The sequence below is a fragment of the Schistocerca americana genome, chromosome 2 (genome assembly GCF_021461395.2).
Source record: "Schistocerca americana isolate TAMUIC-IGC-003095 chromosome 2, iqSchAmer2.1, whole genome shotgun sequence".
NCBI classification, from domain to species: domain Eukaryota; kingdom Metazoa; phylum Arthropoda; class Insecta; order Orthoptera; family Acrididae; genus Schistocerca; species Schistocerca americana.
In genome coordinates this window covers 266,692,939-266,837,117 of record NC_060120.1, presented here as the reverse complement: position 1 = coordinate 266,837,117, position 144,179 = coordinate 266,692,939, and the positions used below count along the sequence as shown (strand labels likewise).

The following is a 144,179-nucleotide window of genomic DNA, read 5'->3' as shown; positions in this document are numbered from 1 at the left end:
CTGTAGGTACAACGCCCATCGTGACAATCTGCCGTGAGTTAATTTTGTTGACATAAGAAATTCCAGAGCTCGATGATCGGTATATACCTTAGTATGTCTGCCAAACAAAAATGTCCGAAATTTTGTGAAAGCCCAAACAACAGCTAAAGCTTCAAGTTCCGTTATCGAATAATTCTTTTCTGCTTTAGAGAGAACACGGCTTCCAAATGCAATAGTCTTCTGTACTACAACGCCGTTTTCTTCTATCTCTTGAAATAAATGTGCACCTAGGCCTTTGTATGATGAGTCCGTCGCCAAACAAAAATCTTTAGATAGATCTGGATGTGAAAGAAGTGGAGCAGCAACTAAAGCATCACGGAGTTGTTCAAATTCTGACTGAGCTTCATCATCCCAACACCAATTAGAATTCTTTCCAGATAGTTCACATAAACGAGGTGTAGCAAAATTGTCCAATCTAACAAAGCGTCTAAGAAAATTACAGACACCAAGGAAACTACGAACATCACGTTTTGTGGTAGGAACAGCATAGTTACGAATAGCGTCTAATTTCTCTGGATCAGGAAGAATAGCTTCTGTAGAAATAATGTGACCGAGAAATTTCACCTGAGAACGACCAAATTCAGATTTTTCCAAGTTTATTGTAATGCCAACTCTTGCAAAGATACGTAATAATGAATCCAAAATTTTGTTGTGCTCACTCCAAGAATGTTTAGCAATAAGAATGTCGTCAACATATGAAGTAATATTGTCACGAAGATAAACAGGTAAAATTTCATTTAAGCTACGAATGAATGCTGCAGAAGATACAGTAAGTCGAAACGGTAATTTCCGAAACTGGTAACAGTTACCAAAGGCTAAAAGGGCAGTATATTTTCTACAATCAGGGTGGAGTTCTATTTGCCAAAAACTTGCGCGCATATCAATCGTCGATAAAACTTTAATTCCATGGAAATGTTGAAGAAGTTCATCTAAATTTTGTGGGCGGTCTGTTTCAGGAATGAAGATATTATTTATCTGTCTGGAATCCAGAACCAAACGAATTGACCCATCCTTTTTAAGAACAACGTGTAATGGGCTAGTATAAGGACTGACTGCGGGCTCAATAATGCCCTGATCTAACATGTATTGAAGTTCATTCTTAACCTTGTCTCTGTAAGCCAAAGGAATAGCGTACGTTTTCCCCCGAAATGGTGTGTGTTCTTTTACTTTAAATAAATATTGTAAGCCTTGTATAGTTCCTGTGTGATGACTAAATATTGTAGCATGTGAAGTCAAAATGTGGTGCAGCTCTTCACTTGCAACGTAATCTGGCACTTCAGCTTTCTTAACCTTTTCATTAATTAATTCTTCGCTATTAATTTTATCATCCATCGCGTCCCTGTATCTATTGTCATTGTCATGAATGAACACATTGTCGTCATAATGCTCAGCGAAAACATCAGAAGTAAGAAACCTTAAACATTTTGTATCTGACTCAGATCTTGTTAAACACTCGAAAAATTTCAAATATTTCGTCATTCCGGCAACAGTCAAATTCACACTTCCTTCTTTAAAGTTCAAAATTGCCTTATGTGCGTTAAGGAACTCCATACCTAATATAATTTGTGTACTGAGTAATGGAACAATAATAAAATTAGCAGAAAATTCGTATCCTTGACAAGTGAAATTTAAATTGGTCTGTTGTTTGACTTCCACACTTTTTCCAGAAATCGCTCCTCGAATTGTAGTTTTAGAAATAGGTAACACAGGACAAGCAATAGTTCTTACACATATACGAAAACTGATTCACTAATGACATTCAGTGGGCTCCCAGAATCTAAAACTGCAGTGAACTTATTCTTACCCACACATACTTCAATAACAGGATGTAAAAACGCGTCTACATTATTTTTCCTTTCGTCTAGCAAAATGTCTCTCATGTCTTCCAGGCGTACGTAGTGTAAAGTCGTAGTGTCATTACTTTCTGAACCGTCTATATTGCTGCCAGAAGCCGAAGCTGCAAGTCATTGTCGATTGTTTGCGTCACGTCTTTGATTATTCGCGTCACTTCGCGGATCAATTTCTACGATTTGCACTTGTCTCTCTGAAGTTCTGTCACGTGGAGGATGCCAATTAGGTCCCTCCTGTCTGTTAGATGCAAATTCTTGGTTGTGTCTGTTATTAAAATTTCTATTTTCCTGTCTGTCTGCATGACTACTCCTTGTATAATTTCTACTGTCACTTCTGAAATTATTGTTGTATCTACTACCCTGGTTATTTCTGTAGAAAGAATTTCTATTATTGTATGAATAATTTCTTTCTTGATGGTACCGATTACTGTTTCCGTATGATTGATCATTCCGGTAGGAATTACCGTTATTATAACTGTCTGTGTAATTTCTGTTAGAACGTCTGTTATTGTCATAAGGCTGGTATCTATTGTCCTGCCTGTTACGTCTGTCGTTCTCAAAATTACCCATATATCGGCCGTTCCGATCACTATCCCTTTTCTCTGAAAATCTATTGTGATTACTGTTACTGAAAAAGTTACAAGAAGTCCCGTCGTCGTTGTCATACTCAAGTTCTTGCAACAACTTCTTAAGTCTCAATGTCGTCTTTACATCTTCCGGCTAAAGCAATTTGTCTTATGGATTGTGGCAGCTTAGTTAAACAAATGCGGATTAATTCAGTCGGGCTGTAAGGGTTAGATAGGAACTGATTCTTTCGAATCATGTCTTCAAAGTATACTGCCGGCGTGCGGAACTCAGACTGTTTAAAATTACGCTGCATAATCAGACTATGTTTGACTCTGTCTTGCGTGTTTTCGGTCCAATATGCCGATAGAAATGCATGATAAAAATCATTTAGATTATTACAATCTCTAATGAGTGCGCGCATCCGCGTCGCCGGTTCGTTTTCTAAATATCCACACATAAATCCCAGTTTATGACTTAGTGGCCAATTTGGTGGGAGTGCGTACATAAAGTGATCTAACCATGAACATGGATGTATGTCATTCTTAGAATTGCGGAAGATCTTAAATTTCCGAACAGTCAAAAAGTGTTTATAGTCAAAGTTTTCGCCTCGTGGCGACAAAGACCTACCGTGTCTGTCCCTGTCACAATGTCGATTAATGGCCAAGTTCGCGCGCCTGGCGCTCTCTTGTTGCATCCTGTAAATGAAACAAATTATTTTCTTCAAACCCCTCTGCTATCTGTGATTCTAAATTTCTTCTACTGTCTTTTCCTACAATTTCGCCTTCGATTTGTTTGACTTGCTTTCGTAAAGCCTCAACTTCCCTTTTAACGCGTTCATTAAATTTTCCCTGATTTTCAACATGTTTGTTTATGTTCTGATACTCTTCGGTTTCTGCAAATGGCAATGGTGCTGTATCATCTGGATCTCTGTCCCCACTTAAACTAAGACTTGTCAGTTTATCTGAAATCTCCTCAACTCTTTCCGATAAATCACCTATTTGTTCTTTCTGTTTATTTATGTCTTCCGTAAGTGTCGCGACTCGGGTTTCAGTATTAACACATTTGGTAGCTAACTGTTCATATTGTTGTGTTAGATTATTTAATCTGTCATTTGGTACGGATTCCTCGATTCTCTCAAATATTTCTTCCTTATCGTGTGCGCGTTGTAAATTTAACTCTGAAAATTTCTGTACTATCACGCGATCTCTTTCCTCCTGTTCTCTATCCTGTTCCTTTTGTCTGATTTCTACTGCAATTAATCTATTATTGTAAGCATTCAAAATTGGTTGTACTTCTTCTCTGATTTCTTTCTTTAATTCATCTTTCATATTTTTGAAACATGTCCCTATTCGTGAGTCTAACCGTGTTTCCATTGTTCCCATATCTGTTTTTAATTCTGATCCCAAAGTTCCCATCTCGGTTTTAATTGTTCCTATTTGTGATCCCAGTGAGTCTAACCGTGTTTCCATTGTTCCCCTATCTGTTTTTAATTCAGATCGAAACTGCTCCATTGTTCCCATTTGTAAGTCTAACCGTGTTGTCACTGTTTTTAATTCAGATCTAAACCGTGTTTCCATTGTTCCCATATCAGATTTTAATTCAGATCGTAATTGTGATCCCACATTTAATATAGCACTCATCAACTGCTCCATAGTAACTGTTTCAAAATTCTTTTCACCCCTAACATTTCCCACAAAACCAGCTTCCTTCGTCATAGCTGTAAGGCTATCTGTGTTCGATACTATTTCAGAATCTTCTATCGTTAATCTCATATTCTGTGAATTTTCTGATTGAGAAAAATTTTAAAATGGTTCCGGACTATTTTCCCGACTTATTACATTGTTTTCCACTTCATTATCCATCATACTGTTTTCCTCTGTTGGCGAGTTCGCCATGTTAACAATTTCGTCGTTCTCACTATTCATCATTTTTGCTTTTTTCATCGATCGCGTAATCATTTACAAAACATACAAAACTCGTCACTGTACGAAAATTACACACAATGACTCTTTATCTCCAACAATACCATTCACACGAAATGTTTCCTTCAAACACGATTAACGAACAATTGAAATAATTGCACTAAATTGTCAAACGCGTATACAAGCCAACAAATTTAAATTTTGAAAAATAGCATTAGAAGAATGCCAATTACCAAATCTACACATGCAATATAAACTACAATTACTAAACTACAAATTACTACTACAATACTACTGTCTACTATTTGTACAGTCAGAAGAATTCCAAGGGACGATCCGAAGCAGCGGTCGCCACGTGCATGGGGGCTTAATTAAATAAAATGCAAATATTTTTAGTTTTTGGTAGCTGTATGTCCGATTACGCTATGCCTCGTAAACGGTCGGCCCTGACTAGTTTTAGTACGCAATCTGACTGCATAGAACAACAACAATGAATGAAATGAAAATTTCCTGTTAACACAATTAATTAATTAAGTCCCCAGCAACTATAAAACCTACAAAACCAAGGCACAAGTGTAACTGTTCTGTGTGTGGAAGTATGACTCAACGTACACATCTGGCACGGTTCTTCTTCAATAAGGCAAGAAATTTTAAATATCATTTATACTGAAGTAATTAAAAAAATAGAAGTACTATAATTGCGCAAGAAACCCAGAATTACACTCTAATACAAGAACACACGCCAGATGCTTTGTTGACTGAACCTGTAATGACGCATTATTCAGGACACTGAAATAATGAGAGAGAAAAGAAAAAAATTTTTTTTTTTTTTCTACCTTCGTTTATATTGATGAAAAGCACTCTAAACATTACAATCTCTCCACACCGACTCGCTAGTACCACATCTCAACAAGAACTTTTCAGTATCACATCTCAGCAAGCACTCTCTGCTACGAGTTCTCGACCAGCACTCTTCACTAGCACATCTCAACAAGCACTGACTACTACTAGTTCTACCCAAGCACTGTGGAGGCGGCTTAATAATACTCTTTGGCGCAATCTCTGGCGCAGTGGCTCAGTGTAGCCACCTTTCAATGCTTGGATCGTCGGCTTCAAAGGCCCATCGTTAGGAGTGTACGGTGCACTGCGTGTGCAGACACACTTGTACTCTGTCCAGCATTAAAGTGTGATGTTAATTCCGTCACAGTTCACCGCCTGTCCTATTTACCAGTCTGCTTAGCGTACGACGTCCAGCTTCTGTAATGGGAGGGGGGGGGGGGGTCGTCCGCCAACCCCACGACGTCTGGACGTTGTTTCACCATGGTTATGCCACGTGCTGAAGCGACTCACCACAGCACTCATCAAACACCCGACAAGTCGTGCAGTTTCCGAAATCCTCGTGCAGGGTCTCCAGGCCATTACAGTCTGCCCTCTATCAAATTCAGACAGAACATGCGCCTTCCCCATGAGACACACAGACTTAGACTGCACACACCGCGCGTGTGTCTGATTAGCAGTCATTCCTCGGCAGGTGAATCTGCTATCGTCTGAGAGGGTTTATACCGATAGCAGTTCGGTGTTTATAATGTTTTGGCTGATTAGAATAAACTTTACACTCTGCGGAAAGCGAAAATGTCTTTGGATAGTCGTGTCGATGTTTAATAGATTGAGTTTGTGGTACTATGAATAGCATTCTGATTCTGAACTGTGCTAGGTGCTGAAGGAAGAAAACAATTTAAACGTGGAGAGTGGAGCATTAAAGTTCCTTCCTTTAGATAAGCGAAAATATATTTGGTTAGTCCCGCAGGTGTTTAACAGAGGAAGAATTTATAGAATTGTGAACAGGAATTTTATTCTGAACTGTGCAAGATAATTTACATGGAATTTTAAAATTTTTGCGTTTGATACGAAGGAAATACGGATGCGTGGATTTTTTTCTTGACACACTGGTTACCTGGCTGACATTGCTACTTTCTCACGACCTCACAGCTTTAAGTAAAAATTTCATTTCTCTCTATGGAGAGCTGGAAATGTGAGCATGTGGAATGTGGACTAGAGGTAACTCATTTACAACTATACTGAATTTACCTCAGTAGTTTGTACCAGCTTGTAGCGTCTGTGTATAACATCTGAAACTCTTTGGAAGTTACCCCAGCAGGCACCACTACTTCTTCGGTGAAACTCCACGTTTGCAATCTGCTGGAATACGTCGCGCCGAAGATATCAGATGAACGGACCGAGACTAACACTCTATTTGCGAAGCTACGAATTACTACAGTATGTTTTCACGAATTGTTTCCAGATTGCTGGATTGGACGCAGAGGACCTGTACCTTGGCCGGTTCGATCCCCGGATTTGAATCCTGTAAATTTTTTCTGTGGGGAATGATGAAAGACGCTGTCTAAAGGGACATACCAACTACACCCGATGATACAGAACAAGGTATTACTGCAGCCTGGTCGGACATCTCCGCTAAAATGCTTGAACTTGTGAAGCAGTCGTTCCATACCAGACTGGAAGCGTGTGTTGCTGCTGCCAGTGGTCATTTTGAACACAACCTGTGATTGTCACTTGTCTCATTATTGGTCAGAATTCATATCACTAGCGCCGACATGTTCGATGAAATACTACAGTGAAGCGGCCAGGAAACTCGTATACGCATTTGTATTCAAGTACAGAGATATGTGAACTGGCAGAATACGGTGCTGCGGTCGGCACCGCCTATATAAGACAACCTGCATCTGGCGCAGTTGTTACATCTGTTACTACTACAGGGATGTGGCAGGTTATCAAGATTTAAGTCAGTTTGAACGTGGTGTTATAGTTGGCGCACGAGCGTTGGCACACAGCATCTGACAGGTAGCGATAAAGTGAGAATTTTCCCGTACGACCATTTCACGAGTGTACTGTGAATATCAGGAATCCGGTAAAACATCAAATTTACGATGTTGCTGCGGCCAGGAAAGGATCCTACAACAACGGGACCAACGAAGACTGAAGAGACAAATGCAACCCTTCCGCAAATTGTTGCAGATTTCAGTGCTAGGCCATCAACAAGTGCCAGCGTGCGTACTATTCAACGAAACATCATCGATGTGAGCTTCCGGAGCCGAAGGCCCACTCATGTACCCTTGATGTCTGCACAACACAAAGCTTTACGCATCACGTGGGCCAGTCATCACCGACGTTGGACTGTTGATGACTGCGAACATGTTGCCTGGTCGGACAACTGTCGTTTCAAATTGTATCGAGCGGGTGGACGTGTACGGGTATGGAGACAACCTCATGAATTCATGGACGCTGAATATCAGCGGGGGACTGCTCAAGCTGTTAGAGGCTCTGTAATGGTGTGGATAGACGTCCAGAATTGCTACAGAGTGGCTCCAGGAACACTCTTCTTAGGTAAACACTTCCGCTGGCCACCAAAGCCCCCAGACATGAACATTGTTGGGAATAACTGGAATGCTTTGGAATGTGCTGTTCTCCACCCGCTCGTACTCTTACTGATTTATGGACATCCCTGCAAGATTCATGGTGTCGGTTCCCTGTAGCACTACTTCACACATTAGTCAAATCCATGCCACGTCGTGTTGCGCCACCATTGCGCGCTCACGGGACCCGCACCGATATTAGGCAGATGTACCAGTTTCTTTGGCTCATCAGTGTAGAACGTCTGCAGCAGCTGTTCCATACCAGACTGGAAGCGTTTGTTGCCGCTGCCGGTGGTCATTTTGAACACAACCTGTGATTGTCACTTGTCTCGTTGCTGGTCAGAATTCCCATAACTAGTACTTGTGTTTTTCTTTAGTATGTGCTACTGCAAGTGTCGGTGTGGGAACTTTTCAAAGTACGATATGGCGTACATGCCCTGCCATAGAACCCTGCAACAAACACGACTGAGTTTCTAATTTACCTAACTTGCAATTTGTCGATGTCAATTGGCATTGTTCCATGCAAAGTAGTACTTTTTCTCCTCAAAAACTACGTTTTATCAGTATTATTGGCATCTGTTGAATGGCTAACAATATGATCGCCTTACTACCAACCCATTCTCTCAAGATCGCACATCACTAGCAATTTCCAATTCTTCAGTATTTTGCGGTGCAAGTTTTAGGTCGTTCACTCTGTATAGAGGGTTTATACAAGGGCGATGTACTTGAGGACAATATTATGGAAATGGAAGAGGATGTAGATGAAGACGAAATGGGAGATAAGATACTGCGTGAAGAGTTTGACAGAGCACTGAAAGACCTGAGTCGAAACAAGGCCCCGGGAGTAGACAACATTCCATTAGAACTACTGATGGCCTTGGGAGAGCCAGTCATGACAGAACTCTACCATCTGGTGAGCAAGATGTATGAGACAGGCGAAATACCCTCAGACTTCAAGAAGAATATAATAATTCCAATCCCAAAGAAAGCAGGTGTTGACAGATGTGAAAATTACCGAACTATCGTGTTTTATAAGTCACAGCTGCAAAATACTAACACGAATTCTTTACAGACGAATGGAAAAACTGATAGAAGCCGACCTCGGGGAAGATCAGTTTGGATTCAATAGAAATGTAGGAACACGTGAGGCAATACTGACCCTACGACTTATCTTAGAAAATAGATTAAGGAAGGGCAAACCAACGTTTCTAGCATTTGTAGACACAGAGAAAGATTTTGACAGTGTTAACTGGAATACTCTGTTTCAAATTCTGAAGGTGGCAGGGGTAAAAGACAGGGAGCGAAAAGCTATTTACAATTTGTACAGAAACCAGATGGCAGTTATAAGAATCGAGGGGCATGAAAGGGAAGCAGTGGTTGGGAAGGGAGTGAGACAGGGTTGTAGCCTCTCCCCGATGCTATTCAATCTGTATATTGAGCAAGCAGAAAAGTTCGGAGTAGGTATTAAAATCCATGGAGAAGAAGTAAAAACTTTGAGGTTCGCCGATGACATTGTAATTCTGTCAGAGACAGCAAAGGACTTGGAAGAGCAGTTGAACGGAATGGATAGTGTCTTGAAAGGAGGATATAAGATGAACATCAACTAAAGCAAAACGAGGATAATGGAATGTAGTCGAATTACTGAGGGAATTAGATTAGGAAATGAGACACTTAAAGTAGTAAAGGAGTTTTGCTATTTAGGGAGTAAAATAACTGATGATGGTCGAAGTAGAGAGGATATAAAATGTAGACTGGCAATGGCAAGGAAATCGTTTCTGAAGAAGAGAAATTTGTTAACATCGAGTATAGATTTAAGTGTCAGGAAGTCGTTTCTGAAAGTATTTTTATGGAGTGTAGCCATGTATGGAAGTGAAACAAGGACGATAACTAGTTTGGACAAGAAGAGAATGGAAGCTTTCGAAATGTGGTGCTACAGAAGAATGCTGAAGATAAGGTCGGTAGATCACGTAACTAATGAGGAGGTATTGAATAGGATTGGGGAGAAGAGAAGTTTGTGGCACAACTTGACTAGAAGAAGGGATCGGTTGGTAGGACATGTTCTGAGGCATCAAGGGATCACCAATTTAGTATTGGAGGGCAGAGTGGAGGGTAAAAATCGTAGAGGGAGACCGAGAGATGAATACACTAAACAGATTGAGAAGGATGTAGGTTGCAGTAGGTACTGGGAGATGAAGAAGCTTGCACAAGATAGAGTAGCATGGAGAGCTGCAATAAACCAGTCTCAGGACTGAAGACCACAACAACAACAACTACTCTGTATGTACACTGAATCTTGGGGCGAAGCTTGCAGTTGTGACTGCCTGAAAGGGCGCGATGGCCAATCGCAGTAGCAGCAGTTAGATTGTGTCAATTTAGAGTCCTCTGGTGGTGCTCCCATCGAACATAGCGAGCCACGTTGCAGCCAGCTCGCCTGGCCCGTCGAGTGCGTTTGACAGAGATGTCCCCTCCCCCAATCCAAAAAAAATCCTTATTGGCGTCACATAGTCAGCACACGAGCGGCAACGAAGAGGGAGAGAAACGTTTGTGGTATGGTGATGATGTATTTGGTGGTGGTGCTATAGCGAATGACAATAACCAATCCGCTTCTCGATATTTATCTTTTGAACCACAGGCAATATTTGCCGAAAGATCTGAGCTATGGCGTCCATGCAACGTTACAACGTCACAGCTGGGCGGAGCCCTGGCACTGATGAGGAGGCAGAAGGCTGCAGGTCCGGTGGCGTCGCTGGGAATGGAGGCGTGCGCGGTCACAGGCGGAGGCGGCTGCGGCTTGTTGTAGAGGCGGTAGAAAACTTCGTCCTTCACGCGGAACTTCGTTTCAAGAGGAATGGAAACAGAGTGGCGAGGGTGAAGGAGATGCGGCGGAATGCAGTGGCGACGTCCATCTAAGAGTTCTGTAGCAAAGTGTTGTGAGCAGGCGGAGTGTGACAGGTGCTCACACCCAGACCTCCAGATGTCAGACATTCAGATCGGTACCGGGCGTTGTTTGTCGATAGAGTATCAACCAAACCTCCGTTTTACTTAGTACTGTGTGCTGTCGTCCAGTAGAAGATGCGTTAGGGGTAATTAAAGCAACACAAGAACTATTGAGTATAGGGAAGCTGTATCTGTGAACTGTGACTGCGAAGATCTCTGGCAGGTGACTTGGTAGAGCGTAGGATCGATATACCAACAGTCCCGAGCTCGACACACGCTGAGGGCGACTTTTTTTTTAAAAGAGGTTACATGTGAAATTGTTATATGGGAGAACATTTTTCTGGAATGTAAAATAAAGTTTCGGAGTTTTTAGCACTGTCCTTTTTTTCAGTCTGCTTTCGCTTTTTTTTTTTTATATCTGCTTTCGCTTCATTAGTTGAAATTAGCAAACCTGTAGCGTATAATTGTATAGATGGGTGCGGTGTTATCTGTAGAAATGTATGCTGTAGGTTTGCCCCTTTCCACTAATTAAGCGAAAGCGGACTGCTAAAACGACAGTGCTGGAAACTCCGAAACGTCCTTTTACTTGTCAGAAAAAATGTTCCGCAATGTAACAAATTCATGCACAAACTGCTGAAAGCATCAGTCAGATCTGAACTTTGTTTCTCAAATCTTACTCTGGTCGTTATGGCTCGTTGCATTTTTTTTTTTTTTTTTTTTTTTTTATAGAAGGCAGCTAAAATCTGGTGGAAAACACTGAGCCGGCTAACCAACTCACCTACCACAGATCTTCATAGACACAGCTCTCAAATGCACTTTGCTTGTGCTGCATAGTCCTGTTCCCACTTACATACCTTTATATAGGACGACACACAGCACGAACTAAATCGGAGTTTTGGTTGACACTCAATCGACACACAACTTTTGGTACCGATCTGAGTGTCGGACATCTGGAGGTTTGGGTGTCAGAAACAACAGCAGAGTGTTTTTCCTTGAACGCAAACAACAAAGTTCGCACATCTGAGCCGTGAGAGTGCGAGCCGGCCGAAGTGGCAGTGCGGTTAAAGGCGCTGCAGTATGGAACCGCAAGACCGCTACGGTCGCAGGTTCGAATCCTGCCTCGGGCATGGATGTTTGTGATGTCCTTAGGTTAGTTAGGTTTAACTAGTTCTAAGTTCTAGGGGACTAATGACCTCAGCAGTTGAGTCCCATAGTGCTCAGGGCCATTTGAACCGTGAGAGTGCGAACGGAACTTTCGGATTCGCAGTCTGATTGAGGGGAGAGCGCTGCTCTTTCGTGTTATTTACTTCGCAAAATTATGAAATTTGGAGGCAGAGGAAGGACTTGCCGACCATTGCCCAAAACAGTTGTTTGTGGCAAAAGGCAGAAGCGAGTGCTTTGAGAGTGTATCGCAAGCACTCGAATGCACTGGAATGACATGATATTTGCTGCATGCAACTACGTTAATGAGCCATTGTGTGTTCCAGAAACGAACAGCAAAATCATTATGGATACATTTCCAAAATCTGCCAGTCTGAGACCGATTGAAAAAGTCTCGGCACACCGCTACCTGGTAATCCGTGTGTGTATGGTAACTGGTGGTCTTACCTTCTATTAATTTATCCAGCTTGAGCAGCGTACAATAGTGGTGCAGTAGCTACTTGGTACCAACGACATCCTGATGTTCAAAGTATAGTAGTTGCCACGTGGATTCAGAACTAATGTTTATTTATCAAGCGAATGCAATAAAACTAAACGAATCTGAAGAAAACGACCAGTTGCATTTGCATGGTATTTGCGAAGTATTGCATCTCAAACTGATTTCCGAAAATGAGGTCAACCCATCCGAGTTTGGTATTTGAGCGTTCCTAGTGGATGGAACTTGACCAGTAGCCTGCGCGATACGTCAAGAATGAATGGGGAAAGCTCACAGTGGTTGTGAATCAGAATAATCACTTCGAAAACAAACTTCTGATGGGCAAAATCCGGGTCGTTTCATATGAGTAAGCGAGGAAATGCCTCTATTTGCATTCTGTGCCGTAGGCGACCAATAATTTCGTACTGATAATTGGCGAGAAGTAGTGACCATCGCTGCAGCTGCTGTGCTGTACGATCAGGTACATTTTTCGATACAGCTGTCAGTGGCCTATGATCTGTCACAAAAAATATTTTCCAATTACGTAGGTACTGATGAAATTTTATGACAACATAAATTGTGACGAAAGCTTCTTTTCCAAGCTGACCTTAGTTGACTTGAACGTTGTTCATGAGTATTTTCATTAATCAGTGTGAGTGAACGATTAGTATCTAACTGAAATGGTGGAGTTGTGGTTGCAAACCAGCACTTGTCCTCTGTATCTGGCTATCTGTTCTTATTTGCGAAAGAACTGCGTTGTCTGAATTGTGACTGACAAAGCGCTTAGCTGTACGTCTATTAGAAGAAAGCTGGCTAGGATTAAGCAACTTTTGCACTGAGCATTTCACTGAGCGATTCTGTCTCTTTCGTCTACGGTGTCTGTGGAGGAGTGGGTACACACTCAGAATGATAGATTGTATCCATTTACATTTTCTCATATTGAGAGTTATATAGAACAAAACTGAACAGGAAATGTCTCGGGTTGTATGTAACAGAATGTGGATCGTAGCGATCAACTTCATCCACAGTCTGGTAGTCCTACGAAATTAAGAACCAATGAATGGCTTTACCTGGATATGCTATAATCGAAGAAACTTGCGTACTCCCTTTCACACCGAACTGAGTCATTTATCAAGAACAGAACTGGTCCAACACTGCATTAGCGCGATGTCTACAGACAATCAGTTTTTTGTCTGGTGGTGTGTTATTGAGCCTCTGTTCATAGATCTTGAACTGTGCCCTGAAGACGGAAGAAAAGAATATACCGTTTCCGTAAGAGTGCGTAAAAATGTTGCAGGACATAGAGAATGTTCCACTGAACAATTTGAGGCAGGGAAGCAGGAGTCAAGAGGCACACATATTGTGCTAACTATTTACATGCATATTCGATATTTTCTGCAAGGACACAAGGAGGTCGAAGCATATCTTCTACCTAGCTGTCTGAATGGCCACTTGTACTTGAGGTTCGTGCAAAGGATTCTACCTGAGTTTTGAAGAACGTAGACTTGGCTGTTCGTGAGAGGATGTGGATGCAACATGACGGTGCATCGCCTCACATCAATCTGGATATCGCCAAACATCTCAATACTGTATTTGCTGGTCGCTGGATTCGAAGGGGAGGTACGACTCGATGGACATCTCTTTGCTTATTCCGTATGGAGATATCTGAAGTCACTTGTAGAGGAAAGGTGCCTATTATGCGATAGTTCCCTAATGTGGGACACCCCAACTGTGCTCCTGTTAGGGGTTACAGTCTTGTGGAGAGTTTCTTAAACACGTCTATTGCATGCCAGCGAGTAGGACGCCGTAGCTGAGCCGGATACAGTACGTAGAGGTTAATATAAAATGTCTTGTGTTTGGAGTTTTTGCGACATCGGTGTTAAGACAATATTCAGCTTAAAGGTGAGTGGATATTACTGCACTCTTTTATTATTGTTATTTGTGACAGTATTACATATAATTATTGACAATTAGGTTCATTTTCCAACGAACGTTGTTAGCAAGTGCGTGATTCTTTGTGTAAGATGGCGAAATTCCTAATATGCGATAGTATGGGGATCCAAATACGCGACAGTGTCGCATATTACGATACCTATCGCATATTGGGGGAACTCGTTCTCTCACGATTTGTCATGTTTAATTTACGCAATACTATAAGGAGATAACAATATTTTATCATTTATTTTAGTAAAATTTCGGCAATTGCGTTTGTTTTAATTCGATTAAACTATCATAAACAGGCATTACTTTGACTAGTCTTATGATCAGAATTTGGAATGTTTTCCGGAACTTTCTTTCAAGGCAGTATTTTGCTCAGAAGTTGATCAAAATTACTCCAAATTCAAAGTACTCCGTTCACAGTACTTATAAAAAAAATCTGACAAATAAAATCATAAAAGTTGAAGTCCTTTAAGAAGTATGTCTGATTATTCTATTTATTCTTTGTAAATGGCATTGGCACCTAAAAGGAAAACGTGGGATAAAGACGCCATGGTTCGTGCCATTACATGTGTGACAAATGGCGAGACGGGGTACTTAGAAGCCTCAAAAGTTTTTGCTGTAGCAAAACGTAGTTTGGAAAAGTATGTGAGGGATAAAACTCGTACACCCGAGAAGCTGGTTGGTGTTATTCTCGGCAGAAGGCCTGTTCTCTCGTCTCAACTGGAAGATGAACTAGTGAAATACTGCCTTGCAATGGAGGAGCGATTTTATGCTCTTAAGTGTAAGGACATACGAAGCATGGCCTTCCACTTAGCTGTCAGCAATAGGCTGAAGAATCCCTACAAGTCAGGAAAGGCTTCAGCAGGAAAGAAATGGCTCCGAGCTTTCCTTAAGAGACATCCCATTTTATCAATGAGAACTCCTCAGGGTCTTACAGCAGCAAGAGTGAAAGCTTCACTCCACAAAATGTGGGGAGATTTCTTGATATTTACGAATCTGTACTATCTAAAGTCAACCACACCCGCATCGAGTCTTCAATGTTGACGAAACTGGGGTGACGTCTGTGCAGCACAAACACAAGGTTATTTTTATGAAAGGGAAGAGACAAGTTGCTGCCTTGACTTCATCAGAAAGGGGAAATCTCATCACAGTTGCAACGTGTATGAACGCAGCTGGCACTTACGTTCCACCACTAATCGTCTTCCCAAGGAAGAATACGAAGCAGAAATTGATGGACGGTGCACCTGCAGGATCAATATCAGCTTGTCATCCAAGTGGCTGGATACAAACTCACATTTTTACTCAGTGGTTTGATCATTTTGTGAGTCATGTAAAGCCATCTTCAAATGACCCTGTCATTTTGATTCTTGATGGGCATTATTCCCACCCAAAGAATCTCGATGTGTTAGATAAAACACGTGAAAACAATGTTCATACCGTATGTTTGCGACCTCACTCAACGTATAAAATGCTGCCACTTGACGTCGGATTTATGGGGCCTTTGAAAACCTACTATGCCGAAGAGATAGAAACGTGGTTGGCAAGTAACCCAGGTCGTGTTGTCAACCCATTATTAATAGCAGGTTATCTGGGGCAGCTTACAACCGAGCAGAAACAATGGAAGCATCTGTGAATTCCTTCAGAAAAACAGGTCTCATCCCATGGAACAGAAACATCTTTAGGGAACATGAATTTTCATTTCATCGCCATGCTGATGCTCTTCAAGAAAGAGATTCCAAAAACGAAAATGAAACTACTGATGGTGATGGTCAAGCTGTCAGTCCGGCAGACATCGGACCTCTCCCATACGTCGCAAAACCACCTGAAGATATTCAAATAGGTCAAACATCACGTTCGTGCCCTCCTGCGTTACTAACTTCAACTCCTTATGTGAAAAAATTGCAAGAATCTAAACAGAATAAATCAGAGGCTAAGAAAGCAGCCAGAAAGTTATTTGGGGAGCAGAATGGAAAATCTTCAAATCGTAGACCTAAAGCAGAAGAACCGTCTAGTGACTCGGCATCCGGTGTCCATCTTGATGACAGTGGGGATTCAGACAGCAGTGATGACGATGACGCAGAGTGTCTGTTCTGTAGTGGGCGCTTTTCTGAAGGCAAACACAGGGAGAAATGGGCACAGTGCACGAAATGTTATCGCTGGGTTCATGAAGATTGCGGTGACACAGAAGACAATTTTGTATGCCCAGTATGTTGTAAAAATAAAAATAAGTAGTGTGAAATGAGTGGAGGATAACCTAAATGAATGAACATGTAAAAATTGTATTTTCATAAGTCATTATTCTGTAATAAAATAATTAAAGCAAAATATTATTACTGTCTCATATTAGGAAACCTTGATCTCATTTCTACGAAATGACTTGTTTGTGAAGAATTAATAACTACTCTGAAAGATTGTTTATTATTGCAAATACGGTAATTGTATGATAAAATTAAATAATGCACGATATTATTACCATCATAAACAATACAATTGCACTTACTTTTAGCTCTTTCAAATGGGTTTACAATAGTGTGTCTCATATTAGACACCTTTCCTCTATATGAGAGCCCAGTGGATACGGAGATGGAATTTGTTGTCAGTACTGTAGCTGCCTGTGATGTGATACGAGACACACCAGGGATATTTTTCAGAGTGTGTCTGAATCTTGTTAGAAGGTGTCGTGCTTGCATTGAGGTTAATGGCATTCAGTTTCGCCACATTTTGTAAGATACAGTGCCAATGCCACGTTCATTGCGTCAATGATGTTATTTGTTGTTAATGTAACTAATGTACAGTACACATTAATGTGATTTTATTCCTATTGTCTCCTTAACCTGGCTTATCCGACCCCAGGTTCTCCGTCTCAAATTGTTCACTGGATCATCCTCTGTGTCCTGTTAAATTTTTGCACTATCTTACTAAACACCCTATGTATGAAACGTGTGCGCCTATGCTTATAGAATTTTAGGGGTGGATTCATCTCACCAAAATATCGAAGGGGCTAATAAAATTTCTGAAAATCATTGGTCTTGAGTTGTTAGTTGGATAATATTTTTCATGTTTCTGAACCCAGAAAAAGGTTAGAAATGTAGAGAATGTCTACATTTTGTGATGTAATTATTAGTACACGCAGTCAGGGATTCTGGGTAGGGTGGGTATTTTGATATACTCATCCGTAACAGTTTTCTGAAACTTAACAAATTACCAAATGTTGAATAATTCTGGATCAGGATGTGTCTATACAAGTAAAGCTCTGACAGATTCAAAATAGTCTAACAACAAATTTTTATGAGTAAAGCTATGTAAATTATAACTATTACTTAACTCAGTTAATACACACATCAAACAAAGTTTTGCATCACCCCATTTCCCAGAACTCCTGAAGACAGACATCGACTGCGGATATTGTATTACACACACAGTCACTTTGACTGTTCAGAGATGTCACTAAACCCGCCCAAAGCTGTAAATAACCATGCATGAGCAGCGCCTATTAGACGGATGGGGTCTGAAAGCCGGCCACTTCGAACCATTCCACCAGGAAGGAGGTACATGGCTCGTGTTTTCTGTGGTTCAACCATGCCTACACGGTCAATACCGCGGTTCGATCACGTCCGCATTGTTTCTTTGGGCCAGGAAGGGCTCTCAACAAGGGAAATGTCTAGGCGTGTCGGAGTGAGACAAAGCGATGTGGTTCGGTCATGGAGGAGATACAGAGAGACAGGAACTGTCGATGACATGCCTCAAATAAATGGCTCTGAGCACTATGGGACTTAACATCTATGGTCATCAGTCCCCTAGAACTTAGAACTACTTAAACCTAACTAACCTAAGGACAGCACACAACACCCAGCCATCACGAGGCAGAGAAAACCCCTGACCCCGCCGGGAATCGAACCTGGGAACCCGGGCGTGGGAAGCGAGAACGCTACCGCACGACCACGAGATGCGGGCGACATGCGTCGTTCAGGCTGCCCAAGGGCTACTACTACAGTCGATGACCGCTACCTACTGGTTATGACTCGAAGGAACCCTGACAGCAACGCCATCATGTTGAATAATGCTTTTCGTGAAGCCACAGGACGTCGTTTTACGACTCAAACCGTGCGCAATAGGCTGCATGATTCGCAACGTCACTCCCGACGTCCATGGTGAGATCCATTCAAATGGATCGCTCAGGATTGGCATCACGTTCTCTTCATCGATGAGTGTCGCAAATGCCTGCAACCAGACAATCATCGGAGACCTGTTTAGAGGCTACACGGTCAGGCTGAACGCCTTAGACACACTGTCCAGCGAGTGAAGCAAGGTGGAGGTCCGCTGATGGTTTGGGGTGGCATTATGAGCGGCCGAAGTACGCCGCTGGTGATCATGGAAGGCGCCGTAATGGCTGTACGATACGTGAATGCCATTCTGCGACCGTTAGTGCAACCATATCGGCAGCATATTGGCGAGCCACTCGTCTTCATGGACGACAATTGGCGCCCCCATAGTATACATCTTGAGAGTAACTTCGTTCAGGGTAAAGACATCGGTCGACTAGAGTGGCCAGCATGTTCTCCAGACACGGACCCTATCGAACATGCCTGGGATAGATTGAAAAGGGCTTTTTATGGACGAAGTGACCCAACAACCACCCTGAGGGATCTACGCCTAATCGCCGTTGAGGAGTGGGATAATCTGGACCAACAGTGCCTTGATGAACTTGTGGATAGTATGCCACGAGGAATACAGGCATGCTCCAACGCAAGTGGATGTCTGAAACGTATTAGAGGTACGGGTGTGTACAGAAATTTGGATCATCACCTTTGAAGGTCTGGCTTTATGATGGTACAACATGCAATGTCTGGTATTCATGAGCAATAAAAAGAGCGGATATGAAGTTTATGTTGATCTCTATTCCAATTTTCTCTACAGGTTCCGGAACTCTCGGAAATGAGGTGGTGCAAAACTTTTTTTGATGTGTTTCGTTCCCTTGGTATAACAGACAAAGCACCTCTTTAACATTTGATTTTTTAAAACCATTGTATATATATATGGGTCAATTTCATTAACGTAAGTACCTAAGTTGTCGGAGTAATCAAAATGACAAATTGCAAAACAACAGAAGCGTTAAAAACTATTATTATTTGAAAACAATAAGTATTTGAAAAGCTATCGTAAAATTTGATTGTACGGAAATAGAAAGAGTTGTAAACTTCACAGAGTAACATAACAGATACTGTAATACCCAAAATAATTACTGGGAATAATGATGGAGAACGTAAGAATGATAAGTATGAAACTATTTCAATTGTTTTTCTCAGTGGTTGGTATTCTTATAACATGTACATCACAGTCGGCAGCATGTTCACAGCGAAATATTTATTGCGTATACTATAAATGAAACGTTTAACAGAAATGGCTTCGTAGACAGTCCTCAGCTCACAATATGCACGATAAAAGGTGTCCTTATCTGTTGAGTTTCTCCTTGTCTTTACGTAAACACCAAGTCATGGCATTAGTCTGAGCTCCAGTCTGTCAATGTAGTTGTTTTTAAGGCGTCTTGCTGTAACCCTTACCTCCCTAGCTTCCTTGTTGCTGAAGTAAAATGGAAGAGGCAAGTGGTTTGCTACTACGACATTTGTTACTACGCCAGAAATGAAGATGTTTAGAAATAAATATTAGTCCGTGAATTAATAGGGCAGATGAATGACGTTAATACTTCCAATGAAATGAAACTCTAGTAGAATTGGTTACACTGATGACAGGCAAACGGATGAAAGTAGAATTTTCGGCGCCTTTTCTCTGTGTATCCGATAAATGTTGGATCGCTATCGGAAGTGTCGCTTTTGTCTATCGTGGCAGTGAGGTGGGAAGAGGCTTCCAGCTTTGTGGAATTACCTCTGAGATGACGAACCGATAGAAGCGTGCCAACATTATGTGGATCACCCAGCTGTGAAATTGATTCCATCGATAAAAGCTTAGGCATTGGCGACGAGAAAACCGATCTCCTTCAACTTTCTTTCCATCTTTTGAGGCATAACTTGTGAGTTACGAGCACTTAGTTCACGTCAAATATCTCTAAAATTCTGCCTCTGGTTCAATCCGTGTTACCGTCCGAAATCAGTTCTGAATCTAATTTTCCACTTCAGGTATTTCTGTCTCAAGGTGAAAACACACTGTTTTCTTCTTAACATGTTTATTTCTTAAAGATATCTTCTCTTGATGTATGATTCTACTGGGCGAACATTTTAGTTTGGTGTTCCTGCCATTACCCATCACATCTGTGCGGTACCTTCCGCCACGTATCGCAGACCATGAACATAGAGAAGGAAAAATAAAATTTGCCTGAAATATGCTATTTTTATTAACAGCGTAATATAAGCAGCGAAAAGGGCACAGATAAAACCATGATTCAATGCAGCTTTCTCCGCTAGTCCGTCCTTTGCTACCCTTGTTTGAGCAACTGCTGTAACCTATATGCTCCTTGCTGTAGTGAAGACGTGGTTTATCACAACAAATAGCAATTCTAAATTTCATATGCTCTCTGCTTCGTCCGTCGTCACTTATTTAAGAAATAGCAAACTCATATCTTGCTTGTAGTGCCATATTTCCTAAAGTTATTCCCTTAGAATCACGTGATATCACTACAAACTATTACCCCAGTTTTACTTTCTGTTCGTCTTATAAACTCTTTTCAAGCTACCGTCCACCCTATTCAAATGTGGAGGGGCTTTGCCATTTCTGACAGAATTACAGTGCCTGTAGAAAACCTTAGGTGTTTTCTTTCGTCTCCCTGAATTTTCATGCTCTTTCAAAATTTTCTATTTTTTCCTTCACCGCTTTCTCAATATATAGATTGAATAACAACATAAAGGCCTGCAATCCTGTCTCACTCCATTCTCAACTTCTGCTTCCCTTTCATGTGCATCGATACTTACAAATGCAACATGGTTTCAATACAAGTTCCTAGCATACTATCCGCGCTATCTTCAGACTTTCAAAACGTCTATTCCAATCAACGCTATGAAGAACTTTCTCTAATTTTAAAACTGAATTTAAAACTGTCTTGCAATGGTAACAAGTTGACGTTCATGGATCCGCTGCTCCGTTCACCGCCACCGCCTGTCATCCTGATGTAATATGGTCTGAAGATGGCCACATTTTGATCGAACCCGTTTACCATAGGCAATATATACTTTATTGCAGTCAAGATGGTTACTAATCCAATTTTAAAACATGTTAATGTGACCGCTGATATCTTCCTCGACAAATGTTCTCAAAAATAACTTTCTCTGAGCCTCATATGAAATAATTATGTAAGTTCTTAAACTTCCACATCCAGTTTGTCATTTTGAATAAAATTATTTTCAGTATTACGCCGCGTCAGTTAAATTGTCGACGTTTCGACCTACTTGCTGTTGTCCTCTTCAGGGCGAATAATTGCTGGTGAGTGTCTTCCCCTACATGTTGTCGGTTACTGGTAGCCACCGACGTAACATTTCTGGGATATCATTGGACATTTCGAAGAGAGGGTGCTATGGAGGGTGATGGCTGTACGGTAGACTATTTCCTGCGCTACTCTCGTGGCTGACTGGAAGGCAACTGTAGTAGGCGATTAGTAGGAAATACCACACCGGTAGGTTATAGCCTGTGCTACTCTAGTAAGTGATTAGCAGGCAGTTCTCTGAAAGTTATTTGGAACAGTTCATGAGCCCTCGTGAATAGTAAACGGTTGTGAAAACACACTTGACCTCTCAGTAACAAATAATACTGAGCTAATAACGAGTATCAAAAATGCTACAGCGATTAGTGAACAAAAGGTGGTTGTAGGGATACTGAATATCGTAATCCCCAAATCCTGCAAAAATAAACGAAACGTTCACCTATTCAAAAATGCAGATAAAAATTCACTTGACGACTTCCTGGTAGACAATCTCCACCCTTTCCAAGTTAACAATGTAAGTGTAGATCAGATGTGGCATGAATTCAGAGAACTACTGTTTTCAGCAGTTGAGAGATTTATATCAAATAAGTTAACAAACGACGGACCTGATTCCGCTTGATACATAAAACCGTTCAAAATACATGCAGAAACAACGAAAAAGCATGGCAAATTCAAACGAAACCAAAATCTCCAAGATTGGCGATCGTTTACAGAAGCTCGAAATTTAGCGCGGACTTTAATGCGAGATGCTTATAATAGTTTCCACAACGAAACTTTGTCTCTAAACCTAAGTATGCTAGCGGCAAGACACAATCAATACCTTCTCTGAGTGATAGCGGTAGATACGCTATCGAGGGCAGTCCTGTCAAAGCAGAGTTACTAAACACAGCATTCCAAAATTCAAAAAAATGGTTCAAATGGCTCTGAGCACTATGGGACCTAACATCTGAGGTCATCAGTCCCCTAGAACTTAGAACTACTTAAACCTAACTAACCTAAGGACATGACACACATCAATGCCCGAGGCAGGATTCGAACCTGCGACCGTAGCGGTCGCGTGGTTCCAGACTGAAGCGATTCCAAAATTCCTTCACCAAAGAAGACGAAGTAAATATTCCAGAATTCGAATCAAGAACAGCTGCCAACATGAGTAACTCAAAAGTAGATATCCTCGGAATTAGTGAAGCAATTTAAATCACTCAACAAGAGGAAGTATTCCGGTCCTTATCGTATACTAACTAGGTTCCATTCAGAGTATACTGCTGCCATAGTTTCATACTTGACAATCATATGCAGACGCTCGCTGGGCAAAAGATCCGTACCAAATAGTGGATAGTTGCACAGGTCACACCAATGTTGAAGAAAGGTAGTACGAGTAATCCACTAAATTACAGGCCCATATCATTAACGTCGATATGCAGTAGGATTTTGGAACTATGTTGTGTTCGAACATTATGAATAACCTCAGAGAGAACGGACGATCGGCACACAGTCAACACTGATTTAGAAAACATCGCTCTTGTGAAACACAACTCTCTCTTTACACACACGAAGTGTTGAGTACTACTGACAAGGGATTTCAGATTGATTCCGTATCTCTAGTTTTCCAGAAGGCTTTTGACACCGTACCACACAAGCGCCTTGTAGCGAAACTAGGTGCTTATTTATGTGACTGGATTCATGATTTCCTGTCAGAGAGGTCGCAGCTCGTAGTGTTTCACGGATAGTCATCGAGTAAAACAAAAGTGTCTTCTGGCGTTCCCCAAGGGAGTGCTACAGGCCCTTTGTGTTCCTTGTTTATATAAAACGATTTGGGAGACAATCTGAGCAGCAGTCTTGGGGTGTTTGCAGATGACGCTGTCGTCTATCGACTAGTAAAGTCGTCAGAAGATCAAAACAAGTTGCAAATTGATTTAGAAAAAATATCTGTATGATGCAAGAATTGGCAATTGATCCTTACTAACGAAAAGTGTGTGGTAGTCCACATGAGTGCTAAAAGGGATCCGTTGAACTTCGGTTATACTATAAATCAGTCAAATCCAAAGGCTGTAAATTCCAGTAATACCGGGGAATTACAAGTACGAATAACTTAAATTGGAAGGAACTCAAAGAAAATGCTGTGGGGAAGGGTAACCAAAGACCGCTTTTTATTAGAAGGACTCCAATACTGCTGCCTGGTGTGGGATCCTTACCAGATAGGATTGACGGAGTACTTAGAGAAAGTTTAAAGAAGGGCAGAACATTTTGTGTTGTTGTCTTTGTATACATTAATAGAATGGCCACATTTCTGTGGGCGTTTAGCTACAACCAACCTGTTGTTGTGTCCCAGTCGCACATAACATTCATGCTCCGACCCTCGAGCCATAATGGGTGGGCAGTGTAGACTTCGCCGCATTCACACCGACGCCTTCAGTGTATTGAGCATACCCGGGATCCTTAGTGGGCCTCAACAGATCTCTGATCTTGTGGCCACATTGGAGTACGTGTCTGATTCCTCCGCGTTGCAGAACTTTGCCTACACAATCACTGACGCCTCCTACATAAGGCAAGCCAGCAAGCGGAAGGGTTTCTCCTGAACCTTCCTCTGTTTTGTCTTCGCTGTACCTCATAAATCGTATGTCCTTGCAATTGTATTCATTCGCACGGAATGTTGCTTTGAGCTCATTCTGTCCATGTTCTACCTTGTTGGCGTCACTAATCCGGCGAGCACGGGCTGTCAGCGTACATAGCATAGCGTTCTTGTGTGCTCGATGGTTTTGCGAATCTGCGTGCAGGTACCAGTTCGGGTCCGGTGGTTTCCTGTAGACTTTATGTCCCAGTTTACCGGTGGATGTTCTGTACACCTCCACAACCAGAAACGTAATCGCCCGTTGTTTTCCTTTCTAGCTTTAGTTGTATGTCCTTGTGTAAGCTGTTGAGCTGCTCGTGATATTTGCGTAGTTTTTATTCCCCATGCGACCACGTGACGAACTTGTCGTCCACGTACCTCAACCAGCAGAGGGGGCTCAATCGCATGAAGTTTAGCGCGATCTTTTCAAAGGCTTCCATGAATGAGTTTGTTGCTACAGGTGAAAGGGGCGAGCCCATTGTCATTCCGTCTGTCTGCCATAAAAATTTCCGTCCCTGCCAAAATACGTTGAGGACACAATTCCATCAGGTCGCAGATGTCTGGCGGTATTTGCTCCTGTAGATGTTGATGGTTTCACCTACAGGGACGTTCCTAAACAAAGATGTTACCGAAAAAGCTAACCAAAACATCCGTAGTTAGTATTTGCTGTTTCTATATATGCTGCATGAGGTGTGGATTCCTTTGCATAAGTCTCCGTGTGGCAAACCACAGTGCTGTCTATCCTCAAAGATAGATCGTAGGGTCAGCACAGCCTAACGTATTTCGTTATTTCTGCGGAATCGAGACATCTTCCCCATGGCCCCCTTTCCAAAAATCTTTCCATTTTCCTGTTAATATTTTGTACCCATGAGTTACTTTACATTGCTCGGTAATGATCGCACCTGTCTGTATCTGCTTTGTTTAGAATGTGGATTATTACATTCTTCTAGATATATGAGAATAATTTTCCTGTCTCAAACTACTTAGGAAAGTTACAGTACGTTCTCCCAAGGACTTAAACAATTCAGTATGAATCTCGCCCACAACAGGTGCCTTGTGCCGACTCAGGTGTTTCAGTCGAATTTTTCTCGCATTATTACATCCACTATCTCATCTCTATGTATTTGGTCTTCCCTTTCCTTCACATTTGCGGTAGCTAAACAGATACGTCTTACTTGTCGAGTAAATTATCTACTTTCCGCTGCATGCACGTAATCACACACACATTCACTTAAGCTGGTTTTTCGTATTTTTAACTCGAATAAATTAACCAAGAATTAAAATGAAAATTGTTCTAATATTTTAGAGTTTGACCTACACTTTCGTGAGTACTCCCTTGTTTGTAAGGCAAAGGGAAATCTCCACCCAGTTACCCCCGCCACTGTACCACTACCAGCCAGCCTGGTATTTGGATAAAAAGTTCCTGACATCGTAATGAGTCATTTAGTAGAAGAGCCTGTTATGAAGATTGTACAAACAAAGACAGTCTCCATGAAGTCATCAACGTTCTTCCTCTTATAGTCCTAGTCAATATTTCTGTCGCCTTTCAGGTCTCCCTTCTTTGCTTAGCACTGCCTTCCTCAGAAACAATTTTGCACAGCTCACCGTGTTGCTCAAGCTATTTCATATGAAGTTAGATTTGATTCGATCTTATGGTCTTCAATATTTTAATTGGTACTTTTAATATATTTAATTTTATAAGATATCAACTTGATTGCTGATTTATTATTATTTCTTTTCCTTTGGCTATGGCTTGTTTTGGTTCGGAAGTACATGAATTTACTTTTTGTATTTTACAGTGACGACGTAAGATATGAATGACATCGAACGGCTGCAATGAGATAATGCAGCATGTTGAGTAAAATTTGACTCCTCTGTTTGTCCGCGAGACCCAGAAAGCAGTAGGAACAGGCGCCCAGTTAAATACCGTGGACCTTTACTTTCGGAGGCCTTTGATACAGTTCCGCACTACCGCCTAACGAACAATATCAGAGTTACAGTAGGTTACAGTACACTTGTTCGCCCACTGCTCGAATATTGCTCACCAGTGTGGGATCCGTACCAGATAGGGTTGATATAAGAGATAGAGAAGATCCAACGGAGACAAGCGCGCTTCGTTACAGGATCATTTATTAATCGCGAAAGCGTTACGGAGATGATAGATAAACTCCAGTGGAAGACTCTGCAAGAGAGACGCTCAGTAGCTCGGTACGGGCTTTTGTTGAAGTTTCGAGAACATACCTTCACCGAGGAGTCAAGCGGTATATTTCTCGCCCCTACGTACATCTCGCGAAGAGACCATGAGGATAAAATCAGAGAGATTAGAGCCCACCCACACAGAGGCATACCGACAATTTTTCTTTCCACGAACAATACAAGACTGGAATAGAAGGGAGAACCGATAGAGGTACTCAAGGCACCCTCCTCCACGCGCCGTCGGGTGGCTTGTGGAGTGAGGATGTAGATGTACGGAATATCACACCAACTATGTGACTGGGTTGATGCTTTACTAGGAAACGGAACATGGCGTGTCGTTCTGAATGCAAACAACTCTTCCAACATAAATGCATCTTCCTGTAGGGGAAGCTTTTCAAAATATATATAAGATACACAGTAGACATGGTCGGAAGTTCCGTGAGGCTTTTCGCGGATGATGCTGTTGTACGTAAAGAAGTCGCGACACCGGAGAACTGTAGGAAGACCGGCAGAGGATCGACGCTTCGTAAAGTGAGTGGCCCTCAACATAAACAAACTTAGCGTACTGCGTGCAAATAGCCAGGTACATGCTTCACTCTACGATTGCATAATTGCAGGTGTAGGAGTATGCGTTCGGAGCGATTTGAAGTCGTGCGACGGCATAAAATTAACCTCGAGAAAAGCAGATGCCAGACTGAGTTTCCTTAGATTAATTCTCAGGAAATGTTGCCTATCAACAAAGGCAGTATCTTACAAAACCTTTCGTCTACCATTACTTGAATATTGTTCGACTGTATGGGATCCGTACAAGGTAGTACTGTTAGAGGAAGTAAAGAAGATCCAGAGAAGAGCAGCACGTTTCGCTACAGGTTCACTCGATAAGCGCGACAGCGTCACTGCGATGCTGAGCCATCGCCAGTGGCAGACCCTGCAGAGGCATTCTGCATCACGGTACGGTCTATATGATCTACTGTTAAAGTTCCAAGAGCGTACGTTCCTAGGAGAGTCAACCTAAATATCGCTCCCTCCCACGTATACCTCGCGAAAAGGCTATTAAGCTAAAACTAGAGAGTTTGTAACCTCCCCTTTCCCAATCGGCCTACTGGATTGCGATGTAACTGAGCATGATTTCATATGCCTAAAGGAATTTTAAAGGTAGTAAGGCTATCGTTACCGGTTAGTTGGAGGAAAGTGTACAACAGACACTTCTACAGGAAGAATCTATTCTAAAATTAAGGTAAATACTAACGATAATTTTGAAAAGGGTGAAATATAACGTAATCGTTCACGAACCGCACAGGGGACAAAAAGGGTATCACGTAATATTTACACAAAAATCACTCATAACACAAAGAAAACACTTATTAGTTGAAAAGAAGGGATAATTAAACGGTTGCCAGCCCGCTAAGGAAATGAACCTCCAAAATCTTGAGAAACGTACGGCAAATTATTTTATGCTAATGATCAGTGGTGTGGCATCGTAAGCTTGTCACGCTTTTCCACAGCACAACACTTCATGTAAAAATAAATCAATCAGAAAGCACTGAGTTTGCAGTTACTCATTCTGAAACACCAAGTTATGGACATAACCTCAACTGAAATTACTGGTTAAATTAATGACTAGCTTAACATAAATTTCTTACGTAAAAAAATAACTTTCAGTACCCTTCAGTACCCTCAGTATAACGTAAAGGAAAATTTAGAAAAAAGCAAGCAATTTAGTTTTGATTATTGAGAGACTGAACTGAATTTACTTTAAGCAAATGAGCAGTTGTTTTACTTTTAAAACAAAATAATTAAATGCACACCAAGCCAGCAGAAGTCAGTCGCTAAGCTACATATAGAATAAATGAAATTGTACACTCTGCATTTGTGCTGTATCTTTCTTTAGTTATTAGTTTTGCCAGTGATATTCTATTTTAAGTAGCCTCTGTTATGCAATGCAAGAATGAACAGTTGCCGTGCGAGGTGACGGGGTGCAGAAGAGTTTGTACCTCCTTAATTCTGACGAATTTTGCATGAAAACGAAACATGCACTCGACCCCCTCCTTCCCTACCACCTAATTAATGATGCCCACAACAGTAACGAAAGGAAATGACGGTAAACCCTGCTAGGCGGTAAAATAAAGAGTGCACACCAAAACAATAATTTAATAAAAATCGTAATCTACTCAGAGTAGAAAAAAAGAGATCTTTATCATAATAAACAAGAGGAAATGGGATTCTGTATATATCTAAGGATTAAATATTACAATGAGATTTATTATACATCAGAACATAAAGGTGCATTATTATCGACACAAACAGTAGGTTAAAGGATAGGGTATACTGAACTATTATGAGAATAAAGTTGGCTCGAGAACAAGGAGCTCCTACTCTCTGTGATGCGGTAGATTGACGATAATGACTGGAGTTCCTAATCAATCAAATATTACTCTCCCAACTATACACCAGTATCGCAATTAGTTGTGAGAGCTCAAATGGGATCACATGGAGAAAAAAGCATGGTGGACTTGTAGCAAAGCGAGCGCGCATGCTGCTGAGGGATTCAGTATAAAAATGATAGCTCCTACAATGCCAAATCCGCAAAACACTGTACCAGACATGAAATTTGCAGCACGTTGTCGGTAGGCAGCGTTCTAATGATGTAGGCGCCGACTTCTGCTGTGCAGCAACTCTGTTTCAACCCCTGGCCTCGAAGGCTGTCCGAGAATTCTAAGTTCGGCTGAAAAAGTGCGACTAAGTAGCAAGACCGTCCAACTCCGATGAAGATCAGATCCCGGAAGCCCTGCGACCGTGCAGTGAAAGAGCAAAGGCACCATCCCTCAACTCCCCACTGTCCTCGTAAACCGCGAATCAGCATTCAGTGCTGATTCCAGAATTCCTCCACACTGTCTCACAATATCATTTGCTCCAATACCGACTGTTCCCTCCCATTTCGATCAGGTCTTTATGACGTCAACTGGCCTCAGTTTAAGTTGACCAACATGCCTCTGCTATTCAGCTGAGGGCACTGAACTTGCCATTTGACCAGCTACGAAACCAACATGAACAGACCACTGACCATCCGGCGCCAGACAGTCGCGCCCAGCAGGGCACGGTCCACAAGCATTCTCAGAATCATGAGGACAATGCAGTCAGTCGGTGCCAGCAGTCTTCATTCCGGACCCGCCGGAATGGTAAACACATAAACTGTGGCGACACTCAGATGGCTCGCAGGCCGTTTCGCCCTGCATACAATAGGCGAAACTCGACCGACGTCAGTCGTTCCACCAGGCGCTTAAGTCTATTGATGTACGACCCTCTCAGTATTCGCAGAAGTGCATCCCCCAACCGGTAACACAGTGTGCCGTGTTCTCCGGTGCTCGCTTCGCACAGGCCACCCAGGGAAGTAACCCAACATTCATAGGAATCAAGTGAAAAGTATTTTGAGCTCTCAGTAAAAATACTCTCATTACAATAACCTTATTTGGCCTATAACCACCGTGCAATGACATAAAACATTAATAAAACTGATGAAAATGAGAGGCGACATGCGAAAGAGGTCATGGAACCTGTCATTTCCCCCCAGTCACTTTAGATTAATTTTGGTAGTGGTTGATTCACTTGACAGAGATAGTGTGTCAATCACCCAAAAAGGATATGTCTAAATAGTTTCCAAAATGTCACACAAATTGGCAGATAAAATTACAAGTTGATTATAAAATGAAAGGTGGAATTTTTCTTGTGACTTTGCCAACATCTTACTCACCTTGACCAATAAGTCACTCCCAACACAAATTTTCCCTCAGGGAACCCACTCTCATGCATGGACATACTCGCACAGTCATACAAATGTTGAACACATAGCAGAAGGCCAAGTTCGAACCTGCAATAAAATATTGACCTATTGGATCTGCAAGCTTCTCATTAAGAAAACATTTAATAATTAGCTACTGGCGATCAACTCAAACACATACCTACTTCTGCACTAAGCCAAAAAGACAAACAATATTTCTATGCTTCATGGTTGAAACATTTAACCACACTCACGCCGTTTCCCCGAACATAAAGGATGATAATTTTCCACAGTGATTGATTGACTGATGGTTCATTCCCCTCTAACCAGAGCTGTAACCGCAGATATCCCACTCGCATACACAAACAAAAATACTCTCGTGTAACTGTGGCATATTATCGTGTATAACATTTCGTAACTATTGTCACATACTCAAGAAATTTGTACACGTAGTGACAATTGACAGGCATCAACATAAGTGAGATAGAGAGGTATAGTGTACACAAAATAGACAGAAATGTTGTAAGTATACCTGTGTGATCGAAGATTATGTAACATAGTATGCATCACAAGAAAGAACTTGTTCCAAACTGACATGGCGATAGGGAACCAGGATATCTTGAACATGAACATTTATATAAAAGGAAAGAAGACTGAAAGCTATAAACAATATACATGTAGCTGACATTGTATTTCCAGTTTCTAGTCTCTGAAATAAAGTTAGAGGGGAAAAAAAAGAATGTTTCCTCTAGGGGGTCGAATAATACTGTGTTTACGCAGTATTCTGAGCGAAAAAAAGTTGACCACAACATCCTTTACATGCTAACATCAGACAACAAATCAGTCAACACACTGACATTGCCGCACCTGTCTGTGGAATGGGGTGGTGGTTCCTGGCATGGAGAAAGGGGCGCCCACAGGGAGGAGTGCAACTAGTGGTGTGGACCACCAATCTAATGTTTCTGAGAATGAGGCGCGGATATGGCATCCGGAAATACCTCCAGGCATCCATCCCTCTTTGTAGAGGCGTTTTCAGTCGACAGGAAGCTGGTAGGGTGGCAGTACAGCCTACTGTTGATCCGCAGTACTGTGCAGTACGATGGCAAGCACATATACAGGCTCTAATTGTCACTGAGGACTTCAAGATTCGGGACAGTTCCATAGGACAGGTAGCTGGCTGCCAAAGACAGTAACACTTGGTCTTATCTAGACCGAAAAATAGCAACACAGGATATTACTGTTAGTGACTCCAACATTCGTGGAGTCACCTGATGGAGGTGGAAACAAGGATAGCAGATCGATCAACGTGGCCGATTGCTCGGAACTGCTCTCTGTACGAGAGGAGATAATCACAACAAGCTGTAGTTCAGCAATACCCAGCATGCACTGCTTTGGACATGCAGTCCAGCCTATTATAGTGAGTTATACGAACTCATGCAAGAACTGTAAACGGCGTCCGTCATAAGTGCGGCTCCAGACATCTTCTCTCCAACGCTTCGTACCGCCATTATTAGAGCACCCCTTCGCTGTCCGGCACCTCTTCTGCAGTGGAATCCCCATTTCTCAGTCACCGCTGAGCCCGCCCCGGTGGGATTCCGAGGGTTGTGTCCGCTCTCAGCTGACTCAGAGCTGTCCGCCAGGTGACCGCCGCCTTCCTTCCACTGCGCTGAACAGGTAGGCGGCATGTGCGTCTGAGCCCTCGGGTGGAGGGGGGATGCGTCGTGACTGTTAGGTACCTCCCTGGGGCTTATCCCTGCCGCGCGGGTCCATTTACTCCACACCGACCACCCTGTAGCGTCAGTTCTCGTCCAAAAGTCACTTGTTGTCCCCAGTACCTGCCCAATACTTAAATCCTTTTATAAAGTGTGCCTCCCCAAAACTTTTTACAAATACACCATTAATAATTCCTTACAATCGTCTCAGATAGTTTTTTGTACATCCAATAAAAATTAATAGAAATGAATATTTACATGAATAGAACTGTAACACTACCTCCGTATAATATGTCTTGCACTCTGCTCAGAGACTTTATAATTAATACTGTTGTAAAGAATAGTGACTTAACCTATGGACCCGTTGTTAATACCAGGGTATGTGTAATTATTGATTCATTAACATAAAGAAAAACTAAAGTACGCTACCCATAACCCTAAACTACTATATGTAATCCCAACCATGGCCTACCCGTCACTGGAGCATGCTCACAACTATCAGTGACTATTTAACTACAATAACTACCCTAACTAAGCTATCTACAGGCGTTACTTCCGGTCCCTCGCCATCTCTGATCCCAGAGGCCTAGGTAGATCCCTGAAACTACTCAAGACATGGCGGCCGCACACAAATACACAATGAACACATTATAGACGAGATAAAATTAGCTGCAATTCCCTTAGTAATGGAAATTAAAAAAAAATTCTGTATGTAACTCATCGGCTGCACCCGTATAGCATACATACGCCCCTGTCCTGCCCCGCTGAGACAACTCGATGGATGATGCTGTCTCTGACGTGGCCGATACGCTGAGTCAGTCGTTGCTCATCTGAGATGGAACTGGATGTACTGAAACTTACGGTGGAAAATTTACACAAGAAAACATGACAGACACCGCAAGTTACAATGCAAGGACTGTACCTCTATAAACAAGTTCTTCTAAATATCATACTTTCGGACTTGTCTTGTGTGCTAGGTCTGACACCAAGACACCAATTACTGGAATTGTTAAGGAATTCCATACCTTCTGCATTACACCGCTCATACGATAAATCCAGACGACCGCACATGTTCGGGGACGTGACGTACCATCGTACGAGAAACTCGCCACACTCCAGAAAGTTTACGCCCGGCACCAGCGGCATGGGCGGGCACAACGGCCACCTTGGTATATCCGCCTCCAAACCCTAAGAGTATGGTGCAACGCGGTGTGGCGTGCCCAACACGCAAACGAAAAGAAACCTAACCAAAAATAGATGCAACACTGCAATAGTGTGCCCATATCACCAGTGACAAATACCGCGAAAACAAACAAATGCTGCAACGCTATAAGGCGTGCCCAGAACATTGTCGACATGCATCCAGTAGGTCTTCCTCAACAACGATATAGTAATAGGTATGGTGTAAAGACAAAACACACATGAGGATCAAGTCTATGTTACCATTGACCCGGAAGAGTGGTGGCTCCACCATATGACGGAAAGTCCGGAACAGTGAGTTAGACCGACACTTCGTTTTCAGAATTAACCAAGATCGCGCAAGATCATATGTCGCTTCGTAGCCCGTACAAGTTACACATGCGCGTGTTAAAGAATATAAATAAAAAAAATTACCACACTTAATGTGTAAAATGTATACAACAGAAAGATGTTTTCTAACGCAGTCTATTTTAAAAAAATTTCCATTTTGTTTCACACACAAGCCTTATTCCACAAACGGCTTAACGTGGAATATATGGTGAATACCAATGGATTTCTTGCCCTTCAGTGTCTGCAGTTCGTACTCGTTCTGGTGGGCGATTCTTTTACATTGTACACTGAGAAAAGCTTTCGGCATTTCTGTTTTTGTTTATTCGAAAGCCGAAAAGATTTCACCAACACTTTTTGCCCTATACAAAATCTACGTTCTTGCGCTCCTTATATTTCAACACATGTACACGACCCTGTCCGAGTATATGTGCGGGTTTCCCACGAGCCAAATCCGTGCGGTCCTGGTTTCAATCTCGTCCTTCATTTCTATTTCGGTGATTGGAACTCGGGTTATGATCACGTATTTCGATGGACTCATCCCGCTGTTCATCAGAATCTCTGTGCCTCCAGCTCGTGTCGTACTGGCGGGTTTTGTTTTGTCTCTGCAAGTTACTCTGCTCTCCTGAATTTTGTCTCCCATAGTCCTGCATCCCGGATGTTCCATCACGCTCATTACTCTTGTCATTATTGCTGTTATTGCGCGGTGCTCCACGAAAGTCGCCATTGTACTGTTTATATTGCCCTTTTCTTCGTTCGTGCGCTGCTTCTTTTTTCAAAAATTAACTCCAACTCGCGCAGAAGTCTTTTGAATGTTTTGAATATTTGATCCGTACTTTCCTACAAGCGCTTTCTGGTAGCTGCTTGGCAGTTTCGCGAGCAGAACTTAATTATTTCACCGTCACTGTGTGGCTACGTGGCACATCAAGAAACTGATTCTTTTTAATTAAAGCCGCAAAGAGCTTCCTGACACAAAATGATTTCGTGCGACCAATACGTTCCGAGAAACGCGTCGGTGGATTCTTGGTACGTTCGGCATGTACCCGCAACACCGCGCATTTTCACAGCTGCAGTGCACTCGATGTGCCCACATGTAGTTTCTAATTTTGCTGTCAATGGCCAAGATATTGGTAGCGTGTTGGAAAATTGTGACAGCCAAATTTTTGGGTGAAGTGAGCCTCCATTTTCCCGGAAATTTTGGAATTTGAGGACCGATGAAAAGTGTTTGTAATCAAACTCTGATCGCGCTTGCACATTTCCATTGGTCCTGGAACAGGAAAAGAGGACAGTGACTCTGGTGCAGACAGCAGCCTCCGTCACACACCATAAGGGGCCTGCACAGTACAGCTGTAGAAAGACTCATGCAAGGAAATGGAACAGCTCCGTGATCAGCAGTTGCTAAACAAAGTTTGGAAATAGCACGGAGTAGAAAAAATAGATAGTAAGCTTGTCGAAGGATGTACCTAATTTACACCTGTGGCTGATTTTGGAAGGCAGTCGTTAGACACACACAAGGTAAAACAAAAGGTGAAGTGCACATACGATTTAAATGACAACACAATCTGATGTACCGTATTCCTTAACCTAAAAATAACATGTACATATGTGTTTCAGGAAAATAATAAAAAAACTCGCTGAGGATGCCGCAACTGTGGTGAAACATGTTAATGATAAAATAAAGCAACAATTTGTGTACGTGAAGAAAAAGGGACCCATCCTTCATTCATTATTATTTAACAGATGATTTTAAGTGTTAGGAAATAGATTCTGAAAACGTTTCAGTTTTTAAATCCGGCCAATACGAATCAGTGAAAATCAAATATTTGTTGCTCCTGGATGCCGTTATCTTCGTAAGTTGTGCACTGGGATTTGATGACCGGGCCACTATTGCATCCATTTTGTAATACGGATAAGTTATTGCTATTTACCTTCAGCTAATAACTGCTGACATTTACAGCTTATGTTTTCTGCCACAAATAATTAAAACGCTATAAGCTACGACTGCAGTGTTCAACAGAGCTTCAGGGAGCAGTACATGGTTCGAATAAATCAGAACAGTTTTGAGGCGCCATGTCACGGACTACGCGGCCGCTCCCGCAGGACGTTCGAGTCCTTCCTCGGGCATGGGTTCAAATCAAATGGCTCTGAGCGCTATGGGACTTAACATTTGAGGTCACCAGTCTCATAGACTTAGAACTACTTAAACCAAACTAACCTATGGACATCACACACATCCATGCCCGAGGCAGGATTCGAACCTGCGACCGTAGTAGCAGCGCGTTTCCGACCTGAAGCGCCTAGAACCGCTCGGGCATGGGTGTGTGTGTGTGCTGATCTTAGCATAAGTTAGTTTAAGTACTGTGTAAGACTACGGGACGATGACCTCAGCAGTTTCGGCCCTTATGTATTCACACACATTTGAACATTTAGAAGAGTTTTAAAATTAATTTCATGTTTTTTCGCACGTTTTTCTCACTACTGATTACAATATAGTATACGCTTTAGACATATGGATATAGGTCAATTGGGAAATTCCTTACACTGAAAATAATTGGAAGTATATTCCACTGTTGCCCTCCACGTTAGTTACAAAATAGTTAAATAAAATGTCCTTCACCCAGTTATGGCTTATGCCACTGACTATGAAATGAACCGTGCAACTACACAATCCTATCCTTTTGTCCTTCTACGAAAGTACACTTAAGAGTTTACGTACTCGTTTTTCTGAGAGTTGTGGTTCCTGCACTGGGCAGGGTGGATGTCTGCAGCGTCTAGTTATGTCACTTGCAAACCCACCACAGATTTTCGGAAACGACCAGCCAAGGGCAGTATATCGATGGAGGCGGATTTCCGGAACCACCAAGGACACTTAATAGTCCTCCCTAGGGGAAGCCGGCAGAGGCTGCGCAGCAAACGCTGCCTCAGGGGAGACAGGGACAAGCCCGACTCTGTTATCAGAATTTCATAGAGTCAAAGATTAAAAAGTAATAGCAAAGGTAAACGGAGCGGGAGAGAATATGGAGGGAAAAGGGCAGCCTTTAATTGGCTGGCGCATCTTAAGACCTAACAGAACGTGCAACGTGTAATGCCCACAGGATTCTCGCTCAGTTCTCTGGTAGTGGTGGTGAAGCTCACTTCTAGTGGAGACTTTGTTGTATTGACTTCTTATGTAGGCTTACTGAGCTGAAAGGAGACTGGTACGCCGTCTTGTGAGTCGGCTGCTGAAACTCACTTCTACCCATAAATCATTAAACACATTTTATGTTTCTTTTATGCTTGTGAAGTACTTGAGGAGAGAATTACTACGAGCCGTGTATGTTAAAAGCAGAGTTTATTAGATGTCTTGGCCTTTGCCTCTGTAAGGACTTTAATAACGCGTATGTAATAATGTACTTAATCACGCATTTTACTGAAGCGTTTACACTCCTGGCGACCAGATAAATGCGTGTTGCAGTGTAATTTTCATATTTTCAGCCAACTTCCTCTCGTTGCCTGTCGGTCGTTGAATATAGGTCCAACATAGATACAAGCAGATGAAATAAGGATATTCTCCCACACGTAAAGTTCGTTTACGAGATAACAGGTCTTTATTTAAAAATTCACCGAAACACCCTGTTCTTAATTCTGAATAATCGTCTGCGTTACTTCAAATACATTACCTTTAGAGTAATTTGTTGATTATCTAGCAAAACAGTAGCGTTGGTATCTTCCCCTAAATATGAGCTTCGTCACACCTACGAAAAAGTCTATTGGGAACCAGTTACAACTACCTGACCGAAGCAGTCGTTACAGTGCGGAATATTCAGGTGTGTATGAGAAGGTGGTGCGGGGAGGGAGTTTTGTCTTTGTGTCGGTTCCTATTTCACCTCGTAACATAAGGTAAAAAATTTTTGGTTTCGCCAGAACCAGTAGCCATTTCTACGGTCATTCGAACTTCTGCCTTATTGTAGCTATATTAGAGTATTTAAGCTAGGTTTGAACGACGACCTCGAACTGACGCTAGCGCAAATTGTGTGAATCGGTTAGTTCCTTTTGCAAAAGGTTTTAATTCTTCTGAAATTGAAGCTCAACAAGTGGGTCTCATGTGTATGAGCTCTGTTCAGATAATAGTCGAGGGGCATGAAAGCGAAACATTGGTTGAGAAGGGAGTGAGACAGGGTTATAACTGATCTGCGATATTATTCAATCTGTACCTTGAGCAAGCGGTACAGGGAAAGAAATGGAGTAGGAATTAAAATCCATGGAGAAGAAACAAAAACTTTGAGGTTTTCCGACGACATTGTAATTCTGTCAGAGACAGCAAAGGACCTGGAAGAGCAATTGAACGAACGGAATGGACAGTGTCTTAAAAGGAAGATGTAAGATGAACATCAACAAAACCAAATGAGGATAATGGAATGTAGTCGAATTAAATCAAGTGATGCTGATGAAATCAGATTAGGAAATGAGACACTTAAAGTAGTAGATATCTTTTGCTATTTGGAGAGCAAAATAATTGATGATGGCCGAAGTAAAGAGATTATAAAATGTAGACTGGCAATGGTAAGGGAAGCGTTTCTGCAAAAGAGAAATTTGTTAACATCAAGTATAGATTTAAGTGACAGGAAGTCTTTTCTGGAAGTATTTGTATGGAGTGTAGCCATATAAGGAAGTGAAACATGGACGATAAATAGCTTAGACAAGAAGAGAATAGAAGCTTTCGAAATTTGGTGCTACAGAAAAATGCTGAAGATTAGATAAGTACATCACGTAACTAATGAGTAGGCATTGATTATAATTGGGTATAAGAGGAATTTGTGGCACTTCACTAGAAGAAGGGCTCGGTTGGTAGGACTCGTTCTGAGGCATCAAGGGATCACCAATTTAGTACTGGAGGGAAACATGGAGCGTAAAAATTGTGGAGGTAGATCAAGAGATGAATACGCTATGCAGATTCACAAGGCTGTAGGTTGCAGTAGTTATTCGGAGATGAGGAGGCTTGTACAGGACAGAGTAGCGTAGAGAGCCGCATGGAATCAGTCTCTGGACTGAAGACCACAACAAAGATAGTTCGGATTTTAAGTGTAAAAACAGTCACCATCAAAATAATTTAGTATTGATGCAAGACTGATGAATTTTGGTCCACCGGTGAACCAGACCTTGCCTTACGATAATTTTTTATCGTTTAGAAAAATATTGCTTCATATGCATTTTACTTGCAAAAAATACAGTTTTCCTGAGAGGTTTTTCCGAGTGTCATTTCTGTATTTCAAATTTGTAGGAGTCAGTTCATGCTTTCCACGAAGGTAGATAAATAGGTAAAGTCAAAACAATTAATTTTTATCCACTTACCTTTATCTGTTGTCAGGGTAGGATAGTTTAAATTCGAGCTATACATAGCACGTCAAATTTGTTATTGTGTGAGTTGAGTGCGCGGAAACTGTTGAAAGTGTGTCAAACAAAACAAAAGTGCAGTCTTACGATAAAATTAAGGACTGTCTTTCAAAAATCTAGATTTGTTCAGATTTTATCTGCACAAAGCACTTTTTTATCAGTTTTTACGCAGGCCACTTCTGTGTCTCAAGCTTTGGGGAATCGGTACAAATTTTATAAGAAGGTACACATACACATGTAACTAATGACGGCCACTATATAGCTGCCTGAAGTTGCAAGGCACGTAAAATCCTGTTCCACGCGAATTCCAGGAGCTGAGACGATTTAAAATGATTTACATGAAAACAAAAAGAATGTGTTCTCACCGTAAGTATAAGAGCCTTTTGCAAATATCTTTGATCGTTCGTGTTTCACTCGGGAAAAAACGTGCGTTTGAACGTGAAACTGTATGTCGTATAAATACATTTCTTTTAAACTCTGCGTTTGGGTGTTAATTTAAAAAACTGGTTATTACAGTTCATTACAATTTCGTTGTTTACACGTTATAGTTTTTATGCACCAGTGACTTAAAGTCATCGAAAAATATTAGGACACAAAACAATACATGTATCAAACCGTAACTATGGCCAGACCTGCTTTAGTAGAAGTACTGCAGTGGTGTTGAGCTTGATTTGTTACCGATGTGTTCCAACAGCACTTGAGTATTACCTGGATGCTGCTTAAACTCAAATGGGACTCTCTGAAAGGAAAACGTTGTTGTTTTCGAGGAACGCTATGTGCAGTACTTAAAGAATTTGTATTTGAAGTTGACTGCAGATCGATTCTACTGCAGCCAAGATACATTTCGCGTAAGGACCGCAAAGAGAAGATACGAGAAACTGGGGTGCAAACAGAGGCATATAGACAGTGGATTTGCCCTCGGTCTGTGTTCGAGTGGGATAGAAACCGAAGTGACCAGTAGTGATACGGGCTGCTCCCTGCCGCGCACCATGCGGTGGCTTTCAGAGTACGTATGGGGATGTAGGTACTGCTCGGTCGAGCATTTAAGGCTTCATCGATGACCATGCAGAAAATTAACCTCACACCAAAATCGCTGTAAAAAATAATTTTCACAAGAAAGGTCAACTTAAGACTTCCTGGCAGATTAAAACTGTGTGCCGGACCGAGACTCGATCTCGGGACCTTCATCTTTCTCACGCAAGGTTCGCAGGAAAGCTTCTGTAAAGTTTGGAAGGTTGGAGATGAGCTGTGAGGACGGGGCGTGAGTCGTGCTTGGGTAGAGCACAGGCAGCTGGCACGGTAGCTCAGCGTGTTCGGTCACAGTGTTTAGCGACCCTCTGTAATAAAAAAACTGAGGGAACGGGTCAACGAACAACCTGGACGGGCGTCAACGGACGTCCGCCACGAACAAATTCAACAAACAATATAGAACAAAATGAGATAAAAAAAGAAAGAGGTAGAGCACTTGCCCGCAAAAGGCATTGGTCCCGAGTTCGATTTCTCGGACCGGCACACAGTTTTAATCTGCCAGGAAGTTTCACATCAGCTCACACTCCGCTGCAGAGTGAAAATCTCATTCAAGGTCAACTTATTTTAATTGTTACAAACCATTCAACAGCCAAGTTCGCATAAAGTATTTATTTATTTAAGACAACCGGTTTCAACAGACTTTGATGGCATCCGCAGGTCTTAAAAATCTTTTTGTTTTAAAACTTTTTCGCTTTGCGCTGAACCTCCCGCACAAGATGTCAAATGGAGAAAAACCTTGTGCATGAGCTTCGGCATGAAATGAACACGTTCTACAACAAAAAGGTTTTTAAGAGCTGAACATGACAGCAAAGTCTGTTAAAACCGGGTGTCTTAAATAAAGAAATATTTTATGCTGTCTTAGCTTCTGAACGGTTTTCTAGAATTAAAACAGATCAGCCTTCTGTACTCTGAAAATCAGCAAATTCTAACTTATTTGCAATTAACAAAAATTGTTTTACTACTTTTTCTTAAAAGAAACTGCTATGCTATCTTGTAGAACATCTATTTTCGTGCAAAATAGCCTGAAGTTCCAAATTTTCGTACAAGATTGGAAAGTCGATAGCGTTATGTCGTGCATACATTGTATCGCAGTTCTTCTGCTTACTTCAGCCTGTCACACCAAATTTCGATTCGTTATTGCAAAATTTCGTGCCAAAATAGTTTTTCTAGCACCGGTTACTTAATTGTAAATTTTTATTATTGCATTCTTTAAATAGGTAAAGACAAGAATTTTAAGATGGTAGATAATAAGAAGATGGACGCTTTTTGATAGTTTATCATTTGTTGCGCGAATCGTTCACCGTTCACGTAGTCCATGGTTCAATACACGGCCACCTTTTCTCCTGTTTCATCTCAGATGCAACATTCCATTTACCACATCACTCAGAAAATTTTCAAGTTTCGAAACGACAGGTAAGTTAGATTTAACCACTGATCGGTTGAGTTCTCTGTAAGAAGGTCATGTTTTGAGCCATGAGTTTGTTGGTCAACAGAGTGAAACCTCAACTAGTTAAATGATCAAATGAATATGTCAGTTATCAAATTAATTAAAATGTCAATTGGTTCCATTTTTGTCTTAGACACTTCCTGCTGAACATCAGATCTTCGTATGTTGAAGAGCCAGCCTACCCCAGCGCATTGTTGCCTGATCTTCGTGATTCATTACAAAGATGCTTTCGTATTTTATAATAGCGGAATGAAAATTTGACTTTGTATTATTTCATAGTATTTCATCAGGTGGTTGGTCACCTGGCTCTTATGGGTTACTTTGCAACTTCTTTTAAGAAGCACAATAATTACACATCTATAAAATGCATGTTTGACCATTACCTGTTTTTATTTTAAACCCAATCAACAACCGGTTTCAGTTTTGGACCATATTCACGGATACTATCCCAAGGTACAAATAATTTTATGTAGTATATAGAAAATGTTAACACTTCTTTGTCAAAGAAGTGCAAAATAACATCAACACATACAGAATTAAAATGGTTTAAGCCACCAAATTACATTTGTTATTACTTAAATAATGTGTAGAGCATGTCGTGAACATACGACACAGGACTGTGTCCTATAATGGTATTCGTGACATGCTCAACACATTATTTAAGTAATGACAAATCTAACGTGGTGGCTTAAACCATTTTAATTCAGTAAGTATTCAAATTATTTTGCACTTCTTTGAAAAAGAGCTGTTAAAATTTCCTATATATTACATGTAATTTTTGTATCTTTCGGTAGTACTGTTCAAGACTGAAACCGGTTGAAACGTGAGTTTAAAATAAAAGCAGCTGATGGTCAAGCATGCATTTTATACAGTACACGATGGCTGTTGATATTCACCTTCCACAAGTGTTTAAAATAATTATACAGTGTCATGTTGCTGCTAAATTGGCGAAAGTCTTATGCCGTCCAAACACCATTTGACGAGTAGCTTTTTGTTTCTAACAGTAGTGTATCGATACGGAGAGTTTCGCACCATTTCCTAAGTTTCTAAGATGCTGCTTAATATGACCCAAGTGGCAACATCTTTTTCTTGAATAACCATTCTATTTTTTTCCATCGTCTGTTTACCTATGTAATACAGTCATGTCGTAAGTTTATCTACGTAATGTAAACTATTTACGTACATTATTATCATAAATTTCATGCAGTATAAATACTTCGTTCGGGCTCGTACTTTTGTTTGCTGCTGTTTTGTGCACTGTTCTGAAAATTTGTTTGTTTTTCACTTATCTGTGTATGCAGCTTCATCGCATAAGAATAAAATGTGTGTAAATGTAAAACAAAAATAAGAAACCATGAAATATTAAACAAAATAAAAAATTAAAAGTATGTAACAAGATTATAAATACACCAAAAAAGAAAAAAAAGGAAAAGAAATTTAAAAAATAAGAAACTAAACAAAACGCTTCAAACGTGTATGCGTCCTTGACGTGGTTGGGAGGCTTGTGTGGTCTGAAGACGCAGCAGGCTGTATTGGACAGATTGAAACACACCAAACAGTTAACCACAGAGGAGCAGCACTAACATTGCCCAACTCAACCAACATAGTTCGATAGACAATAAAAAAACCTATACCGGATCACTCGTCTCCAAATCAACAAATATCTACATCGGTTATCAAGGTACGGAAGCTTAATGTCAAAAATATGGTAGAGTAAAAGTTGGCAACCAGAATGAGAAATGCTCCTATCATGGCACAAAAGAGATGAACATGTCCTGGGCAGTGTTCGGGATAGAACATAAGGGAATTAGTTTTACGACGTGTCTGGCAGCTTCAAAGACATTTAAATCAAATCATCTTGACATATTCGCCCTTTCTCACTAGTTTAATCTACTCCCCCAACCCAGTGAGCTCTCTTAACTGCGAGATGGTGGCACCCATGCATCTCGTAACTTACAGCTAAAGTCTCTGATCCTGTGCCCAAAATCCAGAGGATTCGGTAGCCATGGCAAACAGTGTATAATGTTTTATGGCTGAAGAGCTTACATGCAAGAGCTAAAAAGATATTTTCTGTGGGGATGAAATTCCTGGCTGTGGATTTGTTCTTGGGGGGATGATGAAACAATTTTTGGGTTTCTGGGTAAGGAGGAATTGATATTTCTTACAGAGGTGGCCATTTCTCCTTCCCTCCTCCCCCCCCCCCTCCCCAGTCTCAATATCACTCCTATTACATGTATGGTGAGGGGCGTAACAATAAATGGACATAAGCGTATCTCTTTCAAGAGAGTGGGATGCATCTATAATAGGAATTATTCGAGATTGGGGGTGCATCTGTTATAATAAATATCCCAAACGGGGGATGCGTGCATTCTAAACTTTAAAGACACGTTTACTCACGCTGCACGACATGACAGGTACCATGTTTGATGACATGATGGCGCGTGTGTGTCATATTATACGGTATGGCAGCATGTATAATGTTACTTTACTTGCCACCATACATTGTGCCACAAGACAAGGGTACTAATTACAACAAGAAGAAAAAGCGCATATCCTTCAAGATGCTTTTGACTTAAATTTCTCCGAATTGCCAGATAAATCGGAAAGCTAATATTCTTCTTACGTATTCCTAACACTGCCCGGGACATAATCGCCTTTTTCTGCTAGATAGGAGTATTTTTCATTCCGATCACTATTTCACTCATGTCGCTGGTGCTGTAACCATGATGACTGATGTTTTGCGACTTTTTGGCGGGTAGTGCTTTTTCAAGTTCTGGGGATGCGAAGGCACTTGGGTGCCGCTGCTGCAGTCTGCTGATTGCGGACCAGGTGGCGTTTCCACGTTACAGCTCCCCTGATCCACCCGCTCTCGTTCGTCTGTGCTCTCCCTTCCCGATAGTGTAGTACCTTTTCGCTTTTTTTTTTTTTTACTTGAAACATTACAAAACAATCGGGTGGTAGTAAACATCTGTATTACAAAAATATTCAGATTACTGTTTCAATCATAAATAACAATCTACTATACCCACAATACATTATATATTATCATTTAGTAGCTCGTTGCTCAATACCAAGGCAGTTAAAGCAATGTTATTAAAATAAGGGCGTTACAGGACCTTTGTCACTTTATCATAATTCTATCCTATGTGTGTGGGTAATGTGTCCTAAAAGACTTGCAAAATATTATTCCTCAGTCCTGGACTAATATTTTCTTCATTGGAAATTTTCTGTTCAAAGCGTCATAAATTTGAAATTGGGGAAAACAGGAAAGGGTGTGAAAGAGAAGCAGAGAAATGCAGTGCTCCCACTATTTGGGTGGGTATTATACCTAATTGCTCGATGTGGAACAGTTTCACACTCCCAAATAAATCGCAAACTAATTACTGTGTTTGGACAGCTGCTGTAGGGAAACTGGCAAGCGGCGGAATGAGAATATGGTCACAGGAGAAGGCTACGCACTGTGGTATTAAGGCGATATTTCACGGCAAACAGCCAGCGCAGAAATGAATTACGTTTCTCCGCAGGAGCAGGGATATCAGGACGCATTTACACATCCCATTCGTGCCCTCTACTATTCCTGGTCAGAATATTCGTTCTTCCGACGACAGCTGCTAAAATATCGCAACGTTCGTGATTTAGAAATGTGCCATGAAAACGTGTTCCATCTCGTGCACTAAATAATCGGTGTCAGTTTCGTTCCATAAATCTCCTGCCAGCTATTCTGTGACAAGGTTTGTCAACGATGCCAACCGCCTCAGATATATTTCTACCATTTTCCATCTTTATAAGAGATGAAATCTGTTGTGCTGACTATATACTCGAAACAGCCAATTAACTATAACTTTTGAAACAGCCATACACACCTTGATATCACATCCAGTTACAAATTATTATCCTTACGTACCACGAACTGGTATTGTAAATTAGGTAGTATTTATCACTGGAATTATTTCCATAAAGTACAAAAATTGTTCAAATGGGTCTGAGCACTATGGGACTTAACTTCTGAGGTCATCAGTCCCCTAGAACGTAAAACTACTTAAACCTAACTATACGAAGGACATCACACTCATCCGTGCCCGAGGCAGGATTCGAACCTGCGACCGTAGCAGTCGCGCGGTTCCGGACTGAAGCACCTAGAACCGCTCCGCCACCGCGGCCGGCCATAAAGTACATTATCTTTTAATTTTTCATCTGTTGTATTATTCCCTCTATTGTAATTTCCGGATTATATTTACTATAATTTCACTATCGCGTGTTTTATGTTGACCTGCTGTAATTTGTGATCTTCTTCTTTCAAAAAGCTAAGCCTTATGTCTCTGGCTTCAGCTCCCTCTCTTCTTAAATTTTCCTGTAGGTGATACGCATGGGATACCCAAATACACCATTAATGCGAAAGCTTCCCGTTGTTTCCCAGATAACCATGCGGTTGTCCTTGATGCCCCATTCTCCTTCAGAGATACCGTAGTTTGTGATCCCAATGGCATGTGGGTATCATGCCTCTACAACACTCTTCCGCCCTCCGAGGAGACAGTTGGGACTTGACAGCTGTAGACCCATTCAAGAGACACTCGGTTGTTCCAATCTACATTTGCTGCCTGAAGTATTACACGCGGTCTCGTAGGTTGGGCTTTTCCCATCAGTGAGGATGAAATCGTAAGGCATTCCTCATGCATCTCCAGTACCTTTGGTGAGAAATTTCTGATCATATGTCTACACTTTTCTTTTAAGGACATAGTGAGTCTCTGTAACACAGCCTTCGTTGGCGAGATTGCCGCCGAATGACAACTGTGATTCTAGTGGCCGCCAGAACGTTAGTTTTGGTCCTATTACTTCTCTTTCCTTACCTGTCTCATGTTTCGAATGCTTATTTTTAGTATATTTAGTGTTTATTATACGGAAGGTTTTCCTCTGCTCTGTGTTTCCGTTACATGGTCACTATCTGGGTGCGACGTTCGTCTACACGCTGAGCTCACGTTCATAGCGTATATTTTACATACATTTTTGCAGACAACATCGACACTAGTCTTCAATGGTTTGGTACGCACTGCGTGGCCCCTAGGAAATATTTCTTGACGATTTTAATTTGTGTCAGGTGCTTCTTCGGTCTAACACTTTTGTTTATGTACGTACCTCTGACGTTACTGAACGCGAGGTAGTAGCGAACATAACAAATTATTGTCGTGAAGGTAAATGCTTTTACAGTGGAATATACTTCATATATTACTTGGTATTCCATTAGTTTTACGTACTGGGGGATTTTTTTTACTAAAGTTATCTTACTTGTCGCGCGTATGTAAGCTGTGATGTCGTCCGAAGAGCAAGGTGCAGTACATCTCAACGCAATCGCAAGAGAAGGTAGCCACTAGAAGGTACGTCGAAGAATAGACGAGACGACGCGTGTAGCCACGCCCAGAAATTTTTCGCTACGCTACCGTATCGGCTCGTCTACTTACGGCCGAGCGCGACACACTACCGCTCTGTCCAAGTCCGGGACCATCGTATGAGAAGACGTCACAGAAGATGATCAAATAGTGATAATGAATGGGGCAGGGAACCGCTTGGATAGGTACGAACGTAAGTGGTGACGTGAGCTAAGCAGCTTCGTTAACCGGTGACATCAATGTGAGAATGGCAGAACTGTTCCAGTGACATGACACTGTTGAACGGAGTCAATCCTTAGCTGGAAATGATGTTGAAGACTGCAGACTGGGAGCACATTGCATTAGTACAAATGGGGAATATCGTGAGACGGGTCTGCACTAGGTACGCCTTGCATCTCAACAGGACTCGGAAACTGAGGTTGGCGGAATTAGAGGGAAAGAAATGGGTAAGGGGCCGCAAATGGTCAAATAACTGTTGCCGTTGGCAGGACGGCTGTGCCATTTTTAGAATAAATCATGACAACAGGTTTCCTTCCCTTTAAAGTGTCTCAACATGTTCTGAAAATTCTTGAATGCTTACACAGAAGTGTACCCTCACCAGTTAAGAGAAATTAAAACAAATCATACGGAAAAATAATACAAAAATTTTCTCAGAATTATCCATTCGTCATCACACAGTCTATTAAGAATAAAGTACTTCAACTTGAAACTGAAATGCAGACTCTTAACGGCACACTGCTATGCGCTACAGAGAACTAATGAAGAGACACTGGAACACAGTCTGCAAGTCACATTCTTGTCCAGCCCACTGAAAGATATGTTTGTATTTTCTATTAGCTCAGCGGGATCAGGACTATGATTATCAATGAAGATTTTGAGTTCTAATTGATAGATATATTCGATAAAGTTTCACACGTCCAACATTGTAATATTCAGTATGTTACTATTGATAATAAATCTCTCTATCTTAAACAGCACTATGAGCAGTTCAGAGACGACCTCTACAGAAAGTTCCTATTAAATTGTCTTTTGCCTGACTTTTGATAATGAAAATAACTGCTCGCCACAAAACAGGAAAATAATTGTCACCAGTTGCGACGCAGTTTTTGTTAACATTACGAGCTGCACACTAACAGTTACTTCGGCGATATCTAACGATGCAGGATGGTGTACAGTCCTCACTTTCTATTATTACTGAAAATTAGCGTTAGTAACAGCCTGTCTGTGACGTCGTCCAAGGCGCGCAGCGCGCACTCTGGGATTTGACTGAGGCTGATCGTACAGTGGCTGGGTGCGAACTGAAGCCTAGTCTTGCATCTGGGACCGTATTTATACGAGGGTTGGAACTTAAATAGTGGCAACTATTTATTCACAACCAATACAAAAGAGTTACATACTTGGACCTGTTACTGTCCTTGAAAGTAGTCACCAGCGTAATGTAGGACCCGTTGCCAATGACGTAGAAGGCGTAGCATACCGTTAGCAGAGCCGGTTCTGTTGATGGTGCGAATGGAGCGGTCTATTGCCTGTCGAATCTCTGGAACAGTTCTGAAGCGAATGCCACAAAGTGGTTCCTTCATCTTCGGAATCAAATCAAAGTCACAAGGACTTAAGTCCGGGGAGTATGGTGGATGGTACAGTACTTCCCAGTCCCATCGACCGAACAGAGCAGCCACAGCTTGCGCTATATTCGCCCGCGCATTGCCGTGCAAAATGATAGATGGGTTGCGCAGAAAGTGACACCGCTTCTTTCGCAAAGCATTATGGGTCGCCGCAAAAGTCGAAAGTGCGTCAGAGCCCCAGTATGGAGGAAGTTATGGTGATTCTCGTGTACGACTGCGATGGTGTTATCCTAACGCACTACGTTCCTGCACGGCAGACCGTCAGCGCACAGTATTACTGTTCGTTTTTGGAGCATCACCTGCGACCATCTATGCGAAAGAGGCGGCGACACTTTCTGCGCAACCCACCCATCATTTTGCAGGACAATGCGCGGGCATATACAGCGCAATCTGTGGCTGCTCTGTTCGGTCGACGGGAGTGGGAAATACTGTACCATCCACCATACTCCCCGGACATAACTCCTTGTGACTTTGATTCCGAAGATAAAGGAACCACTTCGTGGCATTCGCTTCAGAACTATTCCAGAGATTCGACAGGCAGTAGACCGCTCCATTCGCTCCATCAACAGAACAGGCTCTGCTAATGCTATACTACGCCTTCCACATCGCTGGCAACGGGTTCTACACAAATCTGGTGACTACTTTGAAAGACAGCGACAGGTGCAAACATGTAACTCTTTTGTGTCGGTTTTGAATAAATAGTTGGCACTATTTAAGTTCCAACCCTCGTATATGTGGCTCAGCGGTTGGCCAAGGGAACACCTGCCGTCATCCGCCCTATGCCGACAGTAGCAGCCTCTAAACGGCCGCTTTCTCCGACACATAATATTTTATAACACTTTTGTGTATTTAATTTTTTATGCATGTAGGTAAGTTGGTTAAAATCACAGAAATTTTTTTAGCTCGCCTGCATTTAAATTTTGCCGTCTAGAATTTTCAGTAGAACCTGACCTCTGAACTACAACTTTAAGAGACCTTCTTGAATTTGTTATTACTTACATTCAGGCCTGGAAACTAGTTAAGGCTCTATTATTTAATAGGTTTCATTATGTGCTGTAATCAAAACTTTCTAGCATTAATGTAACAGATACTTAATCAACTTCAAATAAGGACTTCTTAGTTCAAAATTTAGTTTTCTGCAAATTATTCGAAAACAGTTGGAGGTAGCTCAATGGGGTTACGTAATTAATGTTTTTATATTGAACTCAAGCTTCAAACAAATTTTCATATTTCTAAGTCTGATATTTAACACATTCAATTTTTCTTAAAACACGGATTTTGACTAAGATATTTCTTTAATCACGTTGAGACTTGTACCAGCTAATTTTGGCATACATCTGCACATTGTGACCAACTTTTGGGTTTCTTGATTTATTATTTACCGTCACTTATTTTTTTCTTAAAACGATGTATTTAGGGAAAAATATTGACCTGATCATTTGGAGACTTGACAGTTTGCAAATTAATATACTAAAGCACATGCTAACAAAGTTTGGAAATGCAACTTTAACTTTTAATTCCATTCTTAAATTATGGTGCAACGCGTTGTGGTGACGTGGCGCTAGTGGCAGTGAATTGGGGGGAAATCCCGGCACACTCGCTCGCCTCTGTATCTCTCAAATGATACAGCGCTTGTTTCGCCACATTACGGTCACGCGAATGTACAAGCTGTTACTGCAGAACTACGTTAATGGATATGGATCTTGTCTTTCTAGCAGAACTGGCAGTCACTATAGAGGTACAGAATATCTGATGTCAAATAGTGTAGATAAAGGTTTTAAACTGTCATCTGTTGAACTAAGAAAGCCATATATCCACAAAGAGTTAATAATGATGCAAAGCCATGAATTACCCCTACAGCAAGGTCACTGGCGCATCTCTTTACCTCTGCCGGTAACGATCTAGTCTTCGAAGGAAAGTTAATCACCGGTGTTCCGGGCTTCAAGACACAGTTTGTTTGCTCTCTACCCGCAAGTATGGATGTGATTCACGAAGAAGCGACGAATGATTCTAGTAACGACTCCAAGATAGGAAATGTCACAGACTAAAGTGGCGGGCCCCAGGCTGGCCCAGAGTTGTCCAGAAGCAGCGGTGCAGAGGGACTTCACAGCAGCGGCCTTGTGACGGCTCCGGTAGGTAAGTCCCTCTTTTCCTGTTGATGGAGCTAATGTTAAAATTTACGGACTCGCTGCGACTTTCAGCAGAAAATCCAAGATGCATACTGCTTTTGGTCTGGTCTTTAGTCTATGACACGCACATTCAGACAAAACTACGAGAATACGCCTAACATAGAACTGTGACACTGCCTTTTACGGGAACCTCCAACAGCTCCATAAATGGTACGTCGGAAAATTCAAGAAATGTTTCATAAAAAGATTTCATTACAGAAGCAACTGCAGGGAGACAAGGCAACATGTAAACAAAACATAAATTCGAAGAAAAAAAGCCTAGTTTCTCACTATGTAGCACTACCGCACCCACAAGTGACGTAGGTATCCTATTATAATGTAAATTAAAATGATTCGGACTCTGTCCTGTCCAGAAGATGTCTGTTTGAAATGTTTACCATATAAGACAGTAAGCGAAGCAATGACTACTGCTTCGGATCTGTGCCCGATGCCGTGGTAGCTTCCACTTGCCGCCTCAGAGATTTTCGTAGTGATGGAAACAATTACCAACCGCTGGGTTGATATTACGAATGTTTTAGTGGGTATTACGAAAATGCTCCATGATTTCGAATGAGAATACCTGCAAGAATGAAGACGCTCTTTCCGCTAAGCATTAATAAGAAATTTTAGAGAATCAGGGATCGTATAGAAGCATACAGACATTCGTTCTCCCCTCGCACCCTTTGCATGGTACAAGGTAGACACCATCATGGTAGCTTATGATGTATGTTGCAAGTGCTACCGTGAGAGAAATTCGTGGCGGGCTGCATACAACAACGGACATGGTGTACCAAGAAACGTAAATCATCCAATTAGGCAACAGTTTCCATTGACCCATAATCCAAACTCGATTTCGATGGCCACTGCTGTCGTAACTGGCGATGGAGTTTGGCTACATGGAAACATGGAGCGGTCACCTGCTTCAGAGCCCGATGTTCAACGATGTGCTCTCAGCGGTGTACTCTGAAACACTTGTGGCAATATTGGCTCATACTCAGTCCTCAGCTCGTTCACAGATCACCGCTCTTCTGCTTTGCAGGGTGGGCGAGTTATGGGCCTGCTCGTCCCGTGATGGGCCTCCACGACGGACACCTTATCGCCAGTTCGTGGTTTCACAGTTCTTCAACCACAATCCATGAGAGATTACGACAAAAGCAAACGAGCAATCCACCGCCTTCGCATTTTCCGACATACTCGCTGCCAGGGGATTTGCCATAAAAATCTGTCCTCTGCTAAAGTCACTTATCTCATTGCATTTCCCGATTTGCCACTCTTCTCGTCGCTACAGAGATCCTTATTCCTCTGCTCGGTTTGTGTAATTTCCTTACCACATCACGTTCACACAGCGCCACCAGGTGGCACACAATTTCGTGGTTGTTGGCGGTCGTAATGTTTTGTACCATGCGTGTACACTGAGGTGCCCAAACTCATAGAATAACTCATAATATCGTGTCAGATCTCCTTTTTCCCAGTATAACGCAAATATAACGCAGCAACCCTACATAACACGGACTCAGCAACCCATTGGAAGCCCGCTGAATAAGATACTGAGCTCTGCTGCCTCTATAGCTGTCCATAATTCCGAAAGTGTTGCCAGTGAAAGACTGTGTGCACGTACTGCCCTCTCGATTATGTCCCATAAATGTTTGATAGGGCACATTTTGGGGGACATGGGCGGCCAGATCATTCACTCGAACTCTCCCGAGCGTTCGTCAAACCAATTTCGAACAATTGTGACCCTGTGATATCGTTGTTTAGGAACATGAAGTACACGAATGCAAATGGTCTCCAAGTAGGCAAATATAACCATTTCCATTCAGTGATAGGTTCAGGAGGACAAACTTTTCCTGTCAATGATAGGTTCAGGTGGACCAGAGGACCCAGTCCATTCCAAGTAAACACAGCCCACACCATCATGGAGCAACCACCAGCTAGCACAGTACCTTGTTGACAACTTGGGTCCATGGCTTCGTGCGGTCTGCGCCATTCTCAGACCCTGAAATTAACTCTTACGAACTGAAATCGAGACTCATGTGACCACGCCACGTTTTTCCAGTCGTCTATGGTCGAACCAATATGGTCACGAGCCCAGGAGAGGCGCTGCAGGCGACCTAGTGCTGTTAGCAAAGGCACCGGCGTCGGTCGTCCGTCGCCGAAGCCCATTAACGCCAAATTTCGCCGCACCGTCCTAATGGATACGTTAGTCGTACGCCCCACATTGATTTCTGCGATATTTCAAGCAGTGTTGCTTGTCTGATAGCACCGACAATTCTACGCAACGCCGCTGGACTCAGTCGCTAAGTGAAGGCCGTCGGTCACTGCGTTGTCTGTGGTATTTTCGGAATACTCTTCACTCTATGGATCTTGGAATGGGGAATTTCCTAAGGATCACCGAAATGGAATGTTCCATGCGTCTACATCCGTTACCATTTCACGTTCAAAGTTGCAAAACATTTTTCCATTAATGACCGAATACAAATGACAGCTCCGCTAGGGCACTGCCGGTTTCTTCCTCATGTACGCGTTACTGTCGCCATAAGTATTGTGTTTATTGCTATACAATGTCTTTTGTCATTACTGTATTTTACAAAATTGCCAATACTAATGAAAAGTTTTTTACAGGTACAAGAGTGCAGTTATAGGTGTCTAAAGGCACGAAAGGAAACAATAGTTGAGAAGACAGTAAAACAAATTGTGGCTTATCTCCAATGTTTGACACACTGCCCCCCATATAATAACTCTATCGGGTTACTGGACACTTTACGAGAAGCTATCGATAAGTCAGTTGTTCCCCGTAGACACTGAGACATGTAATTGTATGTACTGGAATTATCTTGGTATACCTTAATTTTGTTTTATAGTGACGCTTCAGTTTCAGAATTTTAGGACGAAATGAACGTAGTTAGTTTAGAGTATAATGTTTCGCATGGGCACCTAGGTTCGTGATTTTATTTTTTCGTGAATAACACATTGTCTCTTGATGGATTCGCTACCGCGTAGTTGCACATTTTATCGAGTTGTTTCAATCTCACTGCTTTAGATAAATTAAATGAGCGCCTAATGCGGTTTTGGAGTTATAAATTTCCCCATTATTTGTGGACTGTGTTATCCGGTCAGCCACATTGCCATGTGATGCTGCGATAGTGTCAACGTCTTCTGCTTTAGTAGTCTATCGTAAGTGTTCACGAATTCACTCTCTGGAATGCGTTTTATTTTCATTAAGATTTGAATTTTGATGCTAAATTGTCGAGTTTCAAACTTCGTGTGTTTGTCAGTGGTCTAACCCGTATCCATTAGATAACGGTGAATTGGCTATTTGTATTCACTACTGAATTGTGCTGAATTTCTTCATTAAGTGAATACCTACTCGCATAGTTGAAATTTATCTCTTTTCCTTTTACTTTTAACGTATTTCATGTTATTCTTGCGTGATTACTTTCTGAGGACAGAAATTTACATCTAATCACTTCAAGCGCTGTAGCTTTTAGCATTAGATTTTTCTCTTTCTCGTACATGGAACGACTACCTGTACATTAAACTTAATTTTGCCCTAAGTCTTTTACTGATTCATTAGATGATTATTTCTGTCTGCCCAAAAGCTCACCAGATTATGCTGGAGCATACTATAGCTTTCAGTAATCGGTTGTTCTTTTTCTTTGAGACCAATGACCATGCAGTTTGGTCCCTCCCCACCCCTTCCCCATCTTTTAAACCAACCAACCAACATTTCCTTTGAAGCAGCATGTATAGCGGGATTCTGATAACGTTTTATTTTTTTTTAATTTAACGAAATTTTGCGGATTTCATATCTTCACATTGTACTGACTTTCTTACCTGCCCACTCTGCAGTAGTTTCAGTAGATACAATGCTGCGGCAGCTTCTGTCTTTCAAACTGATCAGGAAGGATTCAGGATTCGTACCCATAGCAGTGCAAGCTCAAAAATGCAACAAAACACATTTTTTTAGATGTGAAATTTTATAATTTTTTCACTTACTACTGGCTGCATTTGTTGCTATAGGTATACTTTTCTTCCTAAGTAAGAGAGATTCTTCGATGAATTTTGCACAGCATACAAACTATAGTTCCATGTGTATGAAACTCTAGAGTTTATTTAATTTATGAAAAAATGAATGAACTGTTACAATTTAAACTTCTTGTTTTGAAAAAACTCAAATTTTGTAATTAATTATCTCAATTTTTACCACAGTTTTTAATGGATTCGGAAAATTCTAGAGTTTCATACACCTGTAATTACTGCTTGTATGCTGGTGCAAAACTCATCGAAGTATCTCTCTTACTTAGGAAGAAAAGTATACCTACAAAAACAAATGCAGCTAGTAGCAAGTGAAAAAATGATGAAATTTCACATGTAAAAAAAAGGTATTTTGCTACGTTTTCGAACTTCCACTGCTATGAGTGTGAGTCTTCAATCCTTCCTAGTCATGCTGACAAAGTTTTATGAATTTATTCGGAAAAGTATAGACAATAAAAATTAAAATGTCCTGTGGTGCCTCTCCTGCGCCAAGTCGGCCCGTTTGACGTTCTACCCCCCTTAAGATACTAGATGAACATGAAATGTGACTGAACAGATCGATCAGTGAATCAATGAATGAAAAGGATTCGGCAGTTTTCTGAAGGAGAGAGCACAATAGTTGGTCTGTTGTGCCCTACCTGGCTTGTCTGGGTTGCATACAAATTAGAGTCGTGTTGACACACGTGGCTCTTGTGCTACGTCACAAGACTAGGATTTGCGTAGCACTCACACAACAAAAGCCTGCTTGGGCCGCCTTTGAAATCCTAAGGCCGGTGGATTGTCTCTGTCACTTCGCAGAGCAGCCCCACACAAAGCAAGATGCTCGATAAGAAGCGCCAGAGCAAACACGAAATGATATATTGGGCCCTCTACCTCTTAAAGCGGCCGCCCTGCGTCCGTTGCTCACTCCATAGCCCGCCAGTATGGCGCTACCAAGAGGGAAAGGTAAGACGGCGGCAGCTCCGACATGTCCAACTGCTTTTGCGCCACTTAATTAGCAGGTGGCTTATGCAAATTTTTGTGAATTAGATGACACACTGAGTAACTGACGGTGCCCGTAAGAGACAGTGAGTGATGCTTCATCCAGTGAACAGCAAATGCTTCTCATAGCAACTGCAGTTACGTAAGAGAATATTATCAATAGGCCGGCGTATTATACACCAGATTGCCATACACTAGCGATTTAGAGTGTAACTGATGTGCACGATCTATACCTTGTACACAAAAATGTGTTATGTAAGCCTCAAATTATAAAAGAAATATGAGATGGCCTAATAACGCAGAAAATTTTACCTTCAGAAAATGTGTTCTTGGAACATATATATGCAGTTTTTGTCAGTAAGGTAATGGTGGAGGAAACCTACTCCGAAATATCTGCTCTATAATGTTCGATTTGTTCCTGTTGTAACCTCCCCACAAAATATAAATAAATATTATGGATAATGATTCTGATTTAGTGTAACCTCAAAACAAAATTTATTTATATTTATAACCTCCCTACAAAATTCTTCTCACATTAACCTCCACACAAAATTCATTCACATTTAATCTCCCCACAAAAATTCTTTCTGATTTAATCTAAGCTCAAAATTCATTAACATTTAGCGTAACCTCAAAACAGAAAAATTCCTAAACCTCTCAAAAGTAAAAATTATAATTATGTCGTTCACATTGAGTGTAACGTCCCAATAAAAAAATAAATTCAGTAACTTGGTAATAAAACAATGTAACTAACCTCTCAATTAAATTGTCGCTCATTTGTGACTTTTCAATAATTCACTGTGAATTTAACCTGGTAAAATTTGGACGACAGCAGTGCTGCGTCATGGCCCTGAAAGATCATTCTGAATAAAAAAGGAAAAGATTCTTACCTCAATGAAGTCACCGGATATATCTGCTCTTACAATAAATTTTTCCGACACAGCTCTGTGCAATGCTGGCCGATATATCTCTCATTTATGAAAGGAAGCAACTGACTTTTTTTTCTTGTGCAACAATCGAGATGATCATGGATGGGAGAAATTAGTAAATTCTTTAAATTGAAATGAATGGTTGTTAAAAGTTACTTTTTATGAGCAAGATTATTATTACGAGATTTTTAAAACATTTACATGGGACTTGAGATAACATTACTACATATGCGCGAGACTGCTTTTTACCTTATACAATAATACTCAGGGTCCGGCATTGCTGCACCGCGACCGGGCCAGCCAACACGATACACCATACCATACCAGACCAGAGCAGACTCCAGACTAGCAACAACTTACTGCTACAGCTACACAGTTCCTACTGCAGTCAACACTGCTCTCTGGTCAGAGACCTTGCATATCGCAGGCAGCGCATGAGCAATACATCGAAATTACATCTGCTCGGAACTCTTACATAACCCTCCACTGGGGGGGCAAAAATTTGGCAGCGATGGTGAGTCAATTGGACTTGCCATGAGCAACAAATTTTTCTAAAATTTACTTAATTAACTAAGATTACAGTCACAGAGTATATACACATATATATAAGTGCAGAACATGAAATGAAATAGAGTGCACTGAGTACAGAACATATCAAACAATGACAAAATGTATACGCATTGAGTACAAAACACATTAACAAATGACATAAAGTGCACACGCACTATATATATATATATATATATATATATATATATATATATATATTTCAGTGTCTTGGCTACACTGATTAATACTTCAGGGAAGAGAACTTCAGATTGTCTCACTTGGTGTTGTGCTTCTGTAGAAAATTATGGACTTTCAGTGCAGCTATGTGCAACCTACTGTGCTACAACCATGATATATATATATATATATATATATATATATATATATATATATATATACCATTTTACAAGAACTAGAAAAGGAAAGGGAAGGATTGCATCATGGTTGTAGCACAGTAGGTTGCACGTAGCTGCACTGAAAGTCCGTATCTTTCTACAGAAGCACAACACCAAGTGAGACAATCTGAAGTTCTCTTCCCTGAAGTATTAATCAGTTTAGCCAAGACACTGAAATGTCGTATTAATATTCAATGTTATCATTTTGATAGTACATTAGGTACACCAAACAGTGGGACCATATTAACATCTCCATCGTTCAAGGTGGTGGACAGCATGATGTGTCAACACCACATTCCTGTAAGGTACACCAACGTAGAATTTGTGCAAAAACCAAATATAGTGATCCATGATCATGAGGATAGACAGGACAAACGGATATTGCAGTAATTTCTGGTAATTAGGTCAGAAGGTGAAGGACATTAAGTCTTATGCTAGTCATCATTGAGAATCACACTAGTCTATTAACTGATTTGAGTAATTGTTGGCACTCATTGCCTAGTCACTAAACATTTTTGTACTATGTATGGAGTATTACAGAACATCATTCATAAGTCATCTGATTACACTAAATATTAGCACTCATTGGCCAGTTAATAAACATTTTTATGCATTGTTCAGAAGTCATAATTCAAAACAGGAGTTAATGAGTGTAGCATCAAGCTACTGGTATTCATATATAATAGCATGTAAGTGACATAAGACAAATTTAAAATATAAGAAACAGTGGCATTCATTGGTCAGTTACAAAGTATTCATATAGTTTTATCATATAAGAGACATAAGACAAATTTAAAATATAAGAAACAGTGGCATTCATTGGCCAGTTACAAAGTATTCATATAGTTTTATAAAACATTATTCACTATTATTCAGAACTCATCATTCAAGTGACATAGGACATATTTAAAATGTAACACACTGTAACTATTACTCAAGGTCCATGGTTAGAAAACATCATTCAGTATTACTCAGAACTCATCACTCAAGTGACATAGGACATATTTAAAATGTAACACACTGTAACTATTACTCAAGGTCTGTGGTTAGAAAACATCATTCAGTATTACTCAGAACTCATCATTCAAGTGACATAGGACATATTTAAAATGTAACACACTATAACTATTACTCAAGGTCTGTGGTCCAATAATACATAGACATAATGGATTCAATACATCTGAGAAATTTGCATTATATTTAGAACTAGAAATACATTTTAAACTAGTAGCATTATTCGGTTGTATACTGGTAATAGCTGGGACTGGTATTTTTTTTTTTTTTTTTTTTTTTAGTGCTAGCAATGCATTGCGTTGGGATCGATAATTAATTGCTGGGGTATGAAAATATTTGCTTTTGACTTTTGCTGCAAATAAGGACTAGTAACGTCATTCGTTATGAATCAGCTGTAGCAAGGTTATGAAACAAGTAGAGTATATGTGATCACATTCATGAATGACACACACAAATGGGTAAAAAAAATGCAAGTATTAGAACAGGTTTCATAACTAAGTGTTTATAGCATATTAATTTCATGAATAGCTTCTCCTGGAAAAAGTACAAAATGGATTATTAAGCTGAAAGAAGAAACGCATATTATGCTGTAAAACAGTGAACTTCGAATTAACAGGTAATGAAACGTATACTCAATATGTATGTACTCTAGCTGTCCTTTCCAAAACATTCAGTCATTATACCATGCGATATAAGACATACTGTCAAAACTAACTGCAACAAATACTTAAATAACCACATAGCATTTCTTAACTAACAGTAAATATATAAACTTCATCATTATTCTCATCTGCAAAGAAAAACTTCATTATTCATATTACGATAACTTCATTACTATCACCACCTGCAAAGAAAAACTTCATTATTCATATTAGCATATCCTTCATATAACTATTCATCATCATTCATTATCATCTGCAAAAGGACACTTCATTATTCATTATTCATATTACCATTTACTTCATACAACTATTCATAGTATAGAGTTTCTTATTTCTAGCATATTTCATCACTAAAACTAAGATGTGTAGTTCTGTCTGACAGCCTGCATCAATCGCCTCGTGTTCTGAAAGAAAAATTAGTTAAGACTGCTATCACACGATGTGTATAGCATATTCTTGTTAATGCTTGTTAATTCTGATCCATTTACTCTTCATGACGAGGTATTGCATTTTATTTCGTTCATTCCGAAGGTGAAATTCCCATTTCATAGTAATCCACTGTGGTTTGTTTAAGTTATTTCTTTTACATGTTATTGCTTTCTGAAAATGATGAATAAGGATTAATATCTTGCATTTAAATCATATACACATTAAATAAAAACTTGTTTCTAGTGATATAATTAAGCATACAGTACAGCATGACAGAAAATGTATTACGCCAAAAACATAGACAGTTTTCAAGTGCAAAAAATGTACGCAGAGTATCATAATGTAGTAGCAAAAAAAAATGTATAATAGTCAAGATGTTGAGATGTCATAAGGCAAAATGTGAAAGTCTACTGGTGTTTGTTATATATTAAAGATTTCGTAGTGCATACAAAAAAAAAAAAAAAAAAAAAAGAAAAAAAAAACAGGAAAACAATCCTACATACACGATAATGGAAAATGTGCACGGTCTGATATATAACGACAAGGAAAGCGACCTGCTAACCTTACTTTGCCGGGCACTTGCCAAGAAGAAAAACGATAATCATCAGTAAGTAGTCACATAGATAGAATTGCGTAAGTGGTCATATAAAAACCAGAAAATGGCATTACAGTGTGATAAATCATAAAGTATGTTCATTCAATAAAGGGTTTAATATTGGAGACATGGTGAATGCCTTTACTTTTTCTGGTTCTCAGAGTTTCGACGTGTACCACATTGGGGTGAGGAATGCTGCGAATTCTGTATGGACCTGCATATAGAACCTCAAATTTACTGCATCTACTCATTCCTCTGTTGGATAAATAATGCGTGCGTACTAAAATCTTCTGTCCAATGTGAAAGCCACGGCGTATACAAATCTGTTTTTGCTGTCTTCTCCGACGCTCTGCGGCACGTTTGATGTTGTTCAGCGCAATGCCAATTATTTCATGGTGTCGTAGTCGACGAGATGTAGGAAAGGATACTAATTCTTTAATTTTGTTAGGTGGTTCAACATTTTTCAGTATAACAGTCGGAGATAACATAGTAGATTCATTTGGTATGGAGTTAATTACATCCTGGAATGACAGTATGTGTTTGTCCCAATCGATATGTCTTTTATGGCAGTATATTCTACACAGTTTACCAATTTCTTTCATTAGTCGTTCACAAGGGTTCGAAGAAGCGTGATACTTGGATATATAGATCTGAGAAATGTTTCTTGTTCGTAACATACGTGTCCATATAGCATATCGAAATTGTGGTCCATTGTCGGAAATTACTTTCAATACATGCCCTACATGAAATAGAAAATGCTTTACAAATGCATTCGAAACATATTTAGCAGTAGCTTTGCTTAACGGAGTGAAGATAACAAATTTCGAAGTGAGTTCAACAGCGACAAAAATGTAACAAAAACCTCTATTAGATCTGGGATTCGGACCAGAAATGTCTACAGCGGCCATGTGTCTCAATTTAACAGGTACAATGGGATGTAACGGAGGAATATGTTAAGTCGTGTCTGACTTAGCTTTCTGGCAGATTTTACGTGACGCTAAAACTCGTCGAATACGTTTCTCCATGTTGGCAAAATAACAGTTCTGTCTCAGTATAAGAAAACATTTTCTGGCTCCATAATGTGCGTAACTTAAATGAGTATACCAAATTAATTTGTTAACAAGCTCGTCAGGAAGGCATAATAACCAATTGTTGCTGTCAGGGTGAGAGCGGCGAAACAGAATGTTATTGCGCACAGTGTAATGGTTTCTGATGGTAACATTATTCCTATCTTGCCAAAGGTGTTTAATTTCTTTCCATACGTTGTCTTTATTCTGCTCTTGTGCTATATCTCGTAATGACGACGAAATAAAATTTTCGAATCAACTTGTTGAATATACATGACGCTAAAATTTGCTTGGCAGATGCTGGTTGCGATGTCTTGCTGATTGTTGCTGAGAGAACGGGATAGTGCGTCTGCTACAATATTTTGTGTACCGGGAATGTGAACAATTGCAAAATTAAATTCCTGTAAATAAAGTTTCCATCTGCTTAACCTGTCATGTGTAAATTTTGCTGAAAGTAAAAACTGGATAGCTCTATGATCTGTGTAAACGGTCGTATGTCTTCCATAAAAAAAATGCCGAAATCTCGTAAATGCCCATACAACACATAATGTTTCAAGTTCTGTAACAGAATAATTAGCAGGTGACAGAATGCGACTCGCAAAGGCGATGTTTCTTTAATTTCCTGAAAAATGTGTACGCCTAAAGCGGTGTTAGAACTGTCGGTGGCAATGGAAAAATTTCTAGTAAGATCTGGATGTGATAAATGTGTTGCATTCAACAAAGCTTGTTTCAGATTGACAAATTCAGAATGTGCTTGGCTATCCCAGGACCAAATAGTGTTTTTACCCGTCAATTGACATAATGTAGGGGTGTCTAAAGCAGAGTAATGAATAAATTTACGAAAAAAGTTAATTAAACCCAAAAAGCTGCGTAGTTGTTTCTTCGTCGTAGGAACAATAATGTCACGTAGAGCTTGAAGTTTTTCCGGGTGAGGCGTAATGCCTTCTACTGAAATCACATGTCCAAGAAATTTTATAGAAGTTTTACCAAAGTGCGATTTACTGAGATTGACTGTGAGTCCTTGTGCACGAAAAGTGCGTAACAGTTGTTCAAGAATCAGATTGTGTTCAGACCAGTTAGCTTCTGCAATAAGAATGTCGTCTGCATACGTTGTGATTCTGTCTTTTAATTCTGTCGGAAGTATAGTATTCAAACCGCGAATAAATGCTGCTGAAGAAATAGTTAAACCGAACGGTAATTTGCAAAACTGGTAACAGTCACCAAAACAGAGAAAAGCTGTGTACTTTCTGCAGTTCGGAAGGAGTTGAATTTGCCAAAATCCCGATTTCAAATCTAACGTGGAATAAATAGCAGTACCATGAAATTTCTGTAGAAGTTCTTCTAGTGTCTGTGGGCGATCTGTTTCATTAATAACAATGTCATTGATATGACGCGAATCAAGTACGAGACGAAGTGAACCATCCTTTTTCTTAACAATATGGAGCGGGTTTATGTACGGACTAACTGCCGGTTCAATAATTCCTTGGTCAAACATAGCTTGCAATTCTTTCTTAACTTGTTCTCTGTGAATATACGGAATGTGATAATGTTTGGCTTTAAACGTGTCGTGCCGTTTAACTTGAAATTCATACATAAATCCGGGCATAGTACCAGGGAAGTTGTCAAAAACTGGAGCTTGCTGTAAAAGAATTTTGTGTAGTTGAGAACGTTCGTCGTCTATATTTACATTGCTCTGTTTAACTTTATCAGAAATCATCTGTATAACGTCATAGTCGGCTTCGTCTGGAGTATTATAGTTGTGTACGTATGTATCTGTGAACAATGTGGAATGACAGTCTATGTTACGTGATGCAGAGATGACCTCTGTACGATTAATTGTTTGTTTTTCTGCAGATAAAAAGTGCTGAAATTCTAATGCCAGTTGTACATTTTCATCCTTTAACTTTAAATAGGAATTTTGAAAGTCAATAATTGCGTCGTGTTGTATCAGAAAATTCGTACCTAAAATAACGTCTGTTCTCAATAAAGGAACAATCCAAAAATTTAAGTGAAACGTATGACCTGCAGTACAAAATGGTAAGTGTGCCTGTAACTTTACATCTACTCCTTTACCAAATATTGCTCCTTTTACTTTAGTTTTGCCGAATGGTAACGTAGGATAGGTATTCTCTTTGTTACATTCGTTGACGTTACCCCATTTATAACTGACATAGGTGATCCAGAATCGATTACTGCTGAAAATTTGGATGATACAATCTTTACTTCAATGACAGAGTGTGAAATGGTTTTTTGAATAACTGGTTTTTCCTGCAAAAGAGTGTCTCGGATGTCGTCAAAAGTAATAACATTTTCCTGAACAAGATTCTGTGTGTCAAAAGTATTGCTTGCGTTGCTAGAAGATGCAACCTGTACTGTGTTTAGTCAAATTCTATCTGACGTGCTATTATTTGCGGGAGGATGCTGTGGCATTTCGACTATTTGTACTGTTCTGTTATTTCTTCCTGACGTATTATGTTCGGGATGATACCGACTGTCTGGTTCATTCATGATAATCTGTTGTTGTGGATGATTCTGTTGCTCATAAGACCGACTATTATTAAACGTACGCTGAAAATTGTGCTCATTACTTTTACGTCTGTCATGATAGTCATTTCTATACAGTGCATTGCGATATGAGTTAAAATGGTGTGTTTTCTGTACGTACTGATTTCCTTGTTGCTGTGCGTTACTATTTGGCGGAGCCGACGCTATACGTGTAGGCGGCGAAACATTAAAGCTTGGTTGACCTTGCACATTACATTGTTGGTTAGGTATGCTAACCGGTTGGTTTTGTTGCTGTTGTTGGGAAAAACCTCTATTGTTACCAAAATGTGGTTCCTGTTGCTGATAATTTTGACGATACTGATAATTAAAATTTTGTCAGTTATTAAAGTTCAGGTGGTTGTCGTTCCTGGAGCGTCTATTACCTTTGCTATTGAAATAGCGTGGCTGATCGTAATTACTATATGTTTGTTGGCCTTGGTTATGATGTGAACAATTTTTGTTTATGAAAGAATAGTCTGATTGCTGAACTTCGAAAAGCTGTAACAGATCTCTGAATGCCGAAATATTTTCTTTCTGCTGTCCTGTTAAAAGTGATACTCTGAACGATCGTGGCAATTTAGAAATACATAACTGGATAAGTGCAGATTCACTGCATGGCTCACTTAAGTATTGGTTTTGTTGGACCATGCGTTCAAAAAATTGCGTGACAGTTGAAAAATTTGAGTTCTCATAATTCGGTAAACTAATTAATTGATCCTTGATTCCGCGCTGTGTCGTCTTCGACCAATACGCTGACAGAAAAGCATTCTGAAATTCTTCTACCGAATAGCATTGTCTCGCTATCGGTCTCATACGAGTTGCCGGTTCGCCTTCCAAAAAACTGCAAATAAATTCAAGTTTGTGTGTTACAAGCCAAGTTGGTGGAAAAGCAAAGCTAAATTGTTGTATCCAATCCAAGGGGTGAATCTGTGTTCTGTCATTTTTAAATACTTTAAATTTTCTCGCGGATAGAAAGTGCTTGTAATCAAAATTTTCATCTCTGAATGTCTGAACAGGTTCAGGATTGTATGCTAATCTGTTTGTCTGTGACTGTTCGGAATCTAAGTCACTTACTCTCTGTAAATTACCTAAATTATACAGGCTGTGTGAGTGTGAGAAATGTTTGGGATGTGGCGTATGCTGTGCCGTGTTAGAGGCTGAAACATTTTTCATCTCTGTCATTTCTTGCTGTAAAGTTGACAATTTTCTACGTAATGTATTATTAGACGAACCTATCTCACTGATTGTCTGCTGTAAATTTTGGAATTCGGGAGTTTGATTAAACGAAACTGGTGAAGTATCGTCTGATTTGGTGTCATTATTACTTTCGATAACATCAATACGACTGGCCAATTCATCATATTTTTCAGTCAGTACTTTTACCTGATCATCGTTTTTAGTATCACAAGCATTAATTTGTTTTTGTAATTTACGTGTGTTTTTGTTCAATTTTTTAACGTCTGCTTTGATGGCATCCAGATCCTGTATTAGTTCCAACTTTTCAAGTCTGTTGGTCATTGTCTGAAACTCTAGTGTGTGTGTGTCTGTTTTTGTTTTAAGATCGCAGATTTCATCATGCAATTCGGTGTTCAACTGTTAGATTTCGTCTGATACTGTAGCAATATTGTTGTCTACGTGTGTTTTTGCTTTCGTAAATAATTTACGCTTATCTTCCTGTCTCTGTGCAGCAATTGTTTCGATGACTTGTTGCTTTACTTTATTCTGTTCCTGTATAAATTTACTGTAACGCGTTTCACTGTTGTGTAGGTGGTGATTAAAAAGTTCGTCAATTTGGCTGTTCTGTTGGTCAAATTTCGCGTTTACTTTTGCATCCAGCGTGCATGAAAGTTCTGCTGACATTAATTTAAACTCGTCGCGTAACTGTATTGCGTTTTCAGAACATTGTTTAGCGACTGCACTAATTTCATCTCTAAGTAATTTAGCTGTGGCTACATGTGTATTACTTCATTCTTGAGCCACAGATCTAATTTCTTCACTACTGCTCCTAGCACAAGCCTTAATTTCCTCACGTAATTGTTCTTGAGCATCATGACATTGCACGGCAATGGCTGTAATCTGTTCACTAAGTTGTTTGTTCTGTTCATTAAGGTTGTCTTGTTTTTCATTAAGTTGTTTGAAATTGTCGTCTTGTTCTTTCTTCCACTGTTTGGAATTGTTGTCTCGTTTTTCATTAATTTGTTTGTTCGATTCATTAATTTGTTGTTTGAAATTTTCATTAAGTTGTAGCAATAATGCCATAACTTGATCCATGCCAATATTATCTACTCTATTCTCTGTGCTGTTTGATGGCGTACCTGCAATTGTCACGTTTTGTGTAACCATTTGGTCATTCTGTGATTCTCGAAAAGGTTTGCCAATCGGATGTGCACTGTGGGTCACTACCTCGGAATCAAATAAATCTGATGTATTTTGACTACATTGCTCATCCTTGTGAGAAAAATTTATCTGTTCACTATGCAAATTTTGCAAATCAGGCGAGTCAAACCGGGCAGCGTTCATTGTATCGGAACGTGCCGCGTCATCAATTGTTACATTTACTGTGGACATAATTGAATTTGTTTGTTCATCATTAGGATCAAAATCATCGCTAGTGGTCGGTACGCACTGATTATCAGTAATTAGAGGGTTATCGCTATTACACTGAGTGTCGCAAGTATTATCGATCAAATTATTCGGGTCGGCTGTTTCACTCGTTGCACATCACGATGTACTGTTAACAGTTTTTCGCGACATTTTCCACAAATCAAAATTAAGCACAAAATGAAACAAAGACAAAGCAAAAATGGAACAAACACAATTACAACAAAGAGCAATAAATTGCCGATGATCTGTGAAGGAAAGAATGACAAATTAATAAATGCGTTGCGCCAGATGCAAATTACATTTAAGTAAATAAGAGCAGATATATGACTACTTCTCAGAGATTCACAAAGAAATACGATCCTGGCCGGTTGTCGCCAAGTGTAACCTCCCCACAAAATAAAGTAAATAATATGAATATGATTCTAATTTAGTGTAACCTCAAAACAAAATTTATTTACATTTATAACCTCCCTACAAAATTCTTCTCACATTAACCTCCACACAAAATTCATTCACATTTAATCTCCCCACAAAAATTCTTTCTGATTTAATCTAAGCTCAAAATTCATTCACATTTAGCGTAACCTCAAAACAGAAAAATTCCTAAACCTCTCAACAGTAAAAATTATAATTATGTCGTTCACATTGAGTGTAACATCCCAATAAAAAAATAAATTCAGTAACCTGGTAATAAAACAATGTAACTAACCTCTCAATTAAATTGTCGTTCATTTATGACTTTTCAATAATTCACTGTGAATTTAACCTGGTAAATTTTGGTCGACAGCAGTGCTGCGTCATGACCCTGAAAGATCATTCTGAATAAAAAAGGAAAAAATTCTTACCTCAGTGAAGTCGCCGGATATATCTGCTCTTAGAATAAATTTTTCCGGCACAGTTCTGTGCAATGCTGGCCGATATATCTCTCATATATGAAAGGAAGCAACTGACTTTTTTTTTTTCTTGTGCAAATCTCGGGATGATCATGGATGGGAGAAATTAGTAAATTCTTTAAATTGAAATGAATGGTTGTTAAAAGTTACTTTTTATGAGCAAGATTATTATTACGAGATTTTTAAAACATTTACATGGGACTTAACATTACTACATATGCGCGAGGCTGCTTTTTACCTTATACAATAATACTCAGGCTCCGGCATCGCTGCACCGCGACCGGGCCAGCCAACACGATACACCATACCATACCAGAGCAGACTCCAGACTAGCAACAACTTACTGCTACAGCTACACAGTTCCTACTGTAGTCAAACTGCTCTCTGGTCAGAGACCTTGCATATCGCAGGCAGCGCATGAGCAATACATCGAAATTACATCTGCTCGGACCTCTTACACTGTTGCATGATTTTCTGGGATAGACAAGATAATGAAGTCTTCCACATGTTAGTAGATACAACCCTGGTGTGAGTACTTATTTACTATTCCTAGTATCGTTACCATATCTGAAACGTAATTATGGGGGTAGATGGGTGCTTTTGAGTTGATTAATTTGACATATCGCTGTCACCTTGAAAGCTTACTACGTACCCGAATGTGACATTTACTGTGTTTGCCTAACTTTCCCGCACTGCAGGCTGCATCATACTCTTTGTACCAGCCCAAGGACTGCGTCAGTCTTAAAGTGCGTGATAATAACTGGGTCAGAGGCTTTAGATAGGAGCACAGAGATAGAGCTGTAAGCCACAAGCAGCTACTCCTCTCCGTACGTTAAGGTGACACTTTTACGATACGACGAGGTTTGAACGATTTCCAGAAAGGAGAAACCACGAACTGTCTCCTGCCTGAATTGGGGAACCGTAGACGGCTAGGCTGCGACCGCCATCACAGTGCTCCTTCTCTGGACATGCGCACTCGGCACACTGCGGGCCAATGGCTGAAAACGTTATGAGCCACACTCGTCACGTCATCCAGTGACATCACTGTTCTTAAGACCCAATTCGAGTTAATGGCCCGTATTTCCCACGGTTAAATGGTTTACAAAACCAAAAAGTTTGATCCTGGCCAATCAGCATCAACTGTAATGTAGCCAGCTATAACCGAAGCAATCTAACCCGCCATCATATCACTGTCCCAGTTCACTCATCGCTCGGCGTGCGCTGTGATACTGAATAAACAAACACTATCTTAAATTTCACGACAACCGTCAAGTTATTTACTTACACTTTCAAAATTAACTGCGTGAATAGTAATCAGAAAAACCATGTAACATAATTTATGACAATGAACTTGCTCAACAGACTACGTCCCACTCATAAACCAAACTTAATACTGTTTGCACTAAATAACTGCCAAAGATGTGTGCGTGGTGAGGGAGGGAAAAAGAAAAAAACAGTCTCACAACTTCAAAGATACTACAATTCATTTCTCATAATAACACTATAGGTAAAAGATCCATACTGGTTCATTGCGGCGTATCTGTATTTAATTTTATAAATATTACTTAATGATTTGTGATTCAATGAACTGATAAGATCAAGTAATGAAAAGAAATTTCATTTTAAATCGTTGCTCCTCATAATGGTGTTTACTTCATGTTATGGGTGGTCTATAATAATACATTACACTCAAAAGTGTAACAATGGTCTAATTACAATAGAAAGTTTAATTTGCTGTTAAGTTGTTGTTGTTCGCCTAGGACATCGTGTATAGTTCCCATAATGCTCTACTAATACTGTTGACTTTGTTTCAGTTTTTTCTGTTAGTATTACTGTAATTCATACAACAACAAATAATATTTATTATGAAATGTAGTTACATCGATATTATGTGATCAAAAGTATCCGGACACCTGGCTGAAAATTACTTACACGTTTGAGGCGCCCTCCATTGGTAATGTTGGAATTCAATATAGCATTGGCACACCCTTAGCCTTGATGACTTCTTCCATTCTCGCAGGCATACGTTCAATCAGATGCTGGAAGGTTGCTTGGGGAATGGCAACCCATTCTTCACGGAGTGCTGCACTGAGGAGAGGTATCGATGGCGATCGGTGAGGCCTGGCACGAAGTCGGCGTTCTACAACACCCCAAAGGTGTTCTATAGGATTCAGGTCAGAGCTCTGTGCAGGCCAGTCCATTACATGGATGTTTTTGTCGTGCAATCACTTCACCACAGGTCGTGGATTATGAATAGGTGCTCGATCGTACTGAAATATGCAATCGCCGTCCCCTGATTGCTGTTCAGCAGTGGGAAGCAAGAATGTGCTTAAAACATCAACGTAAGCCTGTGCTATGATAGTGCCACCCAATACAACAATGGGTGCAAACCCGTCCATGAAGAACAGGACCGCACAATAACACCACCGCCCCGAATTTTACTGTTGACTCTACAAACGGTGGCAGATGACGTTCATCTTGCATTCGCCATATCCACACCCTGCCAACGGATCGCCACATTGTGTACCGTGATTCGTAACTCCACACAACGTTTTTCCAATCGTCCAATGTTTACGCTCCTTACATCAAGCGAGGCGTTGTTTGGCATTTACCGGCGTGATGTGTGGCTCATGAGCGGCCGCTCGACTATGAAATCCAAGTTTTCTCTCCTCTCGCATAACTGTCTCAGTACTTGCAGTGGATCCTGATGCAGTTTGGAATTCCTGTGTGATGGTCTGGATAGATGTCTGCCTATTACACAGTACGACCCTCTTCAACTGACGGCTGTCTCTGTAAGTCCACAGACGAAGTCAGCCTATATGCTTTTGTGCTGTACGTGTCCCTTCGCGTTTGCACTTAATTTTCGCCTCGTAAACAGTGCACCTAGGCATTTTCAGCAGCGTGGAAATCTCGCCTGCAGACACCCAATCACCTGACCACGTTCGAAGTCCGTGAGTTCAGCGGAGCACCCCATTCTGCTCCCACACGACGTCTAAAGACTAACGAGGTCGCTGATATGGAGTAGCTGGCTGTAGGTGGCAGCACAATGCACCTAATATGAAAAACGTATGTTTTTGGGGGGTCCGGATACTTTTGATCATATAGAGTACTTAGAAATCGCGTTTGGCCTTTTGACTCTTGTATTTCCAGCTAAAACGCTGAAACCGGTTGATTGATATGTCTGTGACGTCACGAGTCACTATTTTTATCTTCTCGGATGCTGTGGATCTTGTACATTTCCCGCAATATCTCGTTGACGAGTAAACGAATTAGAAAATTGTTTACACGAGTTACAAGAGCTCCAGAATAAGCTTCTGCTGAAGAGAAATAAAGTTGATTTTGTCCTGGAGGGAATGAGGAGTGAAAGAAATCGGTTTCTAGAGAAATCTATTGCCTTTAAACTACCGCCATCGTGTTAACCATTATCTTTGACGTCTGAGCAATTTTTTTAAGTTATTGGGCATGCACTGGGACCATGAGGAACTTCATCCGAATAAACCCCTACAAGGTAAGTACGTATCTACATCTTTTAAAATTGTAGGGGAGTGCGCATCGCAGGATTAAAACAAAGGCTATTCCATTTTACATTTTTGTGGTGCTGGGCCCCTGTCGGCAGCCAATGTAACCTGTACATAAACGCGACCATGAGGTATGATTCTCATTACAATTAATAAGTGTCAAGTATTGTTTTACTAAGTAGACAGTAATGTGGAACGTTGGGAAATACATGGGGTGCGAATTTTGTGCAGTGCAGTGACTAGAATTCCGACACTGAATAAATGAATGGGTTCCCTTAAAAGAGTGGTGCCTTGCAACGTCAACCTCGGACTAGGAGAAGCTTCAAAGAGCAAGGTCCCGAGACTTTCGGGAAAAGGTTAATGCTCAGAATTTCATGTGACATGTAAGATAGTTTAATGGTGTCACATTGCCTTCAACTTTCGCCATAACACTGCCGAACACCACTGTAGACGTGTCACACGATGGGAAGATTATCACGGCGCCCCTGTATCCACACCTCACCACTGCTCTCGACGCCCCTCGATGGTCCATCGTTGAAATCAAGCGGTTTTCTTATAGCTGGCTAAGGGAAACATTTCACAGATATCATATAACACAATAGTGCAGCGAATAATACATTTTTCGCCTAATTAGTTCTATAACCGTGTAGTAATTGTGACGTAATTTTTGTTATATGTACCTTTTACATTTTATGTTGTCATAGTATTAGATGTGAAAGAATTAATTCAAACGAATTAATTAATTAATAAAATTTTAATTATGATGTAGTAAAATCGCTGGCCTAGTCAGGGACGTTTACAATTATAAAGAGTCAAAGAACAAAAAAATGGTTCAAATAGCTCTAAGCACTATGGGACTTAACATCTGAGGTCATCAGTACCAGGACTTAGAACTACTTAAACCTAACCAACCTAAGGACATCACACACATCCATGCCCGAGGTAGGATTCGAACCTGCGACCGTAGCAGTCACGCGGTTCCGGACTGTAGCGCTTACAACCGCACGGCTACAGCGGCCGGCGTCAAAGAACACGTTTCAAGTAAGGAGTACTGTCACTCGGCCCGTAAGCGAGGAGTCGGGCACAAGTAGGATGCGGAGAGAGTTGCTGGCGGACAAGTGGCCAAGTGGAGACGCGGTGCACGTGATTCTAAGGAACAAACAACAAGAATTTTTCGTGTATGGCCAGGCGTATTATGTGGTGGTAAAGGGGCACAGCACAATATCATCAATAAGATTTAATATTAATGAAGAGTACTGTGGGCGCAAACTTGTTACATGCAGCGACGATATAGAAAAACCGGCTGTCGTACATTGTCAACGAATAATGGCTCACATCGCACCAGCAGCAACTCATCAAATGAACATCCGACCCGTTTTATCTTTTGTTTGTGCAATTCTAGCAGGCGTAGTAGTTATTATTAGATAAAGAACAGACTGTTTACTGCAGTGTAAATTAACTTTATCGTAACAGGGTCCTACCCAGTCACCATTACTGACTCCAAAAATACCGCCAACGAAAGAACAGTAAAATACTGAAGGTGGTGAGCTTCTTTAATTCCGGTAATTACGATAAGGAGGTGCAATTTGCAAAACTGATAACTATCCAAACGGTAGTACTGCGCAACGAATAAGTACTGGCTTGGATACGGGGACTTCTTGTAAATTTCGCGCAGCTATGACTGAAAGATAGCAGTTAAGGGATGTTATCACATCGGATGGAAGGCGTGGGCAATTTTGACCTTTAGTAAACGATTCTGAATGACAGATTTACGATACCACGCCCAGGCGAGAAGGTACGGCCTGGTGGACACGGCGTACAGGTGTGAAGTGATCAGGGAATTACAAGGCACTGACATGCTGTGGGGGCCCAATACGTTGCTGTTACAACAGCGCCTCGTAACCCGTGTGTAGAGGCCGGAGAGGGCTGAGGAAAGCTGACGTAATTATTAAAGAGCACTCCAATTGTCCCCTCCGGGTAACTACGTCAGAGGCATAGGGAAAAGACGTATAATTACGAGAGCCTAGGGGCTCAAAGGGGGCAGTCGTCTCGCCATTCTGTCTGCGTGTGTAACCAGAGAGAACGACGATTGGTTAAGCTGCAGGCCAGCCACGACGATCTTCTAGTGATGGATATCGACGGCCAACCGGTCCGCTGAAGCAACCTCCAACCTCCGCACCGCGAACGCGCCATAGCTGTGGCGGGGCGCGACGCAACTTGGAGCTGCACTGGTGCCAGGAGCGAGAGAGCTGCTATCCTCCGCTCACAGGGTGACATCGTCCGGCGGACTGCAAGCTACCATCCGCAGGAGCGGGACCGGGGTGCGATCTCGTGGCCCCCAGGGTGCAGAGCTGTCTGCGGCTACTGACCGAGCTGCCCTGGGCAGTCGGTCGGAGCTGCTAAGGCTATCGGATGTTTCCCTTCTGTGCTCTACATGGGGTCCACGAGCTGCTCTTGAGGGGCAACCAGCTGTTACTGGGCTACCGGCTCAGACAAAGCGCCGCAGACACTCAGCCACGGCGCTACGTCTAAAAGGCTGGGCGGCCGGACGCCGACGCAGCACATCTACATCTACATTTATACTCCGCAAGCCACCCAGCGGTGTGTGGCGGAGGGCACTTTACGTGCCACTGTCATTACCTCCCTTTCCTGTTCCAGACGCGTAAGGTTCGCGGGAAGAACGACTGCCGGAAAGCCTCCGTGCTCGCTCGAATCCCTCTAATTTCACATTCGTAATCTCCTCGGGAGGTATAAGTAGGGGGAAGCAATATATTCGATACCTCATCCAGAAACGCACCCTCTCGAAACGTGGACAGCCAGCTACAAAGCGATGCAGAGCGCCTCACTTGCAGAGGCTGCCACTTGAGTTTGCTAAACATCTCCGTAACGCTATCACGCTTACCAAATAACCCTCTATCTCTTCTGTCAACCCGACCTGGTACGGATCCCACACTGATGAGCAATACTCAAGTATAGGTCGAACGAGTGTTTTGTAAGCCACCTCCTTTGTTGATGGACTACATTTTCTAAGGACTCTCCCAATGAATCTTAACCTGGTACCCGCCTTACAAGCAATTAATTTTATATGATCATTCCACTTCAAATCGTTCCGCTTACCCTTCACTGTTACGTACTCTGCAAATATGAGCACAGTTTGCAGTGCACAGAAGAAAAAAACTGCGTTACTCTGAATTAATATGTTTTTTGCAACAATCATTTAAAGTAGGCTTTTACTATTTTGCTGTTCGTCGTTATTCTTCAACTAGTTGTGCCTCTTAAGCACTTCGGCCCTGGCGCTCTGGCGCCGACCCATGGACACACACCGCGCGTCCCCTCCTGGGGATTAGCGGATGGTCCACTGCATACCTTCAAAGCAATAGTCAGTAACCCATTTGCCGGTGTTTCTCTGCACGTTGCGGCATGAGTCACCCCTCTCTCCCAAATCATACCTGTCAGTCGGTGTGACATATTACAACCCCTGAGATCGGGGTACAGAACTTTTCTGTTTAATAGAACAACTAGTTAAAGAATAACGACGATCAGCAAAATAGTAAAAGCCTAATTTAAATGTTGTTGCAAAAAATATATTAATTTAGAGTAATGCAGTTTTTTTTTCCTGTGCACTGCAAACTGTGCTCATATTTGCAGAGTACGTTACAATGAAGCGTAAGATTACTTATTCTGTGCTTAATAAGACATCATAAACTTTCCAGAAATAACTTGCTGTGATAGAAAAATAGTACTCATGAACATCTGCATTCCTTACATTAGTAGCCGTTAGCACTGCAGCGAGTAATGCAAAGTTATTCATTAAGCGAATTGATTTGCAAACATCTTTTATGTGCATGTGCTTAGTGCTAACTGTTCTTGTGGTTTTGTGATTAACTTTAATTCACGGTATTAAAAATTTTACATCCGAGCTTGAGTTAGTACTTCTGGTTCTGTTCTCGCCTGATTACAGTTCAATGTCCGCCCGTGGTAGCTGAGTGGTCAGTGCGACGGAATGTAATATCAAAAGGCCCGGGTTCGATTCCCGGCTGGGTCGGAGATTTTCCCCGCTCAGGGACAGGGTGTTGTGTTGTCCTTATCATCATCATTTCATCCCCATCGACACCCAAGTCGCCGAAGTGGCGTCAACTCGAAAGACTTGCACCAGACGAACGGTGTACGCGGCGGGAGGCACTATCCACACGGCATTTCCTATTAAGTGATAGTTTGCTCTTACAATTAGTAGTCATACGGTAATTTTTGCTCACACAGTGAGGTGTCGACCGTTCTTAACTAATCTGAAATAAAAAATTATAACGGAATCATTTATTTATTCCAAATTTGGCTACTTCTTATTTTAATTTCTTTCGATCATTATTGTGTGAATGCAGTCGCCCGATAGCGATTTGGTTTTAACTTTATCTGCGCTCACCTGGAAATTCAGTTATACTTCGGACTACTAGTGTTTCCAAAACAACAGGCTTATGCAGTAATAAGCACAAATAAACAATTGACGACCGAAAGTGTTAAAAGGAATTCGTTTAACTTCGGTTACACGATAAATCAGTCTAATCTCAAAGCCGTAAATTCAACCAAATACCTACACTCATGCTCATAAATTAAGGATAAATGCAGAATGTGGTGTCACACAACGAGGAACTACACAAAACTGGCGATAATAGCGTAGGCACATAGGGAACACACACGGCAGAGATCTGTAAGTCCACGGTACTGGTGATAAGTTGAGAAAACCGTTCCGAAAAACATACGCAATAAAACGCCACTGTTTCCTGCGCATGTACCCCGACATCAATATGGGATATGATCACCATGCATACGTACACAGGCCGCGCAACGGGTTGGCATACTCTGGATCAGGTGGCCGAGCAGCTGCTGGGTGTAGCCTCCCATTCTTGCAGTAGTGCCTATCGGAGCTCCAGAAGTGTCGTAGGGGTTTGAAGACGTGCAGCGATACGTCGATTGAGAGCATCCCAGACGTGCTCGATGGGGTTTAGGTCTGGAGAACAGGCAGGCCACTCCATTAGTCTGATATCTTCTGTTTCAAGATACTCCTCCACGACGGCAGCTCAGTGGGGCCGTGCGTTATCATCCATTAGGGGGAAGGTGGGACCCACTTCACCCCTGAAACGGCGGACATACTGGTGCGAAATGACGTCCCGATACACCTGACCTGTTACAGTTCCTCTGTCAAAGACATGCAGGGGTGTACGCGCACCAATCATAATCCCACCCCACACCATCAAACCACGACCTCCATACAGGTCCCTTTTAAGGACATTAAGGGGTTGGTATCTGGTTCCCGATTCACGCCAGATGAAAACCCGGCGATAATCACTGTTCAGACTATGCCTGGACTCGTCCGTGTACATAACCTGCGACCACTGTTCTAATGACCATGTACTGCGTTCTTGACACCAGGCTTCACAGTTTCTCCTGTGACCAGTGGTCAGTGGAATGCATCTTGCAGGTCTCCGGGCGAATAAATCATATCTGTTTAGTCGTCTTTAGACTCTGTGTCTGGAGACAACTGTTCCAGTGGCTGCGATATGGTCCCGAGAAAGGCTGCTCTCAGTGCTCCTTGGCCGTATGCGGGCACTGATGGTGAGATATCGGTCTTCTTGTGGTGTTGAACACTGTGGACGTCCCGTACTGTAGCACCTGGACACGTTTCCTGTCTGCTGGAATCGTTGCCATAATCTTGAGAGCACACTTTATGGCACACGGAGAGTCTGTGCAACGACCTGCTGTGTTTGACCAGCCTCCAGTCGCCCTAGTATTCTACCCCTCATAACGTCATCAATATTTTTTGAACCATTTTCAACACACAGTCACCATTAGAACGTCTGAAAACGTCTGAACACTTGCTAGCTGCACCGTACTCTGACATGCACCAACACATCTCTGCTTATTTGGAATGCTGCCAGCGCCACTGAGCGATGACCGCAGGTCAAATGCACCGCATGGTCATACCCCGAGGTGATTTAAGCCCGCAAACCGCCCACCAGAGCGTTTTTGACCATGTATCAGCATCATCCTTAATTTATGAGCACGAGTGTAGGTATTACAATTACGAACAACTTAAACTGGAAGGAACACGCTGAAAATGTTGTGGAGAAGGCTAACCAAAGACTCCATTTCTGGCAGGACACTTAGAAAATGTAACAATCTACTACGGAGACTGCTTACACTAAGCTAGTCCGTCCTCTTTTAGAATACTGCTGCGCGGTGTACTATCCTTACTCGATAGGTCTGACCGAGTACATCGAAAAAGTTCAAAGAAGGGCAGCATGTTTTGTATTACGCGAAATATGGAAGAGAGTGTCCCAGAAATGATACAGGATTTGGGCTGGACGTCATTAAAAGAATCTCCTCACGAAATTCCTATCACCAACTTTCTCCTCCGAATGTGAAAATATTTTGTTGACACCGACCTACACAGGGAGGAACGATCACTACGATAAAATTAGGGAAATAAGAGCTCGTACGGAAAGACATAGGTGTTCGTTCTCTCCTTGCACTGTACGAGATTGGAATAATAGAGAATTGTGAAGATGGCTCGATGAACTCTCTGCCAGGCACTTTAATGTGATTTGCAAAGTATCCATGTACATGTGGATGTAGATGAGATGAAGGACGAATGCGAAGTTACATGCGGATTAATATATTGTCATTCATTGCAGATACGGAAATAACTCAGTAAAAATTATTTGTAGTGTAGTTTTAATGCTATGTTAGAGGAGATAAACGAGAAATACATTTTCATTCCTCCTTTTCTGGTTAAGAAGGAAATAAACTTGTTCACAAGCTGCCTTTATTTTCGAACTAAAGTGAAACATTAAAAAGTATTTCATTTTCAGAAAGACATGTAGTTACTACTTCTTAAAAGTTGCGATCTTGCATAGTGAGATTTTAGAAATCCACTATATACAGGATGATAATATGTACGATAAAATACATCATTTTTTATACCAGAATCATGCGCGGATGTGTTTACTCTACTTACTGAACTGAAGTGCCACTATCTTGCCCAACAACATACGTTATCCATTACTGAACTGAAATCCCGAGTGAGTGGACGGAAAAAAGGAAATCGAAAGAAACATATTAACGCCGGCAATCTCGAGATAAATCTACTGTAGTTACAACTAATTTCATTCTCAGCTGCATTCACACATTCCTATTGCTTTGTTGCAGGATGCCTGTCGTGCACCACCGTGCTGTGGTACATCACTTTCGTGGGCTGTGGAGTCAACTACATGATCAGGAGCAACATAAACATCGCGATTGTCGCGATGGTGAAGAAACGCCCGTCAGACGGGAGTGCAGTGGCTAGCGAGTGCTACCATTCGGATTTCAACTTGACCGGAAACTACTCCCTCAACGAGAGCCTTTCTCAGGTCGAACTGATCGACGTTGATGATGAGGTAACTGTTTTATGAGAAGTAACCAGAAATGATGATAAAAAATTTAAATACCAAATGCTCTAAATTCAGTTTCCGTCTGTTGTCCACACCTTCAAAATATGTAAATCCAGACTGCAGTAATTCATCAGTCCAGTCCTAAAAATATGTACAGCCTGACTGCATGCATTATTTCCTAGACTATGCTCGGTTCTGAGTGCGAACAACAGGGGCAGACCAGACGATTTGCAACTCTGCATTCCGTAAACCGCTGTGATATTCATGTCAGACGGTACTTCCCATTGCATCAAATGCTGAGGACTTCTACCTGCCCGTTCGTCTACGCAGAAAGAAAAAGATGACTGCTTAAATGCGCACGTGTGTGTTGTATATGGTTGTATTATCGCCCAGATTCCTCAAACGGTTTCTTAGAGTTTTGTGAGAAGTCTTTCTGGGACACACGGCGTGGTCAAGTGTTTGCTGAGAAGTTTAATGGTGCCAAAGCAAACAGTGTCATGTGATGCTTAGTCCCCAAATGGCGTCGGACAGGATCTGTTTTGAATAAGTAAAAAAAAATTTCGTAACATGCCCGCGCACCAGAAAATGTGGCTGCAGTTCACCGCTCAGAGTTCTAGAAAATCAACCCAACGCCTGTGGCAAGCGATCGGCATATCACATCGATCATGTAGACGAATTCTCTATCTGGACCTGCACATGTATCGGTACCGAACGTTACTGTACATCCATTAAAACCAGCAGATGCTTCTCACCACCTCCAATTATTTGAGTCGGTGTTCACTGTGATAACAATGAATGACTTTGACATGAACTGTTCTTTATGTCTGAGGAAGCCTGGATTCGCCTGAGTGATTATGTCGACTCACTGAATCAAAGCGTCTGGGTAGTGGAGTATCTGTGTAACTTCCACGAAACACTGTGCATGATCAGAGCGTTGGAGTTTGGTGTGCAATGTCTGCTCACTGCGTTATTGGTCCTATCTTCATTCATCAGACTCTGACTTTGGCGTGTTATGTTGCCAACATTTTGAAACCATTTGTGGCAGCATTAACGGAGGAGGAAAAATTCTATAGTTACTTCCAACAGAATGGAGCAACTTCCCACACAGTCGACCTAGCCTTGGAGCACATTTACACAATCTTCACGTGTGACAGAGTAGCTTGCAGAGCCCTAGCTGGCTACCCAGGTCACCTGACCTGTCAGTGTGCATTTACTTTAAATGAGGAGCCCCCAGCTCTAAGGCGAATCGCAACAACCTTCAGTCTTCCAGAAATGCGGTAGAACATTTCGGATTAGATTGCAGCAATTCCAGCAGTCCAGTTTCGATCTGCCTTCAGCAACTTGCGGACCATGGCCCAAATGTGCCAAGAGATGAATGGTGGCCACTTTCAACATGTGCTGCAGTCTGGCTAGTAATATATTTCTTTTCCTCAGCTGTGTTTCTTTTCACCCTCGAACTCTGTTCTCTGGGCTAATTTCATTTGCGCCATCTGCATGATTAGCGTATTTCTGCCATGTCAAATGACACGGTTACTTCTCCAGTCTATAGAGAGTCATTTTGAGTATAGCAAAGTGCTGGAGATGCCAGAGGGTGGTCGGTGCAGTCACTTGACTGTCACGGGTGCCGCCATGGCAGACCTAGTAGCAAGCATGGGGGACGAAGTTTCCAGTCAGTTGTAACAAGAGTAACCAGCATCGTCTCCTGGAGGCCAGGACCATCGCTGTGGTGGAAGTGATGGACAAGAACTCGCGCTTTGCCAGGGGTCGGATTGGTGCAGTAGCTGAGGCATCCGTAATGATGGGTTGGGCCTGAAGATGTTGGAGTTGTCAGTCTCTCCACAAAGTTTAACAGGTGAGTTCGGATAAGAGTTGCGAGAGAAGACTTTGAGAATGCGATGTGCTGCCGTTCTGTCAACCAGACGCCACTACGGGCTGTCTGGGTGGCTCTGAGCACTATGGGACTTAACTTCTGTGGTCATCAGTCCCCTAGAAATTAGAACTACTTAAACCTAACTAACCTAAGGACATCACACACATCCATGCCCGAGGCAGGATTCGAACCTGCGACCGTAGCAGCCGCGCGGTTCCGGACTGAGCGCCTTAACCGCGAGACCACCGCGGCCGGCGGCTGTCTGGGGCTTGGTCGCTGAGTGAAGACAACTGGTGGTGTGGTTGCTGTCTTTTCTCGGCTGGACAGACAGCAGTCCTAATCGAGGCAGCGAAAGGCTCTTCTGCTTGTCAAGGCGAGCACTGTCTGAAAGCTCTTGAGCTAACGGTTGGATGCTTGTCACTTTTGTGGCTGATACAGTGCGCTATACAGATGGTGCATTGAATTTATTTGCCATTGACTACATTGTGCACAGAAGTCTGTGGTTGTCGTGTGACCAGTTGTGGTTTCTATCGATGATTCAATGTGTGCGTGACATAATTCTACTGACAATTCACTTTGTTACTCGTCTAATATGAACAGTCAATTGTTTGTGTTATTGTGTAAGGATCTATTATTGTTGTGTGTAGCTTGTTGTGGTGGCTATCTTGGAATGGTAGAAGCATTAGTAGTAGTAGTAGCAGGCCTTCGTGTAGTGCTGTGCTGTGATCTTAGTTAATCTAAAAGATATTTTGCCATCTTATCTTTTACTATTGAAGTTGCCTCAGATATAGTAACTGGCTATGACGGAGGCCAGTTATGTATATTAGGGCAAAGGTTATAGTCGTATTCGCCGGTCGCGGTGTCCGAGCGGCTCTAGACGCGTCAGTCCGGAACCGCGCGACTGCTACGGTCGCAGGTTCGAATCGTACCTTAGTCATGGATGTGTGTGATGTTCTTAGGTTAGTTAGTTTTAAGTAGTTCTAGGTTCTAGGGGACTGATGACCTCAGATGTTAAGTCCCATAGTGCTCAGAGCCATTTGAACAATCTTTTTTATAGTCGTATTTCATCTGATACGTTTTCTTACATATTGTGAAGAGCCCAATTTATAAGGGAATGGTCCAATCCAACAAGTGGAAACATGCTCAGAAACGTTTTGTACAGAAATAATTCACCGAAAGAAAGACTCTGCTAGAGTTTTAGCTTGGGAAAATGTACACCCCTGCCGGGGCTCTAGAACAATGTGAATGAACAACATGGCAGGCACATATCCTTTGTTCACGGCGCGTCAGTAAACAGATAATACGACTCAGGGCGACAGTAATTTGTAAAGTGACCTTAATATCCATAGTAATTACCAGTTTCTTTTACATTAGAGTATGGCGTAACAATGGAGATAAAAGTAAATTAATATTCACTGTACTTAACGCTCAATGTTAAGCAGTGTAGAAATACGTTTGTGCTTCGTAAAATCTGTCAGTGAGTTGTAAAACAAAAAAAAAAACAAAAAACAAAAAAGAGCCTACACGAAGTAGTAAGTTCGCGCCGAAATCAAACACGCGAAGTGTGAAAGAAAAACTTAAACATTTGCTGTACAGCGTGGCCACCAAGTCCCATTACCACCATTATCCCTCTACCCCCATTAATAATCATCATAAACGCCTAAACGTAAATGAATACCATGAACAACAATTTTTAGAGGAGTTTCCTTGAGATATGAAATACGTAGAGTTGCTCCTGAGGGGCACAGAATCGTTGCTGATGGACATCTACGAGAATGGGTCCTCGGAATCGCAACTGAGACGAACTCTTCTGCGACCTGTTTAAGTAGATTCAAGAAATCATACAGTATATGAAGTCGCCAACGATCCAAGTTTACTTCGAGTAAAAGTGTGGTGGAGATGGCATTAATTCGCAGCTGACGTGAAAATGAAACTTGCTGTTGTTCCCACTTCGACTGTGTCTAACGCCTATGGTCAGATACGTGAAATAACTGCGAGCAAGCCGCCGCGCTTTACCATTTCGAAGCGAAAACAGACATATTTTGTGTACAGTCTTTTACTGCTCTGACACATTCATATACAACAATGACAAGTATAACAGTTTCTGCTGCCGGCCGCGGTGGCCGTGCGGTTCTAGGAGCTTCAGTTCGGAACCGCGGGACTGCTCCGGTCGCAGGTTCGATCCTGCCTAGGGCATGGATGTGTGTGATGTCCTTAGGTTAGTTAGGTTTAAGTAGCTCTAGGTTCTACGGGACTGATGACCTAAGATGTTAAGTCCCATAGTGCTCACAGCTATTTTAACCATTTGAATAGTTTATGCTGCTTTATAACTGTTTTCAGATACCTGCATGCGCTCTAACTGTTCGATGCGCATTTCTGACATGGTTTTCACATCTTTGGAAATGTTATTTTTGACTACGTTACGATGATTTGAAAATGGGCCTCGGCCCAATACTAGTCATCGAGTGAATAAAAAAGTGAAATTGGAGACTTTGGGTTGGTTTTTTGTTCTACTGATTAAAGTAAGTTACTGGCCTACAGCTACTCCAAAGTTCCCCAAAATAAGAACTGTTTACTGGCAAATATCTTACAATCGACGCAACCAAAACCTGGAAAAAAATAAAAGTACCTTTTTCAGCATTTGATTCGAAACAATTTGTAACCAGTTACTGAAATTAATTCGTTGCTTTCGCTTGAGTCCGTCGAAAGTAGATATATCCATGCCTCTCACTTTCAATAGGCCGACGAAAAGAGTGTTGACATAGTTCAGAGTCCACCTGGAACCGCCGGCCGAAGTGGCCGTGCGGTTAAAGGCGCTGCAGTCTGGAACCGCAAGACCGCTACGGTCGCAGGTTCGAATCCTGCCTCAGGCATGGATGTTTGTGATGTCCTTAGGTTAGTTAGGTTTAACTAGTTCTAAGTTCTAGGGGACTAATGACCTCAGCAGTTGAGTCCCATAGTGCTCAGAGCCATTTGAACCATTTGAGCCACCTGGAACCGCCAGTGTCACGCTTTATAAAGAATTCGTACCACTGTGAAAAATGTTAAGGAAATTGTCGGACAATATAATTTCCGATAGCTCATTGTCGTTTATCACAAGAGTAGTCTCAAATTTCAGTCATTTCTGCATCATCAGTCTACATCAGGACGCTTTACGAATTGCTTTACGTATGTCCTCAATACAGCACAGTAAGCAGAGCAGCGGCCAGGACCAATTGCTACTCCATCGCAGTTCTGTCCACATAAAACTTTTAATTGCTGTGAAGTGCCTAAAAACGTTAATTTGTCTTCCGTGCCTGGTGTAAGAAAAACGTTTGTCTTCATCGTGGAAGTGAACTTCATTGAGACGACTGTGGCGAACAAACATGGAACTCATTGTTAACAAAATATAAATTATTCTAAAAAATATCAGTAGAACTGTGCTACTGGAATTGTTTCGAATTGATGATTGTATAAGATATATTTCATTTCGATAAATTTTATCTCATGACTGATGGAAGTAATCAGTAATGTAACATCAAACACTGTCTTGATGTATTTTCCTCTCCTAGACAACTTTTTAAGAACTACGTATGCAAAACATTAATGGTACGTGACTTTTTTGTACGTTTTAAGTGCTTAAAATTCCCCTGTGTCATTGCGGACATTATCACTGCGTGGCGCTGCGCTCTCTTGTCACGGCCGACCGGAAACTTGTGGTAAAGTCTTATGGGACCATACTGCTGAGGTCATCGGACCCTCAGCCTGCACACTACTTAATCTAACTTAAACTAACTTACGCTAAGGACATTACACACATCAATGTCCGAGGGAGGCCTCGAACCTCCGACGGGGGGAGCCGCGTGAACCGTGGCAAGGCGCCTCACACCGCACGGCTGTCCGCAGCTCGTGGTCGTGCGGTAGCGTTCTCGCTTCCCACACCCGGGTTCGATTCCCGGCGGGGTCAGGGATTTTCTCTGCTTCGTGATGACTGGGTGTTGTGTGATGTGCTTAGGTTAGTTAGGCTTAGGTAGTTCTAAGTTCTAGGGGACTGATGACCACAGCACTTAAGTCCCATAGTGCTCAGAGCCATTTGATCCATTTGATCCGCACGGCTACCCCGCGGCAGCCGATCGAATGCTACCCAGGAAGGCCTGTAAAAACTGCTGTCATAAACAATTCTTAGTGCTACAAAAAAAAGTAACTTCAACAATTTTTGAAAACTGCTTACAGTGCATATTACCAGCTAAAATTCTGACACTGCATTTTTTTCGTTGTATTTTTCCTAGATGAAAATACTTCTATGTGGGAAATATCCGGTTTGGATCAATCCCTCGATAGCACCTTTTGGGCTGCAGAAATATTTTGCCTTGTTGAAAGGGTATTCCTGTTCTGCTCATTTTAAATAAATTAACTGATAAACTGACACACACACGTGCCCAGCTCATAGCTTCAACCCCACTCCTGCTCAACCCCACACCACAAGAGTTAAGTAAGAATTTTCCTCCAGGCAATTTCTTAAATAAAGGGTGTGATTTACGAGCTACACACGGTCGACTACTGTTTCTGGAGAATACTGCAGTCTCAAGTTGCCAACACACACAGGAAAACCACGTAACCACCACACCTAACGTGATGCAGATGATCTATCTCATGCTGTTGGTTTTAGCATCTACATACACATCAGCTGCCTCATCCCAAGTGAGAATGGCTTAAAGTTATTACTGCTAGTTTACACTCGCCCATTCTGGGAACTCACGTAAGCTGTGCATTCATAGTTTACACGTGTCACTTGTAGCCACGAAATGCAGATGGAGCATACCGCAGTCACGTGTAGAATACTGAGGCACATGCATGTATGCACGTTTCTGAGCTTTGAGCAGCACAGTGGAGATCAACTCAGTGCATTACAGTCGGAGCCAAGGTTCGTTTGACAACAGCCTTCCTCACCTTCTTCATACACCACGCTACTGAGTGGAGGGTGGCAGGAGGCGAAGAGGTGTTGAATTCTTAGTGATAATGAATATATAGAGACTAAGTTGATCGTATCAAGGTTGTTTCATATGTTCTCTGTTGCCATAGTCCTCGTAGTTGCCTCTATGAATGCAGCACCCAGTTCCGCCATTTTGTATTCAGGATACCTACGGCCTATAGCTTTTAGTCTACAATAATCAGCTGGTGGTGTGGTGTGACCACTATGAGGCTGATACCTGAAGCATTATCTTTCACGATAGTAATTGAATATGCAAACCACATCATGTGGATTATGCTAACAACCCTCAGCTGCAAACGAGTCTTCGAGCCATGTTGACAGACCACACGATGTTCATAAGTAGCATTTCTGTATTGACGATTGGCGACATGGAGCACTCTGCTCAGTTGCAGTGAGAAAGCAGGTTTACTTTCACAGCCATTAGACAGGTGGCTGTACATAGTGAATTCCTGTGCTCAACAGTATTTCAATAGCGATTAACGATGAAACATCCACATGCAGTGACACACACACACACACATATACAAACTTTGCAAGTCACAAGATTGCGACCAAACGTCATTTGATCACTGTATGATGCTGTTATTTTGAAAACTTTGCTTGAACCAATTTCTGTCATCTTTTTCAGATAAGATTTGACTGGGACGAACATCAGCAAAGCGTTGTCATGGGAGCATTTTTCTGGCTCTACTGGGCAACGCAGGTGCCTGCAGGAATGATGGCTCAATACTTCGGTTCGAAGAAAGTGTTTGGTATCGGTAACCTTATGGTTTCCATAACAACACTGCTGATACCACTTTCTGCATCACTTGACTACAGGGCTCTGGTAACCCTGAGGGCTTTCCAAGGAGTTTGTGGCGTGGGTACACCATTTATAAGAAGTAGTGTTAAAGCAGATGGCTAATTACACACTAATATGCTGATAATACAGCATGATTTTGGTGAATGTAGACAGACTGCAGAAAACGATGATGAGCAAGGATGGTCATATGGACATATGACCAGTAATACATTCCAAGGGGTTTCCAGCAGCTTGGATGTGGATGTAAGACATCTTTGACTGTGTAGCTTTCAGTGACTGAAAGTACACTGAAGCAACATCAGGTTAGTAGGAATGTTGTGTCTGTACCAGTGTTTTAGCTTCACAGTCAACAGGATAGTGAACTGCAGCAGCATCATGTTGTAGTGACATGACCCTTCCCGCCACAACAAGCATATCGTCCAGCAATGGAGGCACTATCTCCCACAAGAAAATGCAGATATACCTCGCATGTGAGGTGTTACGGAAGGATGGCTGGTCCCATGTTGAAGCCACCAATAATCCCTGCCCAGACATCGAAGCTGAATCGATGCCGATGGTACACTACCAATATACCATAGGGATTCTTGAAACTTCCTGGCAGATTAAAACTGTGTGCCCGACCGAGACTCGAACTCGGGACATTTGCCTTTCGCGGGCAAGTGCTCTATCAACTGAGCTACCGAAGCACGACTCACGCCCGGTACTCACAGCTTTACTTCTGCCAGTACCTCGTCTCCTACCTTCCAAATTTTACAGAAGTTCTCCCGCGAAAGGCAAAGGTCCCGAGTTCGAGTCTCGGTCGGGCACACAGTTTTAATCTGCCAGGAAGTTTCATATCAGCGCACACTCCGCTGCAGAGTGAAAATCTCATAGGGGTTCTTCTTAGCCCACAGGTGGATGTTGTGAAGGTTGACGATACTGCTGCATGTTAAGATAGTCTCACCAGTGTATGGGATAGGTGACAAATCCCAGCATCATGGTGGCCTACACGTTGAACCAGCGACAAAACCATCGCCTCAAAGCTATGTCTGTAGGTAATGAGTCCTGCATGCATCGTAAGTGATACGGATAGTGGAAACTGTGTGTAGAAAGTTTTGTACAGTCGTCTGGATTAATCCTGGTGGCCAGCCTCCTGTCTGGAGCTGATACCAGGGTCAGTGTCAGAGATCATATTATCTCCAAGTTTCCGTGGAACACATACTAAGAGAGATGGTGCAGTGGTGAGTACGCATTCTGGAGGATGGCAGTTCAAATCCCCTGGCCATCCAGATTTAGGTTTCCTGTGATTTCCCTAAATCGCTCCAGACAAATACCAGAACGCTTCCCTTTAAAAGGCACAGCCGCTTTCCTTCCCCATCCTTCCGTATTCTGAGGTTATGCTCCATCTCTGATCACTTCATTTTCGATGGGATACTAAAATCCAATCTTATGCTCCTCCCATGAAACGCATTTCCGGTCATATATTCATATGACCTGTTTGCTCAGAGATCGTTTCTTGCAGTTTGTTCCCATTTAGCAAAATTAACCCATATATGTACACTAAATGAACATCCTTTGTTCTAACAATAAATGTAGACTTTGAAAAGAAATATTATTATAAGTTTACACTAGAAACATTCAGGAAGCAGGATAGAAATATAAACTTCGTGGTGGAATATGAAAACAATCGAAGCATCAATTTTCTAAACCTTAACATCAAGAAATAAAACAATTCACAAACCTTCAAAGTTCACAGAAATACAACTGCAACAACTACCACTATACACAGCTCATCTTGCCACCCCATGTTGGACATGTATGCAGAGCATTAGTTAACAGATTCAGCAGTATACAAATGGATTAATATCCAAAGCTTGGTGATCTCAGTGCAGTCGAGCAAACAGCTACATCAAATGGTTACGATGATATACTAATTGTCAGCTTTACTCAAAAAAGAAAAGCTCTATTAAACCAACATTCAGACAGAAAATGAAAAGGAGATTCACTACTTGCATTCCTTTCACAGGCAAACTCTCCTACCACATAGCAAACATTTTCAGTCTGCATAACTTTAACTGTGCCTTCACAAGACATAACAAACCACAAACACACACACACACACACACACACACATACATACACACACAAACACAAACACACACACACACAATATTAACACACATACAAATGAACATTCACAACAAGTAATTTACAAAATAATATGTAGTACCTGCAAAGCCCTCTATGTAGGTGAAACCGGGCGAGAATTCCAAGAAAGATACAGTGGTACACTGACAACCATAATAAATCAGCAAGAGCCACCCACACAAAAATTACAAGCCACACATTCCATGACAGTGCACGTGATCTTTACATATGACATAAATGGATAAGGAACAACAAATGGATTTATATGGAGAATTGGAAATATTTATTCACAGCACATTACATGGAGATACGTTACTAAATGATAAACTTGAAAATAATAATAGTAACTTCTTTAAAAACTTTTCTAGTGTTGAATGCGTATTACATTAAAAGAATCTCCATTGCATACTACTGTTTTAACTGTAGAAACCTTTTAGTTTAACTTTTAGGACTCTTTATTGTAATGTAAACAAATCATTGTGAAAGTGCTAAGTTTTGATGTACTTAATTCTGTGCTCTTTGTGCCAGACAGTGAAATTACCAACAAGAATGTAATTAAGTGCGCTAACAAGATGATCAGTCATGCTTATCACATAATGTAGATATTATAGGATGTATATCTCCCTGAAGAGGTGTCTTATGCTACGCATAACCTCACTATCACACAAAGGCAAGAAACTAACTTCATACTAATTACAATGTAAAAGTAACTGTAAATGCATCTGATGATGGCAGCATGCTACCGAAGACCGCCGTGCTAATAAAATATTAGCAACAAATGGTCGTGCAGTATATACACTCCTGGAAATGGAAAAAAGAACACATTGACACCGGTGTGTCAGACCCACCATACTTGCTCCGGACACTGCGAGAGGGCTGTACAAGCAATGATCACACGCACGGCACAGCGGACACACCAGGAACCGCGGTGTTGGCCGTCGAATGGCGCTAGCTGCGCAGCATTTGTGCACCGCCGCCGTCAGTGTCAGCCAGTTTGCCGTGGCATACGGAGCTCCATCGCAGTCTTTAACACTGGTAGCATGCCGCGACAGCGTGGACGTGAACCGTATGTGCAGTTGACGGACTTTGAGCGAGGGCGTATAGTGGGCATGCGGGAGGCCGGGTGGACGTACCGCCGAATTGCTCAACACGTGGGGCGTGAGGTCTCCACAGTACATCGATGTTGTCGCCAGTGCTCGGCGGAAGGTGCACGTGCCCGTCGACCTGGGACTGGACCGCAGCGACGCACGGATCCACGCCAAGACCGTAGGATCCTACGCAGTGCCGTAGGGGACCGTACCGCCACTTCCCAGCAAATTAGGGACACTGTTGCTCCTGGGGTATCGGCGAGGACCATTCGCAACCGTCTCCATGAAGCTGGGCTACGGTCCCGCACACCGTTAGGCCGTCTTCCACTCACGCCCCAACATCGTGCAGCCCGCCTCCAGTGGCGTCGCGACAGGCGTGAATGGAGGCACGAATGGAGACGTGTCGTCTTCAGCGATGAGAGTCGCTTCTGCCTTGGTGCCAATGATGGTCGTATGCGTGTTTGGCGCCGTGCAGGTGAGCGCCACAATCAGGATTGCATACGACCGAGGCACACAGGGCCAACACCCGGCATCATGGTGTGGGGAGCGATCTCCTACACTGGCCGTACACCACTGGTGATCGTCGAGGGGACACTGAATAGTGCACGGTACATCCAAACCGTCATCGAACCCATCGTTCTACCATTCCTAGACCGGCAAGGGAACTTGCTGTTCCAACAGGACAGTGCACGTCCGCATGTATCCCGTGCCACCCAACGTGCTCTAGAAGGTGTAAGTCAACTACCCTGGCCAGCAAGATCTCCGGATCTGTCCCCCATTGAGCATGTTTGGGACTGGATGAAGCGTCGTCTCACGCGGTCTGCACGTCCAGCACGAACGCTGGTCCAACTGAGGCGCCAGGTGGAAATGGCATGGCAAGCCGTTCCACAGGACTACATCCAGCATCTCTACGATCGTCTCCATGGGAGAATAGCAGCCTGCATTGCTGCGAAAGGTATATATACACTGTACTAGTGCCGACATTGTGCATGCTCTGTTGCCTGTGTCTATGTGCCTGTGGTTCTGTCAGAGTGATCATGTGATGTATCTGACCCCAGGAATGTGTCAATAAAGTTTCCCCTTCCTGGGAAAATGAATTCACGGTGTTCTTATTTCAATTTCCAGGAGTGTATTATTTCATAAAAATCTTAATATACGGTCGCAGCCCTCAAATGACATCCATATAAAGTGAATAAATTTAAGTGTAATATAATTTTATATTATTCACAAAAACAGTATTTATGAGGGCCATTCTAAAAATAAAGAGCGTTTGTTTCTCCAGAAATTTTCATTCAAGATAATTCAACAAATCGCTTTGCAACTATTTTGATATCTTAACTATTTTTCTACGTAGTGCTGTTTACACTAAGACATTTGTCGTAGCACTCCACAAGCTTTCCTAAGCTTTCTGCATAGCAATTACGCTAAATTCTCAAACCAGTTAGTAATATCCTCTTTGAGTTCGTTGCCACTTCCTTAATGCTTTCCATACAAAAATCCATCAATTTGAAAAATTCGTGATGATTGCTCGGTGATACGTCAGCCTATAGGGCGAATGTTTCAAAAATTTCCAAATTAAACCGTTGAATCAAATCATTCATCAACGCACCGTGGGCGAGTATTATCGTCAAGAAATACGAGTACAACTCCGCCTCTGCAGCAGTTCACTACCTTTGTTTTCAGGCGACTCGTGTTTTGGTGAAGAGCCTGTCAGTATATAGGCTGTTGCATTTATGGTCTCTCCTCTAGGCATGCTGTCGGTGGACTAGGAAGCACTGCGGCCATAAGTTTTTTGGTTTCCGCAATTTATCTGGCACTTTAATGTTTCTTTTGGTATCGTGAATGATGGCATTCGATGGCCTGGCACTTTTTTTCTGGCCTTCGATGCGAAACGTAAAACACGTCATCAGTAACGCTGTGGTTCAAAGACTCCCAGCCTTTCTTGCCATATCCAGTGAGAAATATCGAACATTCGTTGTTTCTTTCGTCCGGCTGTCGAAAGTCGAGGAACCCAAGCGACTCACACTTTTCTATGCTCCTCCACCAACAATCTGATACAGAACCGATCGTGAAGATTCAGGAAACCACAATCCCAGTATGTCAATAATGAAACGTCTATTCTGCCGAAATTTTTCCTCAGTCCTTCAATTTGTCAGTCACAGCTGAAGGTCGGCCTGATGGTTCTTCATCAAGAATATTCGTTCCACTACCATTCAACATTACACACCATAATCCAACCGAAATCTGATTCACCACATTTGCCTCTAAACTTTGATTACCTGGCTGTAAATGTCGATACGGCTGATTTTCTTTTCAATTTATCAACTGTATTACACTACGAATTTCACATCTTGATGGATTATTAACTTTGGCACATAACGTAAGATCGTGCGAATTATTAGTGCGTTATCCTTCCTGGTCGCTGTTAGCTATACTGGAACCAAAGCTTGGGAAGATCTGTGACGTAGCTACTGAGAACTGTGATGCTCGCCAGAAAAACAGCCTTACTTTTAAAATGGCCCTCGTAGATGGTTAATGGCTCTATAAACCATTTTGTTCCTTAAGAAAGTTCATGACGAGAAATAGCACATGTAATTTTGTGTCGTTAGGGCTTCTGCTTTCCATCTCTCAGCTACATTATCTCGAGATGGATACCAACCAATGAAAGGGGGAAATTTATGAGCGCATTCATGGGTAAGAGCAAATTTGACTATTTTAGCATTTGGTGTGAAGCGTGTGCAAAACTGTGTTTCTCATCATTTACACTGTTCAGTACGTTACATTATAAACTGTAAATTTATTGCTTCCATGCTTCTTTACATTCGGTATATCATTAGTATATGCTAACATGATGTGAGGAAATTACTTTGAACAAATTACAGGGAAGCATGTATATGCATGGTGTATGCAAAAACTTTTGTTTGTATTTAAATAGCTATTAAAGCTTATAGCTCTATTTTTCCAACATGGAACACAGCATCACAAACATTTTCACGCATCTTATTGCAACTGAGTGTGGGCATATTTTGTAGCTCGACATGTATCGAAAAGGTACTCCACGTCTCGCCACATGTTCACAAGCACGAGAGGCATTATGGCCTCCACTGTAAAAAAATGGTTCAAATGGCTCTGAGCACTATGGGACTTAACTTCTGAGGTCATCAGTCCCCTAGAACTTAGAACTACTTAAACCTAACTAACCTAAGAACATCACACACAACCATGCCCGAGGCAGGATTCGAACCTGCGACCGTTGCGGGCGCGCGGTTCCAGACTGTAGCGCCTAGAACCGTTCGGCTACTCCGGTCGGCCCTCCACTCTACTGTCGATCAGTTGTGTGAGGCCTACCAGATCTCGAACCCTTGCTCAGTAAACGATGTTACTGATAAGCCCTTAATCGTCGAAACCCAGCGGAACTGAAAAGAATACCGAGAGATCCAGGCGACGAAACCCGGTCTACCGATCCAAAGCTTAGGTAACGTCTCATGGGTACGTGTTACAACATACACATGATACTGGGGGAGGGGGGGGCACTTGTGTATCTGCGTTGCTCGCCAACATGTCGAGATTAGCGTGCCATGTCACTGTAGACGCCGTAAACACATCACGTTTATGGAAGTCCAACCACACATCAATTTTCTAGTACGACCCTTTCGTACTCAATTACTTCTCCGGGTGTTTCCCTTCCACATATTCATCAGTTATAACCGTTATCTTTGCAACAGACATGAAAGACCTGAATACCACTTCGTTGAGGTAATCGTTGTTTTCGTCTATATGATGCATCATTTCCGTAACAAAATCAGATTGTCTGTAGTGATCCTCAGGCTTAATGTGATGAAAAGCTGAAGTTTGTAAGCACCCAACCAGAGATATTTATGCACAATGTAGTGCACCGTCGGAAGGGGGACGATTTGTTACCCTATTGGGGTGTCTAATGGATTTACGTGGGCTTCTAGTGAATGATTCGGACACACGTTCAACAAACAGTCTTATCATTCACAAGCGTCTTAGGATGTTTCACAGAATTTGCAATCAAACTTGCAGTTTCTCTAAGAGTTTTCCCCACTGATAGTGAATTTGCATGTTGCAGTATCCTGGTTCTATTCCCTTCTTGTACGCACACACTTAGCGCTGTTCATAAAATGGTGAAGATCACACTTTTAGTGTGCCTCCACTAATTGCGTATTCATCCAACTACATAAAATAACGAATTTTTTCGTTATAAGCATTTATTTGTATACATCTACAGCCCGAACACTCTGCATAGTACACTGAAGAAACATGGAAACTAGTACACCTGCCTAATATCGTGTAGGGCCTCCATTAGCACACAGAAGTGCCGCAGCCCGTGGCATGGACTCGACTAATGTCTGAAGTAGTGTTGGAGGGAACTGAAACCATGAATCCTGCAAGACTGTCCATAAATCCGTAAGATTATGAGGGGTTGGAGATCTCATCTGAACAGCACGTTGAAAGGAATCCCAGATATCCCCAATAATGTTCATATTTGTGGAGTTTGGTGGCCAGCGGAAATGTTTAAACGCGGAAGAGTGTTCTGGAGCCTCTCTGTAGCAATTATGGTCGTTTGGGGTGTCGCATTGTTCTGCTGGAATTGGCCAAGTCCGCCACAATGCACAATGGACATGAATGGATGCGGCTGATCAGATAGGATACTTACGGACGTGTCTCCTGTCAGAGTCGTATCTAGACGTGTAAGGAATCCCATATCACTCCCACTGCACATGTCCCACACCATTACAGAGCCTCCACCAGCTTGGACAGTCCCGTGCTGACATGCAGGGTCCATGGATTCATGAGGTAGTCTCCATACACACACACGTCCATCCGCTCGATTCAATTTGAAACGAGACTCTACGGACCAGGCAACACGTTTCCAGTCATCAACAGTCCACTGTCAGTGTTGACGGGCCCAGACGAGGCGTAAAGCTTTGTGTCCTGCAGTCATCAATGGTACATAGTGGGTCTTTGGCACCAGAAGCCCATATCGATGATGTTTCGTTGCATGGTAGACACACTGACACTTTTTGATGGCCCAGCATTGAAATCTCCAGCAATTTGCGGAAGGGTTGCACTTCTGACACCTTGAACGATTCACTTCAATCGTCGTTTGTCCCGTTCTTGCAGGATCTTTTTCCGGCCGCAGCGATGTCGGAGATCTGATGTTTTACCGGATTCCTAATATGCACAGTATACTCGCGAATGGTCGTACGGGAAAATACCCACTTCATCGCTACCTAGTAGATTCTGTGTCCCATCGCTCGTGCGCCGACTATAACACCACGTCCAAACTCACTAATGTCTTGATAACCTGCCGTTGTAGCAGCAGTAACCGAACTAACAACTGCGCCAGACACTTGTTGTCTTACATTAGCGTCGCTGACCGCCGCGCTGTCTTTTGCCTGTTTACATTGTATTTGAATACACATTCTTACACCGGCTTCTTTGGCGTTTTTTTTTTTTAAAAAAAAAAATTCTTTATTCATAACACAATAATAATTATACATGATTGACCCACCACCTTAATGATTAGTGGGTCCTATGTTCCTACTTTATACAATGGCAGCTTCTACATTTTACTTAATTACAGACAGTTATGTGGTTAGTACTAGGCAGACTACTTCTTATTCTAAGTTAGCTTAACTTCTAGTTACTACGAAAGGGTTAGTACTAACTGCCTGCAGCGTTACAATTGTGCCAGTGTAATTTATAAACCTACTTTGGAAGCCTTGCCCATAGAGCTAATCCCTATGGGCGTGCCCCTGGCACAGGGCAGGCAAGGACGGTTTATCGCTGCAGGTTCCTAATTTACTATCCTATTCTAATTGCCTAAATCTGCTCCCTATTCTAAGTCAAAGTTGGTGCGTTGTCCTATTCGGGATTACCCCAGTCCCCCTAGTCCCGGTCGTGGCGGATTCCAACTGTGAAGTCGACCTATCCACGAACGGGCGGTATGGGACCGGAGCTGTGGTCGCAATCAGTGGTTTTTATTTAACTAGGCTTGTAGGTCTCTCAAAAAAGCTTTTAATACTTTTTGTGATACCTCGTTGGCTAGTATGTTTAGTCTTTGAAAAGTCTCCTCTTGTCTCAAAAGGTCATAGGTATTTGTATTCGGTAGTTGTCGTCTAATTGTCCCGGCTACATCATCGAAAAGGGGGCACTCGTAAACCACATGGCCAGGAGTACCCTCCGGTGCACCACAGTCGCACGCAGGCGTCGCCCTTTTCCCAAATCTACTTAGATAAGTCGGATATGGGCCATGACCGGTGAGGAAGTGGAACAAACCCCTACTTGGCTCGAAATACTTCATTTTTAGTCTTTCCTTAACGTCTGGTAGGAACTGAAAGGTTCTTCTACCAGTTTCATCTAACTCCCATATCTCCTGCCATAGATCTATCCCTCTTTCCCTTATCTCTCCTTTTTCCCTGACTATTACCCCCATAATTTCCTCTACTTTTGTGTTAATACCCTTTCTGGCCCAGTACCAAGCGGCCTGCTCCCTAATCTTAATATCTATGCCCCATTATGATTAGCAGTGCTCCGCCCGGAGAAGTTCTATATGCTCCTACGGACCTTAATATCATGTTTCTTTGTACTCTCCTCACCGTCATGGCAGGCACCACCCTCGTGAGCCTGTGAGCCCAGACTCCTGAGCCGTAACCCACTATGGATGTCAGTATACTATTGTGGTAAAGTTTGATTAAATGGGGCGGAAGGTGGAATCTCTTGTGTCCTATGGAGATCAGGTTATTTAATAATTGTAGGGCTTTCTGGGTTACGGTTTCTATGTGCCTTGCAAAGTTCCACCTTTCATCGATGATGATTCCTAGGTAGCGCGTTTCTCGTCTCCGTAAAACGGGCGTACCGTCAATTCTCACAGTCGGGTTTCTCGTTAATTGTCCTTTAAGTAGCAGGTACGTCGACTTGCTTGGTGAGATCGTCATTTTGGTGTTGCGGCACCATAGTTGTAGTTTATTTAGTGCTCGCTCTATTTTGGGTTCTATATCCTCGCGACTTCGGCCGCCGACCAGCAGGAGGAGGTCGTCAGCGTAGGCTATCACCTCTAGCACTTCTTCACTCCGTTGCAGGCTTTCCAGAAGAGGCTCCATGTGGATGTCCCAAAAAAGGGGACCCACCACGGAGCCCTGGGGGCAACCCTTGGTGATGGTTTTCCGGACTTTCCCGCTAGGGGATGATAGCCATACCTCCCGATCTTCACAATAGCTCCTCAAACACCCATATAGCAGCCCTGGACATCCCTTCTCCCGAAGGCAGGAGAAGAGCGAAGGCCACCACAGGTTGTCGAAGGCGCCACTGATATCTACCATGATGCCAACAACATACTTACACGGGGCTGAGTATAAACTAATACACCAAAACCTTATGACCACGACCTACTGCGACGATAATGCTACCTGCTGGCGCTGCGCGCACGTGACGCGGAAAAATAAGTGTGTAAGAAGGTAAGCGGAGGCGAATGTGGAGAAACGATTCTCGCGACGATACTGCCCGAAAATGAAAAAATCCACCGATCCAGGTGACTTCCACCGAGGACAGATGTTTATGCTCTTGGCCTGGGAGGTACCTCGGAAAAAGCTAAGTAGGTCGTCTCTTCTCATGAAACTGTCGTAAGTGTTTGTGAAAGTGGTTGAAGGACTGTGAAACCACGTGTAGGTGGCCACGTTTCCGACATTTACGCCTTATCTACATCTACATCTACATTTATACTCTGAAAGCCAACCAACGGCGTGTGGCGAAGTGCACTTTACGTGCCACTGTCATTACCTCCCTTTCCTGTTCCAGTCGCGTATGGTTCGCGGGAAGAACGACTGCCGGAAGCCCCCGTGCGCGCTCGAATAATTCTCCAATTTTACATTCGTGATCCTCTTGGGAGGAATAAGTAGGGGGAAGCAATATATTCGATACCTCAACCAGAAACGCACCCTCTCGAAACCTGGACAGCAAGCTACAAAGCGATGCAGAGCGCCTCTCCTGCTGAGTCTCCCACAAGAGTTTGCTAAACATATCGACAACACTATCGCGCATACAAAATAACCATGTGACAAAACGCGCCGCTCCTCTTTGGATCTTCTCTATCTCCTCTGTCAACCCGACTTGGTACGGATCCCACACTGATAAGCAATACTCAAGTATAGGTCGAACGAGTGGTTTGTAAGCCACCTCCTTTGTTGATGGACTACATTTTCTAAGGACTCTCCCAATGAATCTAAACCTGGCACCCGCCTTACCAACAATTAATTTTGTATGATCATTCCCCTCCAAACCGTTCCGTACGCATACTCCCAGATATTTTACAGAAGTAACTGCTACCAATGTTTTTTCCACTATCATGTAATCATACAATAAAGGATCCTTCTTTCTATGTATTCCCAATACATTACGTTTGTCTATGTTAAGGGTCAGTTGCCACTCCCTGCACCAAGTGCCTATCCGCTGCAGAACTTCCTGCATTTCGCTGCAATTTTCTAATGCTGCAACTTCTCTTATACTACAGCATCAACCGCGAAAAGACGCATGGAACTTCCGACACTATCTACTAGGTCATTTAGGCCGGCCGAAGTGGCCGTGCGGTTAAAGGCGCTGCAGTCTGGAACCGCAAGACCGCTGCGGTCGCAGGTTCGAATCCTGCCTCGGGCATGGATGTTTGTGATGTCCTTAGGTTAGTTAGGTTTAACTAGTTCTAAGTTCTAGGGGACTAATGACCTCAGCAGTTGAGTCCCAAAGTGCTCAGAGCCATTTGAACCATTTTTTACTAGGTCATTTATATATATATTGTGAAAAGCAATGGTCCCATAACACTCCCCTGTGACACGCCAGAGGTTACTTTAACGTCTGTAGACGTCTCTACATTGAGAACAACATGCTGTGCTCTGAAACTTCCTGGCACATTGAAACGGTGTGACGGACCGAGACTCGAACTCGGGACCTTTGCCTTTCGCGGACAAGTGCTCTACCAACTGAGCTACCCAAGCACGACTCACAACTCTCCTGCTTCTGTGAAGTTTGGAAGGTAGGGGACGAGGTACTGGCGGAATTAAAGCTGTGAAGACGGAGCGTGAGTCGTGCTTGGGTAGCTCAGTTGGTAGAGCACTTGCCCGCGAAAGGCAAAGGTCTCGAGTTCGAGTCTCGGTCCAGCACACCGTTTTAATCTGCCAGGAAGTTTCACATCAGCGCACACTCCGTTGTAGAGTGAAAATTTCATTCTATGCTGTACTTTGTTCGCTAAAAACTCTTCAATAAAGCCGCACAGCTGGTCTGATATTCCGTAGGCTCTTACTTTGTTTATCAGGCGACAGTGCATAACTGTATCGAACGCCAACTGGAAGTCAAGGAAAATGGCATCTACCTGGGAGCCTGTATCTGATATTTTCTGGGTCTCATAAACAAATAAAGCGAGTTGGGTCTTACACGATCGCTGTTTCCGGAATCCATGTTGATTCCTACAGAGTAGATTCTGGGTTCCCAGAAATAACATGATACGCGAGCAGAAAACGTGTTCTAAAATTCTACAACAGATGGATGTCAGATATATAGGCCTACAGTTTTGCGCATCTGCTCGACGAAACTTCTTGAAAACTGGAACTACCTGTGCTCTTTCACAATGATTTGGAACCTTCCGTTCCTCTAGAGACTTCTGGTACACGGCTGTTAGAAGGGGGGCAAGTTATTTCTCGTACTCTGTGTAGAATCGAATTGGTGCCCCGTCAGGTCCAGTGGACTTTCCTCTGTTGAGTGATTTCAATTACTTTTCTATTCCTTGGACACTTATTTCGATGTCAGCCATTTTTTCGTTCGTACGAGGATTTAGACAAGGAACTACAGTGCGGTCTTCCTCTGTGAAACAGCTTTGGAAGAAGGTGTTCAGTATTTCAGCTTTACGCGTGTCATTCTCTATTTCAATACCATTATCGTCCAAGAGTGTCTGGATATGCTGTTTCGATCCACTTACTGATTTAACGTAAGACCATAACTTCCTAGGATTTTCTATCAAGTCGGTACTAAGAATTTTACTTTTCGAATTCACTGAACGCTTCACGCATAGCCCTCCTTACGCTAACTTTGACATGGTTTAGCTTCTGTTTGTCTGAGAGGTTTTGGCTGTGTTCAAATTTGCAGTGAAGCTCTCTTTGCTTTCGTAGTAGTTTCCTAACTTTGTTGCTGAACCACAGTGGGTTTTTCCCTTCCATCACAGTTTTACTCGGCACGTACGTGTCTCACGCATATTGCGATTGCCTTGAACTTTTCCCATAAGCAATCAACATTGTCAGTGTCGGAACAGAATTTTTTTTTTTTTGTTTTTTTTTTTTTTTTTTTGTTTGGCCATCAGTCTACTGACTGGTTTGGTGCGGCCCGCCACGAATTCCTTTCCTGTGCTAACCTCTTCATCTCAGAGTGGCACTTGCAACCTACGTTCTCAATTATTTGCTTGACGTATTCCAATCTCTGTCTTCCACTACAGTTTTTGCCCTCTACAGCTCCCTCTAGTACCATGGAAGTCATTCCCTCATGTCTTACCAGATGTCCTATCATCCTGCCCCTTCTCCTTATCAGTGTTTTCCACATATTCCTTTCCTCTCCGATTCTGCGTAGAACCTCCTCATTCCTTACCTTATCAGTCCACCTAATTTTCAACATTCGTCTATAGCACCACATCCCAAATGCTTCCATTCTCTTCTGTTCAGGGTTTCCCACAGTCCATGTTTCACTACCATACAATGCTGTACTCCAGACGTACATCCTCAGAAATTTCTTCCTCAAATTAAGGCCGGTATTTGATATTAGTAGACTTCTCTTGGCCAGAAATACCTTTTTTGCCATAGCGAGTCTGCTTTTGATGTCCTCCTTGCTCCGTCCGTCATTGGTTATTTTACTGCCTAGGTAGCAGAATTCCTTAACTTCATTGACTTCGTGACCATCAATCCTGATGTTAAGGTTATCGCTCATTACCTTCGTCTTTCTCCGATTTACTCTCAAACCATACTGTGTACTCATTAGACTGTTCATTCCGTTCAGCAGATCATTTAATTCTTCTTCACTTTCACTCAGGATAGCAATGTCATCAGCGAATCGTATCATTGATATCCTTTCACCTTGTATTTTAATTCCACTCCTGAACCTTTCTTTTATTTCCATCATTGCTTCCTCGATGTACAGATTGAAGAGTAGGGGCGAAAGGCTACAGCCTTGTCTTACACCCTTCTTAATACGAGCACTTCGTTCTTGATCGTCCACTCTTATTATTCCCTCTTGGTTGTTGTACATATTGTATATGACCCGTCTCTCCCTATAGCTTACCCCTACTTTTTTCAGAATCTCGAACAGCTTGCACCATTTTATATTGTTGAACGCTTTTTCCAGGTCGACAAATCCTATGAAAGTGTCCTGATTTTTCTTTAGCCTTGCTTCCACTATTAGCAGTAAAGTCAGAATTGCCTCTCTCGTCCCTTTACTTTTCCTAAAGCCAAACTGATCCTCACCTAGCGCATTCTCAATTTTCTTTTTCCATTCTTCTGTATATTATTCTCGTAAGCAGCTTCGATGCATGAGCTGTTAAGCTGATTGTGCGATAATTCTCGCACTTGTCAGCTCTTGCCGTCTTCCGAAATGTGTGGATGATGCTTTTCCGAAAGTCAGATGGTATGTCGCCAGACTCATATATTCTACACACCAACGTGAATAGTCGTTTTGTTGCCACTTCCCCCAATGATTTTAGAAATTCTGATGGAATGTTATCTATCCCTTCTCCCTTATATGACCGTAAGTCCTCCAAAGCTCTTTTAAATTCCGATTCTAATACTGGATCTGTTAGGTAGTCTGAAATCTGCCTCCTATTACTCTTGTTAAACAGATAAACCTTCCTCCCTATTTTTTATATTCCTATTTACTTCCATATTCAGGGATGCTGCACCGGCCTTATGATCTCTGGTTCCCTGTTCTGCGCTTACAGAGTCGAAAAGTGCGGGTCTGTTTTTTATCAGTAGGTCCAAGATGTTATCTCCACGAGTCGGTTCTCTGTTTAATTGCTCGAGGTAATTTTCGGATTGTGCACTCAGTAGAATGTCATTCGATGCTGTGTCCCTACCACCCGTCCTAAACATCTGAGTGTCCCAGTCTGTATCTGGTAAACTGAAATCTCCACCTAAGACTATAACATGCTGAGGAAATTTATCTGAAATGTATTCCAGATTTTCTCTCACTTGATCGTCCAGTAATGTCGGGATGTCGGTAAAAGGAGCCATTTGTTAACCTAGCTCGGTTGCTGAGTATAACCTCCACCCAAAATAATTCACTGGAACTATCCACTTCTATTTCACTACAGGATAAACTACTACTAACAGCCGGTTGCATGCAATGCATCTTTTCTAAACACCGTGTGTGCCTTTGTAAAAATTTCGGCAGTATTTATCTCTGGCTTCAGCCAGCTTTCCGTACGTATAACGATGTCAGCTTCGGTGCTTTCTATCAGCGCTTGAAGTTCCGGTACTTTACCAACGCACCTTCGACGGTTTACAATTACAATACCGATTGCTGCTTGGTCCCCGCATGTCCTGACTTTGCCCTGCACCGTTTGAGGCTGTTGCCCTTTCTGTACTTGCCCGAGACCATCTAACCTAAAAAACAGCCCAGTCCACGCCACACGACCCCTGCTACCCGTGTAGCCGCCTGTTGTGTGTAGTGGACTCCTGACCTATCCAGCGGAACCCAAAACCCCACCACCCTATGGCGCAAGTCGAGGAATCTGCAGCCCACACGGTCGCAGAACCGTCTCAGCCTCTGATTCAGACCCTCCACTCGGCTCTGTAGCAAAGTTCCGCAGTCAGTCCTGTCGACGATGCTGCAGATGGTGAGCTCTGCTTTCATCCCGTTAGCGAGACTGGCAGTCTTGATCAAATGAGATAGCCGCCAAAAGCCAGAGAGGATTTCCTCCGATCCATAGCGACACACATCATTGGTGCCGACATGAGTGACAACCTACAGATGGGTGCACCCTCTACCTTTCATGGCATCTGGAAGGACCATTTCCACATCTGGAATGACTCCCCCCGGTATGCGCACGGAGTGCATATTGGTTTTTCTCCCCTCCCTTGCAGCCATATCCCTAAGGGGCCCCATTACGCGCCTGACGTTGGAGCTCCCAACTACCAGTAAGCCCACCCTCTGCGACCGCCCAGATCTTTGAGGGGCAACTTCTGGAACAGGACAAGTTGCTATGTCCGGCCGAAGATCAGTATCAGCCGGGGACACAGCCTGAAACCGGTTCGTCAGACAAACTGGAGAGGCCTTCCGTTCAGCCCTCTGGAATGTCTTTCACCCCCTGCCAGACCTCGAGACTACCTCCCACTGTACCACAGGTGAGGGGTCAGCCTCAATGTGAGCAGTACCCCGGGCAGCCACAGCCGTATTCCGATCGGGGGATGCGTGGGACAAGCTGGCCGTCCCCAAAAAACCCCCGTCCAGACCCCCACATTGATGCCCATTGGCAACAGCCTCAAGCTGTGTGACCGAAGCCAATACTTCCTGAAGCTGGGAGCGAAGGGATGCCAACTCAGCCCACATCCAAACACAGCAGTGGCAGTCCCTATCCCTGCTAAATACTGTTGTGCAAAGAACGTCTGAACTAGTCTACAGAGTCCACAAACAACTCGACACAAAATTTAAGAGGTTATTAAAATCCAAGACTGCCCAGTAAATGCAGTAATGCTGCTACTTGCGCACTGCTGACACACTGCTCGGCGGCAGAAGGCTAACGGTACTGTCAGTAACGTACAAAGACTATTTGAAAGAAATAAACAAATGGCAGACGACTACGCGACTTTACACTTCACAGATATTAAAATGCAAATCTGCCCCTGCTAATTACGAAACTACACAATGATTTGACGGATTTAACTAAACAAGTGCGCTAAGAACACTCAAGCTAATTTTCAACTTGACTACTACACTTATTTGAACGCTAAATAAACCACTTGCTGCTACTTTCGCACTGCTGACACATTGCTCGGCGGCAGAGGACTAACTTACCACACCAGATGGTGGTATGAGGCTTTCCCCTTCTGTGATTCAGTATAGACATTGATCTGTGGTATAGCTGACGACATGGTTCAATGCCATTAGAGGAGAAAGTGTTTCAGAGTACAGTGTTCAACGCACACCTGTGTCATACGTTACAGAATGTCACTGTATGCCAACTGGAGTGGCTTGGTACTGATTTGAACACTCCTCAGTTGATAAAGAAAAACCATAAAATAATGAAAAGACCATCGTCAATGATAAAAGCCATGTCTGAAATGAAAGAATGGAATTAGGAACCAGGACTGATCTTTAATTAAAAAACAGTGAAACAGTAACCCAAATGAAAAATGGATGGGGTCCACCCCATTTTAAAACTATCTCACCCAGAGTGCTGAGATGTTACATCTTTGTGAATCTGAGCCATTTAGTACAGGCACTATACCTGGTTCCGACTAAGGGCACTTACTAATTGTTTTCAATGTGTAAAGTAGTGATTAAATTCCACTGGGATGGAGAAGTTAAGTTCCACTAAGAAATGTTGGGATAGTATTACGTTTAAGTGTGTTTGTCGTTCGTATTTCGTGTGTTTGATACAGAGTTAATCATGCCGTTACCGAAGCCGTAGGAGGCTATCCTGGGGATATGTTACAGACTTCAGGAGACCAGCTATGTGAGTATGGAGCAGACAATGATAATGTGATTAGGAAATGGCTGCTATGGTAGTAGACCAGGTGGCTACGCCGGAGAAAACAAAGATCGGGGAAAAGTAACAAAGCTTTGGAAAGTAGAGTAAACACAGAGTATGCAGAGAAGATATATAAACACATCAAAAAAATCTTGCATCACCTCGTTTCCGAGAGTTCCGGAACCTGTACAGAAAATTGGAATACAGATCAACATAAAAATCTTTTCCGCTCTTTTTATTGCACATGAAAATCGCGCATTGCAGGTTGTACCACCACACAGCGAGACCTTCAGAGGTTGTGGTCGAAATTTCTGTACACACTGGCACCTCTAATACCCAGTAGCACGTCCTCTTCCGTTGATGCATGCCCGTATTCGTCGTGGCATACCATCCACTAGTTCATCAAGGCACTGTTGGTCCAGATCGTCCCACTCCTCAACGGTGACTCAGCGTAGATCCCTCTGAGTGGTTGGCGGGTCACGTCGTCCATAAACAGCACTTTTCAATCCATCCCAGGAAAATTCGATAGGATTCATGCCTGGAGAACATGCTGGCCACTCTAGTCGAGCGATGTCGTTACCCTGAAGTAATTCACTCACAAACTGTGCACGATGGGGACACGAACTGATGTCCATTAAGACGAATGCCTCGTCAATATGCTGCCGATATGGTTGCACTATCGGTCGGTCGATGGGATTCACCTGTCGTACAACCGTTACGTTTCATGACCACCAGCGGCGTACGTCGGCCCCACATAATGCCTTCCCAGAACAACAGGGATCCACCTTGCAGCACTCGCTGGACAGTGTGTCTAAGGAGTTCAGCCTGACGGGGTTGCCTCCAAGCAGGTCTCTGACAATTGTCTGGTTGAAGGCATATGTGACACTAATGAGCGAAGAAAACGTGATGATAATGCTGAGCGGTTCATTCGGCATGCTGTTGGGCCCATCTCTACCACGTTCCATGGTGTTGTGGTTGCAAAGATGGACCTCGCCATGGACGTCGGGAATGTAGTTGCGCATCATGCAGCCTATTGCGCGCCGTTTGAGTCGTAACACGACGTCCTGTGGCGGCGAAAAAGCATTGTTCAACGTTGTGGCGTTTCTGTCAGCGTTCCTCCGAGCCATAATCCACAGGTGGCGGCCATCCACTGAAGTAGTAGCCCTTGGGCGGCCTGAGCGAGGCATGTCATCGTCAGTTCCTGTCTCTCTCTATCTCCTCCATGTCCGAATTGTAATTCTTTTGTTCATTCCGAGACGCCTGGACACTTCCCTTGTTGATAGCCCTTCCTGGCACAAATTAACAATGCGGACGCGATCGAACCGCGGTATTGACGGGCTAGGCGTGTCTGAACTACAGACAACACCAACCGTGCATCTCCTTCCTGGCGGAATGACTGGAACTGTGGGGCCCCCCTCCGCCTATTTGGGGCTGCTAATGCATGGTTGTTTATATCTTTGCGGGTTTAGTGACGTCTCAGAACTGTCAAGGGGACTGTGATTGTGATATAACATCCACAGTCAACGTCTATCTTCAGGAGATCTGGGAATCGGGGTGTTGACGAACTTTTTTTGGTGTGTATATATATAACCAGTCAGTAGACTGATGACCAAAAAAATATATAACCTAGTGGAAAATGTCGGAAGTTCCTTGAGGCATTTTTCACGTTTTGTTGTCGATATATACAATTCACAACACTACAAAATTGTAGCGGCCTGCAGGATAACCACCAGAGGGTCGTTACCTGTTGCAGGCAGTGGCTATTTATCCTCGATATAGCAAACGTAACATGTTGGTCATAAACAGGTAATTCCACGGTTGTAGAAGTAGCAATGGAAGCAGTCATACCTATAAAACATATAGCAGTATACGTACAGAATGATTTTATTTTCAACGACCACATGAAACTAACTGAAGGTGCAGCAGATGCCAGAATGATATTCAGTGAAAGAATCCTTGGAAAATATCGTCCACCCCCCGCCCTCCCCCCCCCCCTCCCCCCAAGGCAATAGCTTACACATTCAACCAACAATCGAATGTCTGCGGGTTGACAAAGTCACAAACAGAGAAACACGTTTCTTTAAAGGTTCATTTCGTAAGCACAAAATCGTAACCCAGATGCTCAATCATCTCCGGTGGGAAAGAGTACAAGAGAGGCGTTCTACTGTTGAAACTGCCATAGCGTAGAATGTATTGCTTCCTGCAATGTATCCCTCACGAATAAGCCACGAAGGTAAACGTAGAAATATTCGAAGATTCGAGCTTACGTGGAGGTGTAGACGTTGGTTTAGACTAAGTCAAAACAAGAGGCTTAATGACGCTTAATACTGATGAAGACACGTATGTTTTCTTGAGGTTTCCTGTTGCATTATCCATTTTTCAGATTAAGTATTATAAAAATCGTTATGAGATGATATTTTCGGTTGTAATCTCAGTGAAAAAAAAATTAGTGTGAGTATAATGAGGATTTTTCTCTACGTATTGTGATATTGTGCGGCTGTGTTCGCATGATTTGTCGACGACTTTGCTTACTTGCTCATTCCAAAAATATTACAGGTAGTTCCGTGGGTGCCGCACTGACCTTTCCTCTCTGTGGAATGATCATCCACTTTCTCAACTGGCAGGCAGTTTTTTATATCACTGGTGCAATTGGGATACTGTGGTTTATCGGTTGGTGGTATCTTGTGTACGATAACCCAGTCGATCATCCTAGGATAAGTGAGTCAGAGCTCCAGCACATACAAAATGCCATTGGGGACACTATTTCGGAAAAGAAGGTGAGTATTAATGATGGATGAAAATTAATATCAGAAATGACTACTGTTCACTTTTGTTAGACTTGAGTCTAACGCACATATGGGTTTGATATGTCTGTATGAAAAATGTGTATATGTGAAGTTATGAACTAACCTGTGGAAATTAGCATATAATATCTGTTACTACTTACTTCGTTCCATAAATCCCATGAGTGCTTTCAGTGACCTGTAATTAATCAAATTTTTAAAAGTTCTGAATTAAAATCTCCCATACTACTACCTGATCGTTCAGGCTCCCTTCCGGAACTGCCGCACGCACTGCAATACGGTTTCCATTAATACATTCATACTGATGCATGGAGAAGGTGTGCATGCGTAACTAAGAACTGATGTGCCAGAAAAATTTTATGTTAATTAGTGACAAAGCCCAGTTCGCACGGGTAGCACTGCCTATTGCCACACGATTGTTTTGACAAAGGGGTAACAAATTACATACACAAACATTCCGTGTGTATCAGTCTGTTTATCGGTGAAAACCGTATCAGAATCCCCATAGTAGTTACAGAGATTATCGTTCTTATATAGGCAGAAAAACGTGGGGGTTGGGGGGGGGGGGGGGTATTTTAATTTATCATACGTGTAGATTCAAGCAATGTCGGTAACCTACATATGCTAACATCTTCATCTCAGTGTAGAATTTGAAATATATGTCCTCAATTATTTGTTGAATATATTCCAATCTCTGTCTTCCTCTACAGTTTTTGCCCTTCACAGCTCTCTCTCTAGTACCAGGAAACACATTCCCTGTCATCTTAACACATGTCCTACCAACCATTATTTTAATTTCACGGAATTTCACCGAGGGTTCTTTTTACTTTCCTATATATTGAGTCAGTCCTCCGACAGTCAGTTCTGTTTCGATTTCTTCACATGTTTCATGTAACCATTTCGTCTTAGCTTCTCTGCACTTCCTATTTATTTCATTCCTCAACGACTTGTGTGTCTGCATTCCTGAATTTCCGTAAACATTTTTTTTTTCTTCTGTCATTCAACAACTGAAATATTTCTTCTGCTACTTATGGTTTCTTCGTAATTTCTTTCTTTGTACCTATGTTTTCCTTTCCAATTTCTGTGATTGCTCTTTTTAGAGATGCCCATTTCTCTTCAACTGTACTGCCTACTCAGCTATTCTTTATTAATGTATGTATAGCCTTTGAGAACATAAAGCGTATCTCGTCATTACTTAGTACTTCCGTATCTCACTTCTTTGCGTGTTGATTCTTCCTGGCTAGTCTCTTAAGCTTCAACCGGCTCTTCATCACTACTACATCGTGATCTGATTCTGCATCTCCTCCTGGATACGCCTTAAAATCCAGAATCTGGTTTCGGTATCTGTGTCTGACCATGAAGTAATCAAACTGAAATCTTACCGCATCACCCGGCGTTTTCCAACTATACCTCCTCCTCTTGTGATTGCTGAACAAAGTATGGGCTATTACTAGCTGAAATTTATTACAGCACGCAATTAGTCTTTCTCCTCTCTCATTCCCTCTTCAAGCCGATATTCTCCTATAACTTTTTCCTCCACTCCTTCCTCTACAACTGCATTCCAGTCCCCCATGACTATTAGATTTTCATCTCCCTTTACGTGCCGCATTACCCGATCAATATCCTCATATACTTTCTCTATCTCTTCATCGTCAGCTTGCGAAATCGCCACGTACACCAGAATCATCGTTCTCAGTTTGGTATCGATTCTGATAAGAGCAACCCTATTGCTGAACTGTTCACTGTAACACACTCTCCGCCCTAGCTTCCTATTCGTAACGAATTCTACTCCGTTATGCCATTTTTACCATTTTCCGTTGCTGTTGATATTAGTCTATACTCATCTCACCAGAAATCCTTATCTTCTTTCTATTTCACCTTCACTGACCCCTACTTTATCTAGATTGAGCCCTTGCATTTCCCTTTTCATATTTTCTAGCTTCCCTACTACATTCAAGCTTTGACATTCCACGCACCGACTCGTAAAACGTTATCCTTTCGTTGGTAATTTAATCTTTTTCTCAAAGTCACCTCTCCTTGGCAGTTCCCTCCCAGAGATGCGAATGGGGCACTACTCCGGAATCTTTTCAATTACAGGCCACATGTCCTGTGAATACATGTTACGTGTCTTTAATGCAGCGGTTTCCGTTGCATTCTACATCCTCATACCACTGCTCATTGCTGATCCCTCTGCCTTTAGGAGCAGTTTCCCAACGCGAGGACAAGAGAGTGCCGGAAACCTATGTCCACTCCTCTGCCCTATTTGACAAGGCAGAATCATGGTGGCTTTTCATGCCGGAAGTCTTCGGCCGCCAACGTTGATTAGTAATCAGAATTCAAGAGGTGGAGCGTTTCGAACGTGACACCGAGAACTTTTTGATTACTGATCAAAGACGCTACCCCTAGACCTGTAAAATATTCTGACAACCCATTAACACCAAAGATAGTCTGTTCACATAGATAATTACGGATACTAATTTATTTTAAACTGAGAAGCACTAGTAGAATATTTATATGTACATCAAATAAATAACTCATGTACATTACTATTATAAATTCATTTATTCAACTTACTGCTTCAGTGGCGGTGGTTGTCCCACATGAACATGGTTACATATAGCTACAAATATTTTCTGCAAATTAATGTTTTTCTGATTGTAAAGAAATCGGAATGGCACAGGGGATTGTTAGAGATTGTTACCGTATGATTAATTTAAATAACGTTAGTTGCACCTCGTATCGTTTTCTTCAAATTATAGTGCATTTTACGTAAGTAATCATAATGTCCATCCACACAGCGACTGCGAAAAGTTCTGAAAATTAGCCCCATTATAATTTTGTTTCTTTTTTTCTTACAAATTTCAATGATGCCATCTAGGTTGACTCACGTTTGTGTTGGTATTACAACAAAAATAATTTTATAAATATGTTTTCGGCCTACGGAAGAATTAGTGCATTAAAAGAGCCGTTTCTAATTAAGGCCACAGAAACTCGCATTTTTCCGAATGTACTCCTGTCCGAAAAGTGATTCTCGTAACTGGAATCGAAGGCTTTTGTTGAGTTCTTGCATGATATTTCCATAAGACTTCAAGTCAAATTCAATTCTTACGACTTTAGCTTGAATGAAATATTTCATAAAAATTTCATCCCCTATTTTGCCCACTTTCGAACTGAATCTCCAGAAACACTGAAACTAATATTTTATATTTCCAACTGAGAAGCCAAATACATATATTCATATATTTAGCTTCAAAAATGCTTTCATCATGTAATATTTCCATAAAAACTTCCATCCTTTATTTCACCCCCTCAGGGCTTGAATTTTCAGAAACACTGAAGCATGTCCTTTTTTTTAATTTCTGAGGTAGAAACCATATATAAGTTTTCACATATTCAGCTTTAAAAATGCTTTCATAACGAACATTATTCACATAACTTTTCATACCTATTTCACCCCCTTAGTGGGTGAATCACTGTAAGTATGGCATACAAAAACTCAAGAGACATTACACTAAGATATTACACAAACTCTCCGTTTGATAACAGCCCCTGTTTTACGAGAAAATGTGTCCGAGTTTTTTCAGGTGTAACGTCTTCCTCTGAAGCCCCATATTGAGGATTAGATCCTACATATCTATCAAATTGCTATATTTCACATACTATTCAAAACGTCCCAGACACTTCCTATGTACAGAATATCAGGTGATTTAAGAGGCCAGTCTTGGCGCGAAAATGTGCTTGAGTGTTCATCAAATCATGAACATGCGCATACGGCACTGTAAAGATAGCTGTCATCACCGTGGAAGACAGGAGAGTTCACAGCAAACGCATCATTAAGGTATAGTAGAAAAGACAGTATTAGGCCACTGAGATTCTAGAAATAAACATCCCGGTTTGTGTTAACAGTAACCTGAATGTGTGTGTGCAATTCACGGTAAAATAAAAAAAAAAGAAACCAAAATATCACCTGTGGCCTAAACTACATGCTCTACAACCTAAAGTTTAAGTTTACAATTGGCTCAGTCGTACTCTCACCGCCTTGTAACATTCGAAAAATAGGAAAAATTATCGCTAGTGGGACTATAGTACATGTGTGTATAATCGGCTGATGTCCACTGTCTGTGCTGTTTGGCCCCCTAAAGACGTGCAGCTTTCACAGCCGTTGTGAGAAACGTCTACTGCATGCACTTCCCTTCGCACTGTCAGACCGCATACTGGTTCAGGTGAAATATGAAGTAACTACCGGCAGTAATTTTTACAGGATTTGTACTAATTGTCAGTGACAAGGCATGACACCTCTCTTTCGTCTCTATAGGTTGGAATCGTCGTATGTCCGGTGTTCTCATGCCAGGTTACATGGCTTCAAGTTGTAAACCATTATTCTTAGAAACGTTTGACTGCATTGATGTACTAACACATAAGGCAACTGCATTCAGCATATGGTCATGGGCAATGCGGAACATAATACTCCTACGTGTCGTTCTGTCATATATCCACATCTAGTCATTTTACCATGTTGATTCCATACAATCGATGGCATATGCTCCTAGAAGTGACCAGACGAAGCGGTGTGCCACAGTGGTCAGCACACTGGATTTGCATTCGGGAGCACGACGGATTAAATACGAGTAAAGCCGTCCTGATTTAGATTGTCCGTGATTTCCCTAAACCGCTGAGGCAAATGTCGGGATAGTTCCTTTGGAAGGGCACGACCGCATTCCTTCCCCATCCTTTCATAATCCGAGATTGTGCTCCGTCTCTAAAGACTTCATTGTCCATGGGACGTTAAACACTAATCTCCTCCACCTCGTAGATATGACCTGCAGTAATTGTTCAGCACCATTTATACTTCCTCCACGAAAGCTCTCATTTTTCATAAAGAAATATTCTGCTCCGTTAGCGTTCCAGAAAAAAACATGCGATAACTAATTTAATACACACATTTAGATCCTGTAATACTGCTCATCTACTTTAGATTACAAACAATGTTGTTCGCCTGTAAACATATCCCATTGCATACATTACCTCAACAGCTTCTTTTGCTCTTCATTTCCATTCATTAACTTGTTAACACTGTACAGAAAGCTAATATATGAGTGAAACTGTTAGTTCAGTAAGGAGGCAAGAAATATCTTTCATTCTGAAAATAAGAGAGGATAAGATAAAGATTTTCAGTTATTCTTCATCGTCAAATGATGAATCACCAGCTATGGCTTCCCATAAGTCTTCGTATCAAAAAGCGTAGTCGGCAGAAAAATAATTAGAATTAAAATTGCAGATAAATTTCTCTTGTCTAACTTAGTAAAAGAAGATGTTACTCGAAAAATGCATGGATTTTGAGGTCATGAGCAAAATTCAGACACGTGAATTTTTGGTTGGATACGTTAACTTTTTTATGTATTTCTGAGGTGGAAAAGTTTAAATTCCGAATCGACATTTAAAATAACATAGATTTCTAAATTATAATAACTTCTCTCAGCCTTCACAGATCACTACTGTGCTATCATGGGGTGATCTGCAATATACAGTAATAGTTTTCAGCACAGAATGACTCTATTGTATTGCAAGTACAGACTAATGTATGGTTCAATAATTATCCCTCACAGTTGAATGTATAATTGATAGACATTTCTTTTTCAGCTTCCTATCCCATGGTTTAAAATCCTTACAAGCTGGCCACTGATTGTGAACCTATTGCTTGCATGGGGTTGTATTTGGGGAATGTTCACTATTTTAACCCAAGCACCTACATATTTCCGCAACGTTCATGGATGGAGTGTGCAGAAGGTAATAATATAATCATTATTTCTTCTCTATTTTATGTTATGTAAATGTTCCTTATTATTTATTGGTCCCACATTATGAAGAAGTACATACACCGTTCAGAGCTTCTGTAAATAAATGTAGACCAGTCTCTGTGTTGCACAAAACATTGTATATAATGTTGAATTACAGATCTAAAAAAATGAACCGTACTCCTGTGTACGGCAAAAGTATGAGAGACAGCATTCCAAAAATTCAAATTTTGAATCTTGGTTAAGCATTTGGAAAGAATTTCTGTCAGGTCTTAGCAAATTCCTCGCAGTGCATTTAATATTTGGGTTTTTTTAAAGTAATTGAAAAACAGTCACTGAATTTCGATCTGATCTGATAACTATGTGTGCGGATGAAAACGTAATGAAACTTAAAGCAAACGTCTGTGGAATATTAATTTCCTGACATGCCGTAATAGACGTTAATCAACAATTCACAAATAATTTGAGGACTACGGTTCTACTGCTCACTAAAATTTACAGTGATTCCAGGTACTCCAAATACTTTAATTCCCATAGGGTTCTAAATCTCTTTATGACCAATTGCTGTTATTTCTCTATTTCCTCAGTTCAGTAACAACAATGGCAATAATTGGTCTGATTTCTTATAGAGTGTATTTAGAGGTGAATACTGAGAAAGTAACTTAACCAGAATTTTATAATTACTTGCATCCGTGCTGTGTAGACCAGTAAAGTAATAACGACTTACAACTTGTGACAAGAAAGGGGAATTAATTTTGTCTCTTTACATAGAAACCAAGTATTGCCGTAGTATGTAAATTACTGCAAATTTCATAAAGTGAATGAGCAGTACACGTATCTGTCAAGTTTAACGGTTAAAGACCAGGTGCAAGACTTTAACAGCTACTTCTCTTTCAACAGATCAATTTGAGTTCTCTGCACAGACTGATTTAAAACTTAAAATTCTGACTGTATCTCAATATTCTCCCATACCCCACCAAGGCTCCCTCAAACAGCTGTTATTATAATATCACTGGTTAAAGGGCAGAGCAGGGATTGTGAGTTTGCCTGGCTGACAGGTTGTTATTGAACTGAAGTGTGTTATTCTGTACATCTGCGGCGCTTTTCGAAATACATTTCCGTTAATTTGAATCTGTGAACTGTCCATGAATATTGAAAAATTGTTGTACACCACATGCTTCTACGTTGAATCATATGCAACAGTTGTAAGATACCACGAAACTTCATTGTCTTAATTCAGTTCTTTTTCTAGTATAGTATACCAACGTAACTAAGAGTTCTGCAGACAAAATACAGTTTTAAAAGTAAGTTCTTGTACATTCATATTGATGAAGCTTAGTAGAAATGTTCAACATCTTTTGGACCATGGATGATACAGGCTAATGAGAATATGAATACAAAATACTCCAACACCTTATTATCATGTAAACTAGTAATATACAGTTTGAGTGTTGGTGATTAAGCAAAATGCTAGCCAAGAGACCAGGGGTTGCTCTGCAGCATTATGGACATTACTGAGTGCCATAAAAGATTTTCTAAGATACCTTCAAAAAACAAGCTCAAGAAGCTGAAAATTACACTGAATGGTCGTAATTTCTAATTTAGAAACTTTAATTAAAGTTTTGGAAATTAGTTAATTCTACTGATTCATATATTTTAACGGTTTCCTCAATGTTATGTGTTTGGTTACCTACCATTTCATTCCTTTAATCGCTGAAGGTATCCCTAAAACTGAATTTCTTCAGCATTTGTCATATTACCTCCTGAAAACTCGATGTTTCATTTTCAGCCATCACAGAAGATGTTAATAGCTCTTTCATTTTCCCCAGATCTGTCTGAGTCTCTGGTTGGACCAGTAAAAGTTTCCTTAAGATTTAGGAAAGAAGTTTGACAGATTTGCTTATATTATGTACCTGCATATTTTATATTTCTTTAGGTTGGCTTTTTCTCTGGTCTTCCCCATGTTTGTCGAACGAGTTTCGCCATTATAGTTGGTTATGTTTGTGACCATCTGTTGTCGAGTGGAAAGCTATCAGTTACAGCAGTTCGAAAGTTGGCTGGTTTTATAAGTAAGTAAATCCACCCTTTTATGTTATTCACAGGACATATAATGTATTGCTTTTATTAAATGTTGGCTTTTAGGCAACTGTTGTTGATAATATAGAAAACTGATGGCACACATGGCATTCAGAAAATCTTCAATAATTTTGTTTTATGCTATTTAATTGCCCTGTTTGTACCATAATCAAGGAGAATCTCTAGAACACAATATCATAATACAAACTTTTGAAGTTATCGGAGTAATAAGAAAGTGAATAATGGAACTCTATAATTATATGTTTCTAATTATTACAATTGTTATTATTATTATTGTTATAAAAATTTAAATTAATAATTAACAAACATTAGTGAAGAGAAGGCTTACTAGGAAGAGGCATTACAGAATTCTAGGATTATTTTGAAAACAATGACAAAATCAAATTTGTTTGTGCAAACTTAATCTTATGAACATGTTCCCCTCATTTCTTAGAATGGCAGCTTATTATCCTAGAACGAAAAGAATAATGTAACATTTTTCACTATATGCCTCAGAATGAATGAATACTTTAAGCTGCAAAATACATCAACTGCAATTTGTTTAATTTAACTCCCTAAAATTTTGTAACAGCTGCAATGGATTAATACAAGAGCTGGCCACATTTATTGTTAAATAATGTGAATTTTAAACCATTGATTATTACATTTTATGTTAAGAAGTGAGTTTTTTCATTGTACTTAGATTGCTCATGTTTTTGTTGGCAGCAAATATTCTGCAAGGCATATTCATGCTAGGGTTGGCTTTCTCCGGTTGTAACTCAGTTATGGCCACTATTTGCCTGACAGCAGCTCTTACTGTGAGTGGAGCTGAAACATCAGGTTCTTTAGCTACATACATCGATCTCAGTCCCAATTTTGCTGGTAAGTTTAGCATTTGTAAATGGCAGTGTAGTTTGCTACTACAACAATTATTATTAATTTATACATCAGTTTCCATAGGTCCTATCATAAATTAGAATCTTCACAACAGAGGAAAGAAGCTATCGACATTAATTGTAGAATGTATTATGTATATTTGTGCTAGTATGTTCTCGTTTCTGCCTGCTCTAACTGTGAAGGACAAAAAACCTGTAGGAAAGCAGATACTTTGTAAATATATGTTCTTCCATAGTTATAATAGCTGTATGGGATTATCCGAGCAGTCTAAAGGTACTGCAGTCATGGACTGTGCAGCTGGTCCCAGCAGAGGTTCGAGTCCTCCCTCAGGCATGAGTGTATGTGTGTTTGTCCTTAGCATAATTTAGGTTAAGTAGTGTGTAAGCTTAGGGACTGATGACCTTAGCAGTTAAGTCCCATAAGATTTCACACACGTTTGAACATTTGAACAGTTATAATAACTGTTGACCTAGTGCTTCTTTTCCACATACTTCCTACTTGAACAGTAGCAGTTACTTCTCATAATGAATATCTATCTTCAGGCATCCTCAGTAGTTGACCAGGTGTTGAAATTTCTGTACAAATATTTAAGCTTTTCAATTCATGACAGTATTGTTGAATTACACCTTTCTTGCAGATGCATGCATGTTGTATGTGGACAGGGACCATGACTTTATGACATTGTGCCAGTGGAAATAATTGTCTTCTCTTTTATATGAAAACATTTCTTCATTATAGATCTAGTCACTCCAAGAAGTTGACAACACTATGTAAGTGATTCAGTAGATGTATGTTTTGTGTTCACACTGTAACTTGATGGGCAATATGGCATTATAAAACACAACTCACCTGCGACTGCACAAACAGATTTTCTGTGGGCAATAAGCGACCTAATATTCCAGAATCAATAGAGACTTGTCATATACCATTGTTTTACAACGAAAACTGAAATTCTAAAGTACCCCTGAAGCCCTTTACCAATATTGGCAGCTGTGATATAAAAAAGGAAATAATAAATAAATAAAATAAAGGGTAAATGTACAAAATTGATTCTGTGTGATAATAATGTTCCCCACAATGAGTTGTTTACACTATTCCTCAGAGATCTTATTTATAATAAACGAACAAGTAAATATGAATGGTAGCCACACATGTAATAAATTGGTAAATTAAATCAATACTAATTTAAAGTAGCAAAGCAAAATATGGTTATGTAGAAAAAGCAAAGCATTTACAGACTGTGGCAATTGCAGACTAAATGCATAAAGGTGTGCATTAATTCACAAGGAATCAGTGAGTAATAAGTCCTCCTTAAATCAAAATTTTTATGTTAAGTTCTCTTGAATCTACAGAATCAGTCACTGAAAGCGACTTGAAATGCAGTACTTATGATCCACTTACCAATATTTACATGTAATGTGCCATTTTTCGTATTGATTCAGTCCTAATGTCATTAAGGAATATGATGTCTGGCTTTGTATGTGCACAGTAAAAAAAACTGGTAATTACCTTATGTAAAATATGACATCACGTTTTTGTCTGAAAATGACTTATTGTCGAAGTTAGTTAATGTTGTTTTTGTTGTGGTCTCCAGTCCTGAGACTGGTTTGATGCAGCTCTCCATGCTACTCTATCCTATGCAAGCTTCTTCAACTCCCAGTACCTACTGCAACCTACATCCTTCTGAATCTGCTTGGTGTATTCATCTCTTGGTCTCCCTCTACGATTTTTACCCTCCACGCTGCCCTCCAATGCTAAATTGGTGATCCCTTGATGCCTCGGAACATGTCCTACCTACCGATCCCTTCTTCTAGTCAAGTTGTGCCACAAACTTCTCTTCTCCCCAATCCTATTCAATACTTCCTCATTAGTTATGTGATCTACCCATCTAATCTTCAGCATTCTTCTGTAGCACCACATTTCGTAAGCTTCTATTCTCTTCTTGTCTAAACTATTCATCGTCCGTATTTCACTTCCATACATGGCTACACTCCATACAAATACTTTCAGGAACGACTTCCTGACACTTAAAACTATACTAGATGTTAACAAATTTCTCTTCTTCAGAATCGCTTTCCTTGCCATTGCCAGCCTACATTTTATATCCTCTCTACTTCGACGATCATCAGTTATTTTGCTCCCCAAATAGCGAAACTCCTTTACTACTTTAAGTGTCTTATTTTCTAATCTAATTCCCTCAGCATCTCCCGACTTAATTCGACTACATTCCATTACCCACGTTTTGCTTTTATTGATGTTCATCTTATATCCTCCTTTCAAGACACTATCCATTCCGTTCAACTGCTCTTCCATGTTCTTTGCTGTCTCTGACAGAATTACAATGTCGTTGACGAACCTCAAAGTTTTTATTTCTTCTTCATGGATTTTCATACCTACTCCGAATTTTCCTTGTTTCCTTCACTGCTTGCTCAATATGCAGATTCAATAACATCGGGGAAAGGCCATAACCCTGTCTCACTCCCTTCCCAACCACTGCTTCCCTTTCATGCCCCTCAACTCTTATTACTGGCATTTGGTTTCTGTACAAATTGTAAATAGCCTTTCGCTCCCTGTATTTTACCACTGCCACCTTCAGAATCTGAAAGACAGTATTCCAGTCAACATTGTCAAAAGCTTTCTCTAAGTCTACAAATGCTAGAAACGTAGGTTTGCCTTTCCTTAATAAAAAAAACGGTTCAAATGGCTCTGAGCACTATGGGACTTAACATCTATGGTCATCAGTCCCCTAGAACTTAGAACTACTTAAACCTAACTAACCTAAGGACAGCACACAACACCCAGCCATCCCAGGCAGAGAAAATCCCTGACCCCGCCGGGAATCGAACCCGGGAACCCGGGCGTGGGAAGCGAGAACGCTACCGCACGACCACGAGAAGCGAGCTTTTTCCTTAATCTAGCTTCCAGGATAAGTTGTAGGGTCAGTATTGCCCCACGTGTTCCAATATTTCTACGGAATCCAAACTGATCTTTCCCGAGGTCGGCTTCTACTAGTTTTTCCATTCGTCTGTAAAGAATTCGCGTTAGTATTTTGCAGCCGTGACTTATCAAACTGATAGTTCGGTAATTTTCAGATCTGTCAACACCTGCTTTCTTTGGGATTGGAATTATTATTATATTCTTCTTGAAATCCGAGGGTATTTCGCCTGTCTCGTACCTCTTGCTCACCAGATGGTAGAGTTTTGTCAGGACTGGCTCTCCCAAGGCCGTCAGTAGTTGTAATGGAAAGTTGTCTACTCTCGGGGCCTTGTTTCGACTCAGGTCTTTCAGTGCTCTGTCAAACTCTTCACGCAGTATCATATCTCCCATTTCATCTTCATATACATCCTCTTCCATTTCCATAATATTGTCCTCAAGTACATCGCCCTTGTATAGACCCTCTATATACTCCTTCCACCTTTCTGCTTTCCCTTCTTTGCTTAGAACTGGGTTTCCATCTGAGCTCTTGATATTCATACAAGTCGTTCTCTTATCTCCAAATGTCTCTTTAATTTTCCTGTAGGCAGTATCTATCTTACCCCTAGTGAGATAGGCCTCTACGTCCTTACATTTGTCCTTTAGCCATCCCTGCTTAGCCATTTTGCACTTCCTGTCGATCTCATTTTTGAGACGGTTGTATTCCTTTTTGCCTGCTTCATTTACTGCATTTTTATATTTCCTCCTTTCATCAATTAAATTCAATATTTCTTCTGTTACCCAAGGATTTCTACTAGCCCTCGTCTTTTTACCTACTTGATCCTCTGCTGCCTTCGCTACTTCATCCCTCAAAGCTGCCCATTCTTCTTCTACTGTATTTCTTTCCCCCATTCCTGTCAATTGTTCCCTTATGCTCTCCCTGAAACTCTGTACAACCACTGGTTCTTTCAGTTTATCCAGGTCCCATCTCCTTAAATTCCCACCTTTTTGCAGTTTCTCCAGTTTTAATCTACAGGTCATAACCAATAGATTGTGGTCAGAGTCCCCATCTGCCCCTGGAAATTTCTTACAATTTAAAACCTGGTTCCTAAATCTCTGTCTTACCATTATATAATCTATCTGATACCTTTTAGTATCTCCAGGGTTCTTCCATGTATACAACCTTCTTTTATGATTCTTGAACCAAGTGTTAGCTATGATTAAGTTGTGCTGTGTGCAAAATTCTACCAGGCGGCTACCTCTTTCATTTCTTATCCCCAATCCATATTCACCTGCTACATTACCTTCTCTCCCATTTCCTACTACCGAAATCCAGTCACCCATGACTATGAAATTTTCGTCTCCCTTCACTATCTGAATAATTTCTTTTATTTCATCATAAATTTCTTCAATTTCCTCGTCATCTGCAGAGCTAGTTGGCATATAAACTTGTACTACTGTAGTAACCGTGGGCTTCGTGTCTATCTTGGCCACAATAATGCGTTCACTATGCTGTTTGTAGTAGCTTACCCGAGTTCCTATTTTTTTATTCATTATTAAAGCTACTCCTGCATTACCCCTACTTGACTTTGTATTTATAACCCTGTATTCGCCTGACCAAAAGTCTTGTTCCTCCTGCCACCTAACTTCACTAATTCCCACTATATCTAACTTTAACCTATCCATTTCCCTTTTTAAATTTTCTAACCTACCTGCTCGATTAAGGGATCTGACAATTCACGCTCCAATCGGTAGAACGCCAGTTTTCTTTGTCCTGATAACGACGTCCTCTTGAGTAGTCCCCGCCCGGCGATCCGAATGGAGGACTATTTTACCTCCGGAATATTTTACGCAAGAGGACGCCATCATCATTAACCATAAAGTAAAGCTGCATGCCCTCGGGAAAAATTACGGCCGTAGTTTCCCCTTGCTTTCAACCGTTCGCAGTAACAGCACAGCAAGGCCGTTTTGGTTAGTGTTACAAGGCCAGATCAGTCAATCATCCAGACTGTTGCCCCTGCAACTACTGAAAAGGCTGCTGTCCTCTTCAGGAACCACACGTTTGTCTGGCCTCTCAACAGATACCCCTCCATTGTGGTTGCACCTACAGTACGGCAATCTGTATCGCTGAAGCACGCAAGCCTCCTCACCAACGACAAGGTCCATTGTTCATGGGGGGGGGGGGGAGGTAGTTAATAAAACGATTTAAATAAAGGACGTTTACATCACAGCCTACAACTGACCATGTTTTTTCGTACAAAGTATTTTGAGGCCTTTGGTCCTAACAGAAACCAAGTTTCAATGTAAGTAAATAAATATTATTTCTCTCTACTTATTTTAAACTACTGGGCTGGCTCATCCTTATAGCACAGCAGATTGTGCTGGCTGCTTGCCATGACTGTTTGGTCACCTATACCCATGGCCAGATGACGGCATTTCACATGCTACAAAGTGCCCAGCAAAATATTGCCTGATTGTTTACAGTCATCCACTTGGGGTTAAGGACAGACGTCAGATGTTATCCTTACTGGATAATTATGTTTAATGCGTGCTTAGTGCCTGTGTGGGACAGTTACTAAATTTTACCCATATGACATCAGTGAATGGAAGTACGCAATTATGTATAGCCCCACTGAATTAAAATTCAAACTTTTGGTAAGAATATGTGATTTCCAATTCATGTTCTCATCAGTATGCACCACCAGTAGTTTTAAGCAATTATTTTCTTATAAACCTCATGGACTCATGAATAATACCATTAAATATTTCATTAATTTCTCCTTTTGTTATTGCAGCTTTATTGGGTTTGATTATCATCATTGCATTTTATTATCATCATTGCATATTCTGGAAAAAGCACTATTACTGCTTTGTCTGTGTAAGATGGAAGATCATTAGCGTGCAGGAACAACAGGCGTTATCCCAGAATAGAACCCTATGAAATGCCTGTAGTTATTTGTCCTGTCATAAGTGTGAGAACTGAATGAGCTAAAATGAAGCTTTACCTCCTATCACCTGTATATGGAATGAACAAGTTATTCATCTTGATGCATTGCTATACAGGATGGGTAGTGGCGAAACGACCAAAACCAGAAACACAAGAGAAGGTTTCTTAGATACACTTTAATATTATATTCAGTATCTGATCGAAAGTATCCGGACACACCTGTGTAATGCGTAATTGACTACAAGGTGTTGCGAGAGGAGGACCCACCAGCATAAAAGGAGGCTGGGAGTATAATGTTGTAGGTAGAGAATTCTTCGATTGGGAGAGCTCAGTGACTTGGAACATAAATTAGTTATTGGATATCACCTGAGTAACAGACACTTTAGCGATATTTAAACTTTCTAAAGCTCTCGATGTGACTATTGGGGATATGACTTGGATTCACGCTAGTTCCAAAGTGCTACCAGCCGTCCAGTTAGCACTATGAACGTGATCACTTTCGTAGGGAGTTAAGAAAACGGGGCTACAACGCTATGCAGTGGCCCGGAAGCCACAGATTTCTGTAATCAGTGCTAAGCGACACTTGAGGTGACGTAAAGAGCGGCACCACTGGGCAGTGAGTGTCTGGAAACGAGTGATTTGGGGTGATTAGTCATACCATACACTGTAGTAATCCAATGGAAAAGGCTAAGACCTGGAAAACCACGGAGGACGTGATGTTACGGTATAGGGCTGGATTTTTTTTTATGTGTGGTCTCCCTATTGCGCTTAATAAAACGTTAAATACAAAGGAACTCAACACATTTTACAGCGTTAGGCACTGTGTACAGTAGAGGAGCAGTCTGTAGACGATGACTGAACTAGCATGACAGTGCACCCTCTCAAAGCAGCATCCGCGAGGCGATGGTTTGTGGACAATAACATTCCTGAAATGGACTGGCCTGCCCACAGTCCCGACCTAAACCCAATGTAACATATTCAGAATGAGTTGGAACGTCGAATTCGCTCCAGATCCCAGGGTGCAACATCACTGCCTTCTCTGGTTTTGGCTCTTGAGAAAGAATGGCTGTCTTTCCTCCAGAGATCGCACACACCTCCTTGGAAGTGGCCCCACAGATTTCAGGCTGCCATAAAGACGAGGGGTGTAGACGTCTGGTAGTAATGTCCACTAACAGATGACCAGATACTTTTAGTCAGATAGCATATATATTAATTTTAAGCTAAACAGCTGTTCACTTAGCTGCTGCACACAATTTTGTTACTATTCACCAACAACTTATTGGCTTCCCATTTATTATACAGCGAAATATTTCATTAGATAATATGGAGGATATTTATGAAAAATAAGCTAGCATTTTTTCTCCAGCTAAATGTGTTTTCTGTGTTATTCAGAGTAAGATCTGCAGGTGCTCTTTCACTACCTGCTTAACAGATAACACTCACATTTACACTGTAGCCAAAGTATCAGAAATTATTTACTTCCTCATGTTTTCTTAACCTCAAGTATTCAGTAAATTATCTAAATAACTTTGAGGAGATAATAATCTGATGTTAAAGCATCGCTGATTACGGGGAAGAATGACACAGGGCAAAAAAATTTAGATTTGTGGAAGTGCTCTGTGATTATGTTATGTAAGTGCAAGAAAAGCTGGATTTCAACAGATATAAGGCAGTTCCAGTGTTTTGTACAGATACCTGATAGGTTATAATTCAGAATATAACCTAGATGACTTCTGATTATTTCTATTTCTAAGATTAATGTCTCAATGCATCTGTAAGTAGAATTAACGTTTCTTACTTGACTGCAATATGCGCTACATCAGATATCTTTGTCATATAAGTGGTTATCATGAATAGGCGTAAAAAATCACACTCAAGATTAAAAGTGGTTTAGTGTGGGACTGAAATTGAGAACATCGATATTCAAGGGCAATACTCGATTTTTGTTTCCAAATTACAGATTTCTGACAATTGCAAATAAACATACGTTCTTTGGGGCCGTTATTAGTATAGTTAACTTGTTAAAATGTGGGTACTAGAGATGCAAGGATATAAAAATACATTGAATGTGATACTTATTCTCCATTTTTGAGTTTCAAGGGAAATGATAACACAATATATTAAAAAGAGTGTAGAGAGAATATCCAGATGGAATCTTCGGCTGTATAATGGAATTTACACTATCGAAATTATGAGTAAGTTCTTTTCAGCCTTATCTTTTCCCTTATATGTGCTAGTCCTGCATAGTTTGCAGAAGAGCTTTTGTAGAGTCTGAGGAATAGGACAGGGATAACAGTAGACTGTATCTGTGATGCAAACTGTGAATTGTGCCTGAATAGCTCAACATTATTATTATTTGTGTTAGAGCATTATAACAATAGACAATTTAAAAGTGATCATAAATAAATAAAATGCTTGTACACAGGAATACAGTTTATTAGTGCTGAAAGTGCAATAATATATTACAGTTAATATATTCATTCATCTCATGGAATGGGTAGACAAGTATCCATAGATTATTAGTTTCATCTGATGTTCTGGAAGATCCCAAACAACTATTTGCAGTTTATGAAGTAGTTTATGCCCAGTAAACTAATAGTTCCAAAAGGATCTCCCTAATCTATGATAGAATAAATGCATTCATTTCTTGAGCTGTAGCTAAAGATGTATTCTCAGTGTTTTAATTCTGGAAACCTCTTCTTTGCATAAATTAAAACTTTTTACATTTGAGTTTATTGTATTTGTGCCCTTATATGTTGTGAACAGAAGTTTGCAATATGTTTTATTGGAAGACCGAAGAATTAACCTGTTCTCCTCTTCTGTAGCGACAGGATATCATCATCATAACTAGCGTTGCCTCACACGATAATAGAGTACCATTCTGTAAAAACCTATGAAGAAAATTAAAAATACTCATATTATATCTTGAACGGTCTTCAGGTATATGTCATTAGATGTATTAATAAAAATACAGTAACATACCATTAATAAATGTCGTTCCCACATTAACTTCTCCACCAAATGATCAGCAGTTTGTAAATTAAGAACCATTTGTAGTTTTATTTTAAAAAGCAAAAATCAATTCGCTTTATGCTGACAAGATGCATGGACAGTTCTATCATCGAGACTGTTTTCCAGACTATTAAGTTTGTTACTACTGTGAAGGAAGATTTTCAGCTGCATATAATACTGCACTGGTTCCTATAGATAGTTCTCTAGATACATTTTTAAAACGTGTAGGTTGTAGTCTCTAATACAATAAAAGTCCACCTTGTGTAGGTGTATCATTTCTTTTACACAATTTTATCGTAATATGACCTGAGCAAACGCTGCACACTTTAAATATGTATGTTGTTACATAGTCTATAGCATCCACAACATCCATTTTTCTTAAAACAATTATGTGTTTCATCAATTACCACCTGACTTTCGAAATAAATACGACTGAATGTAAATGGTGCCTTACAACATTTCAAAAGAAGCTGGAACTGAGGAAAATGATCTCAATCTCAATGGAGGGTGTTTATCTGCTTTCATATAAATCAGAAATCCTCTAGATAGTTTATTGAAAGTCATTGTTAAGTTTCCTCCTAAGCTCTTGCTTATTCGTATTCAGTTTATTTCAACTCTCAGTATAGGACAATTTTAGGTACAGCAAGTTTATGCTTGGTGTATTGATACACAAAAAATAATTTAACGGAGAACTCAGTCAAAATTAGAAGTTATGGCCATCAACATGTCGCAATATAATTTAATTATTGGAGCGTAGACACAGCATTTAAAAAAAAAAAAAAAAAAAAAGAACACAAAACGTGGAAGCGTAAAATTTAAAAACAGGAATTTTAATAAGAACAGTATTAGTCATCCTTGACCCTATTGTTACCTTGTATGAATCAATTGGTGTACTTGCTTTCATTGTTAAAAAACAACTTCCAGATCTTTCCATGGGGGGGAACAGACACAGCAAAGGAACATTATTTTTCATTATTATGTTGATCGATCGGTAAATGTGTCAGTATCTAGATGATATATCCACATACCTGTAGGCATCCTGGAGGCTCAAAAACTGTACAAAACGTCCAACGGGAACTGTGGGCCAAAACAGTAAATGTATCTGCAGTGAGATGAGACCAAGGAAAGGAGAAAGGATCCTTTATTGCTTTTCGACGTAAAATAATTAAAAAATGTAACTCTGCCAGTGGATACATAAGGATAAGACTGAAAAAGAGCAAGTGATTGTATGCTCACATATGACAAATAACGTTTACCGCAGCTACAAAGCATCATTTTACTACTGGAGATAGTTTGAGTTTAATGACTTAACATGTACTCTGTCGTATATGGCACGTAAACAGATAATATAACGTAACAAACAATAAAAATGAAGAGAGACTTGTAAAAGGGTTGACAAAAGTTGTTTGTTGTAGCAACAAAATGATACGACTTAAAAGCAACACGATGACACTAAAATGATTGTCAGTTTATAATCCAGCACCATGACCGCTTTTCAATATCGGATAATACGATGGCATATTGGCACAAGCGCAAATTTTGAGACTATATTCTGTTTAATTTTTTTTCCGTTTCTGTAAGCGAAACATAAACTTACTGCATCATTATTCTGTTTAATTTTTTTTCCATTTCTGTAAGCGAAACATAAACTTACTGCATCATTGTTCAGTTTTTTCGTAAACAGCACTTGAAATTTGCCAGTAAGATCGAAATTAATTCATTGTACGGATTTCAGTCAAGTAAACACGTGAAAGTCACGAGTGAGGTAGAAAATTTATCAGGTTTTTCCAGAAATATATTGCTGTGGTACCCTACTCCCAGAAAATTTTGGGAAAATACCACCAGACACATCCCTATTTTTGCAATATTTTAAATCACAATAATAGATACAATTACTTTCTTAAGTTGTAAAGTGTATCTGATTCCACATTGTCAGATGCTTTTAAAGTATTTAATATGTTTGGACTGATTAAACTACTTAGATCCTCAGAAGATGTAAATATATATATTAGTTGATGAGCTGGAACTGTTGTAGTGTGTCAGAAAGCATCGTAAATGCAGTTTTCACATTTATATTTTGTGAGTGTTACCAGCGTATAAAATGCATTACCTAAAAAAAATTTCTGAATTTTGGCAGTGTATCTGAGAGCTTGTTCTGCAAAGTTTCATTCATGTAATTTCACGTCGGTGTCTCCTTCTGAAGTTTTGCTTCGTTTTTCTTCCAATAGGTGTACTCATGGGCATTGGTAACATGATTTGTGTGACTCCAGGATTTCTGTCCGCTGCAGTTGTTGGTGCACTGACATACAAGAATGTGAGTTATACAATTCTGGCTAACATTTTATACCTTCAGGTAGCTGACATTTCATGATGTTTTTGAAACTTAGATTTCGCTGTTTAGTAAACGTGTGTCAACATCGTAATGTCTATGGCAATTTCACAGCTAAGGGGAAAATATGCATAATGCAAATTGTAATTTGTTTCTTTAACTATGCAATGTAAATGAGTTAAGACAGTACCAGTGTTCGATGTTCATTTGTGATGAAACTAGTCACTGTGTTTCGAGAATTCAGTCTAATATACATTAGTGTTAAAATTTAAGAAAACCAACCCACAGTTGTACACACACACACACACACACACACACACACACACACACACACACACACCTTTTTCATTAATTGTAGAAGTCATTAACATCTTTATATAACGTATCAGTTTTTCGCCTTTTTGTAATTCAGTTGATTATTACAGAATCCCAGAGGAAGTCTCTACTGAACGTGTATTTTATTTTATTTTTAAGTGCCCTTTTGGATCAACCGTTTCTGCTCTCTACTCGCTCACTGTCTTGCATGAAAATATACGTTTAGCCTTGTGTTTTGAGGAATTTCTGCTCTGCCTTCCTGGAGAAGGGCAATGAACATCCGTTACAGTTCGTGAGATAATATCAGGATCGACACACTAAAAAACTGGTCAGAAGAAACTCCGGCACATTCTTGTGTGGCCTACGTTAGGTGTAAGGAGTACGGAGGTGGAGAACCGAGCTTTCTCCCTGAATTTTTAGGCGAGAAGTTTCGTCTCCTTATCTCTTGAAAGAAAATTCCATAAGGATCTAGTATCCGTATTTTAACAAGGACGGCAGAAGTATTCCTACGCCCTTTTCCCTGCTCTGATGGGGATACTCATAGATCGTGACATTGGACTGGTCAGATAAGATTGCAAGCAGTGCAAGCGAGAAGCGCTGTCTTTCGCTGGCCGAAAGGCAGATAGCAGTGGGGATTCTTAGAGGACAGTCAGCTATCCATGGGGAACAAAAGTACCGGATGTGTTTGGATGGTGGAGAGCAATCGAAATGTTGTAAAATATTGTTGCGTCGTTGTTTGGAGATGTAGAGTTCAGTCATCTAGAAGTGGGAATTAGCAGAAAGGTCGACGGTATCAGACAAATATTGGGGTTTGTATAAATCGAATCTGTGTAGGACAAAACAGAAGGATTATGGAAGACTTCAGAGACTGCTGTGCGGAGCTGCTTCAGTCTGCAAGCTGAAATGGTACGAAAATACTTAATATAAGTGAGGTTAGAGAAGAGTTTAGGCAACAATGGAATCTGTTAGCGACAAGGCATTCCTAACATCCCATCCAATATGAGAATTCATTTCTTAACGTACAGAGTCCGCACCATGGTGATCATTTTCACCCACCTGTTTTCCCAATGAAAAAAATTCATACGGGACATTAGTGCTAAGCAGTTAAGCATAATTTTAAAATTTAATGTCAGAAAGATAACAGCATTGAAAGTGTTAGCTTGTTATGCATCTTTTCCGCAGTCCTATTGTAATCGTGGTTAGTAGTATCAATATGAAAAGTAGAAACATGGTTTAAAGACCAAGTAGTCGCCTCCATAAGGCTGTACCGACTCATACTTTACTGCGCGCCGCATTAGTTTGAGAATACTCTGTTACTTTCAGGGCTTAGATGATTCATACTTCAGTTAGAGCCCATTGTGGCCACTGCTCTTACGCTGACTACCGGTTAGAACCAGTAACAGACAGAATATCTAGTATCATGAGTTTCTGTTGTGGTCCTGTGGGACAAGAGCTATCAGCTGTTACTAGTTTATAGGCCGTTATCGACTATAATCCCCAGATACCTTCGAAGGTTTGTATACCAGTAATCATATCAAAGTCCGCCACTCGTGGTCTCGCGGTAGCGTTCTCGCTTCCCGAGCACGGGGTCCCGGGTTCGATTCCCGGCGGGGTCAGGGATTTTTCATGCCTCGAGATGTCGTCTTCATCATTCATCCCCATTACGGTCGGAGGAAGGCAACGGCAAACCACCACAATTAGGACCTTGCCTAGTAAGGCGGTGCGGATCTCCCGCATCGTTCCCCTACGCTCTGTAAAGAAGCATGGGACTTCATTTCCATTTCATTTTCAGTCATATCAAATGAACAAGCACCTTGCAACCCCGTTAATTTGGAGTTGAATAATCTTACTAAATGACAGCAAATTTGTTCCTCCACTCTTACCATCGGTGATTCCATACGTAAAAATCTTTGAGTCAAAAGTGAGATATCCCGAAATAGGTCACGGAAGTGAGATGTATTATTTACGAAAAAGTATACCTCACGTATTTGAAAGAAAACGCATGCATTTTCGCGAAGTCTTTTGCCTTCTGTTTTTTTTTCCCTTCCTGTTGCAGGAATTTAATATCATGTTATGTGAAGTCAATGAACAACTAGTATAATTTGTAATGATTCCCGGTAGTGAATAGAGTTACAGTTGTCCAGATACTAATTCAAAGGCTTTAGGGTTCCTCAGAGGCTGTGGGAAGTTACTGCACAACTACTGAAACACACAATCAAAAAAAGTGTAATTCAGTGAGCGAGATTTATCCAAATTTGGATCCGTAGTTAATCTGAATTCATAAGGCTAGCCTCATGTCGCTACAGTGTGCACCACTAAGGGTAGTAGTATCAGAGCGTGTCTTGCATGGGAACCGTAGTAACTCTGTTTGTTCAATATTAAGCACAATTTTATATAGAGTTAAACACATTAAATAATAGTTACTGACTCTCCGGGAAATACACAATACGAAAACCGTCTGGAGATGGATACTTGTGGGGTGACACAATACTGTAGAATTATGTTGAAGAAATCAACACATGTAAGTTCGACAGAAAAAGTTTGAATACGAAACACGCTCTCGCTCAATCCATTTTCCGTGGTTCATTCACTGAAACCACAGCTGTCGGCTGAACAGTGACCGAAGATAGTACCAACTCATGGCAGGTAGGAACGTTCCGTGATAACCAAATTTCGACGTAGCTAACAATATACATACACCAAAAAAAGTTTTGCATGACCTCGGTTCCGAGAGTACTGGAAGCTGTACAGAAAATTGGAATAGCGATCAACATAAACATCGTTTCCGCCCCTTTTATTGCTAATGAAAATCACACATTGCATGTTGTACCACCATACAGCGAGTACTTCATAGGTAGTGGTCCAGATTGCTGTACACGTCAGTACCTCTAATACTCAATAACACGTTCTCTTGCAAGTTCATCAAGGCACTGTTGGTCCAGATTGTCCCACTCCTCAACGGAGATTCGGCGTAGATCCCATGGAGTGGTTGTTGCGTCATGTCGTCCATAAACAGCCCTTTTCAGTTTAGCCCAGGAACGTTCGGTAGGGTTTATGTCGGGAGAACATGGTGGCCCCTCTAGTCGAGCGATACCGTTATCAAGGAAGTCATTCACAAGAGGTGCACGATGGAAGCGCCAATTATTGACCATGAAGACGAATGCCTTGTCAGTACGCTGCCGATATGGTTGCACTGTCGGTCGGAGGATGGCATTCACGTATCGTACAGCCGTTACGGCGCCTTCCATGACCACCAGCGGCGTACGTCGGCCCCATATAATATCATCCCGAAACAGCAGGGAACGTCCACCTTGCAGCAATCGCTGGACAGTGTGTCTAAGGCGTTCAGCCTGACCGGGCTGCCTCCAAACACGTCTCCAACGATCGTCTGGTTGAAGGCATATTCGACACTTATCGGTGGAAACGTGATGCCAATCCTGAGCAGTCCATTCGGTATGTCGTTGGGCCCATCTGCACCAAGATGTATGGTAGAGTGGTTGCAGAGATGGACCCCGCAATGGACGTCGGGAGTCAGGCTGCGCAGCATGCAGCCTATTGCGCACCGTTTGAGTCGTAACGCGATGTCCTGTGACTGCACAAAAACCTTTTTCAACGTGGTGGGGTTGCTGACAGGATTCCTCCTACCCATAATCCGTAGGTACCTGTTATCCACTGCAGTAGTAGCCCTTGGGCGGCCTGAGCGAGGCATGTCATCGACAGTTCCTCTCTCTCTGCATCTCCTCCACGTCCGAACAACATCGCTTTGGTTCACTCCGAGACGCCTGGACACTTTCCTTGTTAAGAGCCCTTCCTGACACAAAGTGACAATGCGGACGTAACAGAACCGTGGTATTGACGGTCTAGCCGTGGTTGGACTACAGACAACACGAGCCGTGTACCTCCTTCCTGGCGGAATGACTGGAACTAATCGGCTGTCGGTCCCGCTCCGTCTATTTGGGGCTGCTCATGCATGGTTTTTTACATCTTTGGGCGGGTTTAGTGACATCTCTGAACCGTCAAAGGGACTGTGTCTGTCACAGACAACAGCCGTCTTCAGTAGTTCTGGGAACTGGGGTAATGCAGAACTTTTTTTGATGTGTGTAGTTCAAATTGCAGTCCAGGACTGAGCGGTCTAAGGCGCTGCAGTCAGGAATTGGGTGGCTGGTCCCGGCGGAGGTTCGAGTCCTCCCTCGGGCATGGGTGTATGTGTTTGTCCTTTGGATAATTTAGATTAAGTAGTGTGTAAGCTGAGGATAATTTAGGTTAAGTAGTGTGTAAGCTTAGGGACTTAGCAGTTAAGTCCCACAAGATTTCACACACACATATTTTTTGCAGTCCAGGAGGAAACCCTGTAGTCCAGGGTATTCGTCAATGGATACACCGGCGAGGTTGCTGTAAAGATTGGATGGTTCCAACAGGTTAGGCTGTGACGAACTGATCCACGGCAACTCTTAAATCTACCGCGGATGTTTTTGCACATAACTTGATGCCCCAGAGTACTTACTTCCAAGCCGCGCCTAGTGACATTGCTAGCTGTGGACATAATTTATCGACTGATCCGCTGATACGTCCTACAGGTTTACAAGGGGAACCATATGTGCATTTTACATCCTGGACTTCACTGAATGTGAATCAGCTGCAATAAATAGTGAGTCAGTTGTAATAAATAGTTCAGTGAAGAATTCGTGACAGTTGTAATGAACAAAACAACCCGGTGAAGTTGTTTACATATTTATTGTTTAAAATTGGGTTTCGGCTTGACTGTCATAACAGGTCAGCATGAGTAAGACATTCATAAGGAGGTTAAAGAATCAGTGAAATGAAAGGAGCGTTAGTTATGAACTTGACACGCTATGCACCATCAACTTGCTAGCAAATTTCTGCAGTAATGGGCTAGATGTGCTACCTTTTCAGACACTTAACTTCTCTCTGCATAATAAACTGAGCTAACTCACTGTGAAATGGAGTTACGTGAATGAATGCGTATGCATTTCTCTGATGCTGTACGATTCTGAGCAGCTATGAGGAGGGGCAATCAAACAAGTAATTGATATTCACCGTCTTTGAAGTTTTATGTCGGAAGTAAGAACATTTTGTTCGTTTGTTGCACCCAATCGGACAGAAACGTTGAACGTCTGTACAATTAGTTAAAACTTGGATAGATTATTTAGCCACTGATGCATGTACGGTGTTATTTAGCCGCTGATATGAGTGTGTTTTTCTACTTCGTATTGTAATTTTTGCACTTTTATATTTCGAGATGCTTAAGGTATTATGAATCTATATAAGTTATAAATTAAAGTACTCCACTGTGTTTGTCTGCCTGCCCGCACAGGCGTATTGCGAGAACTACTGCAGCGGTTTTCGCTAATAGACAGAATGATTCACGGGGAATGTTTGTGTATATTCGTATAATTTATTACCGCTATGACAGAAAAGTCATCCATTCTAGAGATACTGCTAACCATGAGAAGCCATGACGGATCGCTAGTAACATTATATTTGGTTAATCATTAGGGTAAGGAGGACATATTTTAAGGAGACTATAGTGGAGAGTCTAGGGTTGAAATGCACTTGCACGTATATGTTTATGATTTGTCATTTTATTTCTAATTGAGAATTATAGAAAAAACACCAGAAAAGAAAACATTTTGTACAGCTAGCACTGATCATGGAGAAAGGGTTGCCACGAGCAGATTAAGAATATGAGTGAAACCAATGGTACAGGATACATTTTGGATGACTACTTCATTCTAAACGTTTCACTGTCACCTCTCCATATCATCATACTGTTTTGAAATGAAAAGTGCCCTAAGAACAAATTTCGGAAGTTAGACAACCCACATTAGTTTCCTGTTTCTCTTGTCAATAAGCCATATACCAAAATTATTTGACTTGAGGTTGGTGACACTTTACAGTCAGCTCTAACTTTTAAAGTATTTATCATACTGAAACATCTTGCATGAATACCAAAAATGTTATCATCACAGACGACTTTTGTTCGCACACATCAAGTGCTACGCAACAAAAAGAAAATTAAAGGGTGAGAGCTCTAATCAAGCCATCAAAATTGTATTGCACATGACAGTGAAACCCTGCTTGTACCCCCTTCCACCCCCCCCCCCCTGCTCCTTCCTCTTTACAGTCCCAGTGTGAAAGTTCACGTATATACATAGACCGTCCCTGCATCTAACGAACTCTGGATGTCAATCCGTTATTAACCAGTATTACCTAATCCCAGTTCGCCACTGGTAACGTGTTTGCCTACTATGCCGCGGGCCTGCATTCGATTCCCGACTGGGTTGGAGATTTTCTCCGCACGTGGACAGGGTGTCGTGTTGTCCTCATCATCGTTTCATTGTCACCAACGTGCAAGTCGCTTAATGTGGCATCACCTGAATTAAGAGTTACAGCCCGGCGACCAAACTTCCCTGACTGGCTCACGATCATTGCATTGCAAATTGAACAACTAAACCAAAGCTACAACCACGACCTAAACCACCTCTAATTATACGCTGACATCGAAAACAATTCTGATATCCATTCCCATTCCTCCCAGAGTGGGATTCTTCTATCCACTTAAAACTGTGTTTGTTCTCGATCACACCACAATAACCGCGACACAAGGGTCGTGTACTTGTAGAAGACTTTGCGAAAGACTTGTTCCATGTATCTTTCCACTGCTTTCAATTCCACCGTTTTCACCTACACGTTCTACCCCATAGAGCAATTATGCAGGTAGTTATGTCAGTTACCATATTCACTGCAATCACTGAGCATATATTATACGGACATCACGACTAACTAGCCGACCACTGGTGTGAATGGGCACTACCAGACTATGGCCAGAAAGGGGTTGAACCATTTATGTACAACGCATGCTACTTTCCTCACTGTTTCCATTCCTCACTGTTGTTGATGTAACTAGTTGTTTCAGACATCACGCCGTTAGGATCTTCACCTCCAAAGGACAGTTTCTGTTACTTGCGTATTTGGAAACTATCCACCCAACGCAACCATAGTGTTAGATCTACTAACTTGAACCTCCAGTAGTACTTGTCCTTCACGTACCTCTCTGTATCCCCAGTCCTCTTCCCACGCCCTTGTTTCAATATATTCTCTCTCTCCACTAATTAGCGTCATTCTTTAGCTTGAACCCTACTTTAATTTTTAATTCCACCATCTCACTCTATCCTGTTTGGTGTCGGGACAGGTAGTGAATCAAAAGTGAAGAGAAAACATGACAAGTAATAATTCTGTATTTTCCATTTACTAATATTTATTAAAATTAATCAACCAGTCTCCAGAAAGTCATCAAAGAGGGTATGTTCTCTTAGTAAGGTTTCTCTGCTCTTAATCAGTTCTGGCATTAATCACATTTATGATCCACACATTTTCTGGCAAATACCGGTTTTACTTAGCTTTAATATTTTATCCATCTACTGTAATCAAATGTCAAGGAATCACTTGTGCCTCTTTCATTTCGTAGAAGGCATGTGAAGAAGCTCTATATATACTTGCCTCCATTTAAACTAGAAACAGTCGCATTTCACTATTTTAATTATTTCACAATATGGACATATGGGTTTGGGAGTGTTGTAGTAAATTGTTTAATTATTTTTAAATAAAAGGTTTTCGTTGTTTCACATTGTGCAACGAATGTTTTTACTACATTCAGCTGTCTATTTTAGTGCATTTCTTACTACAATAAAAATTTATAACGAAAATTGAGGAATAAGGAAGACCATTCACCGAACAGTAGATTTGTTGACTCGTCGATAGGAGCTAGAACAATATGGCACCTATGAACTGAATGAGGACATTTGTTTGTAACGGGAAACAAACCGACGATTTCCGTGGACACTGGGAGTCGTATATAAGATCTGATAAGCTTCATTTGTTTGGGCTGAATCCAACTACATATTGAAAAAACGAAATTGCCCATATATGCATCAACACTATAGAAAACGTCCATGACGACTCTTAGGGGAGACACCCTATATATTTCCTGAGAGCAGAGCACGTATATCTAAATGTGACTTTGTGGTAACATTTCAAAACATCTTAGGATTATTTTCTTAAATACTTTTAGACTGTTCCTGACGTTAAAGTTCGTGCAACGAACTTCATCTAGTAACTTAAGAAATTAAATTTTAGCTAACGTGAACAATAATTTGTTGCAGCAATCGTCTGAACAGTGGAAGAAAATTTTCCTTATATCAGCAGGCATCCTTTTACCTCCTGGCTTCCTGCATCTTCTCAGATCGTCATCTGAAGTACAAGAGTGGAATTTCCCGAAGTCATTGGCAAAAGAATTGAAACATGATATCTCTGCGAAGGACGTCGAAGCTCAGCAACGTCTGACATCAGAACATGAAACCGAAGATCATCAGAATACAGAGGAGAAACAAAACCATATACTGTGAGAAAGATTTAGATGAGGAAGTTCAGAATTATAAGGATGGTTAAATATTTTGACAGTTTTTATATACGTTGACCAGAGAAGATTAACAGATACCGTTTGTATTGAAGCACCTTTAGAAAATAAAAATTCCACTAAAACTAATTTTGTATATTGCAATTTATTCATCCACTTACACATTATGATGTGTAATTCCCTTCATCATGCAGAGCCTTTAGAAATGTGGGATAAACTTGAAAAGTACATTTTTTTACGATTTACAGTAGCATATGTCGTCATAGATGCCTGAGCCTATCAACGACAAAACTTAAAAAGAGTTAATAGTTGACAGCTCCTGGGCTGTATCACTATATCAGTGTCTTCTCTCATCAGACATCTCAGCCGTTTGTTACAAGTTCAAATCGTCGGCCAACCCTCGCTGCAATGAACGTACCGAGTTCTAACCACAGAAAATGAAGCATTTAAGCCAGGAATTATTGTGGTGAGGTCTTAACGCAACGTAACGCGCTCAGATTTGTGCTATCGACCACAACTGTGTGAAACTGGGAAACTGGTAATTTTAAGGAAGCATTTCAAAATACGATATTTATTAACATTCTCTTGTCCATTTGATATGGAATTTCACAATGAACGAATGGAAATTTACTTCATCTAATTGTCCCATACACGTTTGCAGCCGAGAGAAAAAAAATGGTAGAAAGATCATCGAAGTGTGTACTCTGTGCACTGAGGAAGTGGAAACTACATGGGATGGGAGGTTAATAATGCAAATACGAGAATTTCTCCGTTAAAGGAAACTACGATAACACGAAAGCGAACACTGATGCTTTAGTAATGAACGCTACAGAGCACGTACGAGGCAAATTGAGGGAGGCAAGTTAAAGCCCCGCTAGTTAACGTTTCATTAGTTAGTAACAGGATGGACTATTTCGAGTCTAGTGGTTCTGAAAGAACGAACCAGATACTCACGCGAGCTGAGACAATGATGCTAAATCGCCTCACAACTTAGCTATTATCCAAAGGAGGAAAGATGAATATACTGATGAAGTCACTCGTCGCTATCCATATTACTTGATTCTAACCGTTTCGGATTGCTGGCTGCGACTACTTCTGACGGCATCAACGTCTGTGGTCTTCCATCACTCGTCTACTGCATCTGACACAAATCCATTTTGTACAGCAACTCAAAGTGCGTATGAGAACCTCAGCATTGAATTAAATCCCAGATCCTCTCAGCTTCTATCAGACCATGCACAACAATAAAATTTTTCTTCATAACCTTACAATTTCTCAACGCGATCTGACTAAACTTTATAATTACTCAAATATCTGACTGCACTTTCAACATACCTCAAAGCTATCGGCTTTCACTACAGTTACCAAGACGGCACTGCCAGCAAATTTTTCGCAATCTGCATCAACCATTCCTTTGTCACGCTTTTCTGCGCGAAGGTACAGACCAATCAGATTCCGAGAAGAGCGCGTAATAATAAACTTGATTCTGCCGCCTTTGCGCCCAGAGAATACTACCAAAAGCTTCTAGAAACCTCATCCGAGGAATTGGACGAGCCAATGAAACGCCTTGCCTGTTAATTCGGTAGTATTTTCCTTTTCGACATCGGCGCACGCTGACTGAGTCACATAGGCCACACAGAAATGTACTGTTTAGAGCTCCTAGAGTTTGCTTTTTTCTTTAGCGTGACCAACCCTATGATGTGTCACGAAAGCTAACGGAATCTCCCTGCGCTCCCTTATCAAGGCTCAGTAGTAAAATCCGTCCAAAATCTTAAGCTAAACTTACATAGTCATGCAGAGTTCGGATTTGCAAATCACAAGGCCACTTAAAAATTAAAAATAGAACTGATGTTGCACGGTCACTTCCTCTTTGCATCCGTATTACTCCACAGAATCGCAAACAGGCAAAAGCACAATATGACACCAAATAAAATAAATTGATCGCAGCATTGCTGAAAGAGGTACGAAAACAATGGACATAAAGCCATCATTGTTTGTTACCTCCTAAAATACACTATCAAGCAATATTACCAGTGGTTAATATCTTTCGTGGCCAATATTTTCTCGAGAAGATCAGAGTTTTCCACGTAGCCTCTTTCCACCCATTACCAAAAATCCGTCTTTTCAGTCCCCGCGTCCAGCCAGCTGGAAGTTATTTTTCTATTTTTCTTTATGTATAGTTACAGTTTCTTATACACCGCAACCATCTGTCCAGTATGCTGGACATTTTTGTTGTGTTTTTTTTTTCTCAGTGATACTTGGTTTCTGATGTTGGCTGTACTGAGGCGTTCCACTCACTGCACCATAGTGACACAATGAGGTGGCAAGTTTTTTCCATTTCATTGACATGGAGCTTGTGATGTCGTGGACGGCGTACAGAAAGGACCAGCAGGCAATAGGTACTAGCAGGAAATCAGTCTTGGACCTTATGGATTAGATTTATTTTTGTGAATTCTTGAGTTCAGCTTGCAACTGGAGCATGAAAGGACGTTTACTCTTCAGCCTCTTAATCTGAATTTCATTTAATCTCATAAAGCATCTCTTAACAGACACATAAAAATAATTCAAGACAGAGATGTTAGGAAAAGTGAGAGTAGACATATTCCCCTCTGCTCAATCACATTCAAAAATAAATGGATGAGATGCCGAAACAATGCTGTAAAGCTAAAGCCTAGTTCATATAATTAGAATTCCAAGTATATTTGTGTATCACTAATGAGAAAAAAAGTTTCTTTAATTTACACAACTGAAAAGTGATTGCAGTATTCTACCAAATTTCGGAAATTACTTTTCTTGTGTCACACTTCTTTAATACTCGGTAAGTAATGTATCTAAATGTTAAATAAATATTAAAAAACATAAATTTGTCTTATGAATTTCATGATCATGTTTCACAGACAGTCGCTTTGAGTCCCAGTGTCCAGCCAGGTGTACATAGGAGAATCTCTATGTGGATAAGACGTAACAAAATATCACCATTAGAATGCCTATTTATGACGTCCATATGCCACACTCTTATGAAAATATAATTGAAATGATTGAAGAGGTTGAAATGAGACTCGTTGTGATAGGCCACACGCAAATATCAACAGGTAATCGAGTACATTTCTCTCTCTGTATAGTCTTTTGTTTGCCAACATAAGCACTGTCATGGGAATGGGCAATGTCTTAGTAACTTACTTAACATGAAAGAACGATTTACAGTTTTAAATGAAAAACTATAATATCACAATAAGAATGTATCATTCGCAATGAATGCCAGTACAATTCAGAAACATACATGGTCTAAAATTATGTAGGAGTAATAGCAACAGCCAGACTCATTGTTAGCAACATCAATCAGCTTGATGATGCATGCAGGTTTGCATGCAGGAGCCGAGGAATCTCTAACAGTGATAACAGTTCATCTCTTTCCAATGAGGAAGATTGGTTCTACAAATTCATTCTGAAAGAATAGATGATACTGCACGAAGTGTGAGCATTAGAATACCATATCATACATTGCATCTGGATGGAAATGCTGGCACCCACCGAATTTTTATGGTGGCATGATGTCACCAAATAATCCACCATTTGGTATAGTACTCTTGATAAAGAGATGAGTACACTAAGCAGATTCAGAAGGATGTAGGCTGCAGTAGGTACTGGGAGATGAAGAAGCTTGCACATGATAGAGTAGCATGGACAGCTGCATCAAACCAGTCTCAGCACTGAAGACCACAACAACAACACAACTCTTGATAAGACCTCCCCCCATAGAATAATTAATATGATCCTATCACAGTTCTGCAAATCTAAAAATTTATTGGAAGCACAAACCAGTTAGAATTTGTATAGAGTTTCTACATCTGAATCTTACAGGTATCTCTTTATACAGCTATGTTCTTTAACCACAACTTCATTTGTGATTTTCTGTCATTATAAGTTTGAGAGTAACAGAGATATACACAGTTACAGCACCACAAGGAAAAATGATCTACATTACCATTTAATGAATATAACTTTGGCATAGAAAGGGGTAAAGCACAGTTATAAAGTAAAATGTCTGAATGTTATCGGAGGTGTTCTGAAGTTAAAATGTTTCTCCTTAACAGTTCCTCCTATACCATTGATGAATTCTTGTGTAGAGAGAGTAACTTTAAAGGAAAAATCCTGAATGCCTACAAAACCATTCCTGAACCACGGAGTTCCACTCTTCGTCCACAACAAATCGGGGGCCACGAATGTCTTTCTTCAGAGTTCCAAAAATATGGGAATCGTAAGGGAGAGGCTGGGATTCAATGGAGGATGTGTAAGGTCTTCCCATAGAAACTAGAGCAGCATACTCGAAACAACTTTGCCAACATTTGGGACTGCCACATTTCGCTTGAATTCCTTTACTTCAGTAGGTGATATATACAAAGACACTGTAGTTTTTCATAATTTTGTTCCTCAGTTTAGAAAATCTTAGATTTGACGATTTGTAGCACGTGAAGCTGCAGTACAATTTATTTTTAATCATACGAGCATCTTCGGCCAGATACCTGTAGTAAGAGAGGACAATTTTCATGCAAAAAGATGTCTGGAAATTGTAGAACAACACCAGGGATACTTAAAACTTTTGTTAATAACAGGTGTTACCTATAGTCTATGTATCATGAAACAAATATCAAAATATGTTTATAAATTACATTTTGTCATGCAAAAGTAGATGCACGGAGTGTAAGTTACACAATTATCCAACGAATATATAAAATAAAACGGCAAGGGAGATATTAGACCCAGAACCAAATCACCATCAGTTAGGAATAAATAAATTACAGTGTAGCTATTTGCAATAATTTTACTCTGGAGAAACGGGTAGAAAACCATATACCCGGTATGAGGAACATTGTAACACCCACAAAAGCAACCCATCGACACTTCTTACACATTAACGGTGTAAAAAGCATGATATATACAAAAATGGAAACAGTGTTACTGTTCTATACGAAGCAGAGAAAGGAAGATACCGTATATTGATCTCATGGAATAAATAGAAATATTTTCACATTGTGCTGAAGATCCAAATTTCGTTTTCAATAAGAAACTTGAATTTGAAAAGAAAAAAAAATTATTGAGAACTATCTTGATATTCTATTACAAAGACTGAGCTAGCTGTGATGGCATATGTTTTTCAGTTGAGGTGTAGTAAGAGGAGCTGTCACAACTTCACACAGTTGAAGCCGATTCTGGAGCATGTTAGTTGCCACAAACATAAGCTTCTGGCGGAAGTGTTTGGATTAAAAATATCACCTTGATCCTTTATGGGTGTCAGAATCGTTCCGATTATAGTGTGAGGTGCAAAGGAATCGCGTTTCACTCGTAGTAATCTCGCTCAAGCCATATTCCCTTTTACGTACATAAATTTTTGATGCGTTGTTTCCTGTTATGATAGCTGTTTTATTCTAGTAATTTGTAGATTTCGTATCAGTCCAATTCGAAAAGCTTTCTAGGTGAATGCTGCGAGATTGGAAACCGAAAAACACAGTGAAATATGTTCTCAAAATTTTCAGGAAGAGAACATAGATCGAACATCAGCGTCGTCAGTCCGTATTTACGAAAATGTTGTATTACAGAACTAGCCTCTTTAAAGGGATGTAATTCTCTTCTTGGTTTCTCTAAACGTATACCAAAAATAAAGCTACGTTAACGAAGCCAAAAGCGCCATATTGCTGAATGAAATATGCATTTAAGACCAGAAAAACGTTTGACGATTTCTTTCTGACACTGTTTTATTCGCAAAAGCACTATAACATTTACTGTTTAAAACAACTGTTTTTTGTACACACCAGGAATTAAGAAGAAGAAGCATTCGTAAACAGTAATCTGCTAATGTTTTGGAGCAGATAATATGGCGGCGCCAACTTCAGAGCAACGTTCAGTGTGAGCCTGTTGCCATTATTAAACCTCCACGTCCTTGTCGTTTTATTTTATATATTCTTTGGATTGCTGTGCAATTGATACTGCGCCCGTCTACCTTTGCATAACAAAATATTGTTTATAAATATCATATATTGTGTGTTGTATATCTAATTATTGCTTGTGTTTTAGTACACATTTTCACATCTCTGAATCTCTCCTTTATCCTTAATGTTGTGTAGCAGGTACTAGTAAACGGTATGTGACCGAAACCGGTCATAGAATTAAAAATAAACTGTTCATTAACTCATATTTTACCACATGTCATCTTTAATATTCGAAAACATTTGCCTCTGAACTGCATAAACTGGCGCCGTTTCTGTTTCTCTCTCTCTCTCTCTCTCTCTCTCTCTCTTTCTCTCTCTCTCTCTCTCTCTGCCATTACCCTGTGGGTACTATTGGATGAGCCAGTGACGATGAACTTACGGGGGTGTCTGCATTAACACACGTACTATGGGGTAATGGAATGACGGCCAGTTTACAGGTCATTATCGCGAAATTTTATCGGGTGGGGCGTGATGATTAATTTACGGGAGTGACTGCCACTACTCTGCATCTGCATACCAACGGGGAGGGGAGGAGGGTATCAACATAGTACCGTGCATACTAATGGGTGGGTGGGGAGGCGGGAAGGGGGTACAATGCTTATCATTCTACACTGCATCTGTCTACATACATACTCCGCAAGCAACCATGTGGAGCATGGCGGAGGGTACCTTGTTCCACTACTAGTCACTTCCTTTCGTGTTCCACTTGCAAATGGAGCGGGGGAAAACCGACTGCCTAAGTGCCGCCGCACGAACTCTAATTTCTCTTACCTTCATGGTCCTTGTGTGAAATTTGGGTTGGTGGGAATCTGCTTCAAATGCATGTTCTCCTACTTCTTTCAATAGTATCTCGAGAAAAACAGAAGTTGTCTTCTACCCAGGGATTCCCATTCATGAAGCATCTCCGTATTACTCACATGTTGAGCAAACCTATCGTTCACAAACCTAGCGGGCCGTCTCTGAATTGCTTCAATATCTTCCTCCAATCAGACCTGGTGAGGATCCGAAACACTCGAGCAGTACTCAAGAGTGGCTCGCAAACGTGTCCAGTGTTGTATACACGGTCACTTGTACAGACGTTCCCCACTTTCTTAAAATTCTCCCAATAAATCGAAGCCGATCATTCGCCCTCTCTGCTGCCGCCTTTACATCTCATACGTGTTGTCTCTCTCTCTCTCTCTCTCTCTCTCTCTCTCTCTCACACACACTCACACACACACACACACACACACACTTAGTCACTCACTCATTTCATCTCCCGCGTGTGCGAACAACCTAAGAGGAATTACATAAAACATATTCCGTACAACAAAGGGAAAAATGAAATTCAATAAAGTTTGAGACAGGATAAGCAGCAATATGTAACTTTAACTGAGCGAAAAACGGGCTTAAACTTACAACAAACCTATGAAAAACATGAAGATGCACAAGACCTTGACAGACTGGAAGAACATTCAGACCTGCTAACAACACTGAGGCATATAACTACAATCAAACAACCGAAGGGGAAAATTTATAACGTTGTCCGTACAGTGTGTTTACCTAGGATTGAAGAACCTGGATACTGACCCTCATCTTCTGGAGAACTTAGTGCTAGAAATTCCTCATAGATGAAATGTAGAATACGATACTGAGGAACTAAATAAGCAGTTCATTATATCGCATGGTAGTGTAAGACTTGTCCTTCAGAACGATGGCCACACTGCTGTTTTCATAGATCTTACCTGTAGACGGACGCAAGTTGCTTAAAAACAGTGCAGCTATACTGCATGAAAAATAAGGATGTGATGCATCATCACCATCTACATCTACGTGATCAGTCTGCTATTCACATTAAAGTGCCTCGCAGATTCAGTGAACCACCTTCAAGCTGTCTCTCTACCGTTTCACTCTCGAACGCCACGCGGGAAAAACGAGCACTTAAATTTTTCTGTGCGAGCCCTGATTTCCCTTATTTTATAGTGATGATCATCTCTCCCGATGTAGGTGGGTGCCAACAGAATGTTTTCGCAGTCGGAGGAGAAAACTGGTGATTGAAATTTCATGAGAAGATCCCATCATCGCTTTGATTTACACACCTCTGTAAATGCAGTACTACCTCGTCATTAAAATTCATCTTGCATGTGTGAACCCAAGTTCAATAAAATAACGTACCAAATTTCCACATGTATTTCATTATTATCTCTCTGTTTTAGATGCCGCACTAAATTTCCAATCTCCCTCCCTCTCTCTCTCTCTCTCTCTCACTCTCTCTCTAGCTTGTCATTCAATTTAACCTCACAAGTATAGAAACAACATCAAAATTTATGTAAAATGTTTCCAACCCTAGATCATGCCCGTCATCATTACCATCATCATCACTACAATTGTTAAATTTTTTCCCTGTAATTGTTACTTTAATGAGGTAACGACATCAGACTATATTCCAGAGGGAATTAAAAGTAAGTAAATCACATGTTGGAGGGCAAAGGTATTTAGTGACCATCTTCAACACTTCTGAGCACGTCATCGATTGCGTACAATCAGTTGTCACAATTTACGATAATGTTTGCAATATTCTCATTGACTGCTGTATCTGACTTGTACTGTATCTCCTGAGGTGGTCCTGAATTTGAAGTTTGTAAATGCCATGTATTGATAGTTATTGTATGAATAGCTGGCGATGTATGCCAAAGATTAAAAAATGCATTATGTTGCAATTTATGCCTCGATGAAAATTCCATGGACATTCGAGACTCAGTGTCTGAACTTTCTATTCTGGTTGTCTTCTTCTGTTCTTGGTCTCGAAGAGAAAAGAACTATTATCTGAGGTTCATCTTGCTGTAACACT

At 41.2% G+C, this 144,179-nt stretch overlaps 1 protein-coding gene across 1 annotated transcript; it reads left to right on the top strand.

The window, feature by feature from the left end:
- The first annotated feature begins 55,554 nt into the window (after positions 1-55,554).
- On the top strand, positions 55,555-135,351 carry LOC124593951 (sialin-like). Its single transcript, XM_047132299.1, has 10 exons — positions 55,555-55,576; positions 78,015-78,244; positions 85,709-85,939; positions 91,707-91,791; positions 106,394-106,614; positions 112,282-112,428; positions 114,373-114,505; positions 115,239-115,394; positions 126,510-126,595; positions 135,109-135,351. The coding sequence occupies exons 1-10, from the start codon at positions 55,555-55,557 to the stop codon at positions 135,349-135,351; spliced, it is 1,554 nt and encodes a 517-aa protein (XP_046988255.1).
- Positions 135,352-144,179: the final 8,828 nt, after the last annotated feature.

Coding starts and splice junctions, on each gene's coding strand:
- LOC124593951 (XM_047132299.1), top strand. CDS start 55,555: ATGGCGCTACCAAGAGGGAAAG. Junction 112,429..114,372: donor ATGGATGGAGTGTGCAGAAG/GTAATAATATAA, acceptor ATATTTCTTTAG/GTTGGCTTTTTCTCTGGTCT. Junction 115,395..126,509: donor TCTCAGTCCCAATTTTGCTG/GTAAGTTTAGCA, acceptor TTCTTCCAATAG/GTGTACTCATGGGCATTGGT.